Source organism: Emys orbicularis, chromosome 2, assembly GCF_028017835.1.
Source record: "Emys orbicularis isolate rEmyOrb1 chromosome 2, rEmyOrb1.hap1, whole genome shotgun sequence".
NCBI lineage: Eukaryota > Metazoa > Chordata > Testudines > Emydidae > Emys > Emys orbicularis.
Window position 1 is genome coordinate 145820569 of NC_088684.1, and position 136731 is coordinate 145957299.

At 57.5% G+C, this 136731-nt stretch overlaps 8 protein-coding genes across 8 annotated transcripts in view; 4 read left to right on the forward strand and 4 right to left on the reverse strand.

Annotated features, from left to right (window-relative positions):
* The window catches only part of VAMP8 (vesicle associated membrane protein 8), a 4600-nt gene extending 199 nt beyond the window's left edge, over positions 1 to 4401 (forward strand). The window contains exons 2-3 of the mRNA XM_065398740.1: positions 2959 to 3120; positions 4227 to 4401. Of these exons, the coding sequence (XP_065254812.1) occupies positions 2959 to 3120; positions 4227 to 4370 (306 nt within the window). The 3' untranslated portion in view covers positions 4371 to 4401. The remainder of the gene's footprint in view (positions 1 to 2958; positions 3121 to 4226) is intronic.
* A 7565-nt stretch (positions 4402 to 11966) lies between these two features.
* Positions 11967 to 20926, forward strand: VAMP5 (vesicle associated membrane protein 5). The gene is made up of 3 exons (XM_065399277.1): positions 11967 to 11989; positions 19062 to 19199; positions 19535 to 20926. The coding sequence occupies exons 1-3, from the start codon at positions 11987 to 11989 to the stop codon at positions 19757 to 19759; spliced, it is 366 nt and encodes a 121-aa protein (XP_065255349.1). The 5' UTR covers positions 11967 to 11986; the 3' UTR covers positions 19760 to 20926.
* Positions 20927 to 28726: 7800 nt separating this feature from the next.
* RNF181 (ring finger protein 181) lies at positions 28727 to 33021 on the forward strand. The gene is made up of 5 exons (XM_065399614.1): positions 28727 to 28826; positions 28959 to 29092; positions 29438 to 29553; positions 31947 to 32021; positions 32655 to 33021. The coding sequence occupies exons 1-5, from the start codon at positions 28741 to 28743 to the stop codon at positions 32712 to 32714; spliced, it is 471 nt and encodes a 156-aa protein (XP_065255686.1). The 5' UTR covers positions 28727 to 28740; the 3' UTR covers positions 32715 to 33021.
* Positions 33022 to 34169: 1148 nt separating this feature from the next.
* On the reverse strand, positions 34170 to 50378 carry TMEM150A (transmembrane protein 150A). The gene is made up of 7 exons (XM_065399507.1): positions 50257 to 50378; positions 46073 to 46120; positions 45382 to 45468; positions 43186 to 43253; positions 36662 to 36789; positions 36052 to 36229; positions 34170 to 35078 (listed from the first exon to the last, which is right to left on the reverse strand). The coding sequence occupies exons 1-7, from the start codon at positions 50319 to 50321 to the stop codon at positions 34837 to 34839; spliced, it is 816 nt and encodes a 271-aa protein (XP_065255579.1). The 5' UTR covers positions 50322 to 50378; the 3' UTR covers positions 34170 to 34836.
* A 7610-nt stretch (positions 50379 to 57988) lies between these two features.
* C2H2orf68 (chromosome 2 C2orf68 homolog) lies at positions 57989 to 61163 on the reverse strand. The gene is made up of 4 exons (XM_065400116.1): positions 61048 to 61163; positions 60134 to 60249; positions 59191 to 59336; positions 57989 to 58111 (listed from the first exon to the last, which is right to left on the reverse strand). The coding sequence occupies exons 1-4, from the start codon at positions 61161 to 61163 to the stop codon at positions 57989 to 57991; spliced, it is 501 nt and encodes a 166-aa protein (XP_065256188.1).
* Positions 61164 to 63257: 2094 nt separating this feature from the next.
* USP39 (ubiquitin specific peptidase 39) lies at positions 63258 to 90685 on the forward strand. Its single transcript, XM_065397702.1, has 13 exons — positions 63258 to 63522; positions 64240 to 64309; positions 65298 to 65392; positions 69887 to 70023; positions 71890 to 72042; positions 72904 to 73129; positions 74058 to 74135; positions 75167 to 75234; positions 81202 to 81390; positions 81677 to 81819; positions 83232 to 83367; positions 83991 to 84077; positions 90562 to 90685. The coding sequence occupies exons 1-13, from the start codon at positions 63258 to 63260 to the stop codon at positions 90607 to 90609; spliced, it is 1695 nt and encodes a 564-aa protein (XP_065253774.1). The 3' UTR covers positions 90610 to 90685.
* A 4415-nt stretch (positions 90686 to 95100) lies between these two features.
* On the reverse strand, positions 95101 to 116105 carry SFTPB (surfactant protein B). Its single transcript, XM_065398367.1, has 16 exons — positions 116060 to 116105; positions 115317 to 115438; positions 114917 to 115009; positions 114022 to 114199; positions 112143 to 112208; positions 111146 to 111152; positions 106612 to 106825; positions 105992 to 106063; positions 105781 to 105906; positions 104776 to 104904; positions 99166 to 99255; positions 97081 to 97264; positions 96277 to 96437; positions 95783 to 95863; positions 95438 to 95545; positions 95101 to 95136 (listed from the first exon to the last, which is right to left on the reverse strand). The coding sequence occupies exons 1-16, from the start codon at positions 116103 to 116105 to the stop codon at positions 95101 to 95103; spliced, it is 1713 nt and encodes a 570-aa protein (XP_065254439.1).
* An 8432-nt stretch (positions 116106 to 124537) lies between these two features.
* Positions 124538 to 136731, reverse strand: part of LOC135873731 (prosaposin-like) — a 12666-nt gene continuing 472 nt past the window's right edge. The window contains exons 2-8 of the mRNA XM_065398368.1: positions 132429 to 132559; positions 131447 to 131548; positions 130766 to 130946; positions 130025 to 130173; positions 129381 to 129461; positions 128110 to 128186; positions 124538 to 124691 (exon numbers count right to left, since the gene is read on the reverse strand). Coding sequence (XP_065254440.1) covers positions 124538 to 124691; positions 128110 to 128186; positions 129381 to 129461; positions 130025 to 130173; positions 130766 to 130946; positions 131447 to 131548; positions 132429 to 132559 — 875 coding nt within the window. The remainder of the gene's footprint in view (positions 124692 to 128109; positions 128187 to 129380; positions 129462 to 130024; positions 130174 to 130765; positions 130947 to 131446; positions 131549 to 132428; positions 132560 to 136731) is intronic.

The following is a 136731-nucleotide window of genomic DNA, read 5'->3' on the forward strand; positions in this document are numbered from 1 at the left end:
CTGCCGGGGGGGAGCGGACTGGAAACAGCTGCTGGGGGCGGGGGGATCCCGCCTGGCTAACAACCCCCCCCCTTTTCTCCAATGCGGGAGGGGGGGGTGTTAAGTGACTTGCCTGAGCTTAACCACCACCCCCCACTCCTCTCCAGTGCTGGGGAGAGAACCCAGGAGTCCTGGCTCCCAGCTGGGCCATACACCCACTGTGGTGTAACTGAGCGTGGCCCACCCTGTCTGGTGGCTGCTTGGGGGAGGGGGGCACAGGACAGGATCCGGGTGACAGAGGGAGGAAGCGGGGGCTGAGACAAGGGACCCGAACTGCGCGCTCGGCGCTGCAGGCTGCTCCCTGGGCTGTCTCCATGGTGACGGCCGGGCAGTGCCTGGGTAAGCAGAGGCTGGGTGCAGGTAGCGATTGCTGTGGGGCGGGAGCTGGCTGCAGCCAGCGTGGGGAGGGGAGGGGAAGGGAAGGGGCAGCTGGGATCTTTTCCAGGAAGGGAATGGGGGGGGGGGTCTGCAGCGTCTCAAAGGGGGAGCAGGGTCATTCCTGAGCCCAGAGAGACACCCCCCACCTCCAAAGTAACAAGCTCCTGGCTGTGTCCCGTGCCCAGTGCCAAGGCCCCCCATGGATCCACAGGCTCTGAGCTGCATGGCCCCCTCTCTTCCCCCCCCCCCCAGGGCGCTGGGTCTCATTATCAGCCCCCGCCCCCCCCCCCCGGATCCCTGCAGAGCTGCCTAGAAAGAGGAAGTGGGCGGCCTAACGGTTCCTGCGCCCTCGGGGGACTGCAGTGCCCAAGCCCTGGTCTGCAGCCGGAGCCGGGCACAGGTGGGGGACAGGCCCCTGGAACTGCAGAGCTGTTTTGGGGCCAGGGTGGGATTTGGGGGAGGGGGGATGGCTCAGTGGGCGTTTTGGGGCAGCGTTGGCGGGTGGAGTGGATGGAGGCCATAACGTCCTTTACAGCTGGGCTGGATCTAAAAGGGGCCACAAACCCTGGGGGCTCCTGGCCTGAGCTGCCTGCTGTGTGGGGCTGGCGGGGGCTGGGAAGATGCAGGGGGCTGGGGGTTGGGGGGTCTTTAGGGGGCGGTTGCCAAAGGACTGGTGCCGCTGAGGCCCCCCTAGCCGTGATCCCCCACTGAGGGGGACAGAGGCTCTGAGCCATGGTCTGTCCATCTGAGCTGTCTGTGAGCAGCTGCAAAGCAAATGGGCAGAAGGCAAAAGATTAACGTCCCCGTCTCCCCCCCAGCCCAGGCTCGCTGGCACGTCCAGCTCCCTGCATCTGGGGTCACTAATTCACCTGAGTCAGGAGAGAAGGGGTTAATTCCTGGCCCCGGTGCTGGCTGCGCAGGACACCCCAGTCCAGAGCCCCGGAGGGGGGGGGGGGAACTGCCTGGGATCTGAAGGGTTAAGGGAAGGAGCTCTGGTGCCCCAGGTGTTGCCAAGGTGCCCTGGCAGTGAGGGGTGCGGTAGGGATTTGGGGAGGTTTCCCTTAAAGGGGCCAGGCAGTGGGAATGGAGGGGTGCTCTGGGCCCTCCGCTGTCTGCTTCCTGCTGGGGACCTGGGGTTCCACCTCCCCAGGGGTGGGGGTCTCTGCACCCCCCGTTAGAGCCATGTTGGCCACCTCTGGACCTGTCCTGGGTTAAAAATGGGGTCAGATTTGGGGGATCGGCATGGTGGGGGCTAAATGCAGCAGGTGCTGGGGGGTTGAGGGGGGGCCTGGGTGAGCTGCTATGAATGGCCGGAAAGGGGGGGTGGCAGTCGTGCTGCCTGCCAGGGCCAGTCTAAAGGGGAGTCTCTCTGCGGGCTGCTGGACTCAGACAGACCCTGGGGCTCCCATGGGGCTCCCTCCAGCCCGCGCTGGGCAGCGCTGCCCTGGGCTGGCTCTGCTCCCTGGTGCCTGACGTACTTTGGGCGCTGGCCCAGGGCAGCGTTTCTGACATTCCGGCCTGGGACCCGCCCAGCCTGACATGCCTGGGTCTGACCAGCCCAGCCGCTTGGACCAGGCTCAGCAGGAGGGGGAGGAGACGAGGGGGTGGCTCTGACCCTGCCCCCCCCCCCCCTGGGGGTCTCACAGGCTCAGGGGGTGCTTCCATCCTGGGGCTGTCCCAGGTCCCTGGGTGGGCTGAGTTCGCGGGGTCTCTTCTCCGCAGGAGGCAAGGACCAAGCAGAGCTTTGGAGACAGCCCCCCTCTCCACCCCTGCAGAGGGCTCTGCCCTGGGCTGGTGGTGTCACACCTGCTGCCCCGTGCCCCCTGCAGGCAGAGGGCAGAACTGCAGGAGGGGAGATTGCTGGGACCGACCCGACCGGCTGGGCGAGTCCAGCTGGCGGTGGAGACGTGACGCGGGCACTGGAAGTTCCCTGTTGACATTCCGCAGTGATAAGTTTTGGGGGGAGGAGGGGAAGGGCAATCACCCTGGGGGTGCTCTGCCCCATTGCCCAGAGAGCTCCCCCCAGCCCAGTCCTGCCCCGTGGGACCTCCCTCAGCCTCTGTGCCCACAGCTCTGCCTCGGTGTCCTGGACCACCCTGGCCTTGGGCCGGGCACCCTCCTTCCCCAGCTGTCTCCTCTCCCTTCCTTATGCTGGCTGAGGTGCTGTGGTCCAGTGGTTAGAGCAGGGGGCTGGGAGCCAGGACACCTGCTTCTATTCCTAGTGCTGCGTGGGGATGCTGGGAGACAGGACTCCTGGGTTCTATTCCTGGTTCTGCCCCTGCCTTTGGGTTAGCTATGTCAGCTGCCTCAGTTTCCCCACAAGATTGTTCTCCTGTGGTAGGCTGTGGGCTCGAACAGAGTCTGTGAAGCATTCTGAGCTCCTCAGAGGGACAGGGCTGCAGCTGGGCCCCTTCTCGAGGGCCCCTCCCCCTTTCGCCTTTGGACCTCCGTTCTCTGGGCCCCCGGAGGCTTTGCCTGGGCCATGTGTGCTGCTCCTGCAGCCGCTCTCCTGTTGACCCCTGGTGGGCGCTCTCCCTACAGGAGGGCACTGCTGGCAGCGGGATGGCCACCGACCGGGTGAAGAACCTGCAGAGCGAGGTGGAGGGGGTGAAAAACATCATGTCGCAGAACGTGGAGCGGATCCTGGCGCGGGGCGAGAACCTGGACCACCTGCGGAACAAGACCGAGGACCTGGAGGCGACGGTGAGCCCTGGTGGGGGTGGGGACCGGGGAGCAGCAGGCTGGGGGAGACCCCGACCCTGTGCTCGTGAGGTTCCTGGTGAGGTCATGGGGACCCCAAGTCTGGAGTTGATTTGCAGGGGGTGGGGGCTGGAGCCCGATAGGGGGTTTGGGGCAAAGGCCTGGCACTGGGTGCCCCTGGTTCTGGTGCCACCCAAGCTAAAACAGGCCTGGGCACTGCCATGACCCCTAACCTCGCTCTGGGGGCTCCGCTGCTGCCCCAACAGGCTCAGCTGGGCGTGCTGCCGCCGTGGAGACGGTGCCAAGCAGGCACAGGGCTGCTCGGTGGGGGTGGGCAGGTGACGCCTCACTGTAGTTTGGATCCTGCCAGTCCTCTGGTCCTTGCCCAGGTGCATTGCATGACGCCCGCTCCCCGCGGGGCGGGACTGTTTGCTCAGCCGCTGATAAACCCTGGCAGCCAGCGAGACGCTGTCCCTGCGCTGCCCTTTGTCCCGCGCTGGCGCTGCTTATCTGAGGCTCTCAGCACTCAGCCCGGGCCCGTGCCAGCAGCTGCCGAGGGAAACACAAGCACCCTCTGGTGGTCAGCTCTGGAATAACGTGCCCATAGCTCCCCGGCGCCGGTTTGGCTTGGAGGAGCGGAGCTGGGGCAGCGCCCACGTGTGGACCCGCCTGCTGGCATTGCTTGTGCCCGCAGATCTGCCCACGTGAGCTAAAGCGGTGGAAGCTGGATTTCTACCCGCCACTCTGGAGAGCCCAGGCCCACCGCTGCCCCGGTGTAGTTGCGGCGGGAGGAAATGCCCCGGTGAACCCCCCGGAGCTGGCTCTGACGCAGCGAGCGCAGTCCGGTGGGTGCGTCTGGTAACCCAGCACCGAACTGGGGTGGCCTGTGTAGATATGGATGAAGGTCAGTGCTGGCCCGATCTGCCAGCCCAGTGAGTCTGTGTCCAGGTGCGGCCTCGCCCTGAGGGGGTGCAGCTGTCCCCCCCCAATCCCTCTGGTTAGAGCTGCCCCCGGCAGGTGGGGGGCTGTCCAGCTGCGTAGGGCCAAGCCAGGCAGGGGCTGGAGGCTCTGGGTCAGCACGGTGCTAACTCCCCCGCGTCTCCCACCAGTCTGAGCACTTCAAGACGACCTCGCAGAAGGTGGCCCGCAAGTACTGGTGGAAGAACGTCAAGATGATCGCCATCATCTGCGTCATTGTGGCCATCATCGTCATCCTCATCATACTCTTCGCCACCAACGTCATCCCCACATAGGCCACACCCCGCAGCCTCTTCCTCTTCCCCCACTCCACAGCTTCCCTGCCCCCACTGCCTGAGGGTCGCTGGGCGGGGGGGGGGGGGGGCAACGCCTGCTGTCAGCCCCCTGAGGCTGCCCCTCCCTATGCCAGGAGGGGGAGGGCACTCGTACCCTGACCCCCATTGCCCCCATGAAAGCTCCTTGGGGACTGTAGCCCCCTGAGGGGAACTCCCCTGCTCCCTCTGGCTCTGCCCAGCTCCCTTCCCCCAAACCCTCTGTCACCCTTTCCCGGGCACCCCCATCGGTGTTCCCAGGCTGGCAGAGCCAAGCCACGCGGGAGCAGCTCCCAGCCCCTCTCCATGTGGCCGACAGAGCTAGATCTGCCGCCCATGGCCGCGGCCCCCCCAGCTCGGCTCCAGGGGGCGGGGTTGTGCCCTCTGCCCAGTGTGGCTGGCTCTCGTCCAGCTGAGGGAGGAGGCGCTCCTGGGGCTGGGGTGATGGGCTTGGATCTGGGGAATGCTCCCCCCCCCCGCACGTGCCCTCTCTGGGGCAGAGCTGGGCGTGGGCAAGGGCTGCTCTGTCCTGAGCCAGACGCAGCCCCCCAAGGAGCAATCTACCTTTTGCCTTAATAAATAACGAGAGAAGGAGAGATCCCTGCAGGAGGGGGCGGGGGATTTGTCAGCAACCTCTGTCTGTCCAGGCCGGGGGCTCATGGGCTTCACACCCTAGGTTCTCATAGCTACCCCCACCCCATGGCACCCCAATAGCCTGTGCACCCCCTGTCCTGCCTGGAGGGGCAGGTGCTCTTGGGGGTGCAGTAACCCCCTCTTGCCTGCAGGGGGAGACTCTGCCAAGGGGAGCAGCTGGGAGCTGGCGGATGCCCTGTCGACTGGGGGGGCGGGGAGGGGTGAGCAGGGCTTGTTGCAGCCTCAATCCCCCCCGCCCTCTCCCCACATGCCCTGAGTTTGGCTGTGTATGTGGATCTTAGGTTCTTATGACCAGGCTCCCCCATCGGACCTGGGTGGGTCCCTGAGCCGAGCAGTAGAAGTAGTTACAGAGCCCCCCGACCCTGGAGTGGGAGGCCAAGTCTTCCTGATACCCCCTCCCCCCTCACCCCCCAGAGACACAGGCTGCGCTCCCTGTAATAAATGTATTTATACCTCACTGGAGAATAGAGATTTATTGGAAGGAACCAGCCTCCGCCTCTGCTCTGTTCTGTCTGCTGAGTCCCGGTGGAATCTCTCCCCACAGTGCCCCCTGCTGGGAGAGGCTGGGTCTGGAGTAGCTGGGACCCCTGCACCAGCTTGCGCTGCTCGCCTGTTCCCCACAGTGCCCCCTGCTGGGAGAGGCTGGGACTGCACAGGCTGGCAGTGTGCTGGCCCGGGGAGCGGGAGGTGGGAGGGGTGTTTGTGGTGGTCCTTTGTTCCAGGCTGTGACCAACTTGTAACCCTCAGCCCCTCACCCTCTGGGGCTGAGAGTGCAGGATTCGCCCGGCAGCCAGCCCTGCCCCCAGCTCTTTCCAGGGCCCCTCCCAGGTGAGGATCTGCCATGCTGCATCCCCTGAAACTGGGGCATGGAAGTGGCTTGCTAAGGCCGTGCCAGAGCCAGGAAGAGAACCCAGGAGTCCTGCCCATGTCTCCTGGCACAAATGTGGCAGCAGCTTGGTTGTGAGAGCTGGGGGAGGGCTAGGGGCTAGTGGCTGGGGCTAGCATGTGGGGCAGGGCACAGCGTTCCCTGCTGGGACTGCTTCACCCAGGGCAGAATATCAATGGTGACAGTGCAGGCGGAGAGCTTGAGAGAGACCCCCAGTGTTTGTCTGTGCCTTGTTGAGGAGCCCCCTTAATGTTCACCACAGCCCCGCCCTGTGGGATATGACACCTGTATGAAGCGAGGGCCCAGCCCCACCCCACCCCAACCCCTCGCATGGGCTGAGGCCCCTCCCACAGCCAGCGGGTTATTGCTCTTTGGTGTCCTTGATTCCAGCCGCCGGAGAGACGTAAAGCATCTGCTTGGGCACAGGCCAGGTTGGGAGGGGGCCGTGATGACCAGCACCAGCGAGTGTCCCCTTCCTCCAGCCGGTTTGTGGTGAAGATGGGGCCGGAGGTTGGAGGAGGCAGATTTCGGAGCCATCCCTGCCCATGCTGCGACCTCAGCCCCATGCTTCACGGGCTTCTCCCCACCTTAGCATTTCCTATACAGAAAGCATGGCCGACGCTATTCCATCCCCTGTGAATGGGCTGATCCCATGGTGGGGATTGGGGGGGTGCTGCGGGACACATCACCCATGGCACTGGGTCCCCGCAGCCCTGTGGGGCTGCAGCCAGTGTCCGACGCTGTCACCAGTGCCCACACGGGTGAAGTTGGCAAGGGCAGCTGGCGAAGACTGACGTTGCCCTGGCTGCCCAGGGGCCACATGCTGTAGCCAATGGAGGGGAGATTACTGGGTGACCTTCCCCCCCCCCACACACAGGGAGAGGGGACCCCTTGGCCCAAAGCCCAGGCCCCTAGCACTTGAGCTTCAGGAGCCTTGCCCTTTGCTGGCCCCTTGTCCACTCTGGGCTCAGCCACTAGAAGGTACCGTCACCGATTCCCCATGCAGCACCCTCCCAGGAGTCATTCCCGGACAATCCCCTGGCCACGGGTAACCAGATTCTGCTGAGCAGAGAGATGTGGCTGCCTCTTTGCCTCAGTTGGCTATTGGAGAATCCCCATTAGCCCTTTGGGGCTATGACACACAGGAGAGCAGACCTGATTCCACCCAGCAGAGGGCAGTAACAGCTATTGGTTTTAATGTTTGATCAAGGGCTCAAATCCAATGAGGGATACTTAAAACAACCAAACAAATGCAAAAAATTAAACAAGCTCCTCCTAGAGGTAGCAACCCATTCAGCTAATGAGACACCAGCTAGAAGCAATTCCATCACTGGCACAAACTTCCATTGGCTGGTCAGAGATCTTGAGGACCGGGCGCATCTGTGAGCAGATGGACCCTTTTGTGGCTGGGCCATGCCCTCTGCTCCCCCGCCATGGCTCTGTTCTGTTTCACACCAGCATGTGTTAACGTGTGGAACTCCCTGCCACAGGGGGTCCCTGAGGCCAGAAGCTCAGCAGCGTTCGAGGGCAGGCTGAGACATTGTGCTGGTGATGAGAGCTGCCGGGGGGACCTCAGAGACTTCTAGCCTGTTACGCTGAGTCCTGCCTCAGGATATGAGCTAGCCCCCAGCTGGTGGGATGTGGTGAAACCCCCTCCGTAGGCAGGTGACACCACAATGGCCCTAGGCCATGGGCTTCCTGCCCGTTCCTCAGCAGCAGCTGGAACTGGCTGCTGTGGGATCCAGGATACCAGGCAGGATCTGCTAGTGGGGCAGCTGGCTCCGAGGCTGGGCTTCCGCTCCTGGATGGGGCTGTGGGAGCTCTGTGTTCCCCTACGCAGCTGCCCACAGCACTGAGACGCTGGCTTCTGTGCCAGAGCTGGCCTGGGCAGCCGGGGTGGGTGGCACAGACAATGTGCAGTGTGTGGGGAACAGCTCGTGTTCCCTGCTTGGGCCTCAGCTCTGGGCGGGTGCCACAGAGGCTGGGCTGAGGCCTTGTCCGATGGCTGAGGGAGGCAGGGGGTAGAGGGGGGTTGGCAGCTCCTGGCCACTGGGAGGATGGTGGGAGCATCTGCAGCCGTGTGGGCACTGCCAGGTGGCTCCCAGCCTCAGGCACTGGCTGCAGCTCCTCAGGGCTGGGGAGGCCGGTGCCACCTGGTCCCTGCCAGGGCAGAGATGCGATGAGCCAAAGGGACTGGCGCCAGCACTATTCAGCTGCAGCCCAGCTCTGCCACCCCATCCCCGCTGGGTCTACCCCCTTCAGTGCCAGCACGATTCCCACCCCCCCACCCCCGATCTATCCCCTCTGCAGCCCCAGCACTGGCCCTGGCCTCCCTCACTCGATCCACCCCCGGATCTACCCGCCCCCATGCAGTTACACCCTGAAATGGGCAAAGTCCTGGGCACTTTGTCCAGTGCCCCTCCCCCCGCATCCCAGTTACCCCAGCCACAACCCTGCCCCCCTCCCCCCAACTCTTCCCTGGGCCCAGGAGAAGGGAGCAGCTAACAACAGACTCCAATACCTCCAAGTCCCGCCCCGACCCGGCAGGCTCCCCACCACAGCCCGTCTGCCCTGCACACCCCCATCTCATGCTGCGAGCCATCGGGTGGGACTGGCGCATTCTGGGCCTGGGCCAGCACCTGACCATTCCTTGTCACTCAGCCGGCGCTGCCTCGTGTGGAAATCTGCTGCCTGGAGCCCTGGGGAATGGGACGGGGGGGGGGGTGTGCATGCTCGTCAGCGCCACCCATAGACCAGGTCTCATCACTGATCAGGTGCCACACACCCGAGCTGCCAGCCTGAGCTGCCACTGGCCTAGTCTGTGCCCAGCTCTTGCTGCTATCATCAGCCCCTCCCGTGTCATGGAATTCGATCTACAGTGAACTAGTGAACAGCTCCAATTACACAGTGAACATTAGGTTTCAGAGTTAACACAGGGGAGGGGAATGGGGCCTGCACAGTAGCTGCCTGCAGACTCAGGGACCCATGGCTGCATCAGTTCTGCTCAAGTCACCTTCTGCCGGCTCTTTACAGCACCACGGCTAGAGCCTTAATTACTGTGGAACGAAAGCTGAAGCCTTGGCCCCAGCTGCATGAGCCTGAAAGCCGGCCCAGGCTGACTGAGACCAGCTCTAGACAATCCAGGCACCAGTTCCCACCCCACCCACCTTCCCAGCACGGAGCCCTGTGCCAGCCCCCGCAGGAGCTGTGCAGCAGCTGCGCCGTCACGGCGTAAGAAGGGAAGTGTGCAACTCCCCAGCCACCTCCCCGGCCCCCAGGAGCTGAGAGGCCTCGTTAGAGCCCACTTCCCATTAGGTAATTAAACGGTAAACAACCGTCACGCTGGGACAGGGCGATCCCAAGTGCAACAGCCCTGGGGCTCAGTGGGTTTGGCACCAGTGACGGATTTGCCCCATCTCAGGTGTAACTGTGCCAAAGCCACAGGGCTGACACCAACGTTCCTGCCATTGGCCCAGTGGGTTATGGGTGTTTGAACCCCCCGCTCCCACCATCCCCTGTGCCACCAGTGGGAACCCCACACCACAGAGCTGGGATCCCGCAATACATGGCAGCGGAAATGAGCAATGCACCCCGCTCTCGTTGACCCCGTGGGCTGGTGTGGGGATGCAATGCACTTCCCTGGTGTGAATGCCCAAATGCCACTTCTGTGTGTTTGCAAGGCCTTAGTGTGCCCCCTGCAGCATGACCTGAGACATGGCCAGTGCTTCAGGCAAAGCTCACCGCACTGGGCGATTCTGGAGAGATCCACCCATCTTCTCCTCCTGGTTTCTGGCAGTCAGAGGTTTAGGCCGCCCTGAGCATGGGGTTGTGGCTCTGATCATCCTGGCTAATAGCCATTGAGGGACCTAGCCTCTGTGAACTTATCTCATTCTTTTTTGAACCCAGTTATACTTTTGGCCTTCACAACATCCCCTGGCAAGGAGTTCCACAGATTAATTGTGCATTGTGTGAGGAAGTACTTCCTCTTGTTTGTATTAACCTGCAGCTTCTTAATTTCATCGGGTGGCCCCTGGTTTTTGTATTGTGGGAAAGGGTAAATAACACGTCTCCAGTCACTTGTCCCACACGCTTTGTGGGCGTATGTGTCTCTAGCCCATCCCCCGTATTTGTCTCTTTTCTAAGCTGAACAGCTCTGAACTTTGCACTCTCTCCGCATAGGGAAGCTGTTCCACACCCTTGACCATCTTTGTTCCCCTTCTCTGACTCTTTGCCAGCTCCACTCTCTCCTTTTGGAGCTGGGGCGACCAGCACTGGGCACAGGATTCCAGGGGTGGGCGCACCAGGGATTGATGCGGGGTGTGTGTGTGTGTGTGATAACTTCTGTCTTATTTTCTATCCCTGTGCTAGTAGTTCCTAGTCGTCTTTCTCATCATTGCTGGGAACTGAGCTGGAGTTTTAGCCCCATGACTCCAGTCTCCTTCTTGAGCTAGATCCCATCTCTGTGGAGTTGGGCTTGTTTCCCCCAAGGTGCATTACTTTGCACCTCGACATGTTGAATTTCAGACCCCCGGCCACGGAGATCCCCCGGAACTCAGCTGTCTTGAACAATATTAGTTCATAGGCAAATGTTGCCACTTCACTGATCACGCCCTTTTCCAGATCATTAATGAATTTGTTGAACAGCCCAGTCTGGGGGGACCCCGCCATTCACCTCCTGCCCTTTGTTTCCTGTCTAACAGCTACTGATCCAGGGCCTTCCCTCTTTCCCTGACTGCTTCGTGTCCTCTAGAGCCTTTGGCGAGGCACTTGGACTGGAAGAGTGAAAGGGGGAGCTTTTCGTGCAGTGAGACACCAGAAATTGACACCTCCCCCCCCCCATGCAACCTGCCCCCGGGGAAGCCAGGTGGGGCAGCAGTGGCCTGTAGTAACTGACGCGCAGTGTTTTCTGTGCGCTGCTCCCTCTGCCACATGCCGCGGAGAAGGCCACACACCCTGCCCTCACCTTCCTGCTTCCCCAGCGCTGGCCTGGGAGTCCAGCGTTCACCTGGGCACATGGAAATAAACTAACGAGCCGGTTGGAAACTGTGAGCAATTCCCAGGAGTGGCAATTAAATACAAAGCAGCATTTGCCACCTGCTCCTCCCCAGAGCTAGGGTCAGGCTCTCTCCTCCCAGATCCCTGCCCATCTCTCTAGCCCGCCCCCAAATGTCCCTCGCAGCCTCCCCTTCTGAGCTCCCTTCCAACCTGCAGCCAGCGGGCCCCTGCTGCGCACAGCTTACACCGGCAGTGCCCCAGGCTCAGGGAAGAATCCCTCTGGGGTTCATGACAGCTGAGCCCTGCATTCACACCCAAAGGTGCTGCAGGAGCAAATCAGGGCTGGGGGCTAAACGTCCTCTCCCCGAATTAGGCCTGTCTTGAGCTCCCATCCACAGATCTCCGAGCAGTTCACTAAAGGAGGGGTCATTATCCCCATATTGCAGAAAGGGAAACTGAGGCACAGTGAGTGGCGGGGACTTGGCCAAGATCACCCAGCAAGGCAGCGGCAGAGCCAGATATGGAACCCAGCCCACGCACTGCCCTGCCCATCGCCCAGAGACGTCCACCTCTGCCGCTGCTGATCCGGCCCCTTCCTGCCCTGCCAGATTCACTCCAGAATAGATTTAGGACAGGAATGAAAGTGAAAAGACTAGAAGGAAAGAGAGAGAGGCTGAGAGCCCAGCGCCCAACACTGCCCCCTGGTGTGACTCCGGAGTGACGCCGCCAGGACGGCAGGGAGAAGTGCGCTGCGGACTGGGCTGAGCCGGCTCCAGGGCGCTCCTTGCCTTTCTGGGCAGGCGCTTCTCGTGGCCCTGCCCCTCTCGGCCCCTCGCCCGCCCCGCCGCGCTGCGCTGCCCTCTCCAGTGGCCGCTGTGGGGCAGGCTGGGAGGCAGCCGCCCGGGGCCCCGCGTCCACAGCTGGGAAAGCCCCGACTGCCCGGCAGCGCCCAGGGTCCCGGAGCAATTGGTGGGAGTCGGACTCCCCGGCGCAGCAGGACCCCGGCCCGGGCAGAGCGGATCGGGGCTTCCCGAGAGCCGGCGTCATGGTGAGGGGCGGAGGGCGCGGGCGGCCGCGGGCAGCAGTTTCGGTTTCTATACGCGGGGACTCCGGCACCTTGCCCAGGGCCCTGCGGGGTCACGGGGCCCCGGTCTGACCCCCGGGCGCTGCGGGGCCGGTGTGCCGCTGGCCCGGAGGGGGGGCACATGGTGCTGTTCAGTGCCTGACACCCCCCACCCGAGTTCGGTGCCGCCCCCCGGCCCTCCATAACTGAGCTTTGCGCCCTCCTCTGTCTCCCCCTGTTTTCCTCCCTGCTTGTGGCAACCCCCGCTGCTCTCCGGTCGCCTGCCCCGCCACAGGCGCTTTCCTGCCCAGCCCCTCCCGGACGCCGGACCGGGTGAACCAGAAGCCAAAGACCACATCCTGATCCCAGCTCCAGGCAACCCTTTGTCCCCACCGAGTCAATCGTTTACCGGTTAATCGGAGTCAGCAGAGGCTTTGTGTACACACAGCCACCCCGGGACAACCTGTGCTGAGATCTTAAACCAGTTCAGGCCTGGGCCACACCGGGCAGTTTTGCTGGGCTATCCGCCAAGCGCTACACCAGTTCTTTTGCTGTCTCCGCTAGGAGGACTTAGATACAACCTCCTGGGCTTTCCATCAGTACATCTCACAGCGCTTTACTAAGCAGGTCGGTGTCCTTACCCCATTTTACCAGTGGGGAAAACTGAGGCACACAGCAGGGAAGAGACATGCCCAAAGTCACTTAGAACTTCAGTGGCAGAGCTGGGACTAGACCTCAGGTCTCCCACATGCCAGTCCTGTGCTCTGCCTCATGGGTTATACACCCTATGTGGACGCACGGATTTTGGTGTAAAGGGCCTTGCTCTGGTTTAGTTTATGTCTCTTCAGTGCTAAGCCAAGAAAAGACCCTTGCACTGAAGTGGGGAATTAGCCCGGTGTCACTATAGTGCTGTAATTAGGCTGGTAAATTTCTTTGTGTGGCCAAGCCCTCGGCCTTGTGTCTCAACCTTGCCAGGTGGCCTGGCCCCTGATACCTGAGCTCAGTGCTTCTCCCTCCCAGGCCCCCCCAGACCTTATTCAATGTACAAATAGATATAAATAAATATCTCCGCAGCCCCCTCCCATTTCCTCTAAAAGAAAGAGTAAAAAGTGTCGGTGGGGCCACTGCTGAGCCGATCGACCTGCTGTGTGTGTGGAGGGGCTGTCAGAGATTCCTTGCCCTGGCAGGATCAGGGTTTGTGGAGCAAGATTTTCTTTGCTTGAGGTCGTTTCCAGAGGAAAGTGGCTGTGTCCCTGCAGGGAGCTCGCCGGGGGAAAGCAGCTGATCCCCACGCTAGCTGTGCTGGTCGGTTTCCCCGGGGAGACAGCCCTCGGCTGTACCGGTGTAAGGCTCCCATCGCTCCTGCGCTGTGGGATCGTGCTGCTCTGAGGGCACCACCCCAGCTGACGCCTCAAGGCCTTGCCCTAAGCTAAGAGTCTGCCCAGCTGTCGGACCCCGTTTATCTCTGTGCGAAAGCCCCAGCTCCTGTGTCAGGCTCGCCAGTGTCACAGCACCACGACGTGTCTCGGGAGGGCTTTCACTTCACCCTGCTTCCCAAGAGCTGTGCTGCCTGCAGGCCCACTCAGGCTGCCAGGCCGCCCCTCCCTTCGCAGGGCCTCCCCGGGACGAGCACACCCACAGCACGCCTCGGCTGCTGTGGCCCTGACGTGGTTGCAACTGTAGTGTGGACAAGCCCAGAGATTTCCCCCTTGTGGTTCTGTAGCATCTCTGGGCCCGACAGATCGGGGAATTTGCCCAGCAGCTGCTCACAGGTATGGGGAGGGATTGCTAGTGCAGGGACCCGTGGGTGGCAGCTTGCCTGTGCCTTAGCTCCCCTTGCAAACCCCTTCCCCAGGGGTCAGGGAGCCTGAGTGCGCCCCAGATCTAGGGGTCAGGCCCCCTGGATCTCCCGTAGTGACCCCCAGCTGTTGGAGCAGATCCTGGGGAGGCCTGTGGTTCTGTCTCACCCACTCTGATGCACGGAAGAAGGGCCTTCAAAGGCCATGCTGGTGCATGTGACAGTCCCTACAGGGTTAATCTGCTTTGGCAGGCAGCTGGTCCTGGCCCCAGCCCCTCCTGGGGGAGATGAGGAAGGACCTGTGGAGTGGGGGGGTCTGCGGGGAGCGGGGTCTGGCAGCTCTCCTCTGAGGAAGGGCTGGGCTATTGCTCCGTACCCGCCTTGGTGTTCCAGATGTGGCATCGTGCGGCCAGCCTGGGCGAGCCAGCTGTGTGATGTGCACCAGCCAGGGGTCTGGCCCGTGGACTCCAGCCGCCGTGCGCTGGGCTGTAAATACTGCGCCCGGATCTCTCGGAGGCACCCGCCCCCCTCCCTCGCAGGGAGTTGGGTGTTTGTCTGCAGGCTGCAGGGCCCGATCCTGGGAACCAGCAGGGCAGCTCCACCAAACAGACCAGGCTCAGCCCCCTCCTCCCCCTCCCCCTCTCTGCAAAAGGCAACAGGAAACCTCGGTGCAGAGAGGCCCGTGTCTTGGTTTCAACTCCGGGGCTCAGCCCTTCCTTCCCCCCCCCCACTGCAAAAGGCTCAGCTTTAGCCCCCGGCTGGCTGGGCGATGGCAGATGGGACCCCAGGAGCCTGGCCCTGCCCTGACCCTGGGGATATGGGTAGATCGCGTGCTCCTGTGGCTAAGGAGCTTCGCTTCCTTTAGCACTGCAGAGAGAAACTGGGGCTGTGGGAACTGTCACCCCCCCCCCCCCCCGCCGCCCCTCAGGTGCTTCCACTTTTAAAGGCTTGTTCCACCCCATGTGGCAGCCATGCACTGGCAGGGAGGGCCGGCCTCATCTAGGCAGGGGCATTTGCCATCTGCTGTGCCCACCAGTGCTGTTAATCCCCCGGTGCCCAGGAGCCCAGACTGAGACTGTGGCCTCCGTGGGGCTGGGCATTGCATGGCCCTCAGCCAAAGAACGGGGAGGGACAGGAGCAAGCAGGCTGGCCCTGGCTGCCTCCTGGGGGGGCTCAGCCTAGCCCAGGGCTGCTGGACATCCTGCTGGGGGGGAGGGAGGGGGCTGGTGTGTGGAATTTAAATTATTCAAGGCTCCCTGGGGACGTGCTGCTCTGAGCAGCCATCACAGGACTTGGCGCTTTCTCACCGGACTGTGCTGGCAGGCAGGACGGCTCTGCCCCTCTGGGTGACTTCAGACAAGTCCCTCCCCTGCTCTGGGCCTCGGTTTCCCCATGTGTGATGCGGGATCAGGATCCCGAGCCACTGGGGTGAGCCCTGTTAGATCGGGGGGGCTGGTGTCAGTGCCAAGGGCTCTGAGCTTCACAAAGAGATTCACACGGTGGCCTGGCAGATCAGGGGCTGGACTGGGCCTCAGGAGAGCCAGGTGAATTCCTGGCTCTGCACAGATGCTGGTCCAGTCACTGAATTGCTCTGGGCCTCAGTTTCCCCATTTGTGAAAGAGGGATAACGGCCCTTTGTCTCTATTCTCTGATGAGGCTGTCGGCTCTTGGGGGCAGGGGGTGTCTCTGGCTGTGTCTGGGCAGCACCTGTATGGTGGGCTGCCCATCTCAGCTGGGGCCTCTACCTGCTACCGTAATACATCCCCAGTGCCCGCCCGAGATCGGTGGGTTGGGGTTTGCTGCCAGCCTGGGGGTCTGTTTGACCTGGTTGTGAGCCGAGCAGGGACGATGGGACTGACCGAGAGCAGGGTAGAGAAAGACCCTGCCTGACAAGGGGGGTTCTGCCCACTGGCTGCACCCACTCCCTGGGGAGCATAGCCCCCCGCACATGGGGGTTTATCTGTTGTTCTGCCCCACTGCAGGGAGTGGGGAAAGGCGGCTTGTTCTGCCCCTCCCCCGGGTCCCCCATCCTCAGGCTGCCGGGGGCCCTGCTGCTCAGGGCAGGTGGCTGCAAGGGGCTGGTGCTGCTCCGCTGGGAGGACACCCCAGGGTGGGGGCTGCAGGGCAGGGAGTCTCCAAGGAGCCAAACACCTGCAGTAGCCTGGAAAGTCACACCCCAGGCTCCCCAAGAAATCCAGCCCCCCCCCCCCCCCAAACTGATTCCCTCATTGGTATGTGGGCCTCTGAACCCACCTGCCTGCGTCAGCACGGGCTCAGCACATGCCACTAGCCCCGCATTTCCTCTGCTCCGAAACCCCCTTCGATCCTCCTGTCTCAGCCCCCGCTGCGATCCGCCCCAGATCTGCCCAGCCGCCTAGCGGGCTATTGCCACTGCATGGGGAGGGGTGTTTATTCCAGTCACACCTAGAAACCCTGCCCGAGATCAGGGCCCCGTCATGCCGGGCGCTGCCCAGACCCCGCCCGAGATCAGGGCCCCGTCGTGCCGGGCGCTGCCCAGATCCCCAGAGACTCTCCTTGCCCCAGAGAGCTTGGTCTGACTGGATGGAAGGAGGAAGGATCCCATTGCAGGTTGGGTGCTGAGGCCCAGCCAGATGCAGTGACTGGTCTGTGGTCCCGTGGGGAGTCCACGGCAGAGCCAGGAACTGAACCCATCTTGTAGGGCCCCCGGTCCAGCCCACGCTGGCAGCGCTGGGAATTCCCTACCCTGGTGACTTGTTTTTCCAGCTCTCGCTGCCTCCAGGCATCAATCAAAGGAGCCCGGAACAAACAATAGTGACATGGCCGATTCCCGTAACCCCCCCCCCCCCCCTCCGGCCCAGAGACTGGGACGCGCTCCAGCAGCCGGATGTCCCGACACCTCGGTCCCCCACAGGAAATGCCCCCTGGCCCAGTGCTGGCGCCAGGCCATGGCCTATGAGAGAGGCTGGGACCAAATTAGCGTGCGGTGTCTCGGCGCCCCAGACTCCTGGGGGTGACCCCGGGGCAGGGGTGGGCAGGAGGAACCCTGAGCATTGTCCTCAGCTGAGCAGAGCGGGCAGGGAGAGAGAGAGGCTCGGGAGGAAAATGAGGGCTGGGTTGGGGTCAGCCATGGCTGGGGCGAAGGGAGGGGGGCACTGTCCCTGAGCTAATCCCACAGCATGGGCGAATGCAACCCCAATTCCAGCCCCCACACCCCAACCCCCGCACGCCCAGTTCCTGCCCTCCGCACCCCAACCCCTGCACAAAGTACCCCAACCCCCGCATGCCCAGTCCCTGCGCTCCCCAACCCCTGCACGCCGCACCCCAACCCCCACATGCCGTACCCCAACTCCTAACCCCCCAACCCCCGCACGTGGTACCCCAACCCCAGCATGCCCAGTCCCTGCCCTCCACACCCCAACCCCCGCACCCTGTACCCCAACTCCTAACCCCCCAATCCCTGCGCTCCACACCCCAACCCCCGCACGGCATACCCCAATTCCGCACCCCCACACCCCAACCCTCGCACTCCGTACCCAACTCCTAACCCCCCAGTCCCTGCCCTCCGCACCCCAAGCGCCGCACGCTGCACCCCAACCCCAGCGCCCAGTGAGAGGGATACGTTAGCCCAGCCCCCCCACAGTGAGATGGGGAGAAAGGGGGGGCTGGCTGGGGGGCAGGAGACAGCCCCATGCCTGTTCTCCTTGGGGGGCTACTCAGCAGGTGCTAGGAGATGGGCACCTGTGGGGAGCTATGAGCTGGGGGTTTTCCAGCTCGGGGACCGGGGGGCTGAGAGCAGCAGGGTCCTTTGTGTGGTGTCATCTTCAGCATCCGTTACTGAGCTTTCGAGGGGCTGCGGACATGTGCATTGGCCATGCTGGGAGGAGTGGGATCTGTTGGGTAGAGCGGGGGTGGGGCAGGGAGCCAGGACTCTTGGGTTCTAGCCCCACCTCTGGGAGGGGAGAGGGGTGCAGTAGTCACAGCAGTGGGGCTGGGCACACAGATCCCACCCTGCTCCATGCGGCAGAGCGCTCCCTGACTGCAAGGGGAGAGCGCCCCATCCTGAGCCCCACAGCCCGCTCCCTGCAGCATGCTGTGCATTTCCGTGAAGGTCTCGCCTCCGAAGCCCAGCTGTTTCTGGTTGCACTGAGATCTTAGCTTCCGGCCCCGCATCCTGCAATCGCTGAAGGATTTTTCCTCCACTGTTCCCCTTTCCTGCTGGAGCTGGCTCAGTGCACTTGTCCCACCCAGCGATCAGAGACTGGCTCGGGCGTCTCCACCCTTTGATTGGGGTCTGGTCTGATTCCTTTTACCTCTTTGTGGAAAGAATATTTCCCTGGGGGATTTGAATCCCGCCAGCCCAGGAGCCAGGAACATCGCTCCAGGAATTGTGGAGGTCAGAGGGCATCCGCTTGTCTGCTCCGAGAATTTATCCTTGTGGATATTTCCTGCTCTGGCCACCCGGTCCTCCATGAGCAACCCACACAGGATGTGCCAGAGAGAGCGTGCTCTGATCAGCACCTCTCAGCCAGGGGCTGCACCCTCCCCAGCACAGAGCAAATGGGGCCTCTTGGGCATGATGTGTCTCAAAGTTAAGGAGAAATGAATCAAGAAAGAACATAAGTAAAGTCTCCACAGACACAGTCTTGCTGTGGTCTCTGCAGCTGGCACGGCCCTGAGGGATCTGAAGGTGCAGGGCACAAGAGATCACAGGCAGAGCTAAATACAATATGCTGCCCTATGGGGAGGAGGGAGCCCTCCCCCACCTACCCCTGGGCTTTCAAAATCATTCCCTCCATGGACCACAAGGGAAGGCTGGGCTGGTTCCTAAGCCCCCTGTACGAACTGGTCCCCGGACCAGCTGTTGTTGTGCCTGGGATTAACCCATCTGTTCCCAACCTGTGGATCAAAGGGTGCCGGGGGGGGTTGTGGGTCTCCATCTACGGAGGGGCGGATGGGCCAAGGCCGAGTGGCACTGTGACCATGTGCGCCAGGTCGTGACGCCTGGAGTGGGGAGCTGCCACTGCCTGGGTGAGTGCAGAGTGGGATCTTCCCGCAGCCTAGGGGAGTAAGAGATGAGCCCAGGGGGCACAGCTTGGCAAAGTTCAGGAAACAGTGAGTTAAGCCTTAGAACAAGTGAGCTCCCCCTAGCCCCCAGGACCTGCTCCTGCCGTCCTGAAGGCCAAAAGGGGCCCCCAATGTGACATTGGGTTCACACCACCAACCCTCCCCGCAGCTGGCCAAGACGGCTGAAGCCATTTAACCCTGTCCTCCCCACAGGTGGAGGAGAAGCTGGAGCGATGCCAGAAGGAGACAGAGGAGGTGACTCAGATTATGCTGGTCAACTATTCCAAGGTGCTGGACCGGGAGGCCAAGCTCAGCACCCTGGACGACAGAGCAGATGAGCTCCGCAACATGGTACGCTGGGGGGGTGAGGAGAGGGAGCAATTGGGGGGGGGGGGCCTGCTCGTGCACCATCATTTTCCTGGGGGAACGAATCCAAGACCCACGGGTGTGCAAATGGGCTCCCAGTGCGGGGCCAAAAGGAGAATTCCCGTTAGCAGTACGGGCCCCATGACACACAGCTGCCTGGTTCCGACTCTGGCCAGCAGGGGGCAGTGATGAAACCGGTGTTACAAGTGGCAGCCATACAGGGATTGAGCGGAGGGAAGCTGAAGCCTGGGGCGAGTTCCTTGGGCCTGGGGGTGGGTCCCCGGCCGCCCCTTGACAGCTCTTGCTTTGTTTCCTCCTAGAGCTCCACCTTCAGCAGGACGACGAAGACGGTGGCGCAGAAGAAGCGCTGGGAGAACAGGAAGTACAAGATATTCCTGGCGGTGGTAGTGGTGGTCGTGGTGTTGATCATCCTGGCCGTGGTTCTATGGCTGTCGCTGCGCGGGGCCGGGAACCAGGCCGCTGAGAGCCGGGACTCCGGGAACCAGGCCACCAAGAGCCAGGCCACTACCACGCAGGCTGACTGAGGGAAGGAGACGACCCAGTGCCCTCTCTGCTAGGGACGCAGGTGCCCTGGGCTCAGTGCAATATGGACATCGCGCGCATGGAGACTGCAGGGGCTGCCATTGGAGCTGGGGCTTTTCTTTAGCTATTTGGAAAGGCCCCTTCGCAGATGGGTCACAACACTGGGAAACAGTATCGACAGCCCAGCTCCAGAGAGCAACCCTTCTGCAGACTAAACAATCCCAGTTCCCTCAGCCTCTCCTCATAAGTCATGTGCTCCAGCCCCCTAATCATTTTTGTTGCCCTCCGCTGGACTCTTTCCAATTTTTCCACATCCTTCTTGTAGTGTGGGGCCCAAAACTGGACACAGTACTCCAGATGTCGAATAGAGAGGAATGATCACGTCCCTCGGTCTGCTGGCAATGCCCCTACTTATACAGCCCAGGGCTCAAGAGCAACCCTACAATAACAAACCAGTGTGTGCAGCCGAGCTCTGACATACAATCCCCCAATAACAGCCCATTGGGATCAGCCCCAGCAACCCTACAATAACGCATGCAGTCCCTGGGAAGAGACCCCAGCAAGGGAGAAGGCCCCTGCATTAGGCTTCCTGGCAGGTCAGGTAGATGAACGCTCACAAGTGCCTTAAGCTTTAGTTAGAATAATGGGGGTGCGGGGAGAGGTTTGCAGACAGTTGTGCTTTAGTTTAGTTGTGCTAAAACCACTCAACCTGGTTTTAAGACCGGTCCCCAGATCTGTTTAAAGCTGTCGCTGCCCTGCGCCGCAGCCTTTCGCACCAGCCCCAGCACTGCTGTGGGCAGGTCAGTAAAGGCGGATTGTTTGTAAAATGTCCGTGTTTGTGGGTCGATATGGCTGCCGCGGAGGGATAAATGGGGATGGACAGAGAGACGGATAAACCGATAGAGAGTCCACCATCTTCCCTACCTCTTTGTCTGCTGGCCTCACATGGCTGGCTTGATTTCCCCACCTCCTAGAGCTCTCTGCACACAGCAGCAATCTGTGCCCGGGGGTGCCCGATCCCTTCCCATTGTTCCCCCAACTCCCTACCACCCCGGAGTCAAGTTGGATCTCCAGGTTACGAGTCAAACTGGATCTCCAGGTTAAGCTGAGACACACACCACATCCTTTATGCCCGTAACTGTAATCGTTCAAAAAAGAACTAGATGAGTTCATGGAGGATAGGTCCATCAATGGCTATTAGCCAGGATGGGCAGGGATGGTGTCCCTAGCCTTTGTTTGCCAGAAGCTGGGAATGGGTGACAGGGGATGGATCACTTGATCATTACCTGTTCTGTTCATTCTCTGTGGGGAACCTGGCATTGGCCACTGTCGGCAGACAGGATACTGGGCTAGATTGGTCTGACCCAGTCTGGCCGCTCTAATGTTCTTAGAGTCAGACCCAGACGCTCGCAGCGAAGGTGTGCTCGGAGCACAGGTCGGCACGCTCCTTTGCCATCATGCCTATAACAAACTCGACAGCAGTTATGTTGTGGGTGTGCTGAGCCCATGGCTGAGCGGAAATAGCCACTTGTGGTTTCCTGGTGCTCCTGGTCCGTCTCCAACTGTTGTCTCATCTCGTATGTAGATTAACTCTTTGGAGCAGAACAATTTGTGTAGTGGGGGTGCTGAGAGCCAGTGAACCAAACTAAACCCTGCACCCCCAGCACCTATGAGCAAGGCCCCTCTGTTGGCTCTGGGTCTGTACAGCGCCCGGCACAATGGGGTCTTGCTCCATGAGGGAGGCTCCTAGGTGCTACCATAATATACGTAGCATGATGGGTCCTGGTCCAGGACTGGGGTCCCTGGGCATTACTGTAATACACCTACTGTGCCCAGCACAGTGGGTAGTGTTTGGGATGTGGGCACCTGTCTGCTAAGAACTGGGCTGAGACCTGCCAACTCCAGAGCCACCAGAGACCTGCCAGCCATTCCCACCCTGGGCTCAGTGGCGTAGCCAGGTTCTAACATCAGGGGGAGTGAACACATAAAAAAAGGCGCCCCCTGACATATCAAATTACTAATTACATCCACTCCCTCCCACTTCCTGCCCCCCTCAGAACTCCAACACCCCCCCGCTCCTTGTCCCCTGACTGCCCCCTCCTGAGACCCCCCCACCGTAACTGCCCCCCTAGGACCCTACCTCCTACCTGTCCCCTGACTTCCCTGCCCCCAGGCCCCCCAGGACTTCCACGCCTATCCAACCACTCCCCGCCCCCTGACAGGAACCCCAATATACACCAAGACACACCCCGTAATCCAAAGTGGGGGGGGCGAGGGACCACACACAGCTCCTGCCATTGAAGGTACATGGGCAGCTGCGTCTGCCCTAGCACCTGGCTTTAGTGTTTAGCCAGAAGCCTTTGCGAGCAGGCAGAGGGATACTGCTAAAAGTCTGCTACAAACAGACCTAGCAGAGAACACAACAATAGCATTGCCTCTTCCCAGCACAGAGCCCATAAACAAGAGAGGCAGAGACGTGCTTAATACAGTGCATGGGGTGGGGAGGGAGTACAGACAAAGGGATGGGGCATAGAGAAAAACCGCAGAGAGAGAGAGAAGGAGAAAGTGAGGCAGAAGGAGAAGCCAGGAGGCTGTGTCTCTGGAGGGAAGGCCTGGGGGAGGGGCATTCGGATGCAGCATGTTAATGAGACCCTTGCAAACACAAGGGAAAGAAGCAGAGAAGGGATTGTATCTGGGCAGAGGACAAGTGGGGCTACTCACTCAGTCTCCCCTGTGGGGCCCTGTGGCATTGGGTAGCAGGGCCAAGGAAATGAAAATCTCTTAACCACACAGAATTGTTAACTGCTCCCAAATCCTTTTGTGCCATGGCTGCAAACTTAGAAGAGCTTAAGCTGTGAGATGTATGAACTTCCTCAATAAATATCTCTTGTGCGGTGCCTCAAGCAGGTTTGCATTGCAGATGAAAAGCCCAGCAGAGAAAGCTTGCAACTTTCCCAGCTCTTTCAGCAATGTTTGGGGCCTTTGAATCACTCGGGATGCATTTTCTAGCCCCTCTCCACACCCCCAGAAAGTCCCCACCCCACCATCCAACCCTTTCCCTGCTCCCTGACTGGCCCCCAGGACTCCCCTTACCACCATGCAGCTCCAGCCGCTGGCTGGGGTTAAACATGCTGCCAGCACACAGCCCCTCCCCTGTGGCGTGCTGAGGCGGGGAGGGGGTGAGGGAGGAGGGAGTCTGGCTGCTGGAGGCCCAATGGGAGCGGCTCAACTCGGCCCAGGCGGCCAATCAGCAGTGCTGCACTCTGCATGGGGGGAAAGGGGAGGGGGGGAAAATCCCGGACCTTTTCTACTAAGGCCTTGGCTACACTTGCAGCTGTACAGCGCTGTGAGTTAAACCTGACTTCGTACAGCTGAGTAGGGAAAGCGCTGCAGTCTGTCCACACTGACAGCTGCCCAGCGCACTGTCGTGGCCTCATTTGCGGGAATTGCAGCGCCATTGGGAGCTGTGCATTATGGGCAGCTATCCCACAGAGCACCTCTTCCCATTCTGGTGCTGTGGGTTGTGGGAAGGGGGTGTGGGTGCGGGGGATTCTGGGTCCTGTCCCAACGCCCCGTGATGCATCGCTTCGCATCCCAGAAATCCCTTTGTTTCCGTCCACCTTTGGCGCCATCTTTCAACGGTTTCTGTGCAGCGCGATCTGTCTGCGGGAAATGGAGTCCGAACTGCTGAGGCGTATGCTGACGAGTCTCGCCAGCACGTCACGTTTGGCTGTCGAACTATTCCTTAAGATCCAAAGTGAGAGTGAGGGTGAGGAGTCCGACGATGCTATCGAGCCGCGTAACGCGTACGACACGAAATTGCTTGTGGCATTCACGGACATGCTCAGCACCGTGGAACGCCGCTTTTGGGCTCGGGAAACAAGCACCGTGTGGTGGGATCACATCGTCATGGAAGTCTGGGATGACGAGCAGTGGCTGCAGAACTTTCAGATGAGAAAAGCCACTTTCATAGGACTGTGTGAGGAGCTTGCCCCCACCCTGTGGCGCAAGCACACGAGATTGAGAGCTGCCCTGCCAGTGGAGAAGCGGGTGGCTATTGCAATCTGGAAGCTGGCAACTCCAGACAGCTACCGGTCGGTCGCAAACCAGTTTGGAGTGGGAAAGTCGACCGTTGGAATCATGTTGATGCAAGTTTGCAAGGCCATTAATCGCATCCTACTCAGAAGAACCGTGACTCTGGGTAACGTGCAGGACATAGTGGATGGCTTTGCACAAATGGGGCTCCCTAACTGTGGAGGGGCGATAGATGGGATGCACATTCCTATTCTGGAACCACCCCACCTAGCATCCGAGTACGTTAATCGGAAGGGGTATTTCTCTATGGTTCTCCAGGCGCTTGTGGATCACCGTGGGCGTTTCATTGACATTAACACAGGCTGGCCCGGAAAGGTGCATGACGCACGCATCTTTCGGAACACTTGGCTGTTCAGGAAGCTGCAGCCTGGGACTTTTTTCCCAGAGCGGAAGATCACAGTAGGGGAAGTCGAAATGCCCATTGTGATCCTTGGAGATCCCGCTTACCCGCTAATGCCGTGGCTCATGAAACCCTACCCAGGGAGCCTTGACAGCAGCAAGGAACGGTTCAACTACAGGCTGAGCCGGTGCCGAATGACTGTGGAGTGTGCCTTTGGCCGTTTAAAGGGCCGCTGGCAATCTCTGTATGGGAAGCTGGACTTGGCCGAACACAGCATCCCCGTGGTTATATCCGCGTGCTGTACCCTCCATAATATTTGTGAAGGGAAGGGTGAAAGCTTCACTCAGGCATGGTCCTCCGAGGTTGAACACCTGGAGGCTGAATTTGCACAGCCAGAGAGCAGGGCTATTATAGGGGCCCAGAGCGGGGCTGCAAGGATTAGGGATGCCTTGAAGGAGCAATTTGAGGCTGAAAACCAGCAGTGATATCTGGTGCCCTGCACGGGAGTGAAGTGCAGTAGTTCCAATCTTTAGGAATCAGTGTTTGCTAAGCAGACTTGCAGTGCCTGTTTATTTCCTGGGCTAAGGGATCTTTTACTCTATGCAATAATAAAGAATGTTTTCAAAGCCAAAAAATCCATTTATTGAAAAGAAAATTTATTTATTGAAAAGAGAAACAACTGCTTGGGAATCAGAAAGGGCAAGGAGGTGGAGTGGGGAACGGTACAATCACAGATTCGCGTATGTCCTGTCTGGTGTGCTGTGCAGTGAGTGCTGCACTTCAGGATAGCTATACTGCATGGTGATGGGGGTTGAGTGCAGAGGGTAAGGGTCGTGGTTTTCAGGGCTGGGTGGTGAAGATACTGGTGTTGGAGGCAGCTGGTGGCGTGAAGAACCCGGAAGTTGGGGAAAGTGGGTTGGAGGTAACAAGGGAAAGAGTTCTGGGACAAGGGCTGTAGGGGGAGGGGGGCGTTTGCGTTTGCAGTACTGCTCCTTCTGCATGGCTACGAGCTCCTGGATAGCATCTGCTTGGCGCTCCAGGATGCTTATGAGCCTATCAGTGCTTTGCTGCCGGTGCTCCGTGCTTTGCTGCAGGTGTGCTGCGTTTTCCTGGTGGATCCTGCTTTCTCTCTCCCTCCAGTTCTGTGCTTTTTCATTCTCTTTAATAGATTGCCGCATCACTTCTTGCAGCATGTCTTCTTTGCTTTTTCGCGGTCTCTTCCTGAGTCTTTGCAGTCTTTGAGCAGGTGATAAGAGGGACGACTGAGGTCTCAAGGTTGTTGCAGCTGTATAGGCAAAATGCAACATTTAACAGAAGCAGCATTGTTTATACCAGGCAGAGTAATGATTCCCCCCGCACTTAAGGAGGGCGCACACAGGGTCTACACAATAGCATAATTTTCCCATCCCAAACAGAGCACACATAACCCACGGGAGCCTCAAAATGGTGAGTAAGGGGGACTGTGTTTCAGGGCTGTACTGTCCTCTGGGTTTCTGTGCCTTGGGGAGAGCCAACAGCTGCAGGGGGCACCTACACTGAACACTGTCCCAACATTTTCCACAGGAGTTTGTCCTGAACGATATCTCGCTGCTGAGGGTGACCTGGGAAGCAAGGGAGGGTCTTCTACTGCAATGCGGCTTCCGCCCTGGCCCATATGCAGCTTGCCTGTGTGCAGCAATGGTCCCCCCCCGCCCCTCGCGGCACAGTAGCGCGGACACGTTAGCCTGGCTGGGACAAGGACCACGGTGGCTCTCCCGATAAACCTGCGCAAGCGCATTGCACACGTTCTGGATGAGACATTCTAAGAGATTACCGAGGCCGATTACCGCGATGTGATAAACCACATCAATGCACTATTCCGCATCTAGGCATGCATGCCTAACCCTCCTCTCCCAAAGAGCCCGCACCGAAAAAATTCCTTCCAGAAAAAAAACCCGCTTACCGGGAACCTGCTCTTCTGTTTGTCCTCCACCAAGTACCGGCCGCTGCGACTGGCTACCTTCCTCCTGGCTTGAGAAGAGCTCCTGGCTGCATGCCTCCAGGGATTCCAGGGTGTCTCCATCCGCCCCACCACCCTCACTCCCGTTTTCCTCCTCCTCCTCCTCCCACCCCAGCTCTGAAGTGTCCATGGTGGTGCTCGGAGTGGAGGTGGGGTTAACCCCAAGTATCGCATCCAGCTCTTTGTAGAATCGGCAGGTCGCGGGGGGAGCACCCGAGCGGCCGTTTGCGTCGCGGGCTTTGCGGTAGGCACTCCGCAGCTCCTTCACTTTAATCCTGCACTGCAGGGCGTCCTGGTCATGGCCCCTTTCCATCATGTCCTTTGAGACCTTCCTGAAGGTATCGTAATTCCTACGGCTGGAGCGCAGCTGGGACTGGACAGCTTCTTCCCCCAAACACTGATGAGGTCCAGCAACCAGGGAGGGATAGCTCAGTGGTTTGAGCATTGGCCTGTTAAACCCAGGGTTGTAAGTTCAATCCTTGAGGGGGCCACTTAGGGATCTGGGGCAAAATCAGTACTTGGTCCTGCTAGTGAAGGCAGGGGGCTGGACTTGCTGACCTTTCAAGGTCCCTTCCAGTTCTAGGAGATAGGATATCTCCATTTATTTATTTAATTTAACTCGCCATTGCTCCATGCTGGGGCTCGCTTGGCGCGTGGAGGCATGGTCACCTGGAAAGATTCACTGATAGCACTCCACGCCATGCCTGGCTGAGCAAGCAGGAAGGGGATTTTTAAAATTCCCGGGGAATAGCAAGGGCGGGTCACATGGTTGGTTACCTGAGGCCAGGGCAGTAGAGTTTGAACTGATGACCAGAGTGGCTAGAACAGGCATTGTGGGATACTGCCGAATACTTCTGGAGGCCAGTCACAGCGCATTGGGCGGCCACACTGGCGCCACAGTGCTGCAGCGGCGGCACAATACACAGTATTCCTCTTGGGGAGGTGGAGTACATGCAGCGCTGCAGCCACGGAGATACAGCGCTGTAAGTGCCTTGCCAGTGTGGACGGGGAGTGAGTTACAGCACTGGGGGAGGCTTTACAGCGCTGTAACTCGCAAGTGTAGCCAAGGCCTAAGGCTCCATGTGCTCAGTGGGGGAGCAGCCGCTCCCCCTGCTCCCCCCCAGCTATGCTACTGCCTGGGCTGGACTGGAACCGGTGACCTAGAGGCAAATGTCTCTAAAAGCTCATGGCTGATCTCCGAAGCTTCCTGGTAGCTCAGCGGTTCTGCAGGCGACACCTCACCGGTCTCTCTTTAGGAGGAATGGGCATTGCTCATTGCAGAGCAGAAATTCCATCCCGTTGGTCTTACTGAGCCCAGGGGGCATGATTCCTGCCATGGTTATAACCTGTTTTGGAAGGATGGAGTGGGGGGAGGGGTATTCCTCATCACCAATGGCAGGACCTGTTTCCCGAGTCCCTGATAACACTGAAGACAATTATCCTGAATGACCCCACCCCCGGCTGTGAGCTTCCCCAAAGCAGTGCCTCGCCCCCCCCCCCCCTGCAGGCTGAGAGTGCCCCCAGGGCAGCACCTCCCTCCCCCCAGCTGTGAGCACCCACAGGACAGCACCCCCCAGGATATGAGTTTCCCCAAAGCAGTACCTCATCCCCCCCAGGCTGTGTCCCCCCAGGGCAGCACCTCCCTCCCCAGGGCCGGCTCTAGGCACCAGCAAAACAAGCTGGTGCTTGGGGCGGAACATTTTTAGGGGCAGCATGGCTGGCGCCAGAATGCCCCCCCTAAAAATGTGCCCCGGCCGCCCTAGCTCACCTCCACTGCTGCTGCCGCTTGCGTGCCGCTACTCGCCCTCCCTCCCAGGCTCTCAAGCCTGGGAGGGAGGGGGAGACCCCGAGCAGCCGCGCACGGGCACCGCTTCTCCCCCTCTCTCCCAGGCTCTCAAACCTGGGAGGGAGGGGGAGAAGCGGCGCCCACAGCGCAGCCACTCGGAGTCTCCCCCTCCCTCCTTCCTAGGCTTGAGAGCCTGGGGGGAGGAGGCAGGGCTGGGGATTTGGGGAAGGGGCGGAGTTGAGGCGGGGCCGGGGGTGGGGTAATTAAAAAACGGGGAGGGCGGCCAAAATTGTTTTTGCTTTGGGCGGCAAAAATCCTAGAGCCGGCCCTGTCCCTCCCCCCCGGCTGTGAGCGCCCCAGGACAGCACCCCCGCAGGATGTGAGCTTCTCCAAGGCAGCGCCTCCCTCCCCAGGCTGCGAGCGTCTCCAGGGCAGCACCCCCGCAGGATGTGTGCGCCTACGCTCCCAGAGCAGCGCCTCCCTCCCCAGCTGTGAGCGCCCCCAGGGCGGTGCCCTCCCAGCTCCGCCCCCCCCCTCAGTCCGGGCCGGGGCTCAGACAGTCCCGCACGAATCACCACCTCTCTCCGCACGGCGCGTTCCGATTGGCTCCTGGCTGCGTCCCTGTGCCTCGCTTCCGGCCAATTGGCGATTAGCTCCCCTGCTACTTCCCCATCCAGCCCCGCCCCCGGACGCGGGGATTGGCTGGCGCGGCCCGTCTCGGGAGGCCATTGGGCCGGGGCCGGGCTGAGAGTCATTGGCCCCGATGGCTTCCTACTTCGAGGAGCACAACTGTGAGCCCGGCGAGCCCGCGGAGCGCGCCCGGGAGAACGTGCTGCTGGAGCTCGCCCGGTGAGGGCGGGGCCCCGGGGGGTGCAGCCCCGGGGGGCGGGGCGCGTGTACCCCGGGGGGTCAGGGAACGTGCCCCCCGGGACGCCCCCTCGCAGGAGCCTGGCCCCGCCCCTGACCGGCTTCTCCCCGCAGGACTCTGTTCAATGGGCAGCAGATCGATCTGGGCTCCGTGGACTTCACCGACTGGGATCAGCGACTGCCCCCACCGGCCGCCCGACGGGCTGTGTTGAGCCTCCCCACGGTGCGGGTGACGCCGGACCAGGCAGGTGAGGGAGTTCCCCCCCTTCCCCCGGTCAGGGCCTGGGCAGCTTGGGGGCTCTGCTGGTGCCCGCCCCATTGCCCCCCCCCCGAGGAGTGCCGTGTGCCCCCTCGCCCCTGAATGAGATCAAGGATTGGACCCAGGTGTCCGGCTGACAGAAACGCTTTGCTGCGCCTGCACTCGGGGTCTCTGCTTCCCTTCCCGCGGGGTGGGTCAGTGCCGGACCGTGGCGCTCAGGACGAGGTCCTGGTGCCCGTTTCCACGGAGTCCTGGGGCGTCGGGTCCGGGAGTGGGCGGGATGAGCCTGATGCTTTTCTCTCTCCCCTGCCCGCCGCCCGGTGCTGCTGCCCAGACAAAGGGCTGAAATGCCCCGTGTGCCTGCTGGAGTTTGAGGAGGATGAGGGGGCCAGGAAGATGCCCTGTGAGCATCTCTTCCACTCGGGCTGCATCCTGCCCTGGCTGGGGAAGGTAGGTGCCACTCCTTTCACAAGCCTGCAGGGCCAGCTGTGCTTCCCCTTCCCTGGCTGGGGCTGGCCCCTTTCGAGCTGCTTGCTGTAGCCAGGCCACTGAAAGCAGAAACAATGGGAGGTGACCCTCTGCTGAATTGGCATAAGAACATAAGAAAGGCCGTACTGGGTCAGACCAAAGGTCCATCTAGCCTAGTATCTGTCTACCGACAGTGGCCAATGCCAGGTGCCCCAGAGGGAGTGAACCTAACAGGCAATGATCAAGTGATCTCTCTCCTGCCATCCATCTCCATCCTCTGACAAACAGAGGCTAGGGACACCATTCTTACCCATCCTGGCTAATAGCCATTTATGGACTTAGCCACCATGAATTTATTCATTCCCCTTTTAAACATTGTTATAATCCTAGCCTTCACAACCTCCTCAGGTAAGGAGTTCCACAAGTTGACTGTGCGCTGCGTGAAGAAGAACTTCCTTTTATTTGTTTTAAACCTGCTGCCTATTAATTTCATTTGGTGACCCCTAGTTCTTGTATTATGGGAATAAGTAAATAACTTTTCCTTATCCACTTTCTCAACATCACTCATGATTTTATATACCTCTGTCATGTCCCCCCTTAGTCTTCTCTTTTCCAAACTGAAGAGTCCTAGCCTCTTTAATCTTTCCTCATATGGGACCCTCTCTAAACCCTTAATCATTTTAGTTGCTCTTTTCTGAACCTTTTCTAGTGCTAGAATATCTTTTTTGAGGTGAGGAGACCACATCTGTACACAGTATTCGAGATGTGGGCGTACCATGGATTTATATAAGGGCAATAATATATTCTCAGTCTTATTCTCTATCCCCTTTTTAATGATTCCTAACATCCTGTTTGCTTTTTTGACCGCCTCTGCACACTGCGTGGACATCTTTAGAGAACTATCCACGATGACGCCAAGATCTTTTTCCTGACTCGTTGTAGCTAAATTAGCCCCCATCATGTTGTATGTATAGTTGGGGTTATTTTTTCCAATGTGCATTACTTTACATTTATCCACATTAAATTTCATTTGCCATTTTGCTGCCCAATCACTTAGTTTTGTTGAGATCTTTTTGAAGTTCTTCACAATCTGCTTTGGTCTTAACTATCTTGAGTAGTTTAGTATCATCTGCAAACTTTGCCACCTCACTGTTTACCCCTTTCTCCAGATCATTTATGAATAAATTGAATAGGATTGGTCCTAGGACTGACCCTTGGGGAACACCACTAGTTACCCCTCTCCATTCTGAGAATTTACCATTAATTCCTACCCTTTGTTCCCTGTCCTTTAACCAGTTCTCAATCCATGAAAGGACCTTCCCTTTTATCCCATGACAGCTTAATTTACGTAAGAGCCTTTGGTGAGGGACCTTGTCAAAGGCTTTCTGGAAATCTAAGTACACTATGTCCACCGGATCCCCCTTGTCCACATGTTTGTTGACCCCTTCAAAGAACTCTAATAGATTAGTAAGACACGATTTCCCTTTACAGAAACCATGTTGACTATTGCTCAAGAGTTTGTTTTTCTATGTGTCTGACAATTTTGTTCTTTACTATTGTTTCAACTAATTTGCCCGGTACCGACGTTAGACTTACCGGTCTGTAATTGCCGGGATCACCCCTAGAGCCCTTTTTAAATATTGGCGTTACATTAGCTAACTTCCAGTCATTGGGTACCGAAGCCGATTTAAAGGACAGGTTACAAACCTTAGTTAATAGTTCCGCAACTTCACATTTGAGTTCTTTCAGAACTCTTGGGTGAATGCCATCTGGTCCCGGTGACTTGTTAATGTTGAGTTTATCAATTAATTCCAAAACCTCCTCTAGTGATACTTCAATCTGTGACAGTTCCTCAGATTTGTCACCTACAAAAGCCAGCTCAGGTTTGGGAATCTCCCTAACATCCTCAGCCGTGAAGACTGAAGCAAAGAATCCATTTAGTTTCTCCGCAATGACTTTATCATCTTTAAGCGCTCCTTTTGTATTTTCATCGTCAAGGGGCCCCACTGGTTGTTTAGCAGGCTTCCTGCTTCTGATGTACTTAAAAAACATTTTGTTATTACCTTTGGAGTTTTTGGCTAGCCGTTCTTCAAACTCCTCTTTGGCTTTTCTTATTACACTCTTGCACTTAAGTTGGCAGTGTTTGTGCTCCTTTCTGTTTGACTTCCACTTTTTAAAGGAAGTCTTTTTATCTCTCACTGCTTCTTTTACATGGTTGTTAAGCCACGGTGGCTCTTTTTTAGTTCTTTTACTGTTTTTCTTAATTTGGGGTATACAAATTAAGCGCCAAGGAGATGCCCGAAAGGTCTGGGGCTGCAGGTGCCAGGGTAGGCGAGGGGACGGTGCATCAGCGAGATTTCTCTTCTCTCCCCCAGACCAACTCCTGCCCCCTGTGCCGCCACGAGCTGCCCACGGACGACCAGGAGTACGAAGAGTACAAGAAAGACAAGGTGGGGTGCTTGTTACCACGCAGCCCCCTGCAGGGAGCCAGGGATGGGCAGTGTGGGGTCCCGCTGCAGGGGCGGGTACGCACGGAAAGGCTCCGTTCCTGCCATTAAATGGTTAAACCAAGTGGCTGGGGAGCAAAGCATTAGAAAATTGAACGCTGAGCCCACGAAGGGGGGAGAATTCAGGGCCTGCTGGGCTGAGGTGTAATTTGGGTGGAGCAGTGCCAGTTTTCCCCATCCCTGGTAGCTCTGCCGGTGCCCCTCCCTGCTGACCCGCAGCCCCCCTGCCGTTCCAGCCCAGAACTGAGCCTGCCTGGCCGGCCGTGGGTATGTTTGTCACAGGGCACCCAATGCCTGGGGAAGAGGCTGGAGGTGGCAGCCCAGGGCCTCATCTGGCTGCACCCGATGATGATGGTGGGGGGGTCAGGCCCGAAGTGTGATGGTAATCGCAGTGACGTGCTGCTAAAGCCCGATACTTAGCACCCTGTCTGGCCGTGGGCCCCAGCAGACTGCCCAGCAAGGGAGGGGAACGTGGTGGGTACCGGGGCCTCCTGCTGCCCGTGCTGGGGGGGGGCGATGTGTTAGGTGGGGCAGGTGATGCTCGCCTTTACCACTGCCTGCCCTGGTATGTTTCAGGTGCGGAGGCAGCAGCGTGAGCACCGTCTGGAGTACCTGCATGGGGCCATGTACACGTGACCGGGGGGGCCCCACCTTGGCCCCTGCCTGCCTGGGGCATTGGATGCCCTCTCTGGGTGGGGGGCTCTCAGGGTCAGTGGGGGTGACCCATCAGGGTGGATACATTCCAGAGCTGGGTCCGCAGGGGGTGTCCCGACATAGACAGGGCCCCTCCTTTGCTGACCAGCCCCAGCATCCCCATGGAACAGCCCTGGGCGTCTCCCCCACTTCACTGTGGGATCACCATAGGGGCAGAAGTAACTGACTAACTCCCCCTCCCCCCCGTCCAGCCATCTCCCCAGGCTGATTAAAGCTGTTTTTCTCTGACCCAGAGTGTTTATGGGGTGTCACGGGGGAGTGAAAGGAGCTGGGGGGGTGGTGGTTTCAGAGGGGTGAGGTCTTGGGGCATGGAACCATCTGTGCGGGGGAGCCAGGGAATGGGGGGCGGGAAATGACTGTGCTAGGTAGAGGAAGGCCAGGAGGGTGGGTCTGTCTTTCATTCCCATGCAGGTGGGTGCTGGACCCTGCCCTGGGCCCTAAGCCTTGGCCCCTGCAAGCGTCCCCACAGCCAGCTGGCTGCCTGGAACATGCCTGGGGGCTGAACTCCCTCCCCACTCAGAGGGGCATGCCCCCAATCGCTGTCCCAGGGCCCCTGGCTCTAGCTCCCCCAGTGGTGGGGCAATAGCAGGCCAGGCTGGGGCAGGCCCTCCCTGCTGTTCAGAGGGAGATCACAGCATGTTGCTGGTGCCAGGAGGGGGGTGGCGGTGGGGTGTCCCCTGAAGTGAATGGGGCTCCTCCTTTGCTGATCAGCCCCAGTGTTCCCTGCTCCCTACCAGCACTGGGCTCAGAACAGCTGGGGCTGGGAGGGCCAGGGGATTTGGGCTGTTTCCCCATAATCTGTGTTTAATGGGGCTGCTGGTGTGACACCCCTCCCCAGTTAGGGGGAGCTGGAGCCCAGCTGGCCCCAGGGGACCCTCTCTTGGATTCAGCTACCCCCCCCCCCCCAGCTTGATGGAAAAGGGATTTGGGCAACGTTGTCCCTGGTGTGGCCCAGGACTCTCTGCTCACCCCCAGGCAGGAGCACCCAGCTGGGGGGCAGTGGGAGAATCCTGGTCTCCAGTGGGGTTATGCTCCCCAGCAATGGAAGCCCAGCTGACGGAGGCAGGGAGGGCACAGCCATGAAGGATGAAAAGCTGGTGGGTGCCCCCAGCTCAGTAACCAGCCAGCTGCAGCAGACTACCCCACTTACGCAAGGAGAGGGCTTGCCCCTGGGGCGTGTGGGGCAGCTCCCATGGCCTGCAGGGGGCAGCCACCTGCCACAGGGGCCCCGAGGTGTCATGAGCAAGGGGGGAACCAGGCCCTGGTTGTCCGTGCCCAAGGCTGGCCCAGTGGGCAGCACAGCCCTGCCAACCCCGGGCAGGTATGCAGGGCTCCTCCGCAGGGAGCTCCCCAGTGACCAGGCAGCACACCCTGCTCCAATACAAGTCTCTTTATGCACCTTAGAGATATAAAAAGTACTAAAAATACCAATCCGGTTTACCCAAAGAAACCAGCTCAGAAGGATGGGGATCAAGGCTCTCTGCCCCCTGCCACGTCATTCCCCATCCCACTGCCAAGACCTCCCCCAGGACAGGGAGAGGAAGGAGAGGGGTTAATGGGTGGGGGAGAAAAGACCCTCCCTCCAAAGGTCAGACACCATCGAACAGCCCTGTGCGTCCCCCCCCCACTTTGCTTTGGGGTTACCCCAAATCCTTCCTGAATGGGGCAGGGGCTTGAGCAAGGGAACCTGTGCAGAGGGCTCCCGGCCAGGAGAGGCTGCTCCGACGGGGGTAGTAAAGCCCCCAGCAGAGCAGTATGAGCAGTCGTGCCCTGCAGCCAGCTCCGGTCTCCTTTCCCTGAGCAGCTGCTGCCGGCAGGGGTCTGATCTGCAGAGGGAGTGAGGGCCTGCGGGAGCCAGCCCGGGTAGGAGAAGGCTGGCGGCCCCACCCGAGGGCACCCTTTGGCCATCGATGCAGCAGCTAGGCTGGCCAGCAGGGAGGGCTGCTGGGCACGGCCCTGCTGTGGGGGGCAGCCCCAATACTATGTTTTCCTTTAAAAAATGTTTTTTGGTACAAAATCAAAGAGGGGGGAGGGGAGCCCCTGCTCAGATCATGGCGATGCTCTCAGGGGTGCAGTTGAGGTGGGTGGAGGTGCTGCTGCCGCCGGGCGACTTGCAGCCCCGGCTGCTGGCCCGCTGCAGCGCCGTCACCAGGGTGTCGGTGGAGACGGCCCCGAAGTCGTAGGCGAAGGTGCCGTAGAAGACCAGCATGTCGATGACAAAGACCCACTCGCAGATGGCCGCCAGGTGTTGCAGCAGGGGGCTCTCGTGGATGAAGAAGACACCGCCTAGGGGCTGGCTAAGGAAAGGCACCCACTGGGTGTGGCCTCAGCAGAGGGTGGAGTCAGAGACCCCACTCCCCACCCTGCACACTGACTTGGAGTCCTGTCCCTCCCCCCCAAACCATGGGGGGAAGGGGCACCAGCTTCACTCATTCCCCTCCCCCTGGGGACTGACTCCAGGCACCACCCCCCTACCCCCACTGCAGGAGGAGGGGAGGGGAGGGGAGGCATGCCAGAAGCCCCCTGGGCCAGCTCACACCTGGCATGACCCTTATGAACCTTCCCTGCCCCCAAGCCTGGCCACCCTCGAGCTCACTCCCTCCCCCCCCACCCCAGCCTGTCCGCAGGAGGTGCCCATGGGGAGGGGGGATGTGGCTCTAGCCTCAGGCAAATGGGTATCTTTAACCCTGTGCTGCCTGCAGGGTGGCACACACAGCCCCTGATCACTAGTGCTAGAGGCTGTGGGTACAGGTGAGGCCTGGGGCAGGGGACCCTGCCATGTATCATCAGTACAGCAGGAGAGGGCCAGCCCCTGGCATGCTGGGGGCACCCTGGCACCAGGGAGGTCAGCCAGGCAGAGCTGTAGAGGGCACCATATGCCACAGCCCTTCCCAGTGTCTGTGCTAGGCCGTCCCGTTTGAGGCGCAGAGAGGGGCTGCCAGTTTATAGCCCCTTCAGCAGCAGACGTGGCCCCAGGTGATGCCCCTACCCTGCAGTAGGGAGAGCCCGATGCTCTGCTCCAGCCCTGGGAACTACCCTGCTCTCTGAGGATACGGGGGGACATCGGGCCCAGGGATCAAACATGGGGCAGCTGCGTTAGCTCAGAGCTGGCAGCAGGCTCCCTGGTGCGGCCTGCAGGACACAGCCCTGCGGTTACCTAGGTGACGTTCATGGATGTTGAGCTGGGGTTAGTGCCCTGTGCCTTCTGGGTGGCAAGGGGGCCAGGCGGGTGGCTGGGAACCCGCAGCCGGAAGGATACTGAGGACGAGGGCGATTAAGGCCATGCCGGTGAGGGAGACACGGAGGTGCGCCATCCAGCCGTCCAGGGCGCTGATGGCAGTGTGGTAGGTGAGGATGCACTGGAGGCAGACGAAGAGCAGCCCGGCCGGGAAGGCGATGCCCGCCCCGATGTAGTGCAGGGACTTGGCATTGTCCACCTGGGGCAGAGGGAGGGACAGCAGTGAGCCTGGGCCATTCCTGCCCCTCAGGCCCCCCCTTCCCCCCTCCCAGTTCAGCCTGGCTGATCTCACACCACGGGGGCCCTGCACAACCCCCCCCCCCATCCCAGGCTTGCTTCTTCTGCACCCCAGTAGCTCCTCCCATTCTGCGCTGCTTCCCTATCACCCGCATGCCCCAGACATGCCCCGCTCCACAGCTGCCAAGCCCCTTCCTCTCTTCTCACCCAGCCCTTCTGGGGAGCTAGCATCTGCCCCCTCCTCCCCCCATGGCCAGACAGGCAGCAGCCTCCCCCCAGCAAAGGGACATCACAGCTAGCTTAGGGTACGGGGGACAGGGGCCACGTGGCACCCTTGGGTTGAGAGGCTGAGGGTGCCAGGGCAGGAGAAGAGCCTGGCCCCTGCCCAGCCCACCTGGAAGTTGCCAACCACGACGAGGCCGGCAGCGTTGGTGCAGCCCGCGACAAGCGCTGTCGTGTTGACCCAGGAGCGGTGGCTCTGCTCAATCAGCTGCCCATAGCGCAGGAAGCAGATCAGCACCACTGCCGAGAGACAGACTGTTAGCAGGGCTGGGGGCTACCTCCCCCCACACCCAGAGGACCCCAGCCACACCAGGAGCCATGGGGCGCTCCCCCTCCGGGACTCCAGCTGCCTGGCTGGGCCGTGGCTCTGACGTGAGGTGTGTGGGGCTAGAGAAGCTGGCTGGGAACCGTCAGCTCCACCTCGCAGCCAGCTGGGGGAGGTGCCCCCAAGCCAGCTGTGCTCACAAACCCAGCCACAGCAACAAGCCCTCGCAGACCCCAGGGCCATTAACACCACTGAAACGAGGCACCTGGGGATCGCTCCTGGGACACTGCACCCCGTATTCTTCAGAGCGAGGAGCATTCCAGCCCAATTCTGATCGATTGTATGCCAGATAAGGCATGGGAGGGTCATTGGAAAGGTTCTGCTTTACTGAATAGGATTATCCTACTTGTGTGCATGGATCATTTCTGTATCTGAATTGCGAAATATTGACTGTGTATCTGTATTACAAATGTGTTTACACTTGGGGAACGCCCACTAGGGCAGTGGTTTTCAAACTTTTTTTCTGGGCACCCAGTTAAAGAAAATTGTTGATGCCCGCAACCCAACAGAGCTGGGGATGAGGGGTTTGGGGTGTGGGAGGGGCTCAGGGCTGGGGCAAGGGGTTGGGGTGCAGGAGGTGGCCCTGGGCTGGGGGTGCAGGCTCTGGGGTGGGGCCATGGACAAGGGGTTTGGGGTGCAGGAAGGGGCTCCAGGTTTGGGGGGCTCAGGGCTGGGCAGGGGATTGGGGCTCGGGGTTACCTCGGGTAGCGTCAGGTCAGCGGTGCAGCAGGGGTGCTAAGGCAGGCTTCCTGCCTGTCCTGGCACTGCGGACCGCGCTGCACCCCGGAAGCGGCCAGCAGCAGGTCCAGCTCCTAGGCAGAGGTGCACAAGCGTCTCCATACAGCTCTCGCCCACAGGCACCCCCCCCCCCCAGCTCCCATTGGCCAGGAGTGCAGAGCCGGTGCTTGGGGCGGGGGCAGAAGGCAGAGCCCTGTGGCTCCCCCCACCTAGGAGCTGGACCTGCTGGCCGCTTCCGGGGCACAGCGCGATGTCAGAACAGGTAGGGACTAGCCTACCTTAGCCAGGCAGCACCACTGATGGGACTTTTAACAGTACTAGGTCGCGACCCGCAGTTTGAAAATCACTTGTCTAGATGGCTGGCTGGGAAGGGCCCATTCAAATTAATGAATCATTAAGGAGAACAATAGGCCTTAGAAGGCGCTTATTCCCCACCTGAGGGTCTTCCTGAGGATGCTACAAATGGCCTCTGAGCAATGGCTGCTGTGGCACTACAGGGATAGGTCACCTGGTGCAGGACTCCATCTTGGAATCCCAGTGTTTTCCCACTGAAAGGCATGGGAACCAAGCTTGGAGACAAAGGGTTCCCACCATATGCAAAAGCTATTTAAGGCAGGGGGGTGACATCATCAGGGTTCTTCACTGACTTCCCCCAAGAGACTCTTGGAAACACCCGAGGACCAAAGACTGAACTGGGGGAAGTGCTGGTAGGGTGACCAGACAGCAAGTGTGAAAAATCAGGACAGGGGGTGGGGGGTAATAGGAGCCTATATAAGAAAAAGACCCAAAAATCGGACTGTCCCTATAAAATCGGGACATCTGGTCACCCTAAGTGCTGGACACAGGCTAGAGGGGCTTTTAAGCTGTAAGCAAGTGCAGCTGGCCCCTTAAGAATCTCTGCAGCCTGCTTGAACCATCACCTGGGGTGAGAAGTTGCTACTCATATCCAATCTCTTTAGTATATTAAGCTAGTTTGCATGTTTTGTTTGTTTGCTAGGTAATGTGCTTTGATCTGTTTGCTATCCCTTATAATCACTTAACATCTATCTTTTGTAGTTAATAAACTTGTTTTTGCTTTATCTAAAACCAGTGTGGGGAGTCCTAACTTGGGGCAGAAAGCTGTTACATATCCTTCTCCACATTGAGGGAGGGGGCGATTTCATGAGCTTACGCTGTACAGTTCTCTGTGCCATGTAAGATGGTATAATTTGGAGTTTACACTCTCGAGGGGGGTGTGCACTTGAGCAGTTCCTTAGCTGTAGTCTCCCCCTGCAGAGCTGATCACAGCATATGTATGAACATAAGAACAGCCATACTGGGTCAGACCAAATGTCCATCTAGCCCAGTGTCCTGTCTGCCGACAGTGGCCAATCCCAGGTTCCCCAGAGGGAATGAACAGAACAGGGAATCATCAAGTGATCCATCCAGTGATGAGCTGCCAAAATATTAACAACAGGTTCCCTCCTCCTCACCCCACGAGGGGGTTGTGCCCCCCCAGGGACTCCTGCCCCATCCAACCCCCCACGTACCTTGACGCCCCCCCACCCGGGACCCCAGCCCCATCCACCCCCCTTCCCTGTCCCCTGACTGCCCCCTGCCGCCCCATCCAACCCCTCCTCTCATTCCTGATGGCCCCCCGGGACCCCTGCCCCATCCAACCACCCCTTCTCTCTGTCCCCAACTGCCCCCGGAACCCCTGCCCCTGACTGCCCCCCACCGCCCCATCCAACCCCTGCTCCTTCCTGACTGCCCCTGGGACCCTTGCCCCCATTCAGTTCCCTGCCCTCTGACCGCCCCAACCCCTATCCATCCCCCCACAACCCCTCGAACTCCCCTGCCCTCTTCCAAAACCCCCTCCCTGCCCCCTGACCGCGCGGCCTAGAGCCGCTCGGCCGGGGCCGGAGCCGGGCCCGGGCCGGAGCCGCAGCCGCTCGGCCGGGACCGGGGCCGGCGCCGCGGGGCCCAAGCCAAGCTGGGCCGGAGCCACTCGGCCAGGACCGCGGGGCCCAAGCCAAACTGAGCCAGGCCCGAGCCGCTCAGCCGGGGCCGGGGCCGCGGGGCCCGAGCCGAGCAGGGCCAGGCCGGAGCCACTCGGGGCCAGCACCGCTGGGGCCGGGGGTGCTCGGCCGTGGCCAGGACCGGGCTGGGGCGCTCGGCGGGGCCGGGGGGCCAGGCCGGAGGGAGCTGCTCGGCCAGAGCTGGACTGGGCCACGCTGCGCCTCTCTAGAGCCCTCCTCACGCATCCCCACCCCAGTTTACCTGCCTGCTGCTTGTTTCAGGCTTCCCGCGAATATCTGATTCACGGGAAGCAGGGGAGGAGGAGGAGAAGGGGGGCGGAGCGTTCGGGGGGGGGAAGGGGGAAGTGAGCTGGGGCCGGGGACAGGATGGACAGCTGCCGAAGCTTTTGTTAAATTTAAAAGCCCTTTTAGAACCGGTTGTCCTGGAACAACCAGTTCTAAAAGGGCTTCTAAATTTAACAACGGGTTCCTGCGAACCGGTGGGAACCGGCTCCAGCTCACCACTGGATCCATCCCCTCTCACTCATTCCCAGCTTCTGGCAAACAGAGGCTAGGGACACCATCCCTGCCCATCCTGCCTAATAGCCATTGATGGATCTATTCTTCCATGAACTTATCTAGCTCTTTTTTGAACCCTGTTATAGTCTTGGCCTTCACAACATCCTCTGGCAGGGAGTTCCACAGGTTGACTGTGTTGTGTGAAAAAATACTTCCTTTTGTTTGTTTTAAACCTACTGCCTATTTTCATTTGGTGACCCCTCATTCTTGTGTTATGAGGAGTAAATAACACTTCCTTCTTTACTTTCTCCACACCGGTCATGATTTTATAGACCTCTATCATATCCCCCCTTGGCCATCTCTTTTCCAAGCTGAAAAGTCCCAGTCTTATTAATCTCTCCTCATACAGAAGCTGTTCCTTACTCCTAATCATTTTTGTTGCCCTTTTCTGAACCTTTTCCAATTCCAATATATCTTTTTTGAGATGGGGCAACCTGTACACAGTATTTAAGATGTGAGTATACCATGGATTTATATAGAGGAAATATGATATTTTCTGTCTTATTATCTGTCCCTCTCTTAATGATTCCCAACATTGTTAGCTTTTTTGACTGCCGCTGCACATTGAGTGATGTTTTTAAGAGAACTAACTGCAATGATTCCAACATGGGTGGTGGGTAAACCCCTGACTTGGGGAGGCTAGCCCCCCAGCCCTGCCCCTTCTGTGCCCACCAGAACCCAGCCCCCACTCGGAGCACCACGCCGCTGGGCCCGACCCCTGGCCAGCATGCCCCCCCGCCTGTGAAGGCACCTCCCCGCAGAGCTGCTGGCCCCAGCACTGGGTGGGCAGACAGCTCAGCTGGGGTGGGCCTGGGCCCGGGCCCAGGCCCAGGCGCGAGCAGGCCCCAACCTGCCTGCCGCAGGGAACAGCAGGCAGAGTGGGGTATGGAGGTGGAGCATGGGCCGGGGACATCAGGCTGTTTGGCCTTCCCATGCCTACGATACCCGCCATCCATGGACTCCAAGATCTCTTTCTTGAGTGGTAACAGCTAATTTAGACCCCCTCATTTTATATGTATAGTTGGGATGTTTTCCAATGTGCCTTACTTTGCATTTATCAACATTGAATTTCATCTGCCATTCTGTTGCCCAGTCACCCAGTTTTGTGAGATTCTCTTCTCAGTCTGCTTTGGACTTAACTATCTTGAGTAGTTCTGCAAATTTCACCACCTCACTGTTTACCCCCTTTTCCAGATGTTCAGCAGCTGGGTGTGTCCCTACCTGTATGTGTGCTGGAGCCTGGGAGAGGGTTTGACAGGCTGGTCACAGCAGTACTAGGTAAAGGGAGCCCAGGCTGGTGGGTCAGGGGCACCCCAGTTCCAGGTGGCACCCCAGTTCCAGGTGGCACCCCACGAGGAACCCATCACACCCCCACTGTGCGTATTGATAGTGACTGACGAGAAACCCCCCCACCCTCCCCCAATGGAAGGCCCCCAGAGCTCGAGGGGCCGCCTGAGCGCTGGAGCCTGTGGCAGGGGCATGCGGGGAGCCAGTGGAAAGCCTGCAGATGTTGAATGCGCCAGGGGAAGCTGTTCAGTCCCTTGCTATCTCATCTCTGAATCTGGGGGGGGGGGGGGTCTATTAAATCAACTGGTTATTTTCACCCCCACCAGCTCACTAGTGTGCAACCTGCATGGAGTGTCCACCACAGTGACTGGGGAGCTAGGTTCACACCTCTGGGGATGACAAACCAGAGGGGAAAGTGTCTGGTAGTTAAGAACTTGGGGAGGCCCAGGGGGACCTGCAGGGCAGTAGGGATCACCATAAAAGGCGTAGCCAGGCCCATGGAAGCCAGGGTAAGACCTTTACACTTATGGGCTGGCTACTGGGCTGAGGGCTCTGAGCCACAGCAGCTCCTGAGGCCACAGGATTGGCAGTGACAGACCCACTCCCTGGGCCGGGGGATCCTGTGATGAAGTGGGGGGGGGGGGGGGTTTCTTGTTTTTTTTCTGATGGTTTTCATGCAGAGGGGGTGGGATGCAGTTTCCCTGGGGGTTACTGGTTTAAGAAGGTGAGGGGAGAGGGAGTTTGTTGTTACAGAGGACCAGCCACGGAACTTGGGACCCCAGCCAATGGCCTGGAGAATGGAGACCCCAGTGACTGGTGACCCGGAGGCCCAGCTCAGGAGTCACAGCCGGTTCTGGCCAGTGGGAGGACAATGAGCTATAAAGAGAGGATGCCAGTGACCTGACCAGCCGCTTCCAGCCAGAGACCGGAAGAGAGGAGAGGAGGCCCAGGTGACCCTGTTTACCTGGATAGAAGACAGTGGACAGAGGCGGGACTTGGGGCCGGTGATCTCAGATGCCCAGCTGGGAAGCAGGGGGGCTCAGGGCTGGAGAGGGGGAGCAGGCAGAGCCCACCTGGATGCAGGGGAGACTTGGATGTGCTGGGCTGAGGGAGGCCAGGCCTGAGGCCCTGAGAGTTTCCTATGCTGTGTTCAGATGCTCAAGAAACCCTCCTATTCTACGCTGGCTGAGAGTCACTCCGGTCTAGAGAACAGGGTTGCATCATTCCCTCTGGGAGTGGAGGCCCCGGGGGTCCAGAGCAAGGGCACTCCCTGAGGGGGCCCATGGCGAGAGACAGGCATGCAAAGGCTCAGAGAGTGGGCATGACCTGTGCATCCGTGACAATGTCCTCAGCATATCCCACAAGCATAACATTTTTAAACAGTTTCCAGCACTTCTGTTGCAAAGAAAACCTTCCACCCACCACTGAGCCGCCCTGGGAAGGGAGCAGCCCGCTCCGTGCCCCGGTGGGGATCTGCTGCCTGCCCAGCGGGGAGGTCGGGCCCCAGTCCAATGCAGAGGCAGCGCTGGGGACAGAACAGCAAAGGGTCCCCTCTACCGAGCCAGATCAGCAAATGCAGCCCCAGATCCGGCCCCACAGCAGGGAGGCTGAGCCTGGTGCGGGCTACGTGGCCAGCAGGCCAAGGCAGTCACAGGAAGAGCCCTCTGCACAGAGCGGCTCCTCAGCAGGCCAGGCGGGGTGGACACTTACCCATGAAAGCCCCGATGTTCCCAATAAGGCTGAAGAGGCAGCTCTCAGGGGGATATGTGCCACACTTACTGCAAGGCAAGGAGAAAGCAGTCAGCAAAGCCAGGACATGATCGGAGCAGCACACGCCTCCCCCTGGTAGGCATGGAAAGGGGGTGGGTGTGACCCCCATCCAGCACCCCTCTGGGCCGGTCACCTCCCTGGCTCCTGTGCCCTCGCGTGCCTCCTGGGCATGGTGACACCTTGGCACCCCAATATTCACCACTGTCATGTAATTATTCTGTTTTGCACAAAGTGTGCCTTGTGAGAGATCTAAGTCTTGATCTGCTCAACAGTAATATCTCGTTGGACTGTATGTGCTACCGGCATATGTGAAGTTTGGCTATGTATGGGCTATGGAAACATGTTGTGAGGTTGAAAACACCCACAAGCAGCCTTTCAGGTACAACTGTAAAAAGGCCAAACAATGTTAATGGCTTACTGAGGAATTGCACAAGCACCAGGATTACCCCAGGAACTGCGTGCAACAGAAACCTCTCAGAGATAGCACTTCACAATGGGAACTGTCTGACCCAGGTCACAGCAAAAGAGCTTTCCAGCAAGTGTGGGGGAAGATCTAAAAGAGGGGCAATGACAACGTGAGGGGGCCTCACCTCTCCCGACAACAACACACCTGGAAACACCTGATGAATAAAGACTGAACGGGGGGAAGTGATGGTCCCAGGTTAAGGGATTTTTAGCCTGTGTATTAAAGCCGGGGAAAGCCAAGCTGCAAAGCCAAGGCAGCTTGTGCCTTAAGAATCTGCCAGCCTGTTTATCACTCAGGGTGAGAATTTGCTAATTCATATCCTAGCTATCTAGTGTGTTAAGCTCAGTTTGTGGTTTGGTTTATTTGCTAGGTAACCTGCTTTGATCGGTTTGCTATAACTTACAATTACTTAAAATCTATCTTTCTGTAATTCATACACTTCTTTTAAGTTTTAATCTAAACCAGTGTGTGTTTGACTAAGGTGCCTGGGGAAAAATCTCAGCTTGGTTACTACAAGTGTGCATGGTCCTCTTCACATTGAGGGAGCGGTGGACCAGGTATTAAACCCATATACTGGCCAGATTTGATCAGGGCAGGACGGTACTGCTCTGGGGGCCTAGGCTGAGAAGCTGGTGGTCAGAGAGCCTGCATGTGACTGCACCTGTGTGAATGCTGGTGAAAGTGCAGGCTTGGAGGGCTTTGCAGCTTGTCACAGCAGCACAGTGTGAGAGGAAGCCCAGGCTGGTGGGTCAGAGGCTCAGTGGTACCCCAGCCCCAGGTGGCACCCTGGGGGGAACCTGTCACACATGGCACATATTGCGCCAGGCCCTGGGTCCCCCAAGGTGTGCTGCTCCCCTATCCCCCTCCTTGACTCGCCCTCCACCATGCCACACATGCTGCACGTGACTTGGCATGATGCAATGCCACAGCTCAGCAGGAGCGGCGCCAGGGTTTTTGCCACCCTAGGCGGCATCGCTCCTCCTCTGAGCATTTGGCGGTGGGGGTCCTTCCGCTCCGCGTCTTCGGGGCACTTCGGCAGCGAGTCCCAGAGCAAGTGAAGGACCCGCCGCCGAATTTCCACCGAAGACCCGGAGCGGAAGGACCCCCCACTGCCGAATTTCTGCCAAGGGTGGCAAAATGCTGCCCCCCAAATCCTGCCGCCCTAGGCGACCGCCTAGGGTCGCCTAGTGGAAGTGCCGGCCCTGCAGCTCAGGGGTGAGCTGGCTGGTTTGCACTGCTGCCCCCAGCAGGGTGGGATCAGGCCTGTGGGTGCCCACCTGGGCCCCCAGGCTGTGGGTTGAGTGGCCCACAGCACCATCTCCCTGTTGCACAAAGGCAGCTTGGCCATGGCTCATTCCAGCACATGCTGCCAGAGGGCTCTGGGCACCTGGCACTTCCGGAGAGCCCAGCAAGCAGCCACCACGGCACCCCTGCCCCCAGCCCTGAGTGATACATGGGGGGGGGGGGGGAAAGCGGACGGCAAGAGGAGACTGACAGTGAGGCAGCCATCGAGGCTGGGGCTGCCCTGGGGTGAGGGAGCTGTGAAGCTCTCTCACTTAGGGCAGAGGGTGCAGCTCCTCTGGCCTCATGCAAGCTCCTCGGGGTGGGATAACACCCCTAGCGCGATGGACCCCAGGTACCACTCACACCAACCCCCGCTTCAGCCTCACCTGATCAGAGGCACATCTTCCAAGGTGCAGCAGCTTTTGGGGTAGCCATGCTTGGCAGGGCTGGAGGAGCATGACTCGTTGTAGGACCTGAAATCAATTGGTAAGTGGGGAGGAGGGGGATGAAAGGGGCCAGAACAGCACGGGGGGGAGCGGGGGAGTTAGGAACGGACATGGGGGGCAGGAGCAACTGACCTCTGCCCTACCGCTTCCCAGAGCGGTGGTATAGTCCGTATTACCCATCCCTGGGCACGGTGCCCTCCATAGACAGGGGAGACCATAGGGGCTCCTCTCCCTGTCCTGGGGGCCTGGAGACATGGCCCCACCTCCTCCAGGCTGCCCAGAAGCCCTGGCACCCTCCCCTGGCAGCATAGAGGGACTGCTTCCCCCACCATGGGCCTTTTTAACATGGCTGCCGCCAGGCCCCACACACTAGGCAGGCAGGGGAAGGTTATAGCCAGGCAGCTGGTGCTCTGGACCATCCTGGGCACCCCCTGCTCTCCCCATCCCAGGGGCAGCACTCCGGATCCAGGCCAAGGAGCTAGACTGGAGCACGGGGGCTGGCCCCGGAGCCTGACCGTACTGGTTAGAGATTAGGTACTACAATTGGCCAGGGCAAGGAAGGAAGCGGGTGGGGCCGCAGCGCCTGGCAGGGGCTGCCCGTGCACTGCCAGCCACGGGGGCTGCTGCTCACCAGTTCTCGACAGGGCACACGTGGTGGTTCATCACTGCCATGGCGTACCTGCGAGGAGCAGAGCCAAGGTTACCACACCTCTGAACTAGCGAGGGGAATTAATGCACCTACCCGGCCTCCTGCCCCATAGGAGCCTTCTCACCTCCCCAGCCTCTGGAGCAGGGGAGCCCAACTTAAGAACCCCTTGAGAGGCATCCAGTGTCCACAGCCGAGCCCTGGGTAATGGTGCCATCTCCAGACAGGTGCCCTGAAGAGCCCGGGGGATGCTGGGAATGGACACAGCACCGGGAAGGCCAGCTCACCGGGGCTGAGAGACCTGGCAGTGTCATCCACACCCCCTCACCCAGCCCACCTGGGGGTACATGACACAGGCCCTGCCCATTGTGCCACGCAGGCCAAATACCCAGCTACCTCTGCCCCCTAGCACCACCACTCTCACCCCAGCAAACCCCTCCAGGGACACGAGCCAGTGCCCTGCCCAGCCCAGGGAGCTGCTCAGCTCACACTTTGCTGGGGGAACCAAACGGCTCCATTCTTTGGTGCTTGTTGCAGCGCTGGCAGCCAGGGGCTCCGTAGCCAACGCCGCATGCAGGGCTCTGCTCTGAAGAGCAACCGGCCACGGCACTGGGGGGCTCAGTCTTTGTCCCCCGAGTAAGTCTCCATCAAGCAGCCTTGGGTCACAGGCGCAGAGACAAATTTTTCCTAACCTCTGCAAACGCTGGGATCTTCCCTCACTGGCTTCCGCCCTGCATGGTGACGGGGTGCACAGAGGTCTCCAAACAGCTCAGCCCCTCGCTGCCTGATGCTGCCCAAGGAGCAGCCCCTGCCATGGGTGGTGTCTCCGCAGGGTTAAGGGGAGTTACTGGGGGGGCACTGGGCTCAGCAGGACCATCCCCCCCAAATCCTCCCTTCGGAGAGCAGAACGGCACTAGAACGGGGATTGGGATCTGCTTGGCTTCGCAGCACACCCGATACCAGGGCACGTGCCCCAGGACGTTTCAGAGCACGGCCATGCGTGAGCTGGGGAAGTGGAAGTCTTGTGAGTCGGCTTCCCCTGCCACTCCCAGGTGTCTCACCTTCGGAAAGACCAAGTGGGGGGTTGGAAAGTTACCAGCAATTCTGAGAGGTCCCCAACTTTCCCCATAGCTCCCCTTCCCCCAGCAGCATGACGGCTCGGATCAGCCTGGTATCTGGACCGCTGGTGGAGCGACGCACACTCGGCCCGGGGAGCCGAGCCAAGCAGCAGCCAAGGCGACATGAAGGAATGTTCCCTTCGTCCTGCCACGCTCGGCTGTTTAGCTTCAACAGCCGCCTTCGGTGCCAGCGCAGGGACAAGCCATTCTCCCTGGGCTCCAGCCAGTCACCACAGGGCCTGCGCCAAGAACATCCACGCTCACAGCCCAGATCCCACCGCCCCAACCCCAGGGCAGAACCGCCTTGGGGGAGAGATCGGCTCCCCGGTGCAGAAGGGTGGAAGAGCCCGTTTGTTGCCCTGGGTGAGGGGGCACTGCCCCAGCTGCCCATCACGCTAGAGCAAAGAGCACCGCGGTGGTGGCAGGGAGGGGCTGCTCCTGGGGTCTGGGGGCACCGGCTCAGAGCCGTGATCCAGGCTGGCAGGCCAGTGGGCATGCGGGCCAGGGGCTATTCCGTGGGGAGCAGGGCTAGGGGGCCAGATTTGGGGCAGTTTGAAGGCACAGCAGTGCCACCGCCATGACTCCTTGCGGAGCCCAGACTCCTGCACTGGCAAGGCTGGGGCACTACGGTTTGATAGCCTGGCCCAAGAGAGCACGAGAAAGGCCTGGGAGCTGGCAGGGGAGGGGCAGCTGAGCTCCCGGCCTGCGACCCCCTCCCCACTCTGTCACTACCCCCACCCCTCCCTGAGCAGGGCGCGTGCGGAGCCGCAGGGGTGAAGGGCTGAGCCTTGTGTCCACGCTGCTGGGGGCAGCCAGGCCCGGCTCATTCCCGGTGCATGCGGAGGCCTGCTCTCCTTGCCCAGGACCCTGTATGGTCAGAGGTCACCTGACAGGCAAAGTCAGGGGCAAACTGCTCTGAGGAGTCTCCAGCCGCCTTTGACCCCTCCCCCACCTGGTGTAGAGCTGCCCCCAGCACAGCCCCCTCCCCAATACCTCCTTATACTGGGGGAGCAGATGGGGTTGACCTTGATGGCCTGGCCTGACACCGCATCTGCCAGCCCCCCCGGCCGAGGGCCCTGCCTCCGTCCCGCTCTCACCAGGCCCTGCTTCCCATCAGGGTCCTGAGTCCTCACCTCCAGTTACAGTTAGTGAGAGCGGCTGGTGCTGAGCCCTGGCAGGCCCCCCCCCCCCCCGACCCCACGCCCTTCTGAGCTTCTGCCACTCCAGACTGGGCCAAACTGGCACAGCCTCCCCACTCCCTGCAACGCCCGAGTGGCTCCGGGAGAGCATGTGTGTGTGTGTGTGTGTGTGTGGAGGGGGGTTTTCACCAACCCCAGGAGCAGCTGGGGGCGAGATACAGGGGACTCTGAGCTACCCTCTGTGTAACTGCACAAGCCCCCGGTCGCCATCTATAACGAGTTCCCACCTCCCTGCCTTTAACCAAGCTGTCACTTCACTGCCGAGGTCCCAGGCCAGGGCTGGAGCCATCAGCAACAACTGCTGGCTGCTCTAAGCACCCAGCGTGCGCAAGAGCCTCCCAGGGGCAGTGATGGGGTCCCGGAAGGCTGGCGGGCTGGCCAGCCTGCCCCAGCGGGCTCTGTGGAGACCTCATGGGGCAGGGGGCCCTGCAGGTGAGGCAGCAGCCGGATCCAGAGGATTACACCTAGGTTAGCACTCTGCATCTGAATTCCCATCTGTTTCATGGGCAGCTTTGCAAGGCCACTCCCCTCAATCCTGCCCCTCAATCCTGGCACCAGCAGCCCCCAGGGACTCCCCTCCTGCAGAGGGGCACTCAGCCCAACACGGTTTGGGGTGACCCTGGCTCTGCCCATGTGGATGAGAACAAGGGTCCCCCCAGTGGCTGGAGCCTGGTACTGCAGGGTGAGTTAGGGACACACTGGGGCTCTCTCAGAAATGAGGACAAGGGCAGCTATTGTCAAGGCAGCCGTGCTGAGGACCGTGGGAGACATGCCAGCCCCACCTTGGGGAGGATTAGGAGAGGGACCCCACCCAGTTCCACTAGCATCTAGGTCTGCCTGAAAACACACTGGCCGGTAGCTACCCGCCCCCCGCCCCAGTGAGTGGGGTAAGTGCCAGAGGGCTGTACCCGCGGGAGCGGCCGTCAGTGGACCCTTTGCTGCCCTGGGTTGGAACACAGCCCTCGAGCCGCTCAACCTGCAGGCAGGAAGTCCCGTTCTGGGATCGTAAGGCCAGTCCTGAAGCCAAACTCAGCAGACACCACGGGTCAGACACAAGAATGCTGAGCCCTGTAGTGACCACCCTTTAAGCCCTGTAGTGACCACCATTTACCTGGTGCAAAGGGGATCCAGTTAACCCTCCCCCACAGGTTCCCATGTCAGACACAGGCCAAGGGGCTACAGCAAGGGGAACGCACTGAAGTGTAAGCGGCAGGATGTTGGCCAGGCCCCACAGGTAGCTATGGCTCCCAGATCATGGAGCCTGGCGACTGAGGATTCATCACACAGCTTATGCCAGTTTGATGCCCTGATCACAGAGGGGCAGGGCTCAGAGAGGACCCAGAGGTGCCCCCAGCACTGGAATAGTGGTATCTGCACCTCCCAAAGTAATTGCTCACAATCACACCCCACCTTTCCATTTTCCCCACCCCATCACAAAGCAAACCTCAGTGCTCACTCCGTGACCTCTCACCAGCACCCCAGACAGCTGCCACCCTGGAGTCCGAGCTGGGCTGGGGACACAAAGAGCCGCCAGCCACTGTTACACCAGGAGGGGGCAGAACTGGAGTGAATCCAAGACTCAAGTAAAACATGGTGGCAACAATCAGTTCATAGCATAGGAGGCTACTAAAGGGAGGGGTTGTTAGCTCAGAGAGAGGCGGGAACCTGCCCTTCACTGGATTCAAAGTCACTTGGTTTGGGGCTTAGACTGTCAGAGGAAGCAGCCCATGGACTAGCCACCCAATCTCATGGCTATTGGAGCACCCTGTTCATTAGCCAGATCCCAGCCCCTGTTGGTTAGCCAGCACCCTCCCCACATCACTACACAAACCAGAGCAAAGTGGCTGCTTACACGATCCATATCCCAGTGATGGAGAAGGTGGACAGGCTAATGGGGAGGATGATCCAGGCTGTCATTAGTGAGTCCAGATACGGAACATGTGTGTGTGTGGGGGACTCGGAGATGAGGAGGGAAGGGAAGGGAGAAGGGGGGACGGGTGGGCACCAGCTACAACCCAAGGCCTCCACTCGGAACCATCAGAAGGCACCTGCCTGGAAGAGAGAGAGAGAGAGAGATGCCAATGTCAACCAACAGCAGCCAGACCTACTGTTACACGGGGGGGGGGGGGGAGGAGTCACCACTACCTTGGAGCCCCTCAGTTTGGGACTGTTTTCCTCTTTAACAGCCACATCCCTTGGACAGCAGGTGTCCATCATCCCACCCACCGACCCAGGAGTCCCTAGGCCCACCCCCTGGCTCTAGCCAATGTACACACCTCCTCTGCTCTCCCACCAAATCCCTGGTAGCACTACAAAGCCCTCCCCCACTTACCCCTGACCTTGCAGCCAGGGCACAATGCATGTCAATGCTGGGACATATGGCAAGTGTCACAGGATGGCAGCAGGCAGTTCTTCCTGACCATGCTTCCATCAGGGCAGGGAGACCCTCTTGGGCATAGGGCAGCTGCAGATTCTTCCAGCCCACCCTTCTCCTGTGCCCCTGGGCAGCCAGCTCCTGGGTGCTCCCCCGCTTTGTGTTACAGCTGCATTACCACATACTGATACAACACCCCCCCTCCCGCTGACACAGTCCCACTGCCACTAAGCCACACCCCCACCTCAAAGCTACAGGCACCCCACACCCCCCTTCTCTTTCCAGCTCCTTGTGCACTTCCAACCAAGGAAGCAGGACATTCGCTTCTCCTTCATGCTGCTGGATTCAAAGCCAAGGGCCCAGCTTAGCGGCCATCCCTGGCCCTGTTGCTTAGCACCCTCCCCATGCACTGATCCAGGGGCTCAAGGACACAGACTTTCTGGCACTCACTCCTTCCTTGCATGGGACTTGGGCTGGCTAGGCAGCCTTGGAGAACAAAGCTCTCCCCATAGCAGGGGGTGCAGAGACAAGGCCTCCCTCTCCCCATCCCCCTGGCCTGGAGGGACCCCGCCTAGCCTAGCAGTGAAATTGGAATTCAGCTTCCAGGGCCCAGCCAGTGCCTGGCCGCTTTCCGATCGGCTGCCACGAGGGGACGGCGATTTACCTGACAAGACAGGCCCTGGCAGCCCCTGGGGTGGGGCCACACACCCCAAGGCTTCGCGTCCCAGCCAAGTATCAGGGTTACGGGCTGGGCTCGGGACAGGGACAGCAACATTTCATTCATCCCGCACCTCCGGGCCGCCGCCAGCGCTGGATCCCCCCGGGTTTCCCGCGTCATTCCAGCAAAGCCGGCCCCGGCCCCCCGCTGCCGGGTTCCCGGGGCTGGTGCAGCAGGGACCCTGCAGCGCTGCCAGCTCTGGGGCGGCGGGGTGGGTCCCGGCTTCTCCACCCAGGGTCTTGCAGCGCCCGCGCCCACCCAGTGCCCCCGGAGCGAGGTCGGACAGACGGGAGCCCGCACCACCCTCGCTCGCGAGCTCACAAACCCGGGGCCAGTGGGGGGGGGGGGGGCGGACCCAGATGTGTGGAGGGACCCGGGTCTCTGGGGGCAGATCCGGGTCTGGGGGGGAAGGGGGCCGGGCGCGTTCCCACCGATGGGGGGGGTCTCTTACCCGCTCCCCGCCACAGCCTCCCGTCCCGGCCCCAGCGCGCCAGGGTTGCCGGCTCCACACGGACCTTTAACGGGCCAGGCCGGCCCCGCCCCCGCGCAGCTGACCGCGGCGCGCAAGGCCCGACGGGAGCTGTCGTTTCCGAGCCATCCCAGTGCAGGACTACAACTCCCGCCATGCAGCGCGAAGCGACCGCAGCCGGGACAATAGAGCGGAGGGGGCTGGGGCGGAGCTCTATCGGACGCGGCGGGGCTTCTACGACGGACAGGGATCCCTGAGAAGGGGCGGGGTTTGACGTTTGAATGATGGGGGGGGGGTCAGGCTGGACTGACCCATCTCTGAGATGGGGAGGGGGAGTCAATGTTTCCCCTCCCTCGGGAATTCCTGTGTTGCAGGTTCGAGTCCTGTCCTCGGCACAGGTCGGGGGGGGGGCACAATACTGGGGGTCCTGCCACGGGTCCAAGTCCTGAATTAGGGGTCCCAGCTCAGGGTCCAAATCCTGGCTCTAGGCTGAGTCCAGGCCTTAGGGGGTCTGAGGTCAGGAGCCTGGGCTGCAGCCAGGGGGGTGTTCGTATCCCACGCAGATTCAGGAAAAGTAGGAGCAGATATTACCACGGAGCGGGTGGGAGCTGCACAGGGCTGGTGCCCCTGGCCCTGCCATGCACTCTGGGGTGCCCTGTTCGCATTGTGCACCATCCTTAACACCCCGCTGGCTGCTGGCTCCCCTCCGCCCCAATGGATCCAACCATCCCCAGACAAACAGCCTGGCAGTGGATCAGCCCAGAACACAGTTGCCAACTTTCCCGCAGTAACTAAGCACCTCGACTTTCACAATAAGCCCAAAATCAAGCTAGTCCCATCAAGACAAGGCCAAAGCAAGCCAATCCCTAAGAACCCCAACACTCCATGTGACTAGATCCCCCCGGCGTGCAGTCTGGGGCCTGCTGTGCACCCCTGACTCTCTCCCCCCCTTGACCCTGCTTGCCCCCCCCCTTTGCTGGGAGCTAATAAAACAAAAGAAGCAACTGTTACAAGCTCCAAACTAGCCAACAAGCAACTCACAAGCCAATTAAGCCAAAACCAAGCCCAATTTCTGCGTTTTTTCCGCAGGTTTGGCATGTCTAGCCCAGAAGCTTTCCGCCTCCAGGAGAGGCTGGAAATGATCCACCCAACCTCAGTGCTGCCCCGTGCCACCAGCTCCGTGTGGGCGAGATCTTCTGGCCACGCCGGCAGTGACGCCTCTCCCTGCCAAGTGCTGGGGTCAGGGGCCTTGCCCCATCCTGCCAGCCATGGAAACCAGATGATGAGGGAGTGGATCAGGCCCCATCCCCCACCACACAATCCCTCTTCAGCCACAATCCTATGGGTGTCAGGGGGGCACCGGTTGCTTTCGGGCCTTCCCTAGGTCTGGAGAAGCCTGCAGCCTGCGACTCACCCTCTCTGCCCTCCAGGACCCTGCCAGCGCTGACCCCAGGCCTCCAAGCAGAGGCGGGTTAAGCTTTTGTGGGGCCCTGGACCAAAGCAAGTGGGGTCCCCTCCCCCACATTCTCCTGCCAGGGAAATGAGGTTGGGATGTGGGGGCTTCCCCTGCTCCCCGGCAGGAGCGCTGGGTGGGCAGGCGGAGTGAGTCGGGGCATGGGATTGCCCATTTTTTTGTCTCCCCCAATTGGCCAGGGTCCCTGGGCACGGGCCCCATTGGCCCAGTGACTAATCTGCCACTGCCTCCAAGCCAGCAGCCACGACTGCATTGTCGGTTCCCCACATCACCCTTGGAGCCCCAACATCCCAACCAGCGGGAAGGGGGCTAATCTCGGCTCTGGAGATACACCAGAGCCAAGCCTGGGAGATTATAAACAAGTCCCCTGGTTATTCCCAAAATCACTCTTACCCTGGTGGCCGCAGGCCCTGGGATGGGAGACTATGGATCTGACAACCCAGGGCCCGTTCCCCACTGGCTGTAGGTTTCTGGGCCGTGCTGCTGCCAGGGTAGCGGGGTGAACGAGAGCCGCGAGGAGCAGGGCAGCTGGGCGGGGACGCTGCTGACAGCAGACTGGGTGAGTATGGGGGGAGCGAAATGGGAATTCATCAGGTCCCAGCTCAAAGCAGCTCCAGGAGTCAGTGTGTTGGTGGGCTGGAGCAAAAGGGCTGGGACTCAGGGCTCCTGGGCTTTAGCCCCATCGCTGCCACTGACTATGTGACCTTCAACACACCACTTCCCCACTCCGTGCCTCAGTTTCCCCAGCTGTAGCCTGGAGGAGAGGACACTGCCCTGTGCAGCCAGGTCGCTCCTGCATGCAGTGGCTGGGGATCCCTGGCTGGCAGGTGCTGCAGATTCCCAGCGGTGGGTGTCATGCTCTGCCCTACACTCAGATCCCCTCACCCTTGGGTTCGAATCTGTCCCATGCTGCCCGTTGGGTGGCTGCTGTGTAAAGGGAGCCTGAGGGGACTCGGTGCAGGTCGTAGCAGGGCAGGTGTCACCCCTCCTTGCTAGTCCCAGCAGGAAGGCCATGGGCTGAATCCCCTCCGCTCCCTAGAGGGCATCCCCCCAAGCAGGGCTGAGATGGGCTGCCTAGAGGGGGGGGGGTCACTCCCCCTGGACCCGAGCTGTGGCTAGAGGCCTTGTGGCTCCAGGGCTGTGAAACAGGAGAGTGCTTCTCATGGGTAAGAGAGCCTAGGACAGCTGGGTCCTTCCCACAGCTTGCCACGCGCCCGCAGGCACAGGGGATATCAGGCAAATAACCCATCTCCAAACCCATCCGAGAGAACCCCTGCCTGCTCCGGGACGACCGGCGCCAGAACGAGCCCGGATCCCCTAGGCCCCAGTTGGTTACGCACCGTGCGCTCGGCAACGGTCTAGAGCCCTGGATTCACAGCAGCGTTTGGGGGCAGCGACGGGCGCAGGCTTGTTACAAACCTCGGCTGACAAGCTCGTTTGGTGGACACGGTTGGATGCCACGTTCCATGGCCTGGCCATGGCCCTGGGACACCCTGGCCCCCTTGGAGCCGCTGCCGACGCCAAAGGGAGCTGCACAGAGATGGGGGAGAACGTGGCCTGCAGGTAGCAACTCCTAGACCCTTCTTGTCGCATCCAGCATGGCCTGATAGGAGCCTCTGCTTCCCTGGAGGCCAGCCCTGCCCCGTTTCTCTCCCCCGCTCCCTTAGCACAGTGCATTTTCCCCGTTCTTCCCGTCAGCCGTTGCCACCCGGGAGTGCCCCCCCGTCCAGCTGCTTGAAGGATCCGCAATAGGACACCGAACACAGACACTGAAAGTGCCATCAACGGTCTTTGGAGTCAACACTGGGCTCAGTGCAGCATTGGCAGCTCTCCGAGCCCTTGCTTCAGGCTCTCTGCAGACTCAGGTAGGCAATGCTATCTCACAGGGCACGTTTTCAGGGGTTTCTTCACTACCCCACTGGCTGGACATTCCCTTTGCGGTTCAAATGAAGACCGAGATGCCGCAGGATTTGAACGTGCCACGCAGGCCGCAGAAATACATCCAGCGGGCGGGGTCCGGCTCGGACACTGCGGCTGTAAACTCTGAATGGTAAACAGACACCCGAAGACCACCTTTCTGTGTGAAACCGGTGTGCCTCCCAGAGCTCCCACCACCCCGCAGACCCCCATCACTGCAAGAACGTGACAGAAGGACAAGTATTTGGCCATGCAACCATTGTGTGCAAATGGCTGCATGGTCCAATCCCATTGCAGGAAAGGTGACTATTCTCTTCCCTTTAATTTCAGGAAAGCCATGTGGCTAGTGGTTAGACCACGGGTTTGCTGGGCTTTGCCTTGGGCTTTCCCCTCCTGTGCCTCAGTTTCCTCTTTGGTAAAATGGGGATAGCCATGGTGCCCATTGCAAGCGCTTTGAGCTCAGTGGCAGGGTCGTTCTGTGCGTAGCTAGACATGAGCAGGGTCTGAAAGTGACCCAGGCACAGAAAGGTTTGCGGGATTGTCTGAGTATCTGGATTGTGGCAGTGCCTGGGACGCCACACAATGAAAAGGCAGCCCCCCGCCCGCGATTTGTGCCAGTTTAGTGAAACCAGCGTCGCCCCCGTGAGGACACACTGATCGCATGTCAGCTTGAACCAGTTCCCAATCCACTGCTAGAACCTGGTTCAAACAGAGACGTGCACATGGGAGGGTTTTGCTCCATTTAAAGGGAACAACTCTCCATGCAGGCCCATCTACCAACCTGCCTTGGGGGCAAGAATCTTCTCCTTCAGGCTCATGCGAGTTCTGGGCTCAGCGAAAACTGATCACTGCCCCCCACACCCGACGTGCCAGAGAAGCGGATGAGTCGCCCTGCCCCAGAGCAGGCCCTAGTGGGAATTATACCCTCCCTCAGGCGGCCCCACCTCTCTGCCCTCGGGGGAGGTGGCCGATGGGTGTGGGAGTGAGTGCAGGGGGCGAGCTGTCCTCCAAGGGGGGGGCCTGGTGGAGAGGCGACCTAACACCGGGGGGACTGGGCAGCACAAGAACTGCCTCCTGCTCAGTGCTCAGGACAGGGAAGCTGGACTCCTGGGTTCCGTTCCCAGCTCTGCTGCTGACCGGCTGCCTGAGCTGGCCCGAGTCATTTCTGCTCATTGCGCCTCAGTTTCCCCACCAACTCAGGGGGCGGAACAGCAGCCGAACTGCCTCTCCAGATCCCGGGGGGAAGGAAGAGCTGCTGGCGTGTGCAGCGCTCGCCGGGGCCGTGGCAGCAGTCAGATGAAATCACACGCCAGGGGTCAGCACTGCGTAGCGACGAGGGCACCAGGCTGGCGCTCAGGGGAGCGGGGCCCATTCCTAGCTCTGCTGGGTGACCTGGGCCAGGCTGATAAGACTCGTCCATTTCAGGGGAGGGGTGAGGATGAGTCGAGGACCGCGCCCTCCCCAGTTCTAAAGCCCGGGAGACAAAGGGGGTCAGGGGCTAGAACACCCCCAGGGCGCGGCCCCAGCGATCCCCATCCAGGCAGGGGTCGCACAGGAATGCTTGTTACTACACAGCCCGGTTCTGTTTTGTCAGGACGTTTATTGGTGCCGCGAGCACAGGGCCCTGCGGTCCTGGTGCCGAGAGCTCCCTGGGGCAGGCCTGGCTGGCCATGGCACTGGAGCACGGGGCTCATTCATTTCTCCAGCGCCCCGGGGCCAACAGGCACTTAGAGCCGAGATGCCTGACGCAGCCCGGCGCCGAGGGGGCGGTTCCACCATGCGTGTAGGGCAGATCCAATGGGGTTCGGCCGGTTCCCCCACCCAGGACACAGGGCGTCCCCTAAAGGGCTCAGTGGCACATTCCTGCCTGGGTGGGAGTATGGGGCCCATGGGAACCTCTCAGGGACCAGCCCAATCCCGGTGCCCTCTGGCCACCGCCCCAGCTGCCAGGTCCCGTGCTGTGTGCTGGCCAACAGCCTGGCACCTTCAACCAGCCACAGAGCTCCCTTAAACAAGACAGTCTGCCTGGGTGTGAGCCCCCCGTGGGAACTGAGCCAGAACAGGGAGCAGCTCAGCCACCCATAGAATGGAGGATAGGGGACCCCAGGAGGTGGGAGTTGGGGGAATGGGGATGGGAGACCCTGGGGGCATGGAAGTCAGGGGGCAGGTTGATGGGGAAGCCAGGGGGAATGGGGGCAGGGAGACCCTAGGGGGATGGGAGGCTGGGGGTGGGCGGACCCTGAGGGGAGGGGAGGCTGGAGGACCATGGGGGCAGAGTGGCTTCATGGGGCCTGTCAGCACCGGTGCACCCTCCAGGCATTACCAGGCTGGGCAAGACTCCTCCCCGCCAGGCTGTGCCCAGGGCTTCATCTGCCCCAGTTCCCAGGACCCCCAGGCCGCCCCGCTCAGGATCCCTACCTAGCAGCCAGCTCCTTCTGGGGGCACCAGCGCTGGGCCCTGGCTGCTGGGGGTGGCTGGGAGCGGCAGGGAACAAACCCGTTCAGCAAGTCTGTGGGAGCTTGGGGCAGCCGGGTTCTCGCTCCCTGGGGCCACAGCCTCCAACACCCCCAGCCAGGGTGTCGCAGCTCCCCCTCTGCGCCCAGCTCCCCACCCAGCACGGCCACCACAGGCCTCAGCGCTTTGCCCGCCGCTTCCGCAGCTCCTCCTGCACCCGCTGCCTCAGGGCCTCACGCAGGGGCGGCTCCAGCGGGCTCCGGGCACAGACCTTCTCCGTTACCTCCTCAGGGCTGTCGTCCTGCAGTGAGAGGGGCAGGGCCCACATCAGCTCCGGAAACTCCTGCCACCCAGCTCCCGCATGTGCCCAGCCCTCCCTCCTGGCGGAGCGAGCAGCTGAGCGCTAGCTCCCTGCACCGCCCCAGGCAGCATGTGCTAGGGCCCCAGCATGCCCCAGCCGGACAATCCCGTCACTCTGCGCCGGCTGCAGCCTCTGCCATGGGGTCTGTGGGCCCTGGCTCCTGTCTGTAGAAGGGGAGGGCTGCTGGGCCGGCAGCTGGCATGTGGAGGTGCCCTCTGCCCCCGGACAGACGGGGGAGCAAGGGGAGAGGGCGAGAGACACCAACGGGATGGAGGGACCACACAGAACACTAGGAGTGACAGCACCCCCTGCTGAGCCCCCTACCCTGCTCTCCGCATCACGGGGCCCCGTCAAGCAACTGCCCCACTCCCCAAACCACAGCGCCCCCTGCCGAGCCCCCCACTCCCCACACCACGTGCCCCCTGCTCCACTCCCCACAGCACAGAGCCCGCTGCCAAGTCCCCTGTCCCACTCCCCAAACCACGGCGCCCCCTGCTCCACTCCCTGTAGCACGGCTCCTCCTGCTAAGCCCCCCACCCTGCTACCCACAACACGGCGCCCCCTGCCAAGCCCCACAGCACGGCACCTTCCGCTCCAGTCCCCACAACACGGCGCCCCCTGCCAAATCCTACACCCGACTCCCCACAGTACAGCCCACCCCACTCCACCCCCCTGCTGAGCCCCCCACCCCTCTCCCCACAGCACAGCACCCTCCGCTCCAGTCCTCACAACACAGCGCCCCCTGTTGAGCCCTCGCCCTGCTCCCCACAGCACAGTGCCCCCTGCTCCACCCCCTGCAGCACGGCGCCCCCTGCTGCACCCCATAACCCTCTTCCCTGAGCTGAGCCCCTGCCCTGCTCCCTGCAGCCCAGGCCCCTAACACCTAGCTCAGTCATTGGGGTCAGCACTGACCCAGGGGGAGAGCGCTCCCTACTAGCTCCCACCCTCTCCTGCCAGGAGATCCCCTCCCTGCCGCCCTGTTCTCCTGCCACCCCCTGCCTGGTTTGCCAGGCACATACCTGGTGTACAATGACCGAGGTGACCTCGCCGCTGTCGGCCTCATACTCTAGGCAGAAGAGCTCTGTGCCGCGGGGGTCTGGCTCGGTGCTGGAGCTGCTCTCGCTAGACCCCTCGTACTCCAGGCCGCAGGCTGGGTCAGCTCGACCTGGGGAGCATAAGGGAGCCGATGAGGGGAGTGTGGCCAGGTGGTGCCTGCACCCACCCAGAGAAAACAGGGCATGGACGCAGCAGTCTGGAAATGGAGTCCTTGAACCTGGCACCAGGAATCCGTCAGATTTAAGGGGCGTTGACCTAATGCCCCTCAATCCCGACCCGCAGCCCCCTGCTAGCTCAGCCCTGGGATCCCCACCCCACAGCCCTGCTGCTGCCCCTCAATCCCGACCCGCAGCCCCCTGCTAACTCAGCCCTGGGCTCCCCACCAGCTCTGCCAGTGCCCCTGAATCCCGACCCGCAGCCCCTCAGAATCCTGCTAAGCAGAAGTGGCCAATCGTGATCATCTTTGGACTGGGATGGGCACCAGTTAGGAGGCCCAGAGCCAGGTCCTGCGGGCGACCGTCACTGAGATTTGGACCCAGGGCTCCGGGCGAAGGGACCGCATGGTTAAACCCCTGCTCTGTGGCGCTGCCAGTGACCAAGGAAAGGGCTGGGCATGCCAGGCCTGTCCCCATCTGATCCCTCAGCCTGGCCACGGCCCAAACCTGGCTGGTCGGTCAGCCGCCCCTTGGAACTGGCGCCCGTCGCACCAAAGGTGCAGACACGGTGCTGGGGGGATCCTGGACTCGCCCCCACCAAACTCAATTACTTGGATCAGCACAGGAGCTAACAACGCCTGGGCAGCCCCCCCCAATGAGGGCTGAGGGGGAGGCGCCCCCACTCTGCTGTACACATGCCCCATCCGCTCCCCAGTGGGAGCACAGAAAGCAGGGCGCCAGCTGTGCTCACTTCTCCGGCAGGGGTGGTACACCTGCTGGTCGGGTTTCCTGGGCCGGGGCGGGGTCGGCGTGTGCCTCTTCTTCACCTTCTCCTTGGCCTGCTTCATCTCCCGGTCATAGTCGTCCCTGATGGGGAGGAGAGTGAGGCCTGGGGCTGCAGCTGGGTATGGGGCTGGGAGCCGGGACAGGCCTGCCCGGAGATGCCATTGATTTGCCACACCTAGGGGGGTGCACGTGGGGCGTGTTTGCATAGGCTTTGTGGCAGGGTGAGGAGCTGGTGCTGTGGGGGGGGGGGTGTTACCTGCCCCATCTTACCCTGTTCTCCAGTGCCCCCCCCTTACAGGTTATCTGCAGAGGGGGATGGGGGATAGGCACCTACCCTTTTCGCCCAGCTGGAGAGAGGCGTCCTGCTTGCTGTTCGCATTAGTGCTTGGGGTCCCGTTCCCACCCAGCCCCCGAGGCTCCACGGCTGAACAGAGAACTGGCAGGGCTGGTACATAGATGCCATGCCCTTGACCCGAAATGTGCCAGGGTGGGGGCAGGCGTGACCTGGGAGGGGGTTGAATACCAGCCCCCGCAGCCGGGGTCTCCCAGCCCTGCACCCAGTGAGGGTCCAGCTCCCCCAACCCTTGCTGTCTGGGGGGGGGGGGGGGGTCTGCAGGGCTGGGAGCGCTCATGTGGGCGGGGGTTCCCTGGGGGCAAGGACCAGGAGTCCCAGCCCCGGGACGGGGTCAGGTACTTGGGGGGGTGTCCGCGCCCAGGATCCGGCACTTGGAGATCCAAGGGGGCGGGGTCCGGGCCAGGTTCCGGTGCCGGGAGATCCGGGGTCCGGTCCTGGGGGGTTAGGGTTCGGTCCCGAGATCCGGGGTCCGGTCCCGGGGAGGTCGGGGGGCAGGGTCCGGTCCCGGAGGTCCGGGCCGGTACCTGGCGATCTGGTTCCGCCGGATGTGCCGCACGAAGCCGTGGCTCATGTCGAGCCGCCCCCCCGGCCGGCAGCCGCCCCAGGCCGGGCCCCGCTCCGCCTCCGGCCCCGCGTCCATCGGCCCCCGCCTCGCCCAGCGCCGGAGAGCGGCGGCGCCGGGGCCCTGAGACCCGCCCCCGGCCCCGCCCGGCCGAGCGCGGGGAGCCGCGAGAGACTGACTCAGACCCCGGCTCCCCCGCACCTGGTCAGGCCCCCCCGTCCCCGGGGCCAGCCCCTCCAGACCGGGATCAGCCTCCCGGCCCCAGTCCCCGGTCCGGCGCCTCCCACCCCGGGACCAGCCCTCCGCGTCTCCCTAGGGCCGCCTCCTACCAGGGGCAGGCACCTGCACCCCCCTGGAGCAGAGACCATTCACCCTCATCCCCATCCCTGTGTCCCCCCCATGCCCCCTACAACCCAACACCACCCTGTACCTGTGCATTCACCCCCCGCCCCGTGCCTCGCACCCCCACACCGAGCTCTGCGCAGTGCCCCCCACTTCTGAGTCACCTTTGCACTGCCCCCGTCACTGGCACACCAGCGCCAAATGAGGTGGGAGCGTTTGACACCCTAGGGTGAGAAGCCACAGGGCAGAGCCGTGCGCCAGGCGGTCCGCGTTGGATATTGTATCTGTGCAGAGGGAGGTTATGTCACGGCAGGGCTGCCTTTAGCCCGGGGGCTCATAGGTTCAGTTGCACCCCCAGAAATCAAGAGCGCCAACCCTCAGTGGTGCTCTGACCCCGCTCCCTCAGATTTGGCCTGGCTGCCCCTCCATCAGTGGCACTGCCACCCTGTGCGCCAGATTGCAAAGCGGGGGGCCGGGCCCAGCCCTGCAGCACAGAGCCGCTGCGCCAGGGTGCGTGTGGGGCGGACATAGCGCACCCGCGGAATTGGGAGGCTATGGCCACCCCTGCATAAAGGCAACTTCGTCTCAGAGCTTGTCTACACTCAACTGTAGCACTTCAGTGTAGACACTACCCACCCCACAGCAGGGGTTCTCCCGTTAGTCACCTCCCCACGGGGCAGCAGTTAGGTCCCCAGAAGAATTCTTCCGTCCACCTAGTGCTGTCTACACTGGGGGTTAGGTTGGCTTAACTACGCCATTTGGGGGGAGGGGGGGAATGTGTGGATTTTTCACACCCTTGAGCGAAGTAGTTAAACCAATTTAATTTTCTAGTGTAGATCAGGCCTAAGTCAAAGCCTCTGGGTGTGAATGTAATGCCAATGCTAAACAATAATAGATTTGAGAGACAAGGTAATATGTTTTATTGGACCAGCTTCTGCTGGTGAGAGATACAAGCTTTTGAGCCACAGGGAGCTCTTCTTCAGGTCTGGGAAACCAACTCAGAGCGTCACAAGGTGTTAACTGCTTATGCTAAAGAATCGGTTCCACCTTGTATTTAGCTGTGACGCTGGAAGTGCCTTTCCCAGCCCTGCAGAAGAGCTTGGTGTAGCTTGAAAACTTGTCTCTGTCACAGAAGTTGGTCCAATAAAAGATATTGCCTCCCCCACCTCATCTCTCTAATCTCCTGGGGCCGACATGGCTGCAATGCCTATTGCTGTGTTGGCAATTTCAGGCCTTCATAAATCATGAGCTTGGCTTAACAATCATGAGATTTTAAAATCAGTAACTGCTGCAGTTGGTCTCCGTGGCCTTGCGGCTTGTCAGGCCTCGGGATTCACGTTTTCCGGCTTTTCTCCCCACACACACGGTCTAGAAACCAACGTGCTTCCCACGAGAGCCCAGATCCTCACCCCGTCACTGGACTCCAGGAGCTGGGGCTTTAGGAGACATGCCAGGGTTGCAGGGATCAGACGCTGGGGGCAGGGCAAGGGGCAGCAGCACAGACACGAGACACCAGCCCTCTGGGGAGCAGAGCGAGGCCACCAAGCCCCAAGCTGCCATTGCCAATGATCGCTGCATAAAGGGGAGACTGTCTCTTTAAATAGGAACTCCGAGAAGACCGGCGGTCGGCCCATCCCACAAACACTGGCTGGACAGCAACAAATGCGCATGCGCGAAGGGACGCCGTAAGAGTGCGCAGGCGCCAAACTGATCCTCGCGCCTCCCTTTGGACGGCTGTGCGCATGCGTCTGCTACTGCACATGCGTGTGGGGAGGGCAAAGGCGCCACTGGCCTGTGTACGCGCGTGCGGCTGCGTCTGTCACCCCGCGCATGCGTAGTAGTGGCTGGACGCGGCCCGGGATGTCCGGCCGGGTGAAGCGGGAGCGGGAGTCCCGGCCGTCCCCGCGGAGGTCGGCCTCGGGCCGGGTGAAGCGGGAGCCGGCGGGGTCGCGCGGCTCCTCCCGAGGGAAGCGCGAGGCGGAGCCCGAGCGGGTCCGGACCGTCCGGGTGAAGCGCGAGCCCGAGGACGGGCCGTCCCGGGCCAAGCGGGAGCGCGAGGCCGAGGAGGAGCCGGAGTCGGAGCCGGAGCCGACAGGTGGCGGCGGGGCCCGGGGGGGTCGCTGGGGCGGGGGCTGTGGGGGTCCCTGAGCCGTGGCTGGGGTGGGTCAGTGCTGGGCACCCCGCGGCCCATGCTCCGGCCTCTCTTGCTTCAGAGCCCCGACTCCCCTGGGCCCACCATGGGCTGGGCCAGAGCGATCTGTTGGAGCCGCCCCTGGCCGGGCGCGGGGCAGCGAACAGCCGAAGTCGCTTTGGTGACGGTTGTCCGAGCTGGGTTCTGCTCTAGCTCTTGCCAGACCCGCTGACCAAAGTCAAATTCCTTCCCCGGTTTGGTGCTTCTGTGTCCCTGTGGTTGAGATGGGGCTGGTGATACTCACCTCGCTTTGCCATCCCCAGGTGCGAGGTTCTGAGCATTGAAGGTTTGATTTTAGGAGGAAATACTTTAACCCACGTGAGGAACAAGGGGAGAGGTCGTTTCTCAAGCTAGTTCTCACCCCAGTTCAGGTTCTCTAGTCAGTGTAACTAGTGTTCTCATGTAGGCAGCCCTAACAGAGTACAAAGTGCTGGTGTCATGCTCCCAGCAGCCTGCATGGGTTATTTTCTCCTGAGGAAATGCCATGTGGTTCTGGGGTTTCTGTCTCTGAAGCGTTGCTTTTCAGTGGCAGGTACCACTTCAGGAAAACTGTTAATTCCTTAGCCCCTGGGAGTGATGCTGGAGTTGTTTCTAATCCATTTGTGTGGGTCTTTATTCCAGTGAGATATGGCCGATTTGATCCCGAGGACCGGCGCAGCAGACACTGCCCATACCTGGACACTATTAACAGGTCAGCATACAGACAAAGCAAACACTTGTAACACAGGGCATGGCAGAGTAGTGGCCTAGTTACAGTGGTTCTCATCCTTTCTTGGACTCCTGTACCCCTTTCAGCAGTCTGATTGGTCTTGCATACTCCAGCTTTCACCTCATTTAAAAACTACTTGCTTACAAAATCAGACAAAAATACAGAAGTGTCACAGCACACTAGTACTGAAAAATTGCTGACTTTCTCATGATTAAATCAATTGTAATTTAAATATTGTACTTACTTTTCAGAGTGTAGTATATAGAGCAGTACAAACAAGTCATTGTCTGTTTGAAATTTTAGTTTGTACTGACTTTGCTAGTGCTTTTTATGTAGCCTGTTGTAAAACTAGGAAAATATCTAGATGAGTTGATGTATCCCCTGGAAGACCTCTGCGTACCCATTGGCCTAGCTCTTTGTGGGTACTAGATACACTCACAAACATTTATGTATTAGGTCCTAATATATAAATGTCTGTGAGTGTATCTAGTGCCCACAAAGAACCACAACTGTTTTCTGGAATAGCAGTCTCTGCTCAGGACTGGAATAGTAGCTGTTGCTACAGGGCAGGGGTGAGCTGCATCCGCAAAGGTTGAGCAATGCCAGCAGGAGGAGCAGGACTGGAATGGCAAGGGATGATACATGTCAGGATTGAGATGCAGCTTTGATTTTTAAAATGATGTGAGATCTTAGTTCCTGTGAGAGCCCAGAACCAGGAGGAAGGGGCTCTCTCATATTTGAGGTACTGTCACGTGCAGTGTGGTACCAAGCAGCCTTCCAGTACTGTAGTGTGGGTCACACATGATCATTTTTCTGTTGACTTTGGTTCTCTTGAGCTCTGTCAGATTCATGAGAACGTAGGACAGGAGGGGACCCAATGGTAGGCAATGGAGTGGACCCAATGGTAGGCAATATTTGTCTGACTGTTTCAGGGTAGCTCTGCTAACTTGCTATTAACCTGCCGTTTCAGGAGTGTTCTGGATTTTGACTTTGAGAAGCTGTGCTCCATCTCACTCTCGCATATAAACGTCTATGCTTGCCTGGTGTGTGGGAAGTACTTCCAGGGTGAGTTCACTGCTGTGCTGTATACCTGCCTCTGCAGCAAACAGAAGCACTGGATGGGGGTGTTACCCTGGCTATTTGAACACTTTGGGGGTTCACTTAAAGAGAAGGATATTCCATTTGTCTTAAGTGGCAATTGTCTTTCACCTTTTCCTGCGGGCCCTGAATTTCTAAAGCTATTTTACCTTCAAATTGCTGTCAGAACGTGGCAGACCCTTTTCTTAACCATTGCTGTGGCTTGTGCAGGGGACATAGCAAATGTGGGTGGCTGGAGGTCAGTTCTGCATGGATATATTGCTCGTCTAAACATGTGTTTAGGTGCTGTTCTATGGTTCCTTCTTTGCAAAGTCCCCTTGAAATCAACATGGCCAGTGGCTTATTTCATTTTAGTGAAGGCATGTGCAGTTTAAAAGAAAATAGCATGGTAAGTAACCGAATGTGGGGAACTAATTGTCAGCGTTGGGCAACAAGGCACCCATTTTAACGTTAGCAGGAATCCTATGACTGGATCCCAGGGTTCTTGTAGCTAAATCCCACCCTGCCTTTATGGAAATCTATCTCCCGAGCATGTGAAGCTGTTTTAACATTTATTTTCCTTCAAAGTACCCCCCCAAAATCCCAGTTCCCCCTGAGGCCTGTTCCCAGGTGTGCTGGATACTCAGCAAAAGTGCCTAAAACCAGAGGATTCTAGCGCAGGGGAAGGCAACCTATGGTACACGTGCCGAAGGCGGCACGCGAGCTGATTTTCAGTGGCATTCACGCTGCCTGGGTCCTGGCCACCAGTCCGGGGGGCTCTGCATTTTAATTTAATTTTAAATGAAGCTTCTTAAACATTTTAAAAACCTTATTTACTTTACATACAACGATAGTTTAGTTACATATTATAGACTTATAGAAAGAGACCTTCTAAAAACGTTAAAATGTATTACTGGCATCCAAAACCTTAAATTAGAGTGAATAAATGAAGACTCGGCACACCACTTCTGAAAGGTTGCCGACCCCTGTTCTAGCGTATTCCTCCAGAATAAAATTAACAATGAGGGTGGGGTGTGGAGGTCTCTGGGATTGTCCTTTGGATTGTAAGCTTGTCTTGATCTGTAAAGCACCATGTGCACCCATGATGCGATATAACAATTTTCCCACCATCCTGTGGCACACCTCTGCCTGAGGAAGGCTACGTGTTGCTTTCCCAGAGTTCACTGTTGCCTTTGCTAGTCTGCGAGATGCCTCCACTTGTTCCTGTCTCCAAAGGGCTGAGCAATCTTCCTCTAGAGCAGTGTTTCCCAAAGTGTGGTACGCGTACCCCGTGTGGTACGTGAAAGGGTTTCAAGGGGTACGCGGCAGAATTTTTTATTTTACTTTATCATAGTTTTTTTTAGCAGCAGAAAACAATTCACTAAAATTTAATATACAAGAATGGTGTAAACTTGTACAGTAGAAATACACAGGTTTACATTGAAACTAATATGATAACACGTTCAGTAACATCTAATAGCACGGCAGAGCTGACGCAAACCACGCGTGCGCGTTACCACGGCTCGGGCAATACACTTGCCTTTGTGGCATGCGCAGAAGTCATACTGACGGATAAAAGATAAAAGTGAATAACTATTCGTAGTAATCTAAAGATTGTAGCAAGTACATACTTGGTGTGTATCAATATACAAAATTTCTCTTTTTGTTTTTGTTAAACCCATTTACAATGGATCGCTGGCTAAAAATGGGAAGTTTGAAACGTACAAAAGAAAATTATGAAGGAAATACGAATGTTAGTGATAATTATGCTGAAAAATGCAGTGATATGGCTACATCAGACAATTGTGACGACAAAATTAGTGAACCGTGTGAACCATCTGTAAGTTTATTGAACATATCAGCTGCAAAGAAAACGAAAAAAGCCCGCAAATATGTTGAAAAATATCTTAAGCTGGGATTTTCGTGGACTGGCGATGAGGTGGAGCCTGTTCCACTATGTGTGATTTGTTACGAGACTCTCACAAATGAAAGTATGAAACCATCCAACCTAAAACGCCATTTCGATAGCAAACAAAGAATACGAGGGAAAACCTGTAGAATTCCTCAAAAATAGGCGCAAAGATCTCCAAAAGTCCCAGAAAACAATTCATAATGTGACGGGAGGTGAAAATATGAGAGCTTTGGAAGCTTCATATAGTGTGGCGTACTTAATTGCAAAGTCTGGAGCTGCTGAAGTGATTGGTGAGACATTAGTAAAACCTGCAGCCAAAGTAATGTTGCAAGTGATGATTGGAGACAAGGCTAGCAAAGCGATAGATTGTGTCCCCCTCTCAAATAACACTGTTCATCGTAGAATCACAGATATGGCCGAAAACGTAAAGCAGCAATTATTGTCAGGAGTACAAAAGAGTCGCTACTATGCGCTGCAAGCGGATGAATCCACTGATATTGTGAATTTGTTTGTCAGATACGAGCTGAATAATGAAGTCCACGATGATATTTTGTTCTGCCAACCTATGCCAACACATGCAACTGGAGAAGCTATTTTTAAAGTTATTGATGACTTTATCAAAAACAATGACTTGGATTGGAGTCATTGTGTTGGAATAAGCACGGATGGCGCCAGAGCCATGATTGGTTCGAATAAAGGAGTTGTTGCATGTATTCAAGCTGTTGCGCCAGAAGCAAAATGGACTCATTGTTGCATCCACAGGGAAGCACTCGCCACCCAGAACATGCAGGCAGATCTAAAGCAAGTACTGGATGAAGCTGTGAAAATAATCAATTTTGTGAAAGGCCGCCCTCTGAATGCCCGGCTGTTTTCACAGCTTTGTGATGAGATGGGCAGTGATTACACACCAGTCCTATTTCACACCGAAGTGCGTTGGTTTTCACGTGGAAAAGTTCTGAATCGCCTGTTTGAGCTGTGAGAAGAACTGCAAGTTTCTTTAGATGAAACCTTTAACCCCTGCGAGACCGTATACACATCTGGAAATGGCTATGCAAACTAGCATATATTGCAGATCTCTTTGCTCATTTAAACATTTAAACAACCTCAATCTATCCTTGCAAGGAAAACTCATATCCATGTTCAAGACAAAGTGAGCGCCATTGAAACTATGGCATAAACATCTTAGTCGTCGTGAACTGGATTCTTTTTCATCTCTTCATGACTTAGTAATAAATTCGACTAACGAACTTGATAGTGATGTGTTGCAAACCATGAAGCTGCATTTGGAAAGCTTGCAGAAAGATCTTCGTAAGTATTTCCCTGAACCGGACTGCACTTTTGAATGGATAAGGAACCCTTTTATCATCAATGTTCAAACATTTCCAAATAACCTCTCTGCTTCAGAAGAAAAACAGCTCTTGGAGCTGGCTTCAGATAGCTTCCTGAAAACAAAATTTGAGCAAAATACACTGACGTCATTTTGGTTGGGTGAATAGCTCTGAATATCCAGCTCTATCGGACAAAGCTGTCAAGTATCTTCTGCCTTTTCCCACCTCGTATTTGTGCGAGATCGGATTCTCTGCGCTTGTTGGCATCAAAACAAAAAACCGAAATCGTCTTATTGACGTGGAGCCCCATCTTCATCTTAAGATCACAAACGTCGAGCCAGATATCCCTGTGATAGTGTCTGGTCAAAAGCAGTTCCATCCCTCGCACTGAATAGTTTGGTTTGTACTGAAAAATTTTCAATACCGAAATAGTAAGTATTAAAACTAGTGCTTTCTTCACTAACCTAACCAAACCAGTGTATTTTAATTTCAGAATGATACGAATTCACTATATATATATATATATATATATATATATATATATATATATATATATATATATATATATATATGCTGTTCTGCCAGACTGTTGTTTTGCTTCTATTACTTTATTATTTCTAATACTATTTCTATATGTAACTATTATTTCTATTAAGTTTTGTTTCAACTGTCTGTAATATAATTTTGTATTTATTTCTAATAAACATTTAATCCAGAATGAAACGAATTAGGAGGGTGTTATAAAAATGTGGCTACTAACACCTCCCCCCCCCCCCCCCGCCCCCAAATTATCTTCACCGGAGAAGGGGTACGCCGGTAAGACAAATGTCTCAAAAGGGGTACGCAACTGTTGTAAGTTTGGGAAACACTGCTCTAGAGCACAGCAGCCTCTCTGGGGAGGGAATGGACTGAGGTGAGGTGTCGCTGGCAATGCACCATGCTGCACCTCTGGAGTGGAGATATCATTAAAACAATTCCTGCAGTCCATGCTGCTGCTCAGCACTTGCAGAAGGCAACATTTTTCTCTTAACAGTTCATGTAGTTTCCTGAACATAGCCAGTGAAGGACAAAACCAAATACCGCTCAAGGTATAGAGAGCAAACCCTGGAAATTCTGTTTGTCCAGCTCATCAGTTGCCTTTGCAGTGAAGTTTAAGCCATTAGACATCTAGTTCATGCTGTCCCTTTGGCTTCTGTTGCTGCGCTCTGTGTTCCTGACCTGCCTTTTTTGTCCCTTCCGCAGGCCGTGGGTTGAAGTCTCATGCTTACATTCACAGCGTACAGTTCAGCCATCACGTCTTTCTGAACCTCCACACCCTCAAGTTCTACTGTCTGCCAGACAACTACGAGATCATTGACTCCTCGCTGGAGGACATCACTGTACGTTGCCTTCTGGAGCTTTGCTGTCAGTAGTACCTGGGCAGTGGGGAGGGGAGAGGAGGGAGGTGGCTCCCTCCTCTCACATTGGAGGGCATAAGAATGTGCTCTTCCAGGATACAGTACGGTTTGTACCTGCATGGGCAAACTGCCTGTTGTGCCATATGGTCCAGATACACACCTGCCCAATGATCTCCATGGGGACAGGATAGACTTGGTAAGACCAGAAGAGCTGGTGGAATTGCTCCTGTAACTCACTGCAGAGAGGCCTATGTGTTTGGGATAGAAGGGCCTGAATTAGACCGTTATTTGTGATGCCATATGCAGAGTACGGGCTGGATACATGTGTCCCCAGGCCCAGGTATTTTTGCAGTAGAAAGGAGCAGTCTGCCAAAGGCATTAGCAGAATATTGTGGGAATTAGGGGCAGAGCTGTTACAAATGAAGCATTATCGGGAGAGGAAGGATGGGGTAGTGGCTAGGGCATTATCCAGAGACTCAGGTTCAATTCCTGCCTCAGACTCCCTGTATGACTTGGTCGGTCACTGAATTTCTCTGTGCCTTGGTCCCCATCTGTAGCTTAACTTAGCCCTGGTCCTTCGCTTTCACGTGGCACTGCTGCTGATCCCTGTCAGACCCCTTCACCCCCTCTACAATTTTTTTGTAGATGTCCATGTTTCTACGGCTGGTCCGGAGCTGTGCCTGCACAGCCTCTTCTCCCCGTGGGCCCAGGAGATTCAATACCTCCTGCCTGCTCCAGGAAGGAGTGTGTCTAGAGCGTATAGCCGGCATGGTCGGTCGGACAGCTGCACACAACAAGGGGGGGCTGCTAAGTGTGCTCGCCAAGCCAGGCAGTCGTGGAAAAGCATTTTGAAAATAGGTCGGGTGTTTTAATGGGGGTGTGGCTCCCGGTTTCCATGACTCCTGGGCAGTGAAGTTCACCATTGTGACTAGAGCAGTCACTTGTCAGGCGTTGCGGGATAGCTGCTGGAGGACTGTAGGCACAGCTTCTACACTTGCACTGTTTCAGCCTCTGTAGGTTGACCATGGCTCAACACCATTCGAGGAGGTGGTTTTCCTGCATCTCTGTAACACGGTGCTTACACTGGTGGGAGTCAAATCTGAATGTAGACACTTGCATAAATAGGTCGATGCAAGGTGGCTTATATCAGTATAACTTTAGAGGGGAAGTCGGTAGGTATTTAAGTTTTCATGTCTGAAGATGCTGACCATCCTAATTGTCCAGTGTGATCTGCCCCATGAGTCCCTAGGCCATACAGATGTAGCATGGGCTTTTCAGTGTTGGGTATGTGTCTTTTCATGCCAGGGTACCGGTGATGTTCTAGGGGCACTTTGAGCTTACAGATCTCTTTACTTCAGTTACTGGGAGGACCTTGCATTCTTCACACTGAATTTTAAAAATACAGATTTTCTCACTCTTTGTTTATTTCCTTTCTTGCATTTTCCTTGCGTGGCCAGTGCAAATCAGTGGAATCTGTTCCACTGCTATTTATCATCAGCTTCCCTTTAGACACTGCTGCCCTAATGTTTGTGCTGTAAATGCTTTTGGGCATCTATATTGTTTAAAAGCTGTTTCCAGTGAAATTTAAAAGACATGAGAAAACTCATGTTGGTCTTAAATTTTTTTTTCTTACCTTATTTTTTCAAAATCTTCATTCTGATCACTTAGAATTGTGTGCCCCTTTCAAGTGATAAATTAGTTGGAATATGCTTCCGACGCAGTAAACCTGTCCTGGAAAAGTCACCCAGTGATAAATATGGAACATGGTGCTGGAAGTCAGATCCCAGGAACTGATGTAAAGAAGCTCTTAATTCTAAAGATGACTGGCTTGCTGCCTTTCTCTTTCAGTATGTGTTGAAGCCCACTTTCACCAAGCAGCAAATCGCCAATTTGGACAAACAAGCCAAACTTTCGCGGGCGTATGATGGCACCACTTACCTGCCTGGCATTGTGGGACTGAACAACATCAAGGCCAATGACTATGCCAATGCAGTACTCCAGGTACAATAGTGGTAGTCATGCAATCTGTGGGGAGAAGCGTAAAGAGTGGGCAAACTGTGTGCATTCCCCCCCGCCCCCAGAGGTTCTGCCTTTCGGACCCACCCTCCCTCTGGATGAGTGGAATGATGTGGCCACATTTCTTGGCTCAAGATGGACTGCTGATTGCATGCTGGGATTTGTAGTCTCTTTGGCCTGCGCTTCTGTATTCAAGATGAGTGACTGCAGCTTGCTCCATTGTAAGCCGGTTGGACTCTTTCTCTAGGTTGGGCAAAAACTGGGTCTCTTAGATTTAAAACCTTTGTTTAGTTAATTGCTGGGGAATTCCCACATGCAAAGTTAACTTAACGTGGGCCACATCAGTGTGTGAATGGAGAGCGTTGTACCCGTGTGTCTGCTGGCATGGGGCCATGCTTTTACAATAATTGCGAGGGGCTTTTCTTCCCTTTTAATTTAACTGTATCATCACAGATACTGAAATTAATAAATTATTCCTACAACAAAATATGGCAAAAAAGATCAGCAACGTCCTATTTTCTATTTATGTTCTCCAAAGTTACCATAGATCTAGATCCCTGTATAGAGAGCCAGAATATTAAATTATCTTGCATGAGAATTTGAATCTCTGCAGATTTTCTCTGCCCCTTTTCCTCGTGTCCTGTGGGGGAGTATAAGGGAATCCTTCACCTGAATCATGTTTCCACAGGAAGCACAATCAGTTTATCGGCTTGTACTTAATTAGTCTTCATTTGCTTGGAATCAAATCAGGCTGGAGGTTGGGAGAGCTCTGAACCTGCTGCCTGCCAGTGGGCGTATTGGGCTGAGTGATCGCTTTGCCACTGACCTTTGAATGTCTGTGCCCAGGCCCTGTCTAATGTCCCACCTCTGCGGAACTACTTCCTGGAGGAGGAGAACTACAAGAACATCAAGCGCCCACCGGGGGACATCATGTTCCTGCTCGTTCAGAGGTTTGGAGAGCTGATGAGGAAGCTGTGGAACCCCCGAAATTTCAAGGCTCACGTCTCTCCCCATGAAATGCTGCAGGCCGTGGTCCTGTGCAGTAAGAAGACCTTCCAGATTACCAAGCAAGGTGAGACCAAGGCTCTTTTCCTTCAGCCACGCAGCAGAGCCCTAAAACATGGTGGCCTGGAGCAGCGGTTTGCGCACTGGGAGGGTGGGTTGCACTGGGAAGGGGATTTCATGCATTATCTGCAGTGTGACACTGCAGAGGGGAAAGCAGAGATCATGCTCATGCTAGTCTGAGGTCCTGGGTGGTCTGTGTTTGTGCCTGGGCTGTGGTGAGAACAATGCTAGATCTACGGGCCTGCGATAGACAAGAGACCCAATTTCTTGCAAAACTGCAGGGCTGAAAATGAATACTTTTTACCACTTACAATCCGCTCTTCCTGCCTTGTATAAAGCATTCGTTCTAGCCCTCAAGGTCTGTGAAGCAATGGACTTTGTCGCATTTTGATTTTCTCTTTGGATTTCCTCCGCTTGGATTCTAATGTGATTCTCTTCTGAGTGTGAAATTGACATTCTGTGCCGTCTGAATGCTGAGAGTAGCCACCTCTGTGACACTCCCAGACCTAACTGCGCCAGGGTATATACGTGTATAGCACCTAAGTCATGGACCAGTCCTCCTTCATCTGAGGTTCTGTGCAGACATAGAACAAAAAGATGGTCCCTACCCACAAAGGCCTTACAAATAAGTATGGGACAGGAGACAGCAGGTGGATACTGGCAGACAGGGAAGCATGAGGAAACCGTGAGATAATACAGACCAGCATGATGGGCTGTGGTCACGGCACACCAGGTTCCTTATGGAGCAGCAGTAGGAGGTTGAACCCGCAGAGAATTAAATGCTTTTCATTGTGATTGCCATCATGAGGTGCCAGATGACAGGCTGGGGGGGGGAGGAGTTTAACTCACTGGCTCTGTGTAAACTCCTTCAGTGTTGGTTTCCTCTCTTGCTTTGTTGCCCTGACTCATTTTCCTCAATGTCTCCCTGTCTTCAGGTGATGGCGTTGACTTCCTCTCCTGGTTTCTAAATGCCTTGCACTCTGCTCTTGGCGGGACAAAGAAGAAGAAAAAGAGTAAGTTGGGGAAATGATGGTGTTTCTGTGACTGCTGCTTGTTTAACGGATGTTAATTCATGTTTGGCCTAGCGTGTGCTGATGTGGATTCTCTGGAGAATAGGTGTCCACCAAGTTAATAATCTAAGTTTGCTTGTTAAAAAAGAAAAATAAATCTCTCAGCTAAGACCACCCCTCCCCCCCCAAATTCCATCCTAAGATACTTGGTTTGTTTCAGAGGCAAGTGAGTTTCCTGTGCACTCCCAGTGCTTGTTTCAAACAGCAGCCACAGTGTAAAAGGAGAAGGGATACTGTCATATAGTCACAAGTTAATTGGAATGTTTACAGTTGTAAAGAGTCCGAAATGAGCCAGGTTTTCAAAAATAAGCAGACAACTTTGAAGTAACTAAATCCAGACAATAAAAATCACATCTGTGGTAACTGAGTGGGGTTTCTAGCACATCCTCTTTCCTCAGACTGTATTCAATACCCCCCGCACCAGCCCACACAAAACTCCTACCGGAGCAAAGACTTCCTCAGCTTGGCCCTTTGTCTCATCTCTCAAGGTTAGGATTCCTCCCACTTCAGATGGAGCTGCTGAGCTCTTAACCCTGGTTAAATCATCTTTTCCCCACACAGATTCCAACGGCAGGTGCTGGTTTCTTTACCTCAGAGTCCTAAAGTAATCTTGGTGATTTCAGCAGTGCAGCCAGTGGATCACTCCATGGCACCTGTCTGTTAGCCACACGCTCCCTCAGCGTTCTCTTCCCTAAATGTTCAGTACAGCGTAACAGTCAAGGCGAGAAACCCATGACAAGAAAACCATGTCCAGCAATCTGTTTCCTGTGCAGCTCTTGTACATTTCACATGTTCCTCTGAACATGCTGCTTCTGAATGTGCTGGTCACTGGAGGTTCCTGTCTTGGGAACTTGCACTGCCCCAGCAACTGGGATTCTCCACAAATGGCTTTCAGACCAGAGCCTTCTCTTCAGAGCTCTACTTGGTCACTGGTAACAGTTCTTTGCTCTGTCTGTGTGTGTGTGTTTTCACAGCCATTGTGACCGACGTGTTCCAAGGCTCCATGCGGATCTTTACCAAAAAGCTTCCACACCCTGACCTGGTGAGTTCACTTGGCCCCGACCACTCTGGGTTTATGCCCAGCCTTCACACATGGAACGTCCAGGAGCAGCGGATCCCATGGTTGCATTGGGGGATGGGGGGAGTGCCACACGTGCACACCCAGCGGGCCTGTTTCAGTACAGTTCCTGGGCGTTACTGCTTGTGACTGGGGTCCCAGTGGGGGCCAGCTATGGCCACTCAATTAGGGTGAACTGCAAAGAATGGGGCAGACAATCCCCATAAAGTTGGTGGATATTCCAATACTTAGATTCACAAAGCCAGCATAAAACATCTTCTTTATTACCTTACTGGTTACTCAGCAGTCCAAACAACACAGTTCCCTTAAAGTGATCCAGCCTCAGGCCTCAATCCAGGTACTCACATCAAATATGATGAAAATTTCTGTAAATCTTATTTCATCATATAAAAGAAAAGGTTCTACCAATCCCAAAGGATCGGACACATCACCTCCCAGGTTATTGAATGTTTCAGATCTTACCCAAATACACACTGCAGCTAATTCTTATTAACTAAACTAAAATCTATTAAAAAACAAAAGAGTACGGTTAAAAGATCAATATACAGACAGACATGAGTTCAGTTCACTGAGGTGCAGATTCATAGCAGAGATGGTGAGCTTCGTAGTTGCAAAGAGTTTTCAGAAATAGTTCATAGGTCATAGTCCAATGTCCAAATCTCGTATTCCGGGCGAACCAGCATAACTGAAGACTTCAGTCTTGCGACTCCAACTTCCCCTGATGAAGCCTCAGCAGATCTGAGATGACAGGATCAGGACCCAAGGATCTTTTATACAATTTCATGTCTTGACAGGTTGGGGTTCCTCCACCATTCACAGACGATTTGCTGTACATCTCAAAGAGAGATGAATACTGAGATATCCCGTGTTTATAATTTATTTAAATGCTAGGATGTTCTTTTGATCTCTGAATGATCCGAATAGAACATAGACAGGGACTGTTGGTTACATACTCATACATATGTAAATACACAAACACAAACACTCTCTCCCCACGTCTTTTGAGGGTTATTTATTTTGCAGGATGTTTAACCCTTTCTAGACATGCGTCACACTGTTGTAGGAAATTCTAGTGGAGGCTGCAGATGCACTTAGAGGAGCTACAGTGAAAGCAGATCACCTCCCCCAACCCTGTTATCCTTGTGTCTGCATTGCCCATTGCAGAGCCAGTGAAAGAGATGTCAAGCAATGAAGGCTTGCTATCCAAGACTGTCGTAATACAGGATCAGGGCAGACCTATCAAGTCTGCGACCCTTTCCTCGTGCCACCGCAGGTCTACTGGGATGGGAGCATAGGTGACTGAAGTTGCTTAGGGGCACTAGAGAGGCAGGGTGAGCCAGGTCATATCTTCTATGGACCAACTTCTGTTGGTGAAAGAGACGAGCTTTTGAGCTTACACAGAGCTCTTAGGGTACTCAGTGTCACAGCTAAATACAAGGTGGAACTGGTAGTTTAGCATAAGGAGTAACACGTATGGTAAGAGACCATTCAAGGTGAAATGGGCAGTCATAGGACAAAAAAGGGGGGGTTAGTGGGTGTACAAGGGTTAACCAGGACTCGACCCTCTCCGGGGCGGAGGGGAGCCACACCGGCTCACTACACACAGTTGTTGTTCGGGGGAATTAATCTGTCCGCGGGGGTCTCCCTCGGCAGCCCTTGCGGTAACTGAAATAAACACCGTAAGCCCAGGCCCTGGGTCAGGGCGGGCAACAATGAGTTAGGGCTCAGGCCCTCAGGCAGGGCTGAGCAGTAGCAGTACAAACAGTGCGGAGCCCAGGCCCTGGGTCAGGGTGGGGCAGTGCAGAGTCAGAGCTCAGGCAGGGCTGAGCAGTGACAGTACAAGCAATAGGAAGCCCAGGCCTGGATCCGGGCGGGGCAACAATAAGTCAGGGGCTCAGGCCCTCAGGCAGGGCTGAGCAATAACAATAGGTCCCAGCCTCCTCAGGCCTGGGAGAGGGGGAGACTGCCACCCACGAGTTGGGTGGCAGGGGGGACGCAGGCCCTCTCACTCCACTGCATCCCAGCCTGGGGCCCTAGCAGCGGCAGAAGACCCGCTGCTTAGTCAGTGGGGATCCTGGCCGCAACACACTGACATGGGCTCTGGCAGTGCTGCAGCCAGACTAGGGTCATCTGCCCCCGGGCTACTTCCAGACTCCCCCTCGGGTATTACCTGGGTCAGGGTGTTGTCCTCTGGGGGGTCCAGCACCATAGGTTCCTCAGCGAGCGGCAGGCCCGGCAACTCCTCCGGGTAGCGGGCGCAGGGCAGGCCCGGCAACTCCTCCGGGTAGCGGGCGCAGGGCAGGCCTGGCCAGTCCTGGCGGCCGCCTTGGGCCGCGGGGTTTTCCCAGTCGTGGGCTAGGCTGGAGGCGGCTGGCCTCTCCGGCGGCTGGGGCCTTACTGAGCTCTGAGGGCGAGCCTTTATACTTCCGGGTCGCCGCCTGACCCTCTGAGGGGCGGGCTCAGAGCTCCCTAGCTCCGCCCACTCCGGCCTCCGGACAGGCTTTTCCCTCTCCAGGGCGGCGGGGAGCCACAACGCCTCACTACAGTGGGTTATATAGATTGTTGTAATTAGCCAGAAATCCATTGTCTTTATGAAGTCCATGATTTTTAGTATCTAGCAAAGTTATGAATGTAGGCTCCCCGGCTCGTTGTTTGAAGGTGTTGTGCAGGTTTCCTTTGAGGATGGGGACTGGGAGGTCAGACAGGGAGTGATCGCTTTGTGAAAAGTGTTTGCTCATGAGTGATCGTGTTTTTGTCTTTTATCACTTTTCTGTGCGAGTTCATTTGAGAGCGCAGTGATTGTCTGGTTTCACTCACACAGTTGTTGGGGCATTTAGTGCACTGGCTGAGGACACCACATGTTGTGACAGGCATGTGTAGGACTCATGGATCTTGAGTGGTGTGTTGTGGGGCGTGTTGATCATCGTAGCAGTGGAGATATGTCTGCAAGTTTTGCATCTGTTGTTCTAGCATGGTCTGGTGCTGCTTTGCGTTCGTGGGGCCTGGTCTGTAGGGAGCTTGTTTCTGATGATGACCGTGGCAAGGTTGGAAGGTTGTTTGAAGGCCAGTATGGTGATCTTGTATATATTGTGTGTAAGGCTATGTTGTTGAAGTTGATGTTGGGAGCTTTCCAGAGAGAGTTTAATGTACGGGTGGGTGGTGATGGTTGTAGTTGTGGTGGAAATTTATGAGGGGGTTCAGTCGTCTGTCCAGAGGATGAAAATACCATTGATGTATCTCAGGAATATCGTTGGTTTTGTGGTGCATTTGTTCAGAAATTCTTCTTCAACGTGGCCCCTGAAGAGGTTGGCATACTGGGAAGCCGTCCTAGTAGCCATGGCTGTTCCCATGGTCTTTGGACAATGTGTTGCTGATGTAAAGTTGTTATGAGTGAGGGTGAAAGAGATGAGTTGTCCATTGTAGATACTGGAGCCAGGCCATGATGCTATCATTGGGAGCAATGTTGGTGTATAAGGAGGTGACATCCATGGTGGCAAGGGTGGTATTCTGAGGGAAGTGGTTAGTGTTGCAGAGTTCCTGGAGGAAGTTGGTTGTGTCCAGGAGGAAGCTGGCCCTTTGTGTGTTGAGTGGTTTGAGGATGGTTTCTGTGAGTACTGATATCCCTTCAGTTAGAGTGCTGTGGCCAGATACGATGGGTCTGCCCGGGTCCCCTTGTTTGTGTGTATCTTGGGAAGCAGGTAGAAGGTCCCTCGGGCGGGTTCGAGAGAGATGAGGTTGAAGAGTTTCTCTTGGAGTTGTTTGGGGAAGGATTTGGTAGTATCCTTCAATTCCTGACTGAACTGTGGTGTGGGGTCTTCTTTGAGTTTTTTATAGCAGCGAGTGGTGGAGAGTTGCTTGTCCTCATTAACATAGTTGTCATGGTGGAGGACTGTGATGGCACTCCCTTTGTCTGCTGGTCTGATCGCTATCTGGAGGTTGGGTTTCAGAGACCGTATAGCTGGTGGAGTGATAGTCGAGCAATAGTGGTGGATGTGATGTTTAAGGATTTCACAGTGAACTTCCTGAAGCAATCAATGTAATGATCAAGTGTGTGGTTTCATCTGTTCTGGGGTGTCCAGTCAGATGATTATTTTTGTGTATGACTGTCAGTGGGGACCTAGTAATTATGAGTGATGGTGGTGTGGAAGAATTCTTTGAGATGGAGTCAGTGAAAGAATTCTTCTATCTCTCCAGGTGTTAGTAGGCTGTCAGGTTCCGTGGTGGGGACAAGTTCAGTCCCTTGGAGAGTACAGATAATTCAGCTCCAGTTGGGGTAGTCTTGATAAATTGATGATGTTGGGGATGTGGCGTAGTGTCCACTTGGGTCTTGGTTCTATGGTTTCTCCAAGAGGTGGTGTTCTGTGGGTTGTGGAGTTGTGGTTGGTTCCACTTTTAGTTTTGGATGGCTGTCCTCGGGGGTTTTGATAGTTGTTTTGGGTTTCTTGCGTAATCTCTAGGTTCCTGATTTTTTTCCTTCCAGTATGTGGGAGAATGTGGTGATTCCTGGTTTGAGGTAGCCCCTTCTGGAGTACGTAAGGTGCCAGAGATAGTTCCCCAGTTTTTCTGAAGTCCTTCTGCAGAGTTGGTCAGCATATTTGGAGTTGTATGTAGGGGCCAGAGGGTAATAGATGGTGAGTCCTCTGGGAATGATTTGCTCAGCTATTAAGTTTTGCTTTCTTTTTCATCTTCTTGTGGACTTTCCGTTTCCATTTGGGGGGCACTACACAGTATTGCCCCTAGATGGTGCCAAAACTTAATGCATCTGTCCTAAACTAGCCTCACATGCAGTATTGTCCATTTAAGGGTACAGGAGGCACTTTCATTCCTCAACGGTGCTGGAAACTTTCACATTACAAATATGATATGTTCTATTCAACATGGGGCGACATTATTATTTATTTGTATTGTGGTGGCTTTCAGAGGCCCCCGCTGAGATCAGGCCCCCATTGTGCTGGGCACTTCACAGACAAATAGAAAGACAGTCCCTCCTCCTTAAAAGCTTGCAGTCTAAATAGATGAGAGACGCAGTTTTTGTCTGTGAAGTGCTACAAGCCATGAGGTTCCAGTCACAGTTCTGACCCGTGCATCCCCTGAAAAAGCCACCAGGGAGACTGATTGTACAACAGGCCAACTTCTCAGGGGAAACATTGGGCCACAAGCCAAAACTAAAAGCTGCGGCTACAGATCTACAGAGCAAGCTGTGTAGCCGGCAGGAGTCACTGCAGGGCTGCTGGAGTGGGAGGGGCATAGGCCCTTCTGAGACACAATGTCACTTGAATTTCCTATTCAATTCGAAGAGACCATGAGCCGTCTTTGGCAGCTGGCCTTGGTTTGGTGCCTATGTAGATTAGCTCTGCGTTGCGATTTCTGGTGTCTCAGTTTCGGATCATAGGTTTCCTTACGCTGGGGAAGTAGCAATAGCTGCAAACGCTGTAGAAAAACAGTTCACAAATGGAGCTGGCTGATGTGAGATGAACGCTTGATGCTGCGCAGCAGACCTGGTTTTGTGATGGGGCTGGTGGTGCAAAGATGTCCCAGTCCCTCACCTGCTGCAGAGCTAGGCGTCAAAGCTGGAGTTATTCTAGCGAAATTGGTTCAGTTCCAAAGCTCCCCCTCACCAAGGCCTTCATCCTACCAGGTCATGCAGGCAAAGCCCTGTGGGTTTCCTTGCAGGATCAGGGCCAATGTCCTCATACAATGTAGCAGGGTTAGTCTTTTCTAGTAGCTGCTGAAGATTGCAATGGAAGGTGATGCAGGTTGGGGCTGGGATGACAGTGGATCCTTAGGGGGAACTTTCACTATGGCTAGCTGTAGGCAGTGCACACTGTATTAACTCTGGGCCCCATCTCCCAAAATGTGTGGGTTAGGTCTGTCCGTCCCGTGGTGCTTTGCTGTGCTAACCCAGGTGGTTGTGTCCCCACCTCTCCTCAGCCAGCAGAGGAGAAGGAGCAGCTGCTGCAAAATGATGAGTACCAGGAGACAATGGTGGAATCCACCTTCATGTACCTGACCCTCGACCTCCCCACTGCCCCGCTGTACAAGGACGAGAAGGAGCAGCTGATCATCCCCCAGGTGCCGCTCTTCAACATCCTGGCCAAGTTCAACGGCATCACTGAGAAGGTAACTCCGCCCCTTCCCTGACTCTCCTGCACGGCTGCCCTCCTGCCTCTAGAGGCACACTTCCCTGCCGCCTGTCCCTGTTAGACTCTCCTGCTCTGCAGCGCTGCTTGTGTTTGGGGGGCAGCCGCAAATCTGCTAAGGCGCCTGGCAGATCTAAGGCAGCGTTGTTGGTGCTGGCAGGGCAGAGCGAGGGCTGGTGTGCTCTCCTGTCCTTGTGGGTGTCTCTGCCCTGGCCATGTGTGGGTCTCTGGTTGCTGAGGGTTGTGTGTCTCTGTCCTTGCTCCAGGAGTATAAAACCTACAAGGAGAATTTCCTCAAGCGCTTCCAGCTGACCAAGCTGCCTCCCTACCTCATCTTCTGCATCAAGCGGTTCACCAAGAACAACTTCTTTGTGGAGAAGAACCCCACCATCGTCAACTTCCCCATCACGTAGGTACTGCCTGGACCCGGCTGGGTGGCTGCAGCTCCGGCTGTGCTTTCTAGGGAAAGCCCCTTGCACTCGCTCTGAGAACAGGGTTTGTCTGCAGTGGATGAGACCCAATGCAGCCCGTCTCCAAGTGGCAGCAGATGGGCATTGGCGCCTGAATGGCGCTGCCAGGAGCTGGTGCAGATTGCACCCTTGTGGGATATATTGGTTGGGTGCTCCCTGTTCCTCTAAGGATTCCCTCCAGGCGTTGGTTGGCAGCTAGGCCCGTTTGGCTAGAAACACACTACTTACATGCCACAAAGAGTCCTGTGGCACCTTATAGATTAACAGATGTCGTCTGACCAAGTGGGTATTCACCCATGAAAGCTTATGCTGCAATACGTCTGTTAGTCTATAAGGTGCCACAGGACTCTTTGTCGCTTTTTACAGATCCAGACTAACACGGCTACCCCTCTGATACTTGACTACTTACATGGACACTCGACCCCAGCAAACAGCCCTGTTTAGCAGACACTCCCCCTGTACAGACCATGCAGTCCTGTGCTGATACCAAGCACTGGGTTGTGATGGAAGGAGGGGCTTGTGGGTAAACATAGGACTGGGACTCTGGAGACCTGAGATCAGTTCCTGGCTCTGCCACAAACTCCCTGTGTGACCCTGGGCAAATCCCTGCCTCGCCGTGCCTCAGTTTCCTCATCTGTAAAATGGGGGTGATCCTTCTCTGCCTCCTAGGGGTCTGGTGAGGATGACCTCAGCACTCTGTGAGGTGCTCGGGGGGACTGTAGATACAGACACCAATGGGGCTCAGCCTTGTGAGGTCTCGTTTGGGCCCCCTGTGGCTGCAGTGCCACGTGCAGTCGGCTGTTCTGCACCTGCAGCTTGTAGGCCGGCATGTTGTGTGTCAATGTGGAGATGACCTTATACAGCCCCCGGGGTGGAACTCCCTGTTTGAATGGGTGCTAGGGCAGGGGTGGCACAACACATCTGGTTATGACTAACGGGGAACGTGACATTTAGCTACTGCCCTTGTCTGGTGGCCGGTAAAGTCGTCTTTCTTTTTTGCTTTGAGTATTAAAAATGATCTGCAGCTTCCAACTGAACTGTGCAGACTGTCTTGGCCAGAGCACGTCCTCCCTCCTTGGTCTAGTGCAGTGCCGGGTTATCTTCTGTGGTGCTGGTGATCCAGCCTTGCATGGCAATAGACGAGACAGCTCAGCCATTATAGCGGGTGCCTGGTTCTGATTTACATGCGTGTGGGGCTGACGCTTGGTGACTGCAATCGCAGCTAGCTAAGGAGCTGGCCCCTGGTGCATCAGCATGCAACGTACAGGGGCACACTGGAACTCCCAGCCTTTTCAGGGCCTGGTGCAGCTTGCCCCTTGTGCTCACAATGCTGCTGTTCCTCCTGCTGCAGGAACGTGGATCTCCGGGAGTACCTGTCCGAGGAAGTGCAGGCCGTGCACAAGAACACCACCTACGACCTAATCGCCAACATCGTGCATGATGGGAAACCGACTGAGGGCTCCTACAGAATTCACGTGCTGCATCATGTGAGTGACCGAAGGGGCGGGGTTCAGTGTCTGCCGGCAGCGTGGGGGCTGAAGCAGCATGCACAGCACCCTAGTCCCTGCTAGCCCAGTGGCTTGCAGTGTTCCCTTGGGGCGTGACCGCTCTAGTCTCTGGGGATTTAGCCCATGCAGAGAATTGCTGACGCTAGCTCGCTGCCTAAGGCTGATCCCTTGCAGCTGCTCTAGCAGGGAGCTGAGGAGTCCTCCCCGGTTCGTTCTCCAGCCTGCACAGCAGCCGAGGGCAGCACTTGGGGCTTGCCCAAGCAGCTCTGCTTCCTGAATAGCCCCACAAGTGAGCTCAGGTAGCAGCTGGCCGTAACCTGCTCCCCCAGTCCAGACGCATCCTGATGAGATGTGCTGGGAAAGCAGTGCGCCCGCCGCCGGGCTTCTGTGCTCATCGCTTTGTGCCCATGGGGATGATTGCTCGGGGAGCTGGGGAGAATTTCCTAGTGCAGGCTTTGCTCTGTTGCATGGTGAGGCCAGACAGTGGCTCAAAGCAACAGGCTGGGCAGAGTGGCAGTCTGGAGCCCAGTGTGTCAGAACTAGTGCCACGGTAAGACCTGCTGTCATAACTCTCCTCACCCTTTTGCAATGGCTTTTGGCAGGGCACGGGCAAGTGGTATGAGCTGCAAGACTTACAGGTGACCGATATCCTGCCCCAGATGATAACGCTCTCAGAGGCCTATATCCAGGTGAGTGCATTGCTGTCTATTCCACTGCATGGGGTGACTTGTTCTACCTGACCAGGTGATCTCTGCTGACGTCGTAGGGCCGTACAAGCTTTGCCTGGCTTTTCGGCTGTCCCGGGTCTCTGCACAACATGGCAGATGTGAGTTGCTGTTGCAGAGCTATTTAAAGAAAACTTGCTTGTGCTGCAGCTGCTCTAGCATCATCTCCTCTAGCACAGGCTGAGCACCTCGGGGAAGGAAGTGGTGGTCCCTGTGGGGGGAAGGAGGGCTGTATGTGTGATGAGTCATTCATCGCATACGGTAAGTGCTGACCCAGTGGTGCAATGATGGGACATGTAGGAGGCGTTGCTGTCACATCAGTGCTGGTGGCCATGTTCCTGTGGCTCTAGTGCACATACCCATGATACAGACAGTGCTGTTGCACTCTGGGATGCAGCGACAGCCCACAGGCTCTGGTCAGCAAGTCAGTAAGAACTTCATGTGATAAATGATGTGGTAGAACAAAGGTGTGGGGGTGATAAACTTCTCAGGCAGGCAGTGGTTGAGTCCCTGCCCACAGAGGGGCCTACAGCAGCCTTGTGTGTCTTGAGGCACGGCGTGGCAATGGGAGGGGCAGCCTGTATTTAGAAAGTGGAGCTCAAAGTAATACTTAGCGCTTCTCATCTGTACTGCTCAAAGGGTGGCTGGATTGCCCAGTGGTCAGGTCATTAGCCTGGGGCTAAGGAGAGCCATGTTCAATTCCTGGCTCTGTCACAAACTCACAAGAATGGCCAGGCTGGGTCAGACCCATGGTCCATCTAGCCCAGTGTCCTGTCCTCTGACAGTGGCCAGTGCCAGATGCTTCAGAGGGAATGAACAGAACAGGGCAATTATTGAATGATCCATTCCCATCATCCAGTCCCAGCTTCTGGCAGTCAAAGGCTTAGGGACGCCCAGAGCACGGAGTTGCGTCTCTGACCATCTTGGCTAATAGCCGTTGATGGACCTATCACCCATGAATTTATCTAGTTCTCTTTTGAACCCAGTTATATTTCTTTTGGCCTTCACAACATCCCCTGGTTCCACAGGCTGACTGTGAGTTGTGTGAGGAAGTACTTCCATTCTTTGTTTTAAACCTGCTGCCTGTTAATTTCTTTGAGTGACCCCTGGTTCTGGTGTTCTGTGAAGGGGTAAATAACACTTCCCTATTCACACTCTCCACACCATTCATGATTTTATAGAACTCTATCACAGCCCCCGTTATTCGTCTCTTCTAAGTTGAACAGTCCCAGTCTTTTTAATCTCTGCTCGTATGGAAGCTGTTCCATACCCCTCATTGTTTTTCATAGATTCATAGATTCTAGGACTGGAAGGGACCTCGAGAAGTCATCGAGTCCAGTCCCCTGCCCTCATGGCAGGACCAAATACAGTCTAGACCATCCCGGATAGACATTTATCTAACCTACTCTTAAATATCTCCAGAGATGGAGATTCCACAACCTCCCTAGGCAGTTTATTCCAGTGTTTAACCACCCTGACAGTTAGGAACTTTTTCCTAATGTCCAACCTAAACCTCCTTTGCTGCAGTTTAAGCCCATTGCTTCTTGTTCTATCCTTAGAGGCTAAGATGAACAAGTTTTCTCCCTCCTCCTTATGGCATCCTTTTAGATACCTGAAAACTGCTATCATGTCCCTCTCAGTCTTCTCTTTTCCAAACTAAACAAACCCAATTCTTTCAGCCTTCCTTCATAGGTCATGTTCTCTGGATCTTTAATCATTCTTGTTGCTCTTCTCTGGACCCTCTCCAATTTCTCCACATCTTTCTTGAAATGTGGTGCCCAGAACTGGACACAATACTCCAGCTGAGGCCTAACCAACGCAGAGTAGAGCGGAAGAATGACTTCTCGTGTCTTGCTCACAACACACCTGTTAATGCATCTCAGAATCATGTTTGCTTTTTTTGCAACAGCATCACACTGTTGACTCATATTTAGCTTGTGGTCCACTATAACCCCTAGATCCCTTTCTGCCATACTCCTTCCTAGACAGTCTCTTCCCATTCTGTGTATGTGAAACTGATTGTTCCTTCCTAAGTGGAGCACTTTGCATTTGTCTTTGTTAAATTTCATCCTGTTTACCTCAGACCATTTCTCCAATTTGTCCAGATCATTTTGAATTATGACCCTATCCTCCAAAGCAGTTGCAATCCCTCCCAGTTTGGTATCATCTGCAAACTTAATAAGCGTACTTTCTATGCCAATATCTAAGTCGCTGATGAAGATATTGAACAGAGCTGGTCCCAAAACAGACCCCTGCGGAACCCCACTTGTTATACCTTTCCAGCAGGATTGGGAACCATTAATGACTACTCTCTGAGTATGGTTATCCAGCCAGTTATGCACCCACCTTATAGTAGCCCCATCTAAGTTGTATTTGCCTAGTTTATCAATAAGAATATCATGCGAGACCGTATCAAATGCCTTACTAAAGTCTAGGTATACCACATCCACCGCTTCTCCCTTATCCACAAGACTCGTTATCTTATCAAAGCTATCGGATTGGTTTGACATGATTTGTTCTTTACAAATCCATGCTGGCTATTCCCTATCACCTTACCACCTTCCAAGTGTTTACAGATGATTTCCTTAATTACTTGCTCCATTATCTTCTCTGGCACAGAAGTTAAACTAACTGGTCTGTAGTTTCCTGGGTTGTTTTTATTTCCCTTTTTATAGATGGGCACTATATTTGAATACTGTGTGGGTGCCTCAGTTTCCCCTATGCATTTCTTAAGTCTCCAGTATGCATAAATGGCCGACACTCTGTATCCTGGCAACAAATGGCTGGGGCCCTTCCCCCCTGCAAGGGAATAGCTAAAGGTGAACAAAGAGATCAGGTGACCTCCTGGCCCGGGAAAGAGACAAAGGCCAGAAAGGAGGGGCTGGAGGGGGTTTTCAGTTTGGAGCTGGCTGGGGACGGGAAGTGAGTGCAGACGGGGTTGTCTGGCTCGCTGGGCCCCAGAATGAACCCAGCTGAGGGGTCCTGTTCTCTGTACCTACAAGCTCTGTTTTAGACCATGTTCCTCTCATCTAATAAACCTCTGTTTTACTGGCTGGCTAAGAGTCACGTCTGGCTGCGAAGTGGGGGTGCAGGACCCTCTGGCTTCCCCAGGACCCCACCTGGGCAGACTCGCTGTGGGAAGCGCACAGAGGGGCATATGCTGAATGCTCCAAGGAGAGACCCAGGAGGTGAAGCCGTGTGAGCTTCTTGCCCTGAAGACAGTCTGCTCCAAGGGAGAGGAGGCTCCCCAAAGTCCTGACTGGCTTTGTGGGGAGCAGTTCCAGAGCATCGCCCCGGGACTCCGTGACACCTTGTCAAAGGCTTTCTGAAAGTCCAGATATACACCCTTGTCCACATGTTTGTTGACTCCCTCAAAGAATTTTAACAAATTGGTGAGTCATGATTTCCCTTTACAAAAACCATGTTGACTCTTCCCCAACATACTGTGTTTATCTCTTGAGTCTAATAATTCTGTAGTTTACTATAGTTTCATCCAATTTGCCGGGTACTGAGGTTAGGCTTACTGGGTTGTAACTGCCAGGATCACCTCTGGAACCTTTTTAAAAAATAGGTGTCACAGGAGCTACCCTCCAGTCCAGAGGCTGATTTAAGCGGTAGGTCACAGACCACAGTTAGTAGTTCTGCAATTTCATATCCAAGTTCCTTCAGAACTCTTGGGTGATACCATCTGGTCCTGGTGACTTCTTATTGTTTAATTCATCAATTTGGTCAAAAACCTCCTCTACTGACACCTCTTGGACAGTTCCTCAGATTTGTCACCTAAAAAGAATGGCTCGTGTTGGGATCTCCCCGCATATTCTCTGCAGTGAAGACCCATGCAAAGCATTCATTTAGCTTCTCCGCAGTGGCCATGTCTTCCTTGAGTGCTCCTCTAGCACCTCGATTGGCCAGCAGCCCCACTGACTGTTAGGCAGGCTTTCTGCTTTTGATATACTTTAAACATTTCTTGCTGTTAGTTTGTGTCTCCTTGGCTAGTTGCTGTTCAAATTCTTTCTTGGCCTGCCTTGTTATACTTTTACACTTGTCTTGCCAGAGTTTATGCTTCTTTGTATTTTGCTTAGTAGGATTTGACTTTCAATTTTTAAAGTGTGCCTTTTTGCCTGCATCTGCCTCTTTTACTCTGCTATTTAGCCCTGGTGGCAGTATTTTGGTCCTCTTATCGTTTATTTTATTTGAGGGTGTACATTTAGTTTGGCCCTCTATTATGGTGTTTTTAAATAGTCTCCATGCAGCTCGCAGGCATTTCACCCTTGTGACTGTTCCTTTTCATTTCTGTTTAACTAGCTTCCTAGTTTTTGTGTCGTTCCCTTTTTTGAAGTTAAATACTACTGTGATGGGTTTCTTTGGCATTTTCCCCCCTACAAGGATGTTAAATTTATGGTCTTTTATTATCGTGGGTTCAGCTACACCTCTACCCCGATATAACGCTGTCCTCGGGAGTCAAAAAATCTTACTGTGTTATAGGTGAAACCGCGTTATATCGAACTTGCTTTGATCCGCCGGAGTGTGCAGCCCCCCCCACCCCCCGGAGCGCTGCTTTACCGCGTTGTTATATCTGAATTCATGTTATATTGGGTCACGTTATGTTGGGGTAGAGGTGTATATTCACCTCTTGGACTAGATCCTGTGCTCCATTTAGGACTAAATCGGGGTGGGCAAACTTTTTGGCCTGAGGGCCACATCGGGGTTCCAAAACTCTATGGAGGGCTAGTGTAGTGTATTAAATTGCTCCCCATAGGAATGTGCTACTTATGGTGTACTACTTATGGCTGCCCGTCCTGGTGCTCTGAGCGGCATGGTAAGGGGGCAGGGAGGTTGGATAAGGGGCAGGGGGTCCCAGGGGGCAGTGAGGGGACAGGGAGCAGGGGGGTTGGATGGGGGTGGGGTCCGGGGGAACGGTTAGGGGTGGGGGGGTCCCGGGAGGGGGCAGTCAGGGGACAAGGAGCGGGGGGGTTGGATGGGTGGGGTTTTGAGGGGGGCAGTCAGGGAGCGGGAAGTGGTAGGGGGTGGATAGGGGGCGGGGGCCAGGCTGTGTGGGGAGGCACAGCCTTCCCTACCCGAGGTGTATTGTATTAAATTGCTCCCCGTAGGAATGTGCTACTTACGAAGCACCAGGACTGGCAGCTGTAAGTAGTACACCATAAGTAGCACATTCCTACGGGGAGCAATTTAATACACTACTCCCGGCAGCTCATGCAGCTGCCAGGCAGGAACTCGCAGCCCTGCTGCCCAGAGCGCTGGCGGCACGGCGAGCTGAGGCTGTGGGGGAGGGGCCAGGAGCTAGCCTCCCAGCCGGGAGCTCAAGGGCCAGGCAGGACGGTCCCGCGGGCCATAGTTCGCCCATCTCTGGACTAAATCAAGAATTACCTCTCCCCTTGTGGGTCTCAGGATTAGCTGCTCCAAAAAGCTGTCATTTATAGTGTTTGGAAATTTTCTCTCTGCATCCTGTCCTGAGGTGACGTGTACCCAGTCAATACAGGGATGGTTGAAATCCCCCATTATTGCGTTTTCTGCCTTTGTAGCCTCTCTAATCTCCCTGAACATTTCCCAGTCATCATCACCATCCTGGCCAGGTGGTCGGTAGTATGTCCCAGATGTTAAATGCTCAGTGGTTAAGCGTGGAATTTCTGTCCGTAGAGATTGTATGGCACAGTTTGATTCATTTCAGATGTTTACTTTATTTGCCTCTATGCAGTGCCATCCCCCCCACTAGCGCAACCTACTCTGTCCTTCCTGTATATTTGTACCCTGCTTTTACCACTTCCCATTGATTATTCTCATTCCATCAGTTTTCCACGATGCCTCTTATAGCGATATCCTCATTCAGGTCAGGCACTTGAGTTCACCCATCTTAGAATTTAGACTTCTAGCATTTGTATAGAATCACTTGTTCATTTTGTCAATACTCAGCTGCTTGCCTTCATGTATTGTGTTTAAATGGGACTCTTTAATGTGTGACTGTTCCTCACTAGCTCCTGCCTATGCTCTACCAACTCCCTTCCTATCCTCTCTACTAGGATATAGAGCTCTCCCTTCCCTAAGGGGATGAATGTATTGAGGGGGGAAATCCCTGGGCAAGTCATTTGATGTTCTCAGTTCCCCATCTGCAGAGGGGCACTGGCTGGCTTCGTGGCGGTGAGAGGATATGTACCGTCTAGATTGTGAAGAGCTTCGTTACTATGGTGGTGGGGGCCAGATATGAATCACAGGGGGGTAAGTGGGGGAGTATCCCCATTTTACAGAAGGGGAAACTGAGGCACAGAAGTGCCTTGCCCAAGGTCGCTCAGCGTCCGTGTTGGTTAGAAGCAGAGCCTGGCTCTCCTGACTGCCAGCCCTGTGCCTTCTCCACTAGGCCACGCTGCCTTCCTGAGCTCTGCTGAGGGCAGGAAACGAACCCCAAAGTGATGGGTTTCCTTTCTCTTTGCAGATCTGGAAGAGGCGGGATGAGGACGAGACCAACCAGCAGGGGGCGTGAGAGGAGAGCAGAGTGCTACAGATGTTTACTACCATCCTCTCCAGGGAACCGGGGGAGAGACTGGGACGTAGCCCCCCCCCCCAGCTGGACGGCGCTTCTCATCCCCGGCCTAGCACAATGCCCAATACGTGCCAGCAGGACTCAGCCCGATCAGCTTCTCCACCAGCCTCCGAGGGGACAGTGGAATGGATCACCCAGTGCCCTTCTGCTGCTCAGCTGGTCTCTGGCTGCACACAGGCCCCGGCAAACCTTGGCCTGTGCCCGTGGCAGAGGAAGCCGATCCCGCCTGTCGCTGTCTGTCTGGAAAACTCTTCAGGGAACCCAGGCTGTTCCCCTCATTTCATGTCCCACTGACGTCCCCATTCCAGCTGTACTGCCGCTGGCTGGTTGCTGGAGCAGATCGTGCCCTGGGCACAGTGACTAGCGAGGCTTGGAGCAGGAACGGCCTCTCTTCTACTTGCCAGTCCTGCTTCCTTATGTGCATTAAAGGAGTTCAGGCCTGTTTTTTATTTCCCTTGCCTGGCCTCATTGCTTCTGAAATCCCATCTGTTCAGTGCGCCTGCTTCTGTCTCCACTCAGGCGGGGCCAGGAGGGGTGTGGGATCTTACACCCTGTCAGAGAGGTGAGAAGCCTGCCATTGGCTGTTGGAGTTTGACAGGGCTGTCCCACCTAGCCCAGCTTCTGTTCGAGTGCCCTCCCCCTCATCTGGGACGGACCCTCCTCTTCTAAACCAGGCACAACTCCTTTCCCCACTCGGGAGAGCTCCCCCAGCTCCTATTTTCCTAAGGAGCCAGCAGGGGCCAGACCCTCCAAGGTATTTGGGTACCAAACTCCTATTGAAATGGATGGGACTTAGGCACCCCAGTACCCTTGGGGGCTGGGCCTAGCTCCTCTAACTGCTCTCGGCCTCCTTCTGTTGTGCCCTGGCCTCCCCTGGAGAATAAATTAAATAAATTTAAAGGTGCTGGTCAGGGTGTGGGAGCGCCCTTCAGAAGGGGAGGAGCGCTCGCTCACCACATCTGAGGGGGTCAGAGTGGAACCACACCCCTGGGGTCTCTCTGAAGCGGTCCCACGAGCCTGTTGATGGAAAAGTGTGTCAGCCGCTGATGGTGGGAGATAGCAGATGGGAGCTGGTCGCTGTGGCTTTAGCAAGTCAGGGAAGTGACAGAGCTGTTTGTGTCAGTGTGAAAACAAGGCCACGTAACCTTTTTGCTGCTGGATATTGGTGACTTTGCACACTGCAGGCAGGCCATGGAGGAGCCCTGCGGAGGGTAGTGCACGGATGGAGCGTATTCGCTCAGGAGGCTCCTTCTGACGCCTGCTGCTTTCCCCCAGCCTCTGCTTCGGGTGTGTGGCTCCGGGTTCCCAGGGCATGGGAAGTAGGGCGGGCAGAGAGGATGATGGGACACGTTCCATCCGACCAGGGGCTTAGTGGCAGTAAGTGTTAGAACTGCCCTTCCTTTGTTTAAGCCAGCAATTCCCCCACCCTCTTGGTTACACCCTGTTGTGCTATAATCCTCCTCTTGTCCCTGCACTGGTGTAATCAGAGGCGTAGTTTGACACTGGTTTCAAATGGCACTGCGAGGCAGTGTTGCCTAGTGAATGGAGCATTGAGCTGGGACTCAAGAGACCTGGGTTCGAGCCCGAGTTCTGCTGCTGGCCTGCAGGGTGACCTTAGGCAAGTCACTGCCTGTCTGTGCCTCAGTATCCCCATCCTTAAAATGCGTTGATGGCACTGACCTCTCTAAAGTGCTCTGATGAAAAGCACTCGATAGCCAGGATTTGACTCCAAGCTACCGGCTGTCCACATGGGCTGGCACAAATGGAACTAAGCTGCTGCAAGGCTGTGTCTAGAGAGGCTCTTCGGTCACTATTTACACTGCTAGAGTTAAACGGGTGCAAACCCCTGAGTGTTGCTGCATCACAGCGGCTTATTTCCTGTCACCCTATGCGTTCCCAGTTGCCTGGAGCTAAATCCCAATGAGCGTCTGAAACTGAAGTAAGGGCAGCACTGGTTTAAAGTCTAACGTTGGATGATGCTGGCACATCTTCCACCAGCAAGGAGCTCCTAGGACCTTAGGGTCAAACGGTCAGAAACTAGGTGATTTAGGAGCCTATATCCTGCCTTTATAAGGGATTTAGGCTCCTAGGGCTGGATTTTTAACAGTGTGTGATGCAGATAGATGCCTGGTGATTTTCAAAAGTGCCATATCTGCCTCTTGAAATGCCCAGGTAACTGAAATCTGTCCTGCCCCAACACCATCCCCCCTCGCTCCTCACCCCTGGCTTGGAGCACCCGTTCTTTGTCATCACTGGTTCTCGGGGGGTTTTACACTCTGCTGCTATGACCGTGTGCATCAGAGCTGCTGTAACAGCACCAGTGAAAACCAGCAGGACTGAGTGGGAAATTCTACATGGGAGGGGGTATGTGAAAAACGGGACAATCTTCTTCACGAACCTGCTTCCTGCTCCGTTATTTACAGTCGCTGAGAACTGGGCCCATGAACCTACAGCCAGTGCAGGGAGCCTGTAACCGAGGTGTATTGAACACCCAGGGTTTGCGGGGGTCGAATTGAAATTGAACTGTGAGCTTGGTGCTAACGAACAGCCACAAGAGCTGGAGAGCTACTAAAACGGGGGCCAGAAAGCTAGACACCTTTTGAGAATAAGTGTCCAGGCCAGATTGTAGGGACGGCGTCTTCCCCAGCCAGGAGATCGGAGGAACTGCCCCCCGGCAGCTTGGCTGTGCCATGAGCAGAGGGCAGCATTGAGGCCTGTTCTCACTCTCACAAGAAGCCGTCGTGTGAGGAAAGAGGGTGCCAGAGAGAAACCTTTTGAACCCTTTGCGGGAGGGCAGGCTGGGGGCGTGCTGTCCCACAGAGCGACTGGAAGCAGCAGCCAACGCCAGAGAGGGATGGAGGCGCCTGGAGTGGGCCTGGCTGCCAACACTGCCGTGGGAAGGATGTTAAAAACCCCAGTCAATCTGGGGTAGTAAAGAGTGAAGATGGAACTGGAAAGGGGCTGGAGGGGATGTGAAGGGCTGTAATCTCACCCTGGCGAGTCACAGTGTGAATCCAAAGCTTTATTTGTCAGGTACATTTCTCCATACAGCAAGCCGGAGCCTTCACCCACTACACCAAGCGAGGGGGAGCAAGGGGGCTGACCCTCGGGGGGGAGGGGGTGTTTCCTGAAGCAGCTGAATGTTGTAGACGGGGGGCATTTCAGATGTGCCGTCGGTGTACAGAGGCTGCTGTGGCTTTATCGCTGCGGCGAAGCTCGCAGCTGGGGGGGGAAGCACGTCTTCTGATGTGGGAGCCAAGCCAGCGTGTGATTCTCACTGTGACTCAGCTGCCGTGAGACCCTTCTCTTGTACAGCAGGCAGCACTGTCAGCCCCACAGCTCCCCTCTACCCCAATGCCCCGCGGGCAGCAGACTCTTAAGTGGCACTGGGGCAGGGAATAGTGTGTGTTGTCTTAACTCCCCCTCCCCCCCCCCCCCCCCGCCTCAGCCCATGGACTCAATGCTCAAAATCTTGGAGCCAAATTTTTGCAGAGGCTACATCCCGCAAAGGCTGCTCCCTTTGCAAGGGGAGGGGAGGAGGTGGCTGCATCGCATGCGGGCCCCTTGCTGGTCCAGGGGTGCAGGAGCAAAGCAGTTAGAATTTGCTTCCTGCAAGTGTGTGAAATACTGTCATGCTCCCAGCACAGGATGGGATCTGCCCAGCCCCTCGGGGGGGGATGGGACGGTGTCCTCCCTGCAGCAGCCACGCCCCTCACAGGGGGGCCTGTGAAGGGCACAGTTGGGTTGGCATTAGTGGGCAGTGGGAATGTAAGCTCCCCCTTTCTGAGGCACACTCAGCAGCTGGCCCAGGAGAGACAGGAGCTTGGCCAGTTCTCCTCTCCCACCTCCTGTCTACGGTGCAGTCCACCTTGCAAACAGGGTCCCAGCATGGAGCTGGATCTCAGCTGGGTTTCAGGCCACAGCTGCCTGCGAGATGCAACACGTGCCAAATGCTGCCTTGGACCCTCTTTATAGGCATGTGCGGGAGCTGCCTGGTGGGGTTGGCCTGGCCTGGCAATTCTCGCTGTAGCTCATCCAGGGCGCTTGGATGTGTGACGACAGCTCTGGCTCGGTGCAGGAATCTCGGCCCGGCTGCTCGCACTGGCCCCAGCTGACTAGTTCCGAAGGCAGGCGTCTCCTCAGCGAGGAGGGGCCACGTGAGATCTCTCTAAGCCACCGTGGTCCTGCCCAAGGACTGTCCCAGCAGTGCTGGAGCCGCAAGCATTACCGTTGGTGCCACACGCCCTGGGGCAGAGCACAGGCACGGGCCAGCAGCACTGAGTGGGTAGCCAAGGCTGGGGGGGGCAGAGGGGAGGAAATCGCTCTCAAGGGGTGAGATTGAAAGCGGAGGCTGCCCGGGGGGAGGAGACGGAGGGGCTGGGCTGGCAGCAGGCAGGGGAGAGTTGGCTCAGCAGGCTGGCGTGTCTCCAGCTATGCCCAGCCGTGGGCCTGGCAGTGCTGCACGGCCTGGAAGGGAATGGGGAGAGGAGACGTTAGAGCCAGACGGGATCCTCTCCAGCTCCTGCCCCCCTGTGGCCTCAGCCTGGCTCCAGCTGGGGTGACCTGCACAGGCAGGAGGAATCTGGGCCCCAGTGATGCTGGGAAAGGGGCCCCCAAGGACCTGGAGCAGGTGTTGTGTCCCCCCTCCTACCTGGAGCGGGGGAGCTGGGGTGGAAAGGGGCCTCCCAGGGGAGTGAGGGGAGGCAAAGCTGAGTGTGCATTGGCTGGTCCCTTGCCCGTGTGCCTCCCCCCCCGGCACGGTACTCACTTGGCACTGCTCGGCAGTCTCCAGGCTGGAGCACCAGTAGGCTGGTCCCAGCGTGCAGCCCTCGGCTCCGGGAGCAGGGCCCGTCCCAGCCTCACACGCGCCCAGTTCCTGTGTGCGGGTGGCAGAGAAAGCACAAGGCCCGTCAGCCTCAGGGGCAGGTCGGGGGCACAGGGCAGCCCGGGGGGCAGCTCCCCTCTGAGCGGCGACGGAGGGAGCCCGGCTGGGAGCCACAGTAGCTGAGAGAGTCTCCCAGGATTTTCCTTTTAGGTCCTGGTGCCACCTGGCTGGGGCAAGTGGCCTGGATCCCTGGCTGGGGGAGGAGGGGGGGGGACGGACTCCTCTTACCTGGCACATGCTCTGGGGGTCCCAGGCCTTCGGCAGCAAGGTCAGCAGCCGGGGCCAGTGCCACTCCATGAAGCTCTTGCACTGGGGAGGGAGGAGGCGGGTTAGTGTCTCCCCCTGGTCGTCTGTCCATGGAGCCCCAACCCCCTCCCCACTGATGTCCTCCTGCCCCCTGGGCGCTCCTTGCAGATCTCAGGGGCACGGCTGGCTTCACCTGTGAGGGTCCCTCTCTTGCAGAGAGGCCCCAAGGGCAGGGAGCTCAGACACTAGCACAGCATGGACCCCACCTTCACAGAGAGCCCCTCGTGTAGACCCTCCAGCCCCATTCTGCCTGCCAGGAACCCCACCCAACGTGTCACATCCCCCGGCACCGACAGCCACATCCATGGGAATGGGACGCTGGGGAGGAGCTGGGAACTAGGAGCCATTTGGGGAGGGCATCCGATGCCCCTTGGCCTCATCACTCCTGTGTCACTGCCAGCGGCCTGGGCACCCACCTCCTGCCAGCCCAGGTGGGCACCGCTGCAGGCCCCGAGCAGAGCCGCCTCCACGTCTGCCACAGTGCTGTTCGCCTGCATGGTCGACTTCGCCAGGCCCATGACAGCAACGCAGGCCTGGCACTCGGCGCTCTGGGCAAGGAGCAGCACCAGGGGTGGCTCTGCAGGGGCAACAGGGAGTAACATGAGAGGCACAAAGACTGGAGGCAGCGTAGCAGCAGCTGGGGGCAGGTGTGAAATACACATGAGCCCCAGGGAACGTCTCCAGCCAGTGCCCTGGTCCTACCCCCGGGGGCCATCAAAGCCCAGGACCAAGGCAGCTTGGCCAGGACAGCATTACAACGCAGCTTATTTATAGCCTTGCCCCATCCCAGCATGCCTTGGTGCCCCAGGCTCCACCTCCCGGCATCGCTCCACACTACGAGCCCTAGAATGCCTCAGTTCTGGGCTGCAGCCATGACAGCCTAGTACTGGGCCGGGGAATTGCCATTGAAGGGCCAACACCCTGTTCTCTAGCGTGTCTACGCTGCAATGTAAGCCCCTGGCTTGAACCTGGGCTCAAGCCTAACCCCCCTTGCGTCTACACTGCAGTTGTGCTAACCCAGGGCCAGATCCCAGGTCCCTGCAGGGCTGGCAGGTCCCGAGCTCGAGTTAAGCTGGTGGGTCTGCACACTGCAGTGTGGACACCAGAGCCTCAGGTTCAAGCACGGGTCAGAAAATCCTTAACCTAGAGTTAAAATGCAATGTAGACGCTCCAGCCCCCAAGCCCAGGAGCAGCAGAGTGGGGCCAGGGCCAGGACTCACCCGGGCCGCAGTTCTCCCCCGTGGCGCACATGAGGAGCATCCCGCAGATCAGCCGCGGGCCCAGCTTGTCTAGGATCAGGTCCAGCACGGTGGTGGTGTATTTCTCCATCAGGCACTGGCACATGCCACCGATGGTGCCCGGCAGGAGACGGCAGAGCTGTGACATGGACTTGGCGATGGCCCCCTTGGGGAAGGGCAGACAGCCTGAGTCAGTGCCCTCCCCGGGCTCTCTCACCCCTGGCCCACCTAGCGGGGGGGCAGGTCCTCCCCTTCCCCCCGACCAGCTCCCGTTGCAGGAGTGGCTGCAGCAAGGCCCTAGGTAGACCCATTATTTTTTGCTGGACATTTTTGAAAATTCCAGGTTTTTCCCCAGGTTTTTCTGCCACTTTTTTTCATGTTGTGGATGGAAAAACTCCCCGATTTAAAAAAAAAAAAAAGTTAAAATGATTTTGAGATCAGATTTCAAGGGCTAGATCAAATGTTTCTGTTTTTAAAAGCCGAAGAACTTTGACCAAAACCCAAAGATTTTTACCCATTTTTTGTACTGAAAATGGTTGTTTTTCATAAAAAAAAAAATCTGGAAAATTCCATTTCTTTTTGGATGGAAGAGGCATTATTTAACTACTCATGTCACCCTTGGGGTGGGTCTGCCCCACTGCCCTGCTCTGTGCCCACTGGGCGCAGATGCCAGCTGCAGCTGCCACTGCAGGAGGCAATGTAGGCTGCACAGGAGTTTCTCTGCAGTGTGGTGCCAGAGGCCCCGAGCACAGATGCCTGGCACCATGTAAACAGCTGAGATGAACCGTAAGCAGGGCACTAGGGCTGATAGCTCAGAGTTACCCTGGGCATTGCAGTTCTGGGCGGAGCGGAACCTCTGCCGCAGAGGAATTGCCACAGGGCCTTGGCAGTTCCAGGCTCACAGTCTGGGGGCCTAAAGTCTCCTTCGAGCTGACTGAGAATTCTCCACTGAAATTAGTTTCCAACCAAAAATGCAGTTTCTGCAAACAATTGAAATTTTCCACCCGAAAAACTCCAACCAAGGGTTTGGTTTTGAGTCAGCTCTCGAGGGGGTGAGACTTAAAGCGGAGGCTGCCCCGGGTGGAGGAGAGGGATCGGCTGGGCTAGGAGCAGAAGCCAGCCTGGGGGAGCAGGCAGGGGAGAGTTGGCTTAGCAGCCTGGTGTGTCTCCAGCTATGCCTGTGCATCTGCCTGTGGTGCCTCATGAGCGTTGTTGTTCTCCCCTACTTGGACTATATCTCCCATGATGCACCATGGTGTGCCCTCTAACCAAGCCATGTGGTGCATCATGGGAGATGTAGTTTGGCTAGTGAGTCCGGCCCCTAGGGGAGAGCGTGGGCAGGGGACATGAGGCACTGTGACACCCTGGGAAGACGCAGTTTGGTGTCAATGTTGAACCGACTCCAATGAAACATGTTTGGAGCTTTTTGTCCCATAAAAACACTTTGATTTTTTGTCCCAACTTGGGAGCAAAACAAAGGCTGAACTATGAGCATTTCCCGCAGGTCCTGATTCCCGGTCCCTCCTCTCCAGTTCAAGGGCACCTGGGGTTATTGTCCCCGGGGCATTGCCCATTGCCAGCCCCTGCTGCTCCTCCTCGGCTCAGCCAGCCAAGCCAGGCTCCGAATTCCAGTCGCTCTCGGTTCTGCCAGCGCCATCCTGCCCTGGGGCCCAGGTGTGCAGCCCCACCCCTGAAGGTGACCGATGGCACCTCATGCCCAGCACGGGGAGGGTCCAGCTCTCCCGGAGCCGTGTCGGAGTGGCGGGGGGACCCATGGGAGCCATGGAGCGAGCAGGGCTGCTCCCCGAGTCATTTGTTCAGAGCTAAAACGCACTTTCGTTTCCTCAAGCATTTCCCACGTGGCAGAGCGAGCGTCCCCCACGCCCTGCCCTGGGAGCTGCGGGCTGCCAGCACCTGTACCAACCAGCGCCGGCCGGGCTGAGACCTGCCTAGCTCATTTCATAGCCTCCCATTTGCTGCCAGCCTGGGCGGGGCTGGAGCCGGTGGCCAGCTCTGCGGTCTCTCCCGCGATGCCCCGGGGAGGGGGGGGGATGGTGGGCGTGGCACCTTGGGGATGGTGGACTCTATCCGGCCGACGAAGGAGCGGCACATCCAGCACAGCGGGAGCGGGAACGGCAGGTCCTTGCTGTGGCCTCCCTTGGGAAAAGAGAACGGGGTCAGCTCCAGCAGCCGGGGGCCGGCCTGGCAGTGCCAGGCAACCAGCCAGAGAGTGGGGCTGGGGTCTGGCCTGTGGCACCTGAGCCCCACCTGAACCCTTGAGCTTCACTCCCACAGCCAAGCCAGGGAGCCCTTCAAGCCAGCCAGTCTCCAGCCACACGTGGCCTGGGGGGACGGGACCTTGGCTGCCTTACACATAACACAATGCTCACTGTTCTGGATCTGGGCAGCCCTGGTTTGATCCCCACCACCACTGCGGACCTGCCTGGGGTGTGGCAGCCCAAGGGGTGGCCCCTGTGGGGATGTGGGCTGGGTGGATCTTGTAGCAAGCTCCATGGGTGGGGCAGAGTCCCCCACCTGGACACTGGGTGGTGCTGTCCTCTCTGGTGGCTGGATGCCAGAGATGTTTAGGAGGTTGCTATGGCTGCCTGGATCTGCAGAGAGCCTGACACAATTGCTGGGAGAATAGCAGTGTGTCTGCTACAAAATAATGTGTCTCTAGTTCTTTGTCTGTGGAGCAGACAGAAGAAGCCTGTCAGCCTATGATGGGTGAAAATGTATCAGTTGTCTCCGAATTGATTCTGGACACAACTGAAGCCCAGGAAGGAAATGTTCCTAAGTCTGTGTCTGCTGGGGAGAACAACACTGTAACTAGGTCACATCCAGTTAATGTCAGAGCTAGTTCCCAGGGGCCAGACGATCCTGTTGCTAGTGTGTTGCTGGGTAAAGATATGACAACCTTGTCTGATCAGGGTGATAGCATAGCCAGGGCATGAGGAAAGCACGGAGGTGATTTGACTGTTACCCACTGACAGCGTGGAAACTTGTGACAAGGCGGGAATGGCCCCCAAGCTTGTGTGTGTTGTCAGCAAGGAGACCTGCAAAGGGGAAGAGTGTCTCTAACCTTTCGAATATGGCGTCTAGCAGCTTGCCCAAAAGGAAGTTGTGTGAAACTTTTTTCCTGATGTCCCAGAGGTAGTTCTGGATTTGACTGACGCTCAGAAGGAGTTTGTTAAATTGTCTGTTGTACCAAAGTTGATTCTGAACATAACTAAAGCAAGCTGTTGCAGTGTATGGTATTGCAGAAGGGAAGGGATTTCTGGGTGAAGTCTTTGAAGTCTGTGAGAAGTCAATAGCTGTCCTAGTGGGGGTGAAAAAGAATTGCTCCCTTTGACTCTTAATGAACCATTGTCTCTTAATGTGCCAGTGTTGGTAGTAAACAGTTTCTCTACTAAGAAAAGTGTGTTGGTGTCTAAGGCCAGAGTCTTTCAAATGAAAATCAAGTATCAGGGGGTAGCCTTGTTAGTCTATATCTACAAAAACAACAAGGAGTCTGGTGGCACCTTAAAGACTAACAGATTTATTTGGGTATAAGCTTTCGTGGGTAAAAACCTCACTTCTTCAGATGCATAGAGTGAAAGTTACAGATGCAGGCATTATATACTGACACATGGAGAGCAGGGAGTTACTTCGCAAGTGGAGAACCAGTGTTGACAGGGCCAATTCAATCAGGGTGGATGTAGTCCACTCCCAATAAGAGATGAGGAGGTGTCAATTCCAGGAGAGGAAAAGCTGCTTCTGTAATGAGCCAGCCACTCCCAGTCCCTATTCAAGCCCAGATTAATGGTGTTGAATTTGCAAATGAATTTTAGTTCTGCTGTTTCTCTTTGAAGTCTGTTTCTGAAGTTTTTTTGTTCAATGATAGTGACTTTTAAATCTGTAATAGAATAACCAGGGAGATTGAAGTGTTCACTTACTGGCTTTTGTATAAAGCAACAGAGGGTCCTGTGGCACCTTTAAGACTAACAGAAGGCACCACTGGCCATCACATACAGCCCCCAGCTAAAACCTCTCCAGCGCATTATCCACGATCTACAACCTATCCTGGAAAACGATCCCTCACTCTCACAGAGCTTGGGAGACAGGCCAGTCCTTGCTTACAGACAGCCCCCCCAACCTGAAGCAAATACTCACCAGCAACTACACACCACACCACAGAAACACCAACCCAGGAACCAATCCCTGTAGCAAACCTCGTTGCCTACTCTGTCCCCATATCTACTCTGGCGACACCATCAGAGAACCCAACCACATCAGCCACACCATCAAGGGCTCATTCACCTGCACATCCACTAATGTTATATATGCCATCATGTGCCAGCAATGCCCCTCTGCCATGTACATTGGCCAAACCGGACAGTCCCTCCGCAAAAGAATAAATGGACACAAATCGGACATCAGGAATGGTAACATACAAAAGCCAGTAAGTGAACACTTCAATCTCCCTGGTCATTCTATTACAGATTTAAAAGTCACTATCATTGAACAAAAAAACTTCAGAAACAGACTTCAAAGAGAAACAGCAGAACTAAAATTCATTTGCAAATTTAACACCATTAATTTGGGCTTGAATAGGGACTGGGAGTGGCTGGCTGACTACAAAAGCAGCTTTGCCTCTCCTGGAATTGACACCTCCTCATCTATTATTGGGAGTGGACTACATCCACCCTGATTGAATTGGCCCTGTCAACACTGGTTCTCCACTTGCGAAGTAACTCCCTGCTCTCCATGTGTCAGTATATAATGCCTGCATCTGTAACTTTCACTCTATGCATCTGAAGAAGTGGGTTTTTACCCACGAAAGCTTATGCCCAAATAAATCTGTTAGTCTTTAAGGTGCCACCAGACTCCTTGTTGTTCAAATGAAAATGAATCCACTGACTTTGCTTTGGAAAAATCCAGTGGAGCTAGCTTAAAGGAGGCTTCATGAATTGAAATTGGAAGTGAACAGTTTGTGTCTCAGGTTCAAAAGGACGGCTGGATTCCTGGCGTTACACAGCAGAGCAGCCTTGTAAATAGTCCCATAGACACTTTGGGATATGTCAGGTGATTTCTTAGTAAGCTCTGATGCATCTGATGCCTTGTGGATGCAGAAATTGGTAGCTGAAAAGCAGGAGAACTGTAGTTCGGACATGATGATAGAAAACGGTTGTGTCTCTTTAAGGCATGTTGTCCATGCAAATGCCCTAGCTCACAAGGGAGGAACAAAGTTGCCCATAGTGGCTGGCAATAAGCACATAGCTGGCGAGCCCATAGATTATGGTGTACCAGAAAGCTCAAATTTCAACCCTCTAAAAAGGGAAAAGAAGGAAGGCAAGTTGCCCCTTGAAAGGCAAACACCCTAACAGACTTGCCTCACTCATCTCTAAAATACCGAAGCCCCGAGGATGTGGTTAAACTAAAAGTCTATGTTAAGAAAACCCTGAGGTAAAGGGAACTCTACACAGGTTCAAAAGGGATATTGAACAAGCTGAGCTAAAGAATGATGTAGCTAAACAAAAGGTTTGGCATGACAAACATGATTGTGATTGTGATTGTGCACTTGTGACAGATTTGATGTTAATATTAATGCTAATGTTAATTCTTGTAACTAGTTCTCATGGCTGATGCCAAAAACTGTAAAAATGTCTAATGTGTATGACTTATGGGGAAAATCCTCAAACATGTTAAGAGTGGTACATGAAAACATACTGTGTAATAGAAACCCTTATGATTATGCTGTTTGGGTCAATGAGAACACACTTTGTATTAGAAAGCCTAATAAAGTTGAGGTTTCACACTAATGCCTATACACAATCCTAAAACTTTCCACAGCAGAAAAACCATTACAAGCTTGGACTGCTGTGCAAAAAGGGAAACTGAGGTACAACACCTCACCATCTTCATGGTTAAATGTCAAAGTAAGTGCTCTCTGAAAAACATTGATGTCTATGTTAAGTTAACACATAGGCTCAATCCTGAAATCACTAGAGTGTTTGACAGAGTATGGACTAAGTTGTCAACTTGAGCCAAAGGATGCATCACTAATTTGGCCTTACAAAGGATTCAATATAAACACAGCTCATATCAATATTGGGAGGTCCTTAAGGTGTATCCAGGAGCTTCAAATACTCCCGTCTACACCAATCTCACGCTGGGGGTGTAACACATGGCCAGAAAGGGTTAAGCATCCTGCAGGATAAATGATCCAAATTCAACCTTTAGAGACATGTTTGAAAAGTATGCGAATGGTAATTAGGGCCATTCCATGTTAGATAGGCCAGAACTTTGAAATGCAACCCTGTATTGTTAGAGAATTAGAGGTGATACTAATTGTATGTGTGTACTCATAGCTTGTTAAATGTTAGCCATGTAAACAGACAGTTCCTGTCTGTCATTATAGCTATTGATTCAGAGATCAAAAGGGAATATTAAGATTTAGATGAATCTTGGGTGAAATAATGTCATTGTCTAGATGTCTCTTTAAAGTTTGTGATAAACTGCCTAATGGATAAATTGCCTTATGTTAATCAGTGTAGCTAATTACCGGTGATGCTTAGGAAATAGGTCTACTTCCAAGTCTCCATGATTGTCTATTGTTCACCTAAGGACTCTGAGCTGTCAAGAGAAGGCCAGGAACTGTATAAAACCCCCTTGGGTCCGGATCCTTTTGATCTCAGATCTGCTGGATGCTTCATGCCGGGGAAGCTTAAGTCATAAGACTGAGCTCTCCAGTCCCGCCTGGATCACCCTGAATAAGGACATTGGACTGTAACCTCTGGACTAATTCAGAGAACTCCAAAGCTCCCCATCTCTGCTATGAATCTGATCTCAGAACCGTTCTCATCTCTGTCTGTATATTGATCTTTTAACCAATCATCTCTTTTCTTTTTAAATAAAGTTTAGTTTAGTTAATAAGAATTGGCTGTAGCGTGTATTTGGGTAAGATCTGGAATACTCATTAACCTGGGAGGTGATGTGTCCGATCCTTTGGGATTGGTAGAACTTTCTTATATGCTGAATAAGATTTTCAGTAATCCCCATCGTATTTGACTTGGGTGTCTGGGCGGAGGCCTGAGGCTGGGTTGCTTTAGGGAACTGTGTTGCTGGCTGCTGGGTAACCGGTGAGGTATAACAGAAGCTGTTTTGGGCTGGCTGGTAAATCTAAGTATTGGAATATCCCCCAGCTTTGGGGATCGTCTGCCCCATTCTTTGCACTTCACCCTAATTGAATAACTTCAGTGTGGCTCCCCGGGCCCCCCGTCACATGCCCCAGGGCAGGCATTGAAACTGAGCCTCTGCTTGAGCTAAAGGACCCAGCTCTATGAGCTCAAGGCTAGGTAGCTTCCCTGCTGCCCCTCAGAGTGATGGCCTCAGGCTCTCAGCAGACTCAGGCAGCCAGACTGCTCCAGGGGGGTTTCCTTGTCAGTCATCAGGGGTTGTCAGTGAAGCTGGGATCCAGGAGCCCGATTCCATGGTGCAGGGACGGGCTTGGTATCAGGCTGTGTGGTGTCATGGGGCACCCAGGGCACGAGGGGACTTATGGGCACCTAGGCCTGGTGCTGGCCCTCTGTATGGGGGAGCTGCCCCCAGAATTCAGCACATCAGCTCTGCTGAAGTAGGTAGAGGGACCCCACATGGCGTCAGGATTGGGCCCAGAGGGGGTGGAGGTGCCTGTACCTGGGTCTGACCATCGGGAAGGTCCAGGCGGAGACCCTGCAGCAGCTGGAGAACACACTTGTGCTGGCTCTGGTCCTGCGACGGGTCCGTGGGGCACAGGCCCAGCCTGCCACAGATGGAGGCGGGTTTCTGAGGGGCAGAGCAGTGGTCAGTGACACGGGGGGAGCGGAGGGGGGATGTGGTTTTGTGCCCTGGGATCCGCGAGTGACACAATGGGGAGCAATGCCCAGGGGCCCCAGGACGGGAGCAGAGCCCCCTGAGTTCTGACACTGCCCTGACCCCTGGGGCTGGGAATTCCTCTGGAGGGGTGGATCCCAGTGGTGCAGGGGACTGGGAACCCCTTGGCTGTGGGGTGTCACTGCCTGCGCCCCCTGCTGGAACTGCCCAGTTCAGCTGTGGGCCCATTCTGATCCGATCTGCCCCAGTTCTGCTCTCCTGTCTGCCAGGCTGGACTAGCAGGAGGAGAGACCCCTGCACGACAGAGTGACCCCAGCCAGCCCATCGTGAGGCAGGGTGACCAGCCAGCACTGCCCAGCCCTTGTGCCCACGGGCACCGGCAGAGCAAGACTGGGGCTCAGTGGGTTGGGTCACCATCCCCTTGGCACAGCGTCTGCCAGCGAGCCCAGGGCAGGCTCGGGTGCCTGGTGGGTCCAGCAAGGGACAGGGCAGCAGGACTGGCCTTGGCTGGGGAGTAGGGTCTACTGGGGTAGAGCAGGCAGGGCTGGGACTCCTGGGTTCTAGTCCCAGTCTCTGTCCCTGGCTCACTGGGACCCCGGGTAAGTCTCCTCCCTCTGTGCCTCAGTTTCCCCACCAGCCCATGTCCCAGCTGTGTGGCTGGTGCTCCTTTGGGCTGCTAGCTCTTGGGGGTGGCTTTATTTCCTGGCATGGTGCCATCGTGCGAGGGCAGCAGGGCCCCCCTGTTATCTGATTGGCTGGGCGCTGAAAGTCAGGCAGTGATAGGGATCCCCCACCCCCCGGGGAAGGGGCCAGGCGGGTCCCACTTACAATCTGCCCCTCCAGGCAGGTGATGAAGAGGGTGAAGTACGTGTCCACCACCTTCTGGCAGTGTGGCACCAGGGTGTGCAGGGGCAGCAGGGTGCACTCGTGGGTCAGGTACTTCTGGATGCTGTCCTGTGGGGAGAAGGGGTGTGAGTGGGGCAGAGCCAGCGCCCGCCCCCCAGGCCTAGCAGAAAGGAGCCCTGGCTCCCCACAGTACCTTGAAGGCTGAATCCTTGGCCATGCGGGTCAGGATGGTGACGATTTGCCCGCAGTCCGCGCACATGTCCTCCTGGGGGGGAGAGACCACGTCAGGGGCTGAGTGGGGGCGGGGGCTGGGGTCAGGGCCCCTCTGTGGGGCCCCAGCTGCTACTCCTTCTCCCCGCACACCCGTCAGCAGGGCATGGCCCAGGGCCAGCGCGCCTAGGGCACCCCCCAGTGCCCCGCCTCATGGCTGAGCCACCAGCCCCCCCAGATCCTGCCTCACGGCTCCCACCCACCCCCCAGACATGGCTCCTGTGGGGGCCCCAGGGCCGCTCAGCTGCAGCCCCCCCAGGCCAAGGGCCACCCCCCTTCCTGGGACCCCGGTTCTGGCCCCACCCAACCCTCTCCCTGCCGGCCTCCCAAGGGCTCCCTGGACAGGGCTGGGGCCAAGCCCCCCGGGGCTCGGGGACATGCTGGCTGCCCCTAGCCAGGCTCCCCGCTGGCCCTGAACCCGGGACCTGCGGCTCTGACAGCACATGCCTCTGCCTGGCCGCAGCCCCCGGCTGGCAGGGAATGGCCCCCCCGCATCTCACCCAGCCCCACCACAGCAGGCTGCGGGGCACGGACGGGACCTGCCTTAGCAGCCTGGTTCCAGCCGGCCTGGGCACAGATCTGCACCGCACCGCACCGCACGGCCGTCGCCAGGCTCCGGCACCAGAACGTCGGGCCCTCGGCACAGCCCTGCTGGGCCAGCGGGCTCCCGGCCAGGGCTAGGGACGAAAGAGGCCAAGGCCCGGTTAGTGACACGCAGCTGGGGCCTGGCCGGCACCAGGGACAGACAGCCTCCGTGCTGGGGCAGCCGTCCTTCGTCCAACACTCCCCCCGTCCCTCCCTCTCTGCATCCCTCTGTCTGTCCCTCCCTCCGTCCAGTCATCCCTCGCTCCCTCTGTCTGTCCCTCCATCCATCCCCCCCCCCTTCCTCCCACCGTCCTCCGGTCCCTCCCTCTCGCCATCCATCCATCCCTCCCTCCCACCCCAGCGGTGACGAGCGCGTTATCAGACCCAGGACAGAACAGAGTTGGATCTGGGGGATCCGTCCTTCTGCTGGCCGGGGGCTCGATCTGGCCCTTTGGGCTCCAGGACAGGGCACTAGAAACGCTCAGACCCCTCCTGCCCCATTTGCTCACACACCCGGCGCGAAGAGGCGAGACCCTGTGGGAGTGAGGGACCCGCCCCACTGAGTTGCCCTGGGGGCGGTTCCCCTGCTCCTGTGAAGCCCAGACACGGACTCCCCCTATGGGGCGTGGGGTTGCCCAAGCAGGATGTGCAGCCAGCCCTTGGTTCCCCCTCCCTGTATTTGGGGTTTTTGGAGGGGGAGCTGGGTGGGAACCGCAACCCATCCCCTGCCCCCCAATTTCTAGCCCCCTCCCCCCCCAGGACACTGGTCACCAGGCCCACCACTGGAACCGACCGATTGCCCTACCTGCCCAGTAGCAGCCAATGCTGGATACATTGGGGGAGGGGAAGCCCCCAAATGCACCTGGCCGCTGGGCACAGCGCTAAGAATCCCTTCCTGACCCCTGTGCCCTGAAGCATGAGTTTGGATCCCCCAAACTGCCTGAGTTCCTGACGAAAGGCCCCTGCGGAGACCCAGCCCGAGCGGCCATGGCAGAAAACCAGCATGCAAGGCGGCGATCTGCCCCGGCTGGGAGCGCTCTCTGGCTCCACATCTTCCACCAGCCTCTGCTGAATTCCCCACCCATGTGACAGCGTCAAAGGCAGGACGTGTTTCCAAAGGGGATGCTCCATTTTGGGACAGCAAAGAGCCTGTGGCTGAGCTGGCCGGTCCATGCCTGCAAAACCGACACCAGCCACAGAATGGCAACTGGGCTGCGGGACGTCAGTGAAAGGCGCCGTCAAAACCAGGGGACCAGGTCTGGCAGCCAGAGGTTTTTCTCCCCACAGCGAGAGCCGCCCTTCTAGAGGTCTCTGCATCTCAAAGCGCTTACCCAAGGTGGGCCAGCAGCATTAGCCCCTTTTACAGATGGGGAAACTGAGGTACAGCACAGGAAAGGGAAGTTATCCAGAGTGAGCAGCAGAGCTGGGATAGAACCCAGGAGTCCTGTCTCCCAGCCCCTGTCCCCCCCGCTCTAACCACTAGACCCCACTCCACTCCCAGGGCTGAGGAGAGAACCCAGGAGTCCTAGTCCTGTCCCCTGGACTCTTACACTCTGAGCTCTCCCATGTCTGGGCTACAGCTGCCCCTCCGGGCTCTGGGTTAGTCCCACAGCGACCTGGTGGCACCCTGGCGCTGCACATGGGGCGGAGATGCAGGGGTCTGCCCCGGGTCCAAGGAGCAGCTCTGGCCCATTGTGGGGAGCGAAGGACTTCGTGGAAGGGTCCCTCCTGCCTCCACCCCATGCGCCCATCGCTGGGGAGGAGATCCAGGCCTGGAGGGCAGAGCTGAGAGAACCAGCCCTGTCCCATCTCCCCCAGCCTGGGGCAGGAAGGTCCATGAGGTCCCGTCTCATCGCTCCCCCAGGGGCCCGGCTGGGTCCCCTACAGCCCACTCCCCATGGCTCAGACATCTCTGCCCCCAGCCCTTGCCGTGTGAGGGGTAACCCCGCCTCGCAGACGCCCCCATCAGGGGCTCTCCTCATGTGCCCATCGCTCCCCTCCCAGCCCGGGGCCATGCACCATACTGGCTGGATTCGTGGGGCCGATTCCCTGCCCCAGGCAGCGTAGGGGTGGAGGGCGGCAGCCCAGTCCCGGTGGCTGTTCCTACCTGAGCCTCCACAGAGCAGGGCAAGCAGAAGGAGCTGGGACGCAGCCATGCTGAGTTCAAGGATTCGAGCACCCGCATCCCGCGCCCCTTTTATAGCCATGCTGGGCGAGGGGGGCCCAGCCCGGCCAATGGGACTGTGCCCAGGATCCCCCTGGAGGAGCAGGGGTGGGGCTTGGATTAAACTAAGCAAAGTGAGTGGCTAAGAGGCAAAAGTACTCAGCTGGGGTCCAGCCCCGGTGCCCCTCACTCCCGATCTGCAGCCCCCGCTATCCCAGCCCTGGCCCCCCAACTCTGCCGGTGCCCCTCACTCCCGATCTGCAGCCCCCGCTATCCAGCCCTGGCCCCCCAGCTCTGCCGGTGCCCCTCACTCCCATGGGCACCAGGTTTGTATAATTTTTGGGGGTGCCCAGAATGGGTCCAAGCAGAGCCATCCCGTCCATAGGACTAATCAGGGTAACAGTCCTGGGCCCCGTGCTTTGGGGGACCGTACGCTTCAGGGGGATGTGGGGTCCACATCCAGGGTGGCCTGAGGGATTAGCGGGGGGCCTGGTGCTGGCAGCAGCAAGTGAGCTGGCCCCAGCCTGCCCCACTTTGCTTCGCCCCTCCGGCTCCCGGCATCGCTCGGGGAGGGGGCAGAAGCCAGAAAGAGGTGGGGCAGGGGCAGAGGCTTGGGGGAAAGGGTGGCATGGGGCCAGGTCACTCGCTGCTGCTGGCGCCAGGCCCCTGCTGATCCCCCAGGCTGCCCTGGACTCCACGGCCTCCTGAGGTGTGAGGCCCCCCGAAGCGCGGGGCCCAGGGTGGTTGCCCTGGTCTGTCCTATGGACGGGATGGCTCTGATTAAATATAAGCCCAAACATTGGTGGAGCCGGGCCCATGTTCCTGAATATTGATGGAGCACAGGCCCCATGCTCGCTGCCTATGCTCACTCCCGATCTGCAGCCCCTGCTACCCCAGCCCTGGGCCTCCCAGCTCTGCCAGTGCCCCTCACTCCCGATCTGCAGCCCCTGCTATCCCAGCCCTGGGCTCCCCCCACAGCTCAGCCCTGTAAGGTGCCATTTGGAGTCTCACTCAGGTTTCTGTCTGTGGTGATCAATGGGGGCCTGACGCCCATGTGACCCAGCCAGTGCGCTCAGGGCTCAGTCTGTGGCTGAACCCAGGCCTGGCATCCCCCCAAATGTGGGGCGTGCGACCAGGCCCCCGTGCCTTGTGCCTGTGCCACTTGGCGTGGGGCTCCCTATGTCAGAGCCCCGGGCTGCACAAGGCCTCAGGGAGGCTGGTGGGCTCTGGACCGGGAGTGGGGGTTGGACCGAGCAGGGCCAGACGCCTGATCCTAGATCAGGATCCAGCCCCGCCCGCTCGGAGGCTGGTGCAGCTGAGCAAACAGCCCCGAGTGGCCCATTCACCGCCAGGCTGGGCCGGGGGGAGTCGCCGGTTTGTCCTTTGTTGAGGGCTGGGGGCTGTTTGGGGGGGGGGGGCAGTGAAATGAGGTCACTCGTTTGGCAAGTGCGAATCCCCCCCCCAGCTCCGCATACAGCCTGCCCCTCCCCCACTGGGCCCCTCGATTGGCCCGACGCGCCCCCAGGCAGTCAGTGCCTAGCCCAGGGCACCTGCCCCCAGGCCTGCGGGAAGGGCAGGCTGGCGCCACGGAGTCCTGGGCTCCTGCTGCCGTCACCTGCCCCCCCGATGGGGGCCCAGGCCCTCACCTGCCCCACCTGGGGAGTGTTGACATTGCCCCCGAGGGGCATGGCGCTGTGTGCTCAGGTGCTCGGGCTGTTGGCTTTGGCCTCTCCTGGCGGCACAAGGGCCCTCGGGGGCCGGTTCTTGGCAGCCAACGGCTCCAGGCCATGCCGGGGGTGGGGACGTCGCTCCTGATCCTGAGGGGGCCCCTGACGGGTGACAGCGGGCAGCACAGATTGTGCCCAGCCCCCCAATACAGAATCGCCTTGAGACCCAGCTCCGACCCCCAGGCAGGGGTCCGGGCACCCCATGGATCGCTCAGCCAGGCTGGATGGGAGATCCCAGGGCAGCGGGTGCCCTGGGGAGGCTGAGCTGTCATAGAGCTCTAGGGGGGCCTGGGGCGGGCGCAGTGCGTTGCATGGGATAGCCCCTGGGAGCCCGGGGCAGAGGGCAGCCCCCGGGGGGGGAGAAGTAGAGTTTTGCTGTGCATTTGCCCCCCCCCCCCCCCCGGTTATTTGCCTGGCGGCTGAGCGGCGAGACCTGCACCCACAGGCTGGGGGCGCAAGGCACAGAGAGGAGCCCACGTCCCGATTGCTGCAGGCAGAAGCTTTATTGAAAGGCTGGTTCCCGGGCGGGTGTCACAGCTGGGGGCAGCCCCTCTTGCCGGGGCTCCGAGTGCAGCAGGGGCTCCGCTCTGCCCTGGCTCACGCGCCATCTGAGGAGGAGAGAGAGGCCAGTGATGGACACAGGGAGGGATAGCTCAGTGGTTTGAGCATTGGCCTGGTAAACCCAGGGTTGTGAGTTCAATCCTTGAGGAGGCCACTTAGGGATCTGGGGCAAAGTCAGTACTTGGTCCTGCTAGTGAAGGCAGGGGGTTGGACTTGATGACCTTTCAAGGTCCCTTCCAGTTCTAGAAGATAGGATATATTATTATTATTACATAGACAGACTCAGTGCAGGGAATGGGGAAGCTTGACCCAAGCCGGACAGACAGAAGGGCCATTAGGGGACACTCCTCTCCCCAAGAGCCCAGCTGATCTCTGGGGCCTCGGGTGACTCTGCCCTGGCTACGTGTGCCCCATCCCAGGGGTACAGCACCTTCCTCCAGGGCTCCCTGGGCAGGGGGGAGGAGAGGTGGTCCTCATGCCCCCCTGGGTTGGGCGTCCCCTGCGCCCCCAGGAGCTGGCTCAGCTGCCCCAGGCACCGGGGTGGGTTGTGGGCCAGGCAGGCCTCAGCCTTCTGGGGGCAGGGGAGGACCAGCCAGCACTAGGGGCCCCAGCTCCACACTGCCCCAGGGTGCCCGGCTGGCCTAGGGAGAAGGCGTCTGGACTAGGACTGGAATCCGTGGCCATGGCAGGACGGGGGAGCTTTGCCCTGCCACTGCCCGTCCAGGACCTGCCTTGAGGGCCCAGGGGGCACAGAAATCCCCCAACTTGAGCCCAGATCGGCCAGGGCTTCCCAGCCCCGGCGCGTTTCACTCAGTGCCCAGCCCTTGGTCAGGGCAGATCGACCCCAGAACCCCATGGAGCTTGTGACTCTACCCCTCCCCCCTAGTGCTGCCCCCCCAGGGATCTGTCCGTCACGCCCATCATCCTGGCATCAGTCCCCCACCACCTGCCCTTCCCCCACCCCCATTTTCACCTAGTCAGTGTCACTCTCTGTCCCCCATCTTTGGCCCATCCCATCCCCCCGGCCCTGTCCTCACCTGGTCCCATGGCATCCGCGGGGCTCTCTGCAGCCAGAGGCCGGCGCAGGCCAGGAACCTTCCACCCTGGAGACCACGGAGAATATGGGTGTTATTTCAGCCAGGGCCCAGCCCCCCAGCTGCTCACAGCCAGGACCACAGACCCTGCATCCCCCTGCAGGGATCGAACCCAGGGCCGTCAGCGCCCAGCTGCTCGCGCCCGAGCTAAGGGTGCAACTCCCTCCGGGCGCAGCAAGCAGCTGGCTGGTGTCGTGACAGGGGCCAGCCACTAGAGCGACATGCACTGGGCCAGTGCTGCCCATGGGGTCGGGCGCGAGGGGGCTGGGGCCCGGGGAGAGGTTGTGGGAAGTGGGTGCGCAGAGCTCGGGGGGGGGGGCGCACAGGAGGTTCTGCAGAGATGGGCTGAGCCCCCTTCCTCCTGGCTGCAGCTGGCAGAGCCCTGGCCCCACACGCCCCTCACAGGAGGGCTGGGAATCCAACGCGGTCTGTGCCTCCCCAGAGGGGGCGCATAGCGGCTGCGAGCGGAGCCCGGAGCGGGGCCTGTGGGTCAGACTGGGGGGTGCTCTGTGCTGACACCCCCCTGGAAGGAGACTGGCTGGGCCCGCCAGAGCCCTGGAGATCCGCCCATGGGGTGGCCGCGCTGAGCCCCTTTAACTCCCCCTGGCCCCCCATCCCTGTGGGGGGGGTAGCACATTCCTGCGAGGGGGGGCACCGCGCCCACTTCCGCAGCTGCCACTCTTGTGAAATCGCTTTTCTTCAGAGCGGCTCCTTTGATGTGGGCGGCGCTGCCCAACCCTGAACGCTCCCTGGTCTCAAGTGCCCTCGTGGGCTGGAGATGGTTGTGGGCACAGCCAAGGGCCCTTCGCGGCACGGGGTGGGGCTTGGGAAAGTCCGGGGGGGGGGGTCAGGCAGCAGTGGGGGGGGCCTGAAGGGTGACGGCTCGGGGCACTAGCCTCGAGTCAGTGAGAAGGGGCCACAGGTGGTGACTCCCCTCCTCAGCGCTTGTGTGGGCTGGATCAGGGGCTGGGCCTGATCCCTAGAGGGCTTGAACCATCGTTCCCGGGGGCTGACAGGGGGCACGTGCCGTGTCTCCTGCCTGAGGTTCCCCCGTCAGCCTCCCCTCCTGCAGCTCCCAGACTGGCCGCCCCCTGGGAGCCAGCTGCAGGTCTGTGTGAGCATGGAGCCAGGTGGGTGCAGCACCCCCCAGCCCGGCTGGATCTCCCAGGGACCCTCACACCAGGCTGCTGGGTGCAGACAGACCCTGGGGCTCCCTTGGGTGATTCGGGGCTGGGCACCATCCCCGCAGGGTGGGCCTGGCATCTCCCCCGGGGATCGCCCGGGGGCGCCACGTGGGGGCACCCTCCAGCCTGGCTGGGTGTTCCAGGGAAGCAGATTGGGGTGGGGGCTTGGTGCCCGGCAGGGGTCAGGGAGACAGGATGGAGGAGCAGCTTGGGGGGAGGTGCTGGGCAGCAGGGACCCAGTGACCAACTGGGGGCACCAGAGGGCAGCAGCCTGGCCGCAGGGCTGGGGCTGGGTGACCCCACAGCTCCTATGGCCCATTAGCAAGCCCCCTCCCCCTCCATTGACAGCAGTGGTACATCCCCCTCCCCCCGCTGGGTTCCCAGCCCAGGTGGGAGCAGGGGGCACCCATGGGCCAGGCTGGGGGAGGTGGGACCCTGGCACACGCCCTGACTTTGGTACCCCCAGACCTGATCCCTGGTGGGAGGGGGCGGGAGCTGCAGGGGAGACCCCAGCTCTGCCCTCCTGGAGCCAGGGGCCCCACAGAGCCAGCCCAGTGCTCAGCTCCCAGCACGCTGGACCCAGCCCCCCAGGGATCTGCCCAGCCGGGCGCGGTGGGCTCAGGGGCAGCCCCCCTCACCTGGGTGGCTCTGGCTCTTGCACATGCCAATGGAGACGCAGATGTCGCGGGGCTCCAGGTCCTGGGCCAGCCCGTCCTCGATGGGCTGCACGTACTGGTCCACCACCCGGTGGCACTTGCCTACCCAGCTGAAGAGGAAAGTGGAGCAGATCTTCTTGACGGCCATTGCCACGCTGCTCTGGGGGATGGCAGGAGAGCGTTGGGCAGGCACTGGCTGGGGCCTGGTGCACACCCACCCTCGCACATGCTCACCCACCCTCGCACACGCCCTCAGACATACCCACCCCCCTTGCACACTTCCACCCTCCCTCACACACTCCCTCAGACATACCCACCCACCCTCGTACACTTCCACCCACCCTCGTACACTCCCTCAGACATACCCACCCCCTCACACACTTCCACCCTCCCTCACACACTCCCTCAGACATACCCACCCCCTTGCACACTTCCACCCTCCCTCACACACTCCCTCAGGCATAGCCACCCGCCCTCACACGCTTCCACCCGCTCTCGCACATTCCTGCAGATATACCCACCCACCCTCGCACACTTCCACCCATCCTCACACACTCCCTCAGGCATACCCACCCACCCTTGCATGCTCCCACCCGCTCTCGCACATTCCCTCAAACATACCCACCCACCCTTGCACACTTCCACCTGCCATCGCACACTCCCTCAGACATACCCACCCACCCTCGCACGCTCCCACCCGCCCTTGCACTCTCCCTTGCATGTGTTCACCCCCCCCACGCCGCCTGGCACGTGCCCTGCCACTCTCACAGGCTCCCTTGCACATGCCCACCCTAGCACACTCACTCTTAGGCCCCCCTCCTTGGCACGTGCACTCTATCCCCCCTTGCACACTTGCTACCCGGCAAGGGGTCCTTACTGTGTTGTGCGTGTTGGACACCATTTTCTTCAGCTTGCTGATGACTTTGTTGCACACCCAGCACTTCACCAGGGGGTGCCGCTCGTCAGCGCCCTGTGCCGGGACACAGCAGCCAGGTCAGTGCCTCCCAACACATCCTGCCAACCCGTCTGCAGGGGCCGCCTTCCCGGGTGCGTGGGGTCCTGGGGCAGTGGGGGTTTGGACTCTGGAGCTGGCAGGGGGTGAATCAGGGCCCCCCAGGGGTGTACCGTGGGCCCCCCTAAGGGCAGTAGCCTGCGCTGGGGTCTCGGAGGGATGGGAATAAGCCCCCAGGTGCCCACCGATCCCACCCCCAACCCGCACCAGCCGGGAGGCACCGAAGCCCCCATGCCCAGCCCCCTGGAGGCACCAGCTCGCTCACCTCGGGCAGCTCGTCCCAGTCGTACTCTAGGCAAAACTGCAGTCGGCCGCACTGGGCTGCTGTGGCCACGTCCCGGCACCAAAACTCGGGGCCCTGCAGGCACTCGGGGGGCAGGGCCAGGGCTAGAAGGGGAGAGAACTGGCAGAATGAAGGCCCCCCCCCAGCTCTGCTGAAGCCCTGACCCACAGCCCCCTGCTAGCCCAGCCCTGGGCTCCCCCCCAGCTCTGCCGGTGCCCCTCACTCCCGACCCGCAGCCCCCTCCTAGCCCAGCCCTGGACTCCCCCCCAGCTCTGCCGGTGCCCCTCACTCCCGCCCCGCAGCCCCTGCTAGCCCAGCCCTGGGCTCCCCTCACAGGTCTTTTGGTGCCCCTCACTCCCGACCCGCAGGCCCCCAACTCTTTACACTAGGGGAACTGGAAATAGGGAAGAGAGACACAATGGGGGGAACCGCAGGGGGAGGCTGGAGTGAATGGGGGGGGCGAGGAGCCCGGAGGGGAGGGACAACAGAGGGGAGTGGCAGGAGGGGGTGATGGAGACTGCGATGATCTAAGCAGAGGGGGTGCTGACGGGAGCTAGCAGATGAAGGGGTGTGGTGGGGACCCAGCCTGGGTGCTCGGGGCTAATGGCCTGTCCTCACCCCTCTGCCCCATCTCAGGCTGGGGGCTCGGGCCCCTTCCCTGGACACCTGGGTTCATCTCCCATCCCTTAGGCATTGTTTTCCCTCCAAGGCACCCCGGCTCCTACCAGTCGCCCCCGCAAGCAGGGAGAGGAGCAGCAGCACCGCGATCATCTTGCCCCCCAGGTAGTCGCGTCGCGTCGTCCCTTCGCTCCCTGGCCCTATATCCCCCGAGGGGGGGCGGCCACGCCCCGTTCCTGGGCCCCAGGAGCCAATACGAGGTGCTGTGGGGAGCCCCCTGCCGCGATGCAGGGGGTGGGGCAGGTTTGGTTTTTCCAGCAGGGCCAGGTATAGCAACTGACGTAAGTGCCAAACACTTCCTGCCCCCCAGGAAACCTCAGTGTCCACAAGCGGCTCAGGCTGCAGCAGCTCAGGGCTCCTCTGCTGGGTGGGGTCTCTGCCCCTCACGGCCTCCCGTGGCTTCCCTTCGACCTGCCCCCTGTCCTGGTGCTGGCCGGGGGGACGGGTACATGGGGCAGGATCTCTGGGGCCGGGGGGTGTATCGGCCTCGAGGGTCCTGCTGCAGGGGTGTTAAGAGCCCTGGATCATGGCGGGGAGGGAGGTTCCCAGAGGATTCCCCGCCCCATGCTGTCCCCCCTCCCCCGCCCGTCACTGTGCAGGGCTCTACATCTGCCCTGCTCCCAGCCGCCAGCACTCGGCAGGGACTGGGGGGTGGCCGGGGCACCCTGCACTGCGGCTGATCTCTGCCCCCCGGGGCCCAGAGAGGGTGGATCGGGGGCATGGCTGGGGCGCCAGTGCAGGACCTATCCATTGCCCCCCAAGACTCATGGGGGCTCTGGGTGCATGGACAAAGGGCCGCCCTGTGGCCTGCATGAGGAATCTAAAAGGGTCCCCGGGTACTCGCCACCCCCTGCCCCGTCCAGACAGGACCCCTCCTGCCCAGGTGTTGGGGGCTGCCTGGCACGGGTGGGACACAGAGCTGCCCTTGGATGGAGGTTAGTGCTGGGTGGGCCGCTGGATCTCCAGGCCCTTCCCCCAGTGCCCAGGGTCTCCTCCCCAGGGTCCATCGCAGCATCTGCCTGCTCTCGACCAGTGACCACCTGCCCCAGGGCTGCCGGGGCCTGCTCCCATCACCTGCCTGCCACAGGGCACTGGGCTCTGTGCGGCACAGCTCTGAGGCTGGAGAACGCCCACCCCAAAGGCCTCGTCTTGGCAGGCCGCCCTCCGGCCACAGGCCAACGCCTTGGGGCTGGGGAGCTTTGGGGAGCAGCCAGCAAGGGACCAGGAGATGGCTCATAACCCAGACCAGCTGGACCGGGCCCCAGTGTCACCCCTGTGAGGTGGCCAGCAGCAGGGTACAGGGTCGGCACCTGGCCGGGGGGTGCCGACCCCTCCTAGTGCCTCTGGGGTGGTCGGATGTCCCCCCGGAACCAGCCAATAACACCCTCCATTGAGTGTAACAGCCACCCTGAGCAGCGACAGCCTTAGCCCGGAGCTGCCCACCCAGCCCCTGGCTCTGTGCTGTTACCAGCTTTGCCCATTACTTTGGGGTACGCTCATTGATTAGGGTTACTCTTCTGGGGGGGGGGGTTCTGAAATTCTATCAATGTGCTGCTAGTGTCACTTGTGTTCGCTACTCCTCCTGCTGCAAGTTCCCCCCAGTGGAGCTACCCTGCAGGACCTCGGTTCCCCAGGGCTGGGCTCTTCCAGCCCCAGAATCAGACGAACACACACACATTAACAGAGAACTGCTGCCACCCGCCTATGTCCCAGGTTCAGCACGTCCCTAGCCCCACTTTCACATTACAATTGTTCTGGTGGGTAACCCACTGGATGAGCAAACCCCACAGGGTTTTTGGGTGCTGCTGGGATCTTTAAGCTGAGGTACGAGGAGCGTTGCTGCAGAGCGAATGAGGAAACCAAAAAACACCCACGAGGGAGAGAGAGAGAGAGAGATAAAGAGAGAGAAGCAACCAGCTTAATCATGAAAGTTATTTATTGCCAGGTAATAACCAGAGGGGAGTCAAACAAACAAAACAGTGATAATAGTAAATCTAACTTAATCTTGATTATAAAAGTCAGGTTTAGAAAACTATCACTGATCACACAAGTCAGGGTCAGAAGGCTACACCTAGAGAGAGATCGAGAGAGCTGGGTTCTCACCACTCCGTGAAGCTTGAGTCGATCGGGGATCCCAGGTGGTGGTGGTAGCTCAGGGTCCGGAGTGCTGGAGACAGGCAGAGCCCCCAGCATGATCAGGCAGGAGTACACTAGAAACCTCTCGGAGATAGCACTGCACAATGGGAACTGTCTGACCCAGGTCACAGCAAAAGAGCTTTCCAGCAAGTGGGCGGGGGGGGGGGGGGGAGATCTAAAAGGGGGGAAATGACAACATGGCGGGACCTCACTCTCCCGACAACAACACACCTGGAAACACCTGACGGATAAAGACTGAACAGGGGGGAAGTGATGGTCCCAGGCTAAGGGCCCTACCAAATTCACAGTCATAGGATTTTAAAAATAATAAATTTCATGATTTCAGCTATTTAAACCTGAAATGTCACAGCGTTGTAATTGTGGAGTCCTGACCCAAAAAGGAGTTGGGGGGGGTGGGGTTTGCAAGGTTATTGTCCGGGGGGGTTGTGGTACTGCTACCCGTACTTCTGCACTGCTGCTTGCAGGGCGCTGCCTGGAGAGCGGTGGCTGCTGGCCGGGAACCCAGCTCTGAAGGCAGCGCTGCCGCCAGCAGCAGTAGAGAAGTAAGGGTGGCATGGTACGGTATCACCACCCTTATTTTTGCACTGCTGCTGGCAGGGAGCTGCCTTCAGAGCTGGGCGCCTGGCTAACAGCCGCCGCTCTCCAGCTGCCCAGCTCTGAAGGCAGCGCAGAAGTAAGGGTGGCAATATCACGACCCCCCTAGAATAACGTCATGACCCCCCTGCAACTCCCTTTTGGGTCAGGAGCCCCAGTTTGAGAAATGCTGGTCTCCCCTGTGAAATCTGTACCATACAGGGTAAAAGCACACGGAAGGATGGATTTCACAGGGGGAGGCCAGATTTCATGGTCCGTGATGTGTTTTTCATGGCTGTGAATTTGGTAGGGCCCTACTCACAAGGCATACTTTGTACAAAACATATTCAAAGTGGTGAATATTGGGGTGCCAGGGTATCACAGGGGATCACCAGTAGGGCTGCGTTGGCCAGTCCAGCACAGTTTCTCACTTCTGTGCTTCGTTTCTGGGAACCCGGCCCCCTCTGCACCGCATTTCCTCTGGGCAGAGCTCTGCTTCCCGCAGAAGATGCCAATGGCTGGCCACAGAGCCTTGTGAGGAGAGATAAGCCCAACCACTTGTGTGTGCCACCAGCTCCGGGTTCCCACCTCACTGCCTGTGCCGCTTGCAGAGCATTGTGGGGCTGGGAGCTCATGGGCAAATCCAAGGGAACCTCCTTCCTTGGGCTTCACTAGCCCTGCCCATGACTGTGGGGAGCCGGTGTCCTGGGGTCTCTGTGCTCTGTCTGGCGACGGGCATTTCCACCAGCCGGGGGGCTGACCCGACAGCCCTGGGAAGGCAGAGGGCTTGGACTGCAGACTTGGCCTCCCCTGGTGCACATGCCCTTTGGGGTGCTGGTGCCCGGCCTGGCCCCTGCCCTGGGATGATCCAGCGTGGGGGTAAGAGCTTTTCTGCTGTAGGCCAGGCGTGTCACCCTGGCTCACCCAGGCAGCTTGCCATCCCCCTCTGCTTGCTGCACCATGCAAAGAGGCTAATGAGCCTGCTACTGGCCTGGGTGTTACAGCTGAAGGCTGAGTAGGGAGCCCCGGGCGGGGGGGGGGGGGAGTTCAGCTCCTGGGGGGGACGGTGTTATGGGGGCACCCCAGGCCAAAGAGGGCAAGTGGAAGCTGGGTGGAACTGTGTGGGAGAGGTAAGGACTTTGGGACAGAGGCTGCAGTCTTCCTTTGGAGCAGTGCCACCGGGGCAAAGGGCTGGCCAGATGCCCACTGGGGAGCAGGAGCTGCTCCCTATGGCCTGGCTGCAGCATTGGGCTGGGTGGGGAAATCAAGACGAAGGAGCCACCCCCCCGCACACAGCCTATGGTCTCAGGGATGGCAGCAAAGCCCAGTCCACTCAGGGAGGCTGTGGAGGATCCGGGATCTAGCCTGGATATGGACAGGGAACTCTTTAATGTTTTTAGGGAAGTAAATACTAATAGGAACTGTGTAATCATGGGAGACTTTAACTTCCCGGATATAGATTGGGGAACAAATGCTAGTAACAATAATAGGGCTCAGATTTTCCTAGACGTGCTAGCTGATGAATTCCTTCATCAAGTAGTTGCTGAACCGACGAGGGGGGATGCCATTTTAGATTTGGTTTTGGTGAGTAGTGAGTACCTCGTTGAGGAAATGGTTGTAGGGGACAACCTTGGCTCGAGTGATCATGAGCTAATTCGGTTTAAACTAAATGGAAGGATTAACAAAATTAAATCGGAGACTAAGGTTTACGATTTCAAAAGGGCTAACTTTAATAAATTAAGGCTACTAGTTAGGGAAGTAGATTGGACTAACATATTTATGGATCTAAAGGCGGAAGGCGCCTGGGATTATTTCAAGTTGAAGTTGCAGGAGCTGTCGGAGGCCTGTATCCCGAGAAAGGGAAAACGGATCGTAGGCAGGAGATTTAGACCGAGCTGGATGAACGAGCGTCTCAGAGGGGTGATTAAGAAAAAGCAGAAAGCGTACAAAGAGTGGAAGAGGGGAGGGATCGGCAAAGAAACCTACCTTATTGAGGTCAGAGCATGTAGAGATGGAGTGAGAAAGGCCAAAAGCCGTGTAGAGTTGGACCTTGCGAGGGGAATTAAAACCAATAGTAAGAGGTTTTATAGCCATATAAATAGGAAGAAAACAAAGAAAGAAGAAGTGGGACCGCTGAAGACTGTAGAAGGAGTGGAGATTAAGGATAATCTAGGCATGGCACAATGTTTAAACGAATATTTTGCATCGGTCTTTAATGAGGCTAATGAAGGGTTTAGGAATAGAGACAGCGTGACAGAGGGGAATAAAGGAGGGGGGGTTGACATTACAGTACCCGAGGTAGAAGCCAAACTCGAACAGCTTAACGGGACTAAATCGGGCGGACCGGATGATCTTCATCCGAGAATATTAAAGGAACTGGCGCGAGAAATTGCAAGCCCGTTAGCGATAATTTTTAATGAATCTGTAAACTCGGGGGTGGTACCGTTGGACTGGAGAATAGCTAATGTGGTTCCTATTTTCAAGAAGGGGAAAAAAAGTGACCCAGGTAACTACAGGCCTGTTAGTTTAACATCTGTAATAGGCAAGGTCTTGGAAAAAATTTTGAAGGAGAAAGTGGTTAAGGACCTTGAGGTCAATGGCAATTGGGACAAATTACAACATGGTTTTACGAAAGGCAGATCGTGCCAAACCAACCTGATCTCCTTCTTTGAGAAAGTAACAGATTTTTTAGATAAAGGAAATGCGGTGGATCTAATATACCTCGATTTCAGTAAAGCGTTTGATACGGTACCGCATGAGGAATTATTGGTTAAATTGGAAAAGATGGGGATCGATATGAAAATCCAGGGGTGGATAAAGAACTGGTTAAAGGGGAGACTGCAGCGGGTCGTACTGAAAGGTGAACTGTCAGGTTGGAGGGAGGTGACCAGTGGAGTTCCTCAAGGTTCGGTTTTGGGTCCGATTTTATTTAATCTATTTATTACTGACCTCGGAACCGAATGTAGAAGTGGGCTGATAAAGTTTGCGGATGACACAAAGTTGGGAGGTATTGCCAATTCGGAGAAGGATCGGGATATCCTGCAGGGAGACTTGGATGACCTGGTAAACTGGAGTAATAGTAATAGGATGAAATTTAATAGTGAGAAGTGTAAGGTGATGCATTTAGGGATGACTAACAAGAATTTTAGTTATAAGCTAGGGACGCATCGGTTGGAAGTAACGGAGGAGGAGAAGGACCTCGGAGTCCTGGTTGATCGCAGGATGACTATGAGTCGGCAATGCGACGTGGCCGTGAAAAAAGCTAATGCGGTCTTGGGATGCATTAGGCGAGGTATTTCTAGTAGGGATAAGGAGGTGCTGCTTCCGTTATACAAGGCGCTGGTGAGACCTCATTTGGAGTACTGTGTGCAGTTCTGGTCTCCCATGTTTAAGAAGGATGAACTCAAACTGGAACGGGTACAGAGAAGGGCTACTAGGATGATCCGAGGAATGGAAAACCTGTCGTATGAAAGGAGACTCGAGGAGCTCGGCTTGTTTACCCTAACCAAAAGGAGGCTGAGGGGGGATATGATTGCTCTCTTTAAATATATCAGAGGGATAAATACCAGGGAGGGAGAGGAATTATTTCAGCTTAGTACTAATGTGGACACGAGAACAAATGGATATAAACTGGCCGTCGGGAAGTTTAGGCTTGAAATTAGACGACGGTTTCTAACCGTCAGAGGGGTGAATTTCTTGAATAGCCTTCCGAGGGAAACGGTGGGGGCGAAAGACCTCTCTGGCTTTAAGATTAAGCTTGATAAGTTTATGGAGGGGATGGTTTGATGGGATAATGTGATTTTAGTCAATAAGTCAATAACGTGCCATCGCTGGTAATTAGTATCAATGGTCAATGTGGGTCTGGTTGGAGAAGCTTGCCCGCATGCTCGGGGTTCTGCTGATCGCCATATTTGGGGTCGGGAAGGAATTTTCCTCCAGGGTAGATTGGCAGAGGCCCTGGAGGTTTTTCGCCTTCCTCCGCAGCATGGGGCAGGGGTCGCTTGCTGGAGGATTCTCTGCGACTTAAAGTCTTTAAATCATGATTTGGGGACTTCAACAGCTGAGTCATGGGAGAGAATTATTCGAGGAGTGGGTGGGTCAGATTTTGTGGCCTGCATCATGCGGGAGGTCAGACTAGATGATCATAATGGTCCCTTCTGACCTTAAAGTCTATGAGTCTATGAGTCTATGAGACAGACGCTTCCATCCCATAGGGGCCCCCACGGCGTCGCTGGAGCCTACAGTACGGGCTGCACTGGCTGGGGCCCCTGCCACAGCAGCCCCACAGGACAGGGCTCCTGGGACCCCCCAAAAGTCACCCCCTTGTTGGAAATGCCACCTGCCCTCCCTGGGGGCAGCTCCCCACCCCCACCCCAGGGAGCAGGGGCCAGCCTGGCTGAACCTGCCCCAGCGGCTGGGGGAATACTCGGGGATTTGCAGGTGCGTAGGGTTTATGGCTGGCAGGGCCCATGGCTCAGCCGGTCCAAGCCCCCGGACAGCACACACCAGAGCCGCTGCCCTGGCCCCAGTGCTGAGCCCAGCCACCTGTTCCAGCCCAAAGCGTTTCAGTCTCAGGAGACCAAAGTGGGGTGGGCCACAGGTGGAGAGCAGGAGAGACAAGGGGCCCCTGCGATGGTGGGGGATCGACGAGGTGTTCATCCCCAACCCGCCCTGAAGGGGTTAAGGTGGCCGGGGGCCCCCGGAGGGGGTGCAGGCAGCAAGAAGGGCTAATTGAAGGGTGAAGCTCCCTGGGCAGGAACGGTGGGGCTGGTAGAACGCCAGGTAGCTGAGGGCAGAAGGGAGCTGCAGGGAGGAGGTCGGCAGTGCCTCTCTCTGTGGCTAGGGAGAGCAGGGAGCTGGCCCCGAGGGCAGGCTGTACCCAGACAAGCCTGAGAGCCCAGGGAAACAGCTACCAAGTGGGGACTGTGCAGACCTTAGCTGCTGGTTGCAGGGTCCCTGGGCTGAGGGGTCCCGTCCCGGAGCCACAGGCCCAGTGTGAGGGACAGCTCTGGAACAGTCCCTGGGAGGAGCCTTCAGTGTGTCAGCCCTCCTCAGGGTCACACTCTTCCCCTAGGGCTGGTCACTTGGCTTCCCCGCCTCCTGGGACTGAGCCTTGGAGCCTTGGAGCCTTCAGCACCCCTGGGTCACACCACGAGCTCCCTGCAGCGAGTCCGCCCGCATCGGACAACTGAGGGAGTCTGGCACCCCAAAGGGAGCACTGCACCCTCACCTTGCAGTCACGCTCAGCCAGCACATCTGTGAACACTACAGGTTTACCAGCACGGGGCCTGGCTTAGAGCCAGATTGCCCTCTGGCACTGCTCGCTCCAGACCACCCCATCTGGCTCACGCTTCTTGTAGTTCAGTGACGGGAGCTGCTAGGAAGCTAAAGTGGGGTGCAAGCCTCTAGCAGTGCCCCGCCATCCTGCTAAAGGCCTGGGGCTGTATCTTGGTTTGGGGAGCGGGCCAATCTCTGATCGCCTCCACCTTGGCCGGCTCTGGCCGAACACGACTGCTCCCCACCTTGTGGCCCAGGTACAACACCTCGGCCATCCCCATTTTGCATTCAGTCCTGCCTCCTAAGGCAGCCCAGCCCCCTCCTCACCTGGGACACATGGTCCTCCCAGGGCTGGCTAAGGATACAGCTAGCATCAATGTACTCCAGGACAAAGTTCTCCATCCCCCTCAGTAACTGACCCACCAGGCGGTGGAAGGTGGCAGGTGCCCCCTTGAGGGCGAAAGGCAGGGCCAGGAACTCACAGAACCCCAAAGGGCAAATTTCACGCTGGCCTCTCGCTAGTAGCCTTGGGTAAGGTCCATGGTGGTGAGGTAACGAGCCCCCCACAACTTGTCTAGGAGCTCGTCAGGCCTAGGCATGGGGCAGGCACCAGACACGGTGATGGCATTGAGCTTCCGATAGTCCACACAGAACCAGATCGACCCGTCTTTCCTGGGGACCAGCCCCACAGGTGAGGCCCCGGGGCTGGCAGATGGCTGGATCACCCCTAAAGCCAGCATGTCTCTGACCTCTCTCTCTCGGGCCTGGGCTCTGTGACTCTGAACAGGGAACACCTGATGGGAGGGTTGGTTCCTGTCCCCACCCGGTGGACAGCCAGGTTAGTGAGCCCAGGCCGGTGGGATAACAGCTGCTGGTAGGAATGCAGCACCTCTCTGATCTCTGCCTGCTGTGCAGGGGTTAGCTGGTCAGAGAGGGGGATTGATTTCAGCGGGAGGTTGGCCCCTGTCTCAGGGAAGAGACCCACCAGGGGACCCTCCTCCTGCTCCTCCCACTGCCCACACACAGCCAGCACCAGCCTCTCCCTGTCCAAGTATGGCTGTGGACATGGCTAGACAGCTCCACCACGTAGTTCACCTCATTCAGCCGCTTGATGACCTTGAAGGGCCCATCCCAGGTGCCCTGGAGCTTATTCCTCCGCACGGGGGCGAGAACCCTCCCCGGTTCCCGGTGCCACAGGAGCGGGCACGCCCCGTGCAGTCATACCAGACCTTCTGTTTCCCTGGGGCCCTGGCTAGGTTCCCCCAGCCTGACCCATGAGCTCTTCCCAGAAAGCACAGCATATACTGCACCACCAATTCCCCAGTGGAGAGGCCCTCCCCTCCCATTTATCCCTCACCAAGTCCCAGGTCCCTCACACTCTGCCCATACAGCTGTTCGAAAGGGGAGAACCGCATGGATTCCTAGGGCCTATCGCGGTATGCAAACAGCAGGTGGGGTAAATACTTGTCCCTGTCCTGCAGGTGCTGGTCCATAAAAATCCTCAGCACCATCTTCAGGGTCCCATTAAATCGCCCCACCAGCCTGTTGGACTGAGGGGGATACACCAAGGCCAGGGGTGCCAGACCCCACACTTCTCCCACAAGCCCCAGATTGGGGCTGACATGAAATTGGACCCCTGCTCTGCAAGGACCTCACTGAGGAACCCTGCCCTGCCTTGATGGACACCAGAGCCCCCACCTCCGGGCAGCAAACTCTGCCCCCACCAGAATGTATGTCTCCCCTGGCCAGGTCACCTTGCTGAGGGACCCTGCTATGTCCACAGCCTCCTTCGGAAAAGGTTCCTGTGATGGGGTCTCAGGGTGGCTTTACCCTTATCCCCGCCCTCTGGCAGGAGTCACAGGACCTGCAGGGCTGCACGAGACTCGGAGTCCATAGAAGGTCAGCAGCAGCTTCTGCTGGGTGCGCTGGATCCCCTGGTGTGCTGAGAGAGGGACATCCCAGACCAGGTCCAACAGCCTGTGGTGGACTGAGAAGAAGGTTTATGTCCGTCTTGCTCCAGACTATGATGCATTGGATGTAGCCGACAAGATTGGAATAATCTAAAGTGCATCCACCAAGAGCTGGGCAGATGAGATAATAAACTTTGTAAAACCAAAAAAACGGGTTTCAGAGGGGTAGCCGTGTTAGTCTGTATCAGCAAAAACAACAAGGAGTCCTTGTTATAGTCCTCGTGGGGTATAGCCCACAAAAGCTTATGCCCAAATAAATGTGTTAGTCTCTAAGGTGCCACAAGGACCCCTTGTTGTTTTTCCTGCTAACTGGGGCGCTCTCTCTGTTCTCGCTCTGTCATTGCTGGCCCCTGTTCTGACTGGGCGGGGACGGGGCAGGCACTGCTTGCCCACTCACTGGGTGTCTCAGTGCTGGGGCTGTTTCCTGCCCAGCCAGTTGCCTTGTCCATTCTTGGCATGTGGTCTTTGCTCCGGCCACCCTGCCCTGCTCCTTTCTTGGCCTGACCCAGTGACGACGGTGCTGGGCTTTGCCGGGGGCCCTCATGATGGAGCGCCTCACTGGGGTCCCCATGCAGGTTGGGGGGGCCACTGGCCGGGGGGCCTGGAGACAGCAGGCTGTGCTCCCCACTGGCTGGTCCCTTCTCCTGCTGGACCTATGGGGCGCCTGCACAGAGCTCCCTCCCACCCTTCCCCCTTCACCTCACCCTGTTTGCCCTGCCTGGAGCTGTGGGAAGAGGATCTGGCTTGAAGGGGGCCTGGATCAGGGAGGGGAAACCCGAGATGGGGACTGAGCGACAAACAGCAGAGCCTCAGCACGCAGCCCTGGCCTCCCAGGTCTGCCTCCCCCCACCCATTGCTGCTAATGAGATGCCACTGCCAGGGAGGGGGTATTTCTCTGCCCTGGGGCACCCCTGCAGGATCAGGCCCTGGCAAAGAGCGCGGTGGATTTGACCTGGGAATGTTGCAGGGGAGTTACATTGGGGATGGGGGACTTCCCTTGAAGGAAGATCCTTGAGCTGTAACCTGAGCCAGGAGGGGGGTTGGGAGAAGTGACACCTTCTGGCCGGGAGACTGAACAAAGGAGAGGAGGAGCAGAGGGGAGCAGGGAGAGAGCTGCTGGAGGAGTTTTTAGTTTCAGTTTTGGGCTGGGTGGTGCAACGCAGGGAACCCCAAGCTGGGGTCTAAGCTCCCTAAACCCCCCAGAAGGACTTGATTGAGGGGTCCTAGTTGTACCTACACGCTCTGCTTGGGACTGTGTTCCTGTCACCTAATAAACCTTCTGTTTTACGGGCTGGCTGAGAGTCATGGTGAATCTGAGGAAGAGGGGGGCAGGGCCCTGACTCCCCCACACTCCGTGACAAGCGGCATGGAGGATCCAGGCTGTATCTGGCTGAGCCGAGCTGAGTGATATCCCTGGGAGCGAGGCCCCAGAGCTGGGCAGTATGAGAGCAGGGACTGGGAGCTGGCAGGTACGTCTGGTCTGGGAGGACCAGCTGATGTCTGCTCTGCAGCAAGGAGGTGGAAATGGAAGCCAAATCCCCCACCCCCTGCGGCTGTGGGGATGGCACATAACACCCTATTATAAACAGCTACAACACCCCACCCCAGAGGTGGCTGTACCTAGTGATGGGAGAGGTGGCAGAAGGCGGTTGGGAGGGTCAGCGGTCGAGGACCCTGGCATCATGGGTTGAGATCACAGAGACATCAGGTCGATATTGATCCTTTATTGCTCAAAGTGGGGAGGAGAAGCGGAAGTCAGAGGCAATAATGCTGCCATCCCAGCCATCACACACCAGGGGGCGCTGTCGGAGCTGAGGGGAGCAGTGGGGGCTGACGGTTCCCTCTGGGAGGCATGCCCTGAGCCGGCTGGGGGAGCTGCCCGCTGTGGACGGTGCACGGGCCCGGGCCTGGAGAGGAGGAGAGGGGTCAGTGCGGTGCCAGCAGAGGTGCCCCCCGGGGAGGGTGCAGGGTGCAATGGGGGGTCATGGGGCTGGGCTGGGCTTAGAGGAATCTGATGGCCAGAGGCATGGCATGTGTCTGGCCTGGCACAGCGCTGCCCTCCCCCATGGACACCATCACGAGCAAAGCCCTCCCCACCCCGCCTGTGGTGCTCACCTCACGGCCATGCCCAGGTGTCGGTGCCAGAGCTGGTCTCTCCTTGGGCGGACTCGTCCGGCAGCTGGCACGCCTCTGCGTCCTGGGGAGAAGGGACACGGCGTCTCCAAGGGCATTGCCAGCATGGGGTTGTGGGGGAGGTGCCCAGGGCCCCCTGCAGCGGGAGGGGGGATCCAGGAGCGGCGCCAGGGTTTTTGGTGCCCTAGGCGGGGGTCCTTCCGTGCTCCCGGTCGTCGGCGGCAATTCTGCGGCGGGGGGGTCCTTCCGCGCTCCCGGTCTTCGGGGCACTTCGGCGGCGGGTCCTGGAGCGAGTGAAGAACCCGCCGCAGAATTGCCGCCGAAGACCCGGAGCGCGGAAGGACCCCCTGCCGCTGAATTGCCGCCGAGGGCGGCAAAATGCTGCCCCCCCAAATCCTGGTGCCCTAGGCGACCGCCTAGGTCGCCTAAATTGGAAGTGCCGGCCCTGGGGGGATCCCTGCAGAGGGGCAGGGATCCCAGTGCCTGGGGGAGGCAGGGACACTAGTACTGTGGATGGAGTGGGGGGGGGGGCAAGGATCCCATTGTGTGGGTGGGAGGGGGGGCAGGCATTCCAGAGGGGAGGATGGCTGGGGGAGGCAGGGACCCTAGTACTGTGGATGGAGGTGGGGGCGGGGGAAGGCATTCCAGAGGGGAGGATGGCTAGGGGAGGCCTGGGGACCCCAGCGGGGAGGACAGGGTGACAGCTCCCTTCCCGCCCCCCCAGGAGCTGGGTCAGTTTGCCATAGCAATGCCCTCTATGCCATGGGCCTGATCCTGACCCCTCCCTGGGGTGGCCCCACAGTGACCCCCTATGGCCCCACAGCCTGTGCAAGGAGCTGCAGGGACCCCGGGCACTCAGCTTCCCCCGGCGACTGGGCCACGGCCGAGGTTTGTCAGCTGCTGCGAGCAGGGTCCCAGAACTGCTCCCTTAGCTCCGGCAGTTCCGGTCCCTGGGCAAATAAGGGGCCCTTTGTGCTGTGCCACCCTCCCAGCCCCCCGTGTCTGGGGCAGAGCACAAAGGGCCCCTTTCCGAGGGGGTGAGCAGGGACCCACGCCCTCTGAGGGGCTCGCTGGCAATCTGCCACCGTCAGGCCACAGCCAGGTGCGGGGAGAGTGGGAGGGGTGGTGGCTAACGCCACCTGCCCCATCTCTGCAGCCTGAGATCTTTGCCCGCCAGCGAATGCTGATTCCCTGGGGGTGGTTTGTAACTAGCCCCCCGGCTCTTCTCGCTGGCCCATCGCCCCCTCCAATCTCTTACCAGACAGGTGGTGAGTGGGTCCTGGGGCACCCTCAGAACCTGCAGCAGCCTGGCTTGGTAGGTCAAAACAAAGTCGTTGCACTGCGGGAAGACGTAGAGCCTGGGTCATGGCCCCCGTGGCACCGAGGTGTCGACTGCCCCGTGCTAGAGAGTGACCTCACTGACCCCCAGCTCTGCCCGGGGGAAAGAACCCAGGAGTCCTGGCTCCCTCCCAGCCCCCCCTGCTCTAACCACTAGACCCCACTCCCCTCCCAGAGCTGGGGCTAGAACCCAGGAGTCCTGGCTCCCAGCCCCCACCTGTTCTTCTAACCCACTAACCCCCACTGCCCTCCAGGAGTCCTGGCTCCCAGGCCCCCAGTTCTGACCCCTAGGTTCCACTGCCCTCCCATGGCTGGGAAAAGAACCCAGGAGTCCTGGCATCTAAATCCTCCCCAGCTCTAACCACTAGACCCCACAGCTGAGCCAGGCTGGTGCTTTTCTAACACATACTTCAGCCCCTGCCCCCACGGCCCTGCTTGGTGCGGATGAGTCCTCTGGGGCACTGTCCCACGCCCCATGGAGATGGCTGGGGACTCTCCCTTCTCCTAGAGCCAATGGGGGGCTGGGCTGGGGGACCCCAAGCAGATCTGAGCCATTCTACTGACCCTGGGGGAACTCCCGAAGTACCGCTTGCATGTGCCGTTGAGGACGTCTCCAAGGTCCCAGCCAGGCCTCATGTGCTGGAGGTCAGGCTGGGCCAGGCTGGTGAAGGTCAGGCAGAGGTCACAGGCATCGCTGGGGGGCACCAGGCCACCTGGCACATGGAAAACAAGGATCTCACCCTCTCCCCTCTGGGGCATTGTGCCTGCCCCCCGAGGCCCTGCGCTCCTCTCCTAAACCCATGGGGAGAGGGGGCCCCTCCGGCAGCAGGTGGGAGCAGGACCAGCATAGTCAGCTCTACGCTGCTCCCCTCCTGACATGTGGGGCCTGGCCAGGGGCTGAGTGGGCATCCGAGGCCAGGGCACGGCCTTCGGGCAACGGCTGTCACTTAGAGCCACCCCAGGGCTGCTCTGCAGTATGGGGTGCAGCCAGCTCGCAAGCTCCCAGTGGCACTGATTCTGGTACCTGCTCCCCCTGCCCCCCTGGGAAGGACCCCGGTTTGATCCCCACTCATTCCCCCCTGCCACAGACACCCTAGGTCTCCCTCAGCTGGGTGGGGGGTGTCCCCTCTGTCCTGCACAGGGTGTGTGAGCCCATGTCCCAGGGACCAGGCCGTACCCCCATTGGCCAGGGCGACTGGCTCAGATTTCCCTGGCATTGTGCCCAGCAGGGACAGCAACGCCCCGGGCTGGCAGCAGCTGGCTGATGCCCCCTGGCTCCGTGGCAGAGGGAACAAGTGGGAAAACCTTGGGTGGGTGGGGACTCCCGGCACATCTGCAGGATGATACAGATCTCCTTGGGGTCCTGCCCGTCCTGCAGTGCCGCCGTGATCTTGGGTTTGAACTTCTTGATCACGTAGCGGCAGAGGCGCCGCAGACTCCTGCCCACAACTCTGCAGAGCTTGTCCTCGGCCTCGACAATGGAGTCCTGCACGACACCAGTCCGGGGTTAGGACACAGTGCGGGACGTCCCCCCCACTGCCTGAAGGGGGCGCTCGCCGGGTCCCACCCTGACACCACTGCTGTGACTGCCCCGGGCACTGTCCTTGCAGGATGTGTTGTCTCTATGGGATGCTGGGCCAGGGGAGGCCACCCCCCCGCCAGGGGAGAGACACAGGGGCTGTGTCTGGGATTGGGGGAACCCTGACCCCAGGGGGCCGTGTGGGCAGCAGGTGGAGGGGGGGACAGTGGGATCTAGGCCCTCCTCTCCCTCCTGGTTGTACCAGGGCACTGGGTGCTGCCCATGCCCCCTGGCACCAGTGGCAGACGGCAATGGAGCAGACCCCCCCCTGCTCCCCACAGCCTGGACTCAGAGCCCACCTGCTGCCCCCCCGCTTCCCACAGGTGCTGGAGCCAGGGGCCCTGGTGTACCACCGGGGCGATCCCCCCCAGACACAGGGCTGCCCCCGACGGCACCAGGGCCCTCACCTCGTCGGGGTCGTCACCGACCATAGACTTCAGCTTCTTCAGGATGCTGGTGCAGATGGTGCACTTGATGGAAGAAGCCTGCTCCTGGACGTGCCAGCCCTGCTGTGCCAGACACAAACCAGGAGTCACCACCCAGAGTGCCCCACATCACCCTGAGCCCCCTGCCCCCCACGGACCCCTCAGCCTCCCAGCCCTGAGCCCCCGGCCCCTCCCACAGATCCCTCAGCCTCCCAGCCCTGAGCCCCCTACCCCCCCACGGACCCCTCAGCCTCCCCCAGCCCTGAGCCCCTGGCCCCCCCACAGACCCCTCAGCCTCCCAGCCCTGAGCCCTCTGTCCCCATGGACCCCTCAGCCTCCTAGCTCTGAGCCCCCGGCCCCCGCACAGACCCCTCAGCCTCCCAGCCCTGAGCCCCCTACCCCCCCACGGACCCCTCAGCCTCCCCCAGCCCTGAGCCCCCTGCCCCCACGGACCCCTCAGCCTCCCAGCCCTGAGCCCCCTGCCCCCACGGACCCCTCAGCCTCCTAGCTCTGAGCCCCCGGCCCCCCCACAGATCCCTCAGCCTCCCAGCCCTGAGCCCCCTACCCCCCCACGGACCCCTCAGCCTCCCCCAGCCCTGTGCCCCTGGCCCCCCCACAAACCCCTCAGCCTCCCAGCCCTGAGCCCCCTGCCCCCACGGACCCCTCAGCCTCCTAGCTCTGAGCCCCCGGCCCCCGCACAGACCCCTCAGCCTCCTTGTCCTGAGCCCCCTGCCCCCCACAGACCCCTCAGCCTCCCAGCCCTGAGCCTCCGGTCCCCCCACAGACCCCTCAGCCTCCCAGCCCTGAGTCCCCTGTCCACCCATGGACCCCTCAGCCTCCCATCCCAGAGCCCCCTGCCCCCCACAGACCCCTCAGCCTCCCATCCCAGAGCCCCCCCACACCACCCAGCCCCCTTTGGAGCTGGGATGGGATCAGAACAAGGGGCGGGAGCCCCCCGGCTCACCTGTGGCATGTGCTGCTCGAGGAGCTTGCAGTCCTGCTGCCGTCCACACTGAGCCGCTGTGCCCGGATCCCTGCACCAAAACTCAGGGCCCAGCAGGCATTGCTTGGGGACCAGCTCCTGGGCGCAGAGGGCTGCAGAAAGAGGGGCACAGCAAGGAGCAAAACCGGCCTGGGTTGGGAGTACAGTAGCTGGTGGGACTTATTTATTATGTGCTACAGCAGCACCGAGATCAGGGCCCCACTGTGCCAGGTGCTGCCCAAACCCCGACCAAGATCAGGGCCCTGTAGTGCCAGGCGCTGCCCAGACCCCGCCTGAGATCAGAGCCCCGTCACGCCAGGCGCTGCCCAGACCCCAACCGAGATCAGGGCCCCGTCATCAGGGCCGTCCTTAGGATTTATGGTGCCCTAGGCGGGATTATTAAACTGGTGCCCCTATGCCTGACTTGCTCTTAGCAACACAAACATAAGCTTACGGTATTGGAAAACTTGCCACATGCACGTTATTAAACCCAGTTTAACTTAATTAAGCACACTGTAATGCTGATGGACTAGCACTAAAGAAGTAGCGCTATAGAAAAAATTCTGATTTGACAGAATTATGCAAATAATATAATTTTTTAAATTTGTCAACATTTTATTGGAAATTTATATGAAGAGGTATTGAAACAAGGATTTGGTTTTAATTAAAAGCAATCTTTCTGGATTTTTTGGCTGCAAAATCAGTAATAATGTCATTGTATGACAAAAACAAAGTGATGTCTTGTTCGATTGCAAGAATAGCAAGACCAGTCAAGCGTTCCTGACTCATTGTAGAACGGAGATAGTTTTTAATGAGCTTTAGTTTTGAGAAACTCTGTTCTCCTGATGCTACTGTTACAGGAATTGTCAGTAGAATACGAGTGGCAATGTACACATTAGGATACATGTCAACAAGTTTGGTGGTATGAATAAACTGTACAATGTCCATCACCGATTTTGCATGTGGCAACATTGGTGACAGTGTATTCAATTCTTCGTTCAGTTCAAGTCCATTTAAATCAAAAGTATCACCATGCTTCAGGAGGCTCTCTAGGTTCTTGCACTGTGACCTTGAGCTAGTGTGAAGACACCTCACAAGGCGCTCCGCCCTGACTGAGACACAGTAGAGTTGGAAACCCATGTCATTTTTACAAAGCCACTTTTTAGTTTTAAATGTATAGTGGGCATCAGTCTTAATGTTAGTTACAACTCTATATCAACCTTATACTGTAAATAGATCAATGGCATTATCAAGTTTAATAAGCTGGGTTTCCAAGCAGTGGGAAAATATAACCCTAGTTTTACTCCTAGGTAAAGCACAAAGTGACCAAAATGAAGTCAGCACAGAATCATCTCTTCTAGATTAAGGTAGCACAGAAATGTTACAGAAATCCTATTGTGCCTTATTTTTGTTTGGAAAGACATTAGCAATAGCAGCACATTTTGGGCACTGCCAGAAATACATGTTAAATCACTGCCTCTAAAGTTCCATCAGAAACTGACATTTTCACAGCTTTAGCATGATCTGCTGCACAGATTCTTCACAAGGAAGTGTCCCTGGCCTTTTAAACTCATATTAACCATGTATTTACTTTATGAAAGTTGGACAAAACATTGTGAAAACATAAGACATTGGCTGCCCAACCTCTGGGCTGGCAAAAGCTATACTGACTCACTGGGAAAAAAAGCAAGAGAATCTTAGTACAACATATGGTCACTCTCTACCAGGGGTCGGCAACCTTTCAGAAGTGGTATGCCAAGTTCACTGTAATTTAAGGTTTCCCATGCCAGTAATACATTTTAACGTTTGTAGAAGGTCTCTCTCTATGTCTATATTATATAAATAAACTATTGTTGTATTTAAAGTAAATAAGGTTTTTAAAATATTTAAGAAGCTTCATTTAAAATAAAATTAAAATGCAGATCTTATCAATTTAGTGTGATCCTTGCCTGGGATCCTTGTCTGGGGTTCCAGCCCCCAGCCCCGCTCAGCCCACTGCCAGTCTGGGGTCCAGCCGCTGGCCCTGCTCAGCCCGCTGCCGGTCTGGGATTCCATTCACTCAGCTGGCAGTGGGCTGAGCAGGCCGGTGGCAGGCTGAGCGGGGCCAGCGGGGGGCTGAGCGGCTCAGTCCGTTGCCAGTCTGGGGTGCCGGCAGCACTCAGCCTGCTGCCGCTCTGGGGTTCCGCCTGCTGGCCCCTTGCCAGTCGGGGTCCCAGCCGCTGGCCCCGCTCAGCCCCCCACCGGCCCCGCTCAGCCCGCTGCCGGCTGAGTGAATGGAACCCCAGGCCGGCAGTGGGTTGAGTGGCTCAGCCGAGGTCTCAGCCGCCGGCCTGCTCAGCCCGCTGACAGCCTGGGGTTCCTTGGGGGTCCCCAGGCCAGCAGCAGGCGCTGAGTGGGGCCGGCGGCTGGGACCCCGGCTGGCAATGGGGCAGCAGCCGGAACCCCAGAGCGGCGGTGGGCTGAGCCACTCAGCCCACCGCTGCGTGCCATCAAAAATCAGCTCACATGCCACCTTTGGCACGTATGCCGTAGGTTGCCGACCCCTGCTCTATACACTAGTAAGGAGATGAGCATATTACAGTTGTTGGAGGGCTCTATTTAGCAGTAACATGGCTATAGGAAAGTCAGTCAACATTTTTTGTTTCTCTGATGAAAACTGGCCCACTCCCTGCCCCATACCAAACTGTCACAAATAATTGTCAACAACTTAATTTTCTGTTTTTGGCTAAGATATTGATTTTATTTAAAAAAAATATTGAAATTGAATTCAGGATTGTTAGCAAGCATTTTTGGCAAACAAAGTTGTTAAATGACAATCTAAATGGCAACACAGTACCGCTTTCATGCTTGGCTCACCCCCCAGCCTGCTGGTCCAACAGCTGCAGTAGAGGAGGAGATAGGTGGAAAACTGCAGGACCCCAAAATCCACCTCTTGGGGTGCATAGTAGCAACAGCAGCAGAAAACCCTCAGGTCCGATCACACGCCAATGGGCACCATTGCCAGCCCAACGGACTATGGTGAAGTTAGCCCAGCATCTGATCTCAGGGACGGGGCACCCATGGAGCCACAGCAGCTCATCCTGCCCTGTGCAGCTCCCCCCGGATGAGATGGATCGCTGCCAGCCCAGGGGAGAGACGCGCTCCCCAGCTAGGGTGACCAGATGTCCTGATTTTATAGGCCCAGTCCCGATATTTGGGGCTTTGTCTTATATAGGCACCAATTACTCCCACCTAGGGTGACCAAACAGCAAGTGTGAAAAATCAGGACAGGGGGCGGGGGGTAATAGGAGCCTATATAAGAAAAAGACCCAAAAATTGGGACTGTCCCTATAAAAGTGGGACATCTGCTCACCCTACCCCAACCCCCGTCCTGATTTTTCGCACATGCTATCTGGGGGGGGGGGGGGGAGAAGAATGGACGTTATGGGGGACAACAAAGGATACTGGTGCCAGAGCCGCCGAGCCTGCCTCACCTCATGCTGGGGGAAAGTCACACTCACAGGTGAGTTCTTTCCCCCACCCGTACCCGTACCCTTCCCAGAGACCCCAGCAGCCAATCCCCTCCCTCAGACTCTGCTGCATTCGGCTCTCTCTAGGACCCAGCAGCCCTGCTCTTACATGCTCCACTGCTTCTCGTCTGTCCGGGCTCCGGGCAGAGCGGTGCCCCCAGGTAGCGTGGTGCCCTTGGCGGCTGCCTGTTCTGCCTATGGCTAAGGACGGCCCTGCCCGTCATGCCCGGCGCTGCCCAGACCCCAACCGAGATCAGGGCCCTGTCATGCCAAGCGCTGCCCAGACCCTGACCAAGAAACTGAGGAATTTGAAGCCCAGGGTGATTCAGTGATTAGTCCAAGAGGGTCTGGGATATAGAGCAGAACTGAACCCAGTTCTCCTAAGCCCTAGCCCCACTGGGCTTGGGTCAACTCAGTTTGGAGCCGGTGGTGGGCATGAATTTGCCAGCTCTGGAAAAATCGGTCAAGAAACCAAGGATGGAATAGACAGATCACCTTGAGTGCTCCCTGAGACACTGGCTCCCCGGCCAGGGTGCTGTGCCAGGATTGGCTGCAGGTGGGATTGGGGGCACCTAGGGTGACCATACGTCCTGTTTTGGCCAGGACAGTCCCTTTTTTAAGCCCTGTGTCGGCCATCCCGACTTTTTTTTTGGCAAAAGGGGGCACTTGTCTGTTTGCTCTTGCCAACTTGATCAAACAAGAGCAAACAGGACAAACGCCGACGTTCGTCAAAAAGTGGGTGTGGAGGAACGTGTGTGTGTCTGAGGGTGAGCAGA

What these genes read in the sequence shown, in the direction of transcription:
- VAMP5 (XM_065399277.1), top strand. An exon ending in CAGATGAGCTCCGCAACATG is followed by an intron (nt 19,200 to 19,534) that starts GTACGCTGGGGG and finishes GTTTCCTCCTAG; the next exon opens with AGCTCCACCTTCAGCAGGAC.
- RNF181 (XM_065399614.1), top strand. Translation starts at nt 28,741, where the DNA reads ATGGCTTCCTACTTCGAGGAGCACAACTGTGAGCCCGGCGAGCCCGCG. An exon ending in GGTGACGCCGGACCAGGCAG is followed by an intron (nt 29,093 to 29,437) that starts GTGAGGGAGTTC and finishes GCTGCTGCCCAG; the next exon opens with ACAAAGGGCTGAAATGCCCC. An exon ending in AAGAGTACAAGAAAGACAAG is followed by an intron (nt 32,022 to 32,654) that starts GTGGGGTGCTTG and finishes GGTATGTTTCAG; the next exon opens with GTGCGGAGGCAGCAGCGTGA.
- TMEM150A (XM_065399507.1), bottom strand. Translation starts at nt 50,321, where the DNA reads ATGACAGCCTGGATCATCCTCCCCATTAGCCTGTCCACCTTCTCCATC. An exon ending in ATCACTGGGATATGGATCGT is followed by an intron (nt 46,121 to 50,256) that starts GTAAGCAGCCAC and finishes TGCTCCTCGCAG; the next exon opens with GTACGCCATGGCAGTGATGA. An exon ending in CTTAATCGCCCTCGTCCTCA is followed by an intron (nt 35,079 to 36,051) that starts GTATCCTTCCGG and finishes GCCAGCCCCTAG; the next exon opens with GCGGTGTCTTCTTCATCCAC.
- C2H2orf68 (XM_065400116.1), bottom strand. Translation starts at nt 61,163, where the DNA reads ATGGACGCGGGGCCGGAGGCGGAGCGGGGCCCGGCCTGGGGCGGCTGC. An exon ending in CGGCGGAACCAGATCGCCAG is followed by an intron (nt 60,250 to 61,047) that starts GTACCGGCCCGG and finishes CCTCCCCATCAG; the next exon opens with GGACGACTATGACCGGGAGA. An exon ending in CCTCGGTCATTGTACACCAG is followed by an intron (nt 58,112 to 59,190) that starts GTATGTGCCTGG and finishes CTCTCACTGCAG; the next exon opens with GACGACAGCCCTGAGGAGGT.
- USP39 (XM_065397702.1), top strand. Translation starts at nt 63,258, where the DNA reads ATGCGTAGTAGTGGCTGGACGCGGCCCGGGATGTCCGGCCGGGTGAAG. An exon ending in ATGCCAATGCAGTACTCCAG is followed by an intron (nt 72,043 to 72,903) that starts GTACAATAGTGG and finishes GTCTGTGCCCAG; the next exon opens with GCCCTGTCTAATGTCCCACC. An exon ending in TCAACGGCATCACTGAGAAG is followed by an intron (nt 81,391 to 81,676) that starts GTAACTCCGCCC and finishes TCCTTGCTCCAG; the next exon opens with GAGTATAAAACCTACAAGGA.
- SFTPB (XM_065398367.1), bottom strand. Translation starts at nt 116,105, where the DNA reads ATGATCGCGGTGCTGCTGCTCCTCTCCCTGCTTGCGGGGGCGACTG. An exon ending in CAAGAGCCAGAGCCACCCAG is followed by an intron (nt 112,209 to 114,021) that starts GTGAGGGGGGCT and finishes CGTGGTCTCCAG; the next exon opens with GGTGGAAGGTTCCTGGCCTG. An exon ending in GCTGGAACCAGGCTGCTAAG is followed by an intron (nt 106,064 to 106,611) that starts GCAGGTCCCGTC and finishes TCTCCCCCCCAG; the next exon opens with GAGGACATGTGCGCGGACTG.